The sequence below is a fragment of the Phyllobates terribilis genome, unplaced genomic scaffold (assembly GCF_046119375.1).
Source record: "Phyllobates terribilis strain yellow unplaced genomic scaffold, ASM4611937v1 Scaffold_256__1_contigs__length_2794641, whole genome shotgun sequence".
NCBI classification, from domain to species: Eukaryota; Metazoa; Chordata; class Amphibia; order Anura; family Dendrobatidae; genus Phyllobates; species Phyllobates terribilis.
Genome location: NW_027363016.1, coordinates 1453634 through 1597812, shown reverse-complemented (window position 1 = coordinate 1597812; position 144179 = coordinate 1453634).

Below are 144179 nucleotides of genomic sequence, written 5' to 3'. Positions count from 1 at the left end.
ATACATTCTCCTGCCTCCAATAATATATACCTGACAGGAGCCCATAGATTCTGCTACCTCCAATAATATATACCTGACAAGAGCCCATAGATTCTCCAAACTCCAATAATATATACCTGACAGGAGCGCATACATTCTCCTGCCTCCAATAATATATACCTGACAGGAGCCCATAGATTCTGCTACCTCCAATAATATATACCTGACAAGAGCCCATAGATTCTCCAAACTCCAATAATATATACCTGACAGGAGCCCATAGATTCTCCTGCCTCCAATAATATATACCTGACAGGAGACCATACATTCTCCTGCCTCCAATAATATATACCTGACAGGAGCCCATAGATTCTCCTGCCTCCAATAATATATACCTGACAGGAGACCATACATTCTCCTGCCTCCAATAATATATACCTGACAGGAGCCCATAGATTCTCCTGCCTCCAATAATATATACCTGACAGGAGACCAAACATTCTCCTGCCTTCAATAATATATACCTGACAGGAGCCCATAGATTCTCCTGCCTCCAATAATATATACCCGACAGGAGACCATACATTCTCCTGCCTCCAATAATATATACCTGACAGGAGCCCATAGATTCTGCTACCTCCAATAATATATACCTGACAAGAGCCCATAGATTCTCCAAACTCCAATAATATATACCTGACAGGAGCCCATATATTCTCCTGCCTCCAATAATATATACCTGACAGGAGCCCATACATTCTCCTGCCTCCAATAATATATACCTGACAGGAGCCCATAGATTCTGCTGCCTCCAATAATATATACCTGACAGGAGCCCATACATTCTGCTGCCTCCAATAATATATACCTGACAGGAGCCCATAGATTCTGCTGCCTCCAATAATATATACCTGACAGGAGCCCATACATTCTGCTGCCTCCAATAATATATACCTGACAGGAGCCCATAGATTCTGCTGCCTCCAATAATATATGCCTGACAGGAGCCCATACATTCTCCTGCCTCCAATAATATATAGCTAACAGGAGCCCATACATTCTCCTGCCTCCAATAATATATACCTGACAGGAGCCCATACATTCTGCTGCCCCCAATACTATATACCTGACAGGAGCCCATACATTCTGCTGCCTCCAATAATATATACCTGACAGGAGCGCATACATTCTCCTGCCTCCAATAATATATACCTGACAGGAGCCCATACATTCTCCTTCCTCCAATAATATATACCTGACAGGAGCCCATACATTCTGCTGCCTCCAATAATATATACCTGACAGGAGCCCATACATTCTGCTGCCCCCAATACTATATACCTGACAGGAGCCCATAGATTCTGCAGCCTCCAATAATATATACCTGACAGGAGCCCATACATTCTCCTGCCTCCAATAATATATACCTGACAGGAGCCCATACATTCTCCTGCCTCCAATAATATATACCTGACAGGAGCCCATAGATTCTGCTGCCTCCAATAATATATACCTGACAAGAGCCCATAGATTCTCCAAACTCCAATAATGTATACCTGAGAGGAGCCCATAGATTCTGTTGCCTCCAATAATATATACCTGACAGGAACCCATACATTCTCCTGCCTCCAATAATATATACCTGACAGGAGCCCATACATTCTCCTGCCTCCAATAATATATACCTGACAGGAGCCCATAGATTCTGCTGCCCCCAATAATATATACCTGGCAGGAGCCCATACTTTCTGCTGCCTCCAATAATATATACCTGACAGGAGCCCATAGATTATCCTGTCTCCAATAATATATACCTGACAGGAGCCCATAGATTCTGCTGCCTCCAATAATATATACCTGACAAGAGCCCATAGATTCTCCAAACTCCAATAATATATACCTGACAGGAGCCCATAGATTCTCCTGCCTCCAATAATATATACCTGACAGGAGCCCATAGATTCTCCTGCCTCCAATAATATATACCTGACAGGAGACCATACATTCTCCTGCCTCCAATAATATATACCTGACAGGAGCCCATAGATTCTGCTACCTCCAATAATATATACCTGACAAGAGCCCATAGATTCTCCAAACTCCAATAATATATACCTGACAGGAGCCCATAGATTCTGCTGCCTCCAATAATATATACCTGACAGGAGCCCATAGATTCTCCTGCCTCCAATAATATATACCTGACAGGAGACCATACATTCTCCTGCCTCCAATAATATATACCTGACAGGAGCCCATAGATTCTGCTACCTCCAATAATATATACCTGACAAGAGCCCATACATTCTCCAAACTCCAATAATATATACCTGACAGGAGCCCATAGATTCTGCTACCTCCAATAATATATACCTGACAGGAGCCCATACATTCTCCTGCCTCCAATAATATATACCTGACAGGAGCCCATACATTCTCCTGCCTCCAATAATATATACCTGACAGGGGCCCATAGATTCTGCTGGCTCCAATAATATATACCTGAGAGGAGCCCATACATTCTGCTGCCTCCAATAATATATACCTGACAGGAGCCCATACATTCTGCTGCCTATAATAATATATACCTGACAGGAGCCCATAGATTCTGCTGCCTCCAATAATATATACCTGACAGGAGCCCATACATTTTCCTGCCTCCAATAATATATACCTGACAGGAGCCCATACATTCTCCTGCCTCCAATAATATATAGCTAACAGGAGCCCATACATTCTCCTGCCTCCAATAATATATACCTGACAGGAGCCCATACATTCTGCTGCCCCCAATACTATATACCTGACAGGAGCCCATACATTCTGCTGCCTCCAATAATATATACCTGACAGGAGCGCATACATTCTCCTGCCTCCAATAATATATACCTGACAGGAGCCCATACATTCTCCTGCCTCCAATAATATATACCTGACAGGAGCCCATACATTCTGCTGCCTCCAATAATATATACCTGACAGGAGCCCATACATTCTGCTGCCCCCAATACTATAGACCTGACAGGAGCCCATAGATTCTGCAGCCTCCAATAATATATACCTGACAGGAGCCCATACATTCTCCTGCCTCCAATAATATATACCTGACAGGAGCCCATACATTCTCCTGCCTCCAATAATATATACCTGACAGGAGCACATACATTATGCTGCCCCCAATACTATATACCTGACAGGAGCCCATACTTTCTGCTACGTCCAATAATATATACCTGACAGGAGCCCATAGATTATGCTGCCTCCAATAATATATACCTGACAGGAGCCCATAGATTCTGCTGCCTCCAATAATATATACCTGACAAGAGCTCATAGATTCTGTTGCCTCCAATAATATATACCTGACAGGAGCCCATACATTCTGCTGCCTCCAATAATATATACCTGACAGGAGCCCATACATTCTCCTGCCTCCAATAATATATAACTGACAGGAGCCCATAGATTCTCCTGCCTCCAATAATATATACCTGACAGGAGCCCATAGATTCTCCTGCCTCCAATAATATATACCTGACAGGAGCCCATAGATTCTGTTGCCTCCAATAATATATACCTGACAGGAGCCCATACATTCTGCTGCCTCCAATAATATATACCTGACAGGAGCCCATACATTCTCCTGCCTCCAATAATATATACCTGACAGGAGCCCATACATTCTGCTGCCTCCAATAATAAATACCTGACAGGAGCCCATACATTCTGCTGCCCCCAATACTATATACCTGACAGGAGCCCATAGATTTTGCTGCCTCCAATAATATATACCTGACAGGAGCCCATAGATTCTGCTGCCTCCAATAACATATACCTGACAAGAGCCCATAGATTCTCCTGCCTCCAATAATATATACCTGACAGGAGCCCATACATTCTCCTGCCTCCAATAATATATACCTGACAGGAGCCCATACATTCTCCTGCCTCCAATAATATATACCTGACAGGAGCCCATACATTCTCCTGCCTCCAATAATATATACCTGACAGGAGCCCATAGATTCTCCTGCCTCCAATATTATATACCTGACAGGAGCCCATACATTCTCCTGCCTCCAATAATATATACCTGACAGGAGCCCATACATTCTCCTGCCTCCAATAATATATACCTGACAGGAGCCCATACATTCTCCTGCCTCCAATAATATATACCTGACAGGAGCCCATACATTCTCCTGCCTCCAATAATATATACCTGACAGGAGCCCATACATTCTCCTGCCTCCAATAATATATACCTGACAGGAGCCCATAGATTCTCCTGCCTCCAATAATATATACCTGACAGGAGCCCATACATTCTCCTGCCTCCAATAATATATACCTGACAGGAGCCCATACATTCTCCTGCCTCCAATAATATATACCTGACAGGAGCCCATACATTCTCCTGCCTCCAATAATATATACCTGACAGGAGCCCATACATTCTACTGCCTCCAATAATATATACCTGACAGGAGCCCATACATTCTGCTGCCTCCAATAATATATACCTGACAGGAGCCCATACATTCTGCTGCCCCCAATACTATATACCTGACAGGAGCCCATAGATTCTGCAGCCTCCAATAATATATACCTGAGAGGAGCCCATACATTCTCCTGCCTCCAATAATATATACCTGACAGGAGCCCATACATTCTCCTGCCTCCAATAATATATACCTAACAGGAGCCCATACATTCTCCTGCCTCCAATAATATATACCTGACAGGAGCACATACATTATGCTGCCCCCAATACTATATACCTGACAGGAGCCCATACATTATGCTGCCCCCAATACTATATACCTGACAGGAGCCCATAGATTCTGCTGCCTCCAATAATATATACCTGACAGGAGCCCATAGATTCTGCTGCCTCCAATAATATATACCTGACAGGAGCCTATACTTTCTGCTACGTCCAATAATATATACCTGACAGGAGCCCATAGATTATCCTGCCTCCAATAATATATACCTGACAGGAGCCCATAGATTCTGCTGCCTCCAATAATATATACCTGACAAGAGCCCATAGATTCTGCTGCCTCCAATAATATATACCTGACAGGAGCCCATACATTCTGCTGCCTCCAATAATATATACCTGACAGGAGCCCATACATTCTCCTGCCTCCAATAATATATACCTGACAGGAGCCCATAGATTCTCCTGCCTCCAATAATATATACCTGACAGGAGCCCATAGATTCTCCTGCCTCCAATAATATATACCTGACAGGAGCCCATACATTCTGCTGCATCCAATAATATCTACCTGACAGGAGCCCATACATTCTGCTGCCTCCAATAATATATACCTGACAGGAGCCCATATATTCTGCTGCCTCCAATAATATATACCTGACAGGAGCCCATACATTCTGCTGCCTCCAATAATAAATACCTGACAGGAGCCCATACATTCTGCTGCCCCCAATACTATATACGTGACAGGAGCCCATAGATTTTGCTGCCTCCAATAATATATACCTGACAGGAGCCCATAGATTCTGCTGCCTCCAATAACATATACCTGACAAGAGCCCATAGATTCTCCTGCCTCCAATAATATATACCTGACAGGAGCCCATACATTCTCCTGCCTCCAATAATATATACCTGACAGGAGCCCATACATTCTCCTGCCTCCAATAATATATACCTGACAGGAGCCCATACACTCTCCTGCCTCCAATAATATATACCTGACAGGAGCCCATAGATTCTCCTGCCTCCAATAATATATACCTGACAGGAGCCCATACATTCTCCTGCCTCCAATAATATATACCTGACAGGAGCCCATACATTCTCCTGCCTCCAATAATATATACCTGACAGGAGCCCATACATTCTCCTGCCTCCAATAATATATACCTGACAGGAGCCCATACATTCTCCTGCCTCCAATAATATATACCTGACAGGAGCCCATACATTCTCCTGCCTCCAATAATATATACCTGACAGGAGCCCATAGATTCTCCTGCCTCCAATAATATATACCTGACAGGAGCCCATACATTCTCCTGCCTCCAATAATATATACCTGACAGGAGCCCATACATTCTCCTGCCTCCAATAATATATACCTGACAGGAGCCCATACTTTCTCCTGCCTCCAATAATATATACCTGACAGGAGCCCATACATTCTCCTGCCTCCAATAATATATACCTGACAGGATCCCATACATTCTGGTGCCTCCAATAATATATACCTGACAGGAGCCCATAGATTCTGCTGCCTCCAATAATATATACCTGACAGGAGCCCATAGATTCTGCTGCCTCCAATAATATATACCTGACAGGAGCCCATACATTCTGCTGCCCCCAATACTATATACCTGACAGGAGCCCATACATTCTGCTGCCTCAAATAATATATACCTGACAGGTGCCCATAGATTCTGCTGCCTCCAATAATATATACCTGACAGGAGCCCATACATTCTCCTGCCTCCAATAATATATACCTGACAGGAGCCCGTACATTCTCCTACCTCCAATAATATATACCTGACAGGAGCCCATACATTCTGCTGCCTCCAATAATATATACCTGACAGGAGCGCATACATTCTCCTGCCTCCAATAATATATACCTGACAGGAGCCCATACATTCTCCTGCCTCCAATAATATATACCTGACAGGAGCCCATACATTCTGCTGCCCCCAATACTATATACCTGACAGGAGCCCATAGATTTTGCTGCCTCCAATAATATATACCTGACAGGAGCCCATAGATATTGCTGCCTCCAATAATATATACCTGACAAGAGCCCATAGATTCTCCTGCCTCCAATAATATATACCTGACAGGAGCCCATACATTCTCCTGCCTCCAATAATATATACCTGACAGGAGCCCATACATTCTCCTGCCTCCAATAATATATACCTGACAGGAGCCCATACATTCTCCTGCCTCCAATAATATATACCTGACAGGAGCCCATAGATTCTCCTGCCTCCAATAATATATACCTGACAGGAGCCCATACATTCTCCTGCCTCCAATAATATATACCTGACAGGAGCCCATACATTCTCCTGCCTCCAATAATATATACCTGACAGGAGCCCATACATTCTCCTGCCTCCAATAATATATATGTGGCACCCCAGGGGTCTGGTTTCCACAGTAACAGCAATGTTATGTCTGAGAGCAGGTGGGAGGTCTCTTGGTCAGGAATCCTATGCATGCCACACCTCCTGCCCAGTCCTGGGAGGGGAAGAACTTCCCCTATATAAACCTAGGACTGAGGCAGGGTTAGTGAGTAGAGAAGAAGTAGAGACAGAGAAGAGAAGCAGCATAGGAAGAAACAACAGGAGCTCTGTGGGAGCAGTACTACAAGGAGTCAGGGGCTGGCAGCTGCAGAGCTCGCCCTGACTGAGAAGCTATCACCGGACCCGGAGTCCGAGGCTGTGGGGACTAACTCCTATCCAGCAGCAGAAACCGACCGGCAGGGGATTTCAGGTCCTCTGGCCAAGAAACCCGAAGGCACGGTCACACGCGTGGGACCAGCACCGCCGTCGTGGAGCGGAAGCTACTAGAAGGCCCCGAGTCACCGGCCATACGGGTGAGCACCACACGGTACACTCAGGGACGTGGGCTACTTATACCCGCCTCTAGCAAGGTAGCCAGAAGAGTACAGTTAGTTTGGGAGGCCTACAACTCCGCCTGGCCAGGGGAGATCCCATCTGCTCAAGGACTGACCAGGCCCCAATCGCTAGCCAGTACTCCGGGAGGGTCTATCTTTGTCACCAGTAAAGACCCTGAACTACACCGTACCGTCTCCGAGTGGTTCCTGCTACCCCCATCATCCACGTCGGCTGCCCTGAGGCCATACCCCTCCCGTTGGGGGTGATACTATCACGCTGCACAATCCTACCACCGGCCTCAGCGGTCTGCCCTGCAGCGGCAGCTCCTTCGCTGCATTCAACGGGTGGCGTAGTCGTACAACATCTACCACTAATACAGCGCCACTTAGTCTGACTCCCTGGGCACGGACCGGGTCACCGCCACGAGACTACAACCCTCAACAGATCCGGCTCCGGGTAAGCTCCCGCGTGCGCAACGCTGCGCGACACAGGCCCAGGGGTGCGTCAACTTTTGGCGTAGTCGGCAGGATTTCGTGCCCGCAACCACCGGGTACTGCGTGCCTGAAAAAGACTGTTCAAACTTACCTGTGGTGAAGATTCCCGCCATCCGGCGCCATCTTCCGCTTCCTTCCCGCCATCGGTGGAGTTTTCCCGCCATTCGGCGCCATCTTCGGCCTTCTTCCCGCTAGCCGTGGAGTTTTCCCGCCATTGGACGCCATCTTGAGGACGCCGCGCGGGAAGAAGAGGGGCGTGGACTCCGAAAGCGCGCGAGAAACTGAAGCCCCGCCTCACGTCCGGACGTTGCGTAAGGTCCTGGAAGGAGCCCAGCAGACGCCGACGTCACAGGAGCGCGACGGAAGGTCCTCAACCCTGACGATCCACTGCGGAGCCGCGGCCTACGGAAGAGGATCATCGCAAGGTAGGCCACGGTCCACTAGGGGGGAGAAGGATGTCGGATACGGAGGAGAGCTTCACCGCTTCAACCCCCGCCAGCGCCACCGCTGTTGCGGTCATGCCTTTCACCATGCCCTATATCCCGGGGGCAGCCTGGCTACCCCAGTACTCAGGGGAGTCACATACCCTGCATGACTTTAGAGAAAAGCTGGATAGCCTCTTCCAGGTGTATCCCCTCACAGAGGAGCAAAAAGTGAGCATCCTGGTGGCCCAATTAACCGGGGCAGCCCAAAGGGAGGTAAAGTCCTGGCCACCTGGGAGGAGGACTGTCGCAGAAATACTAACCCGGCTGAGGGACACCTTTGATACCCGCACCTCAGCCGAGATCAAGCTTAGATTCTACGGGTGCAAACAGCGGGCACATGAGAGTATAAGGGACCATGCCCTGAACCTACAAGAGGCCCTGAGAGCCATTAAGCAGACCGACCCTGACGGCGTGGGAGACGAGGACAGGCTGTTGACTGAACAATTTATAGAGGGTTTATATTGCAATGCCCACCGAACCCAGTTGCGGGCAATGGCCTTACAGGACCCTCATCTTGGATTTGCACAGTTCAAGGACAGAGCCATCCGGGTGCTCCGAGAACCAGCACCAGGTGGCGTTGTGACCCACAGACGCCCCACTACCACTTACCACCAGGAGGCGGCGCCCTTGTCGGCAGGGCCTGTGGGAGCTGATGCGCAGGCTTTGAACAATGACCCGGCTCCAGACCTGCACCATCAGGTCCAAGAGCTAGCTAAAAGCGTTGCTGCGCTAACCCGAACTGTGCAGTCTTTACAGGTTTCCACTCCAGGGAAGATCCAGCTGGCATCCGGACCGGAGGACATCCCGTGGCGTCGACCAAGGAGGACCCCACCGGCCAGAGGAAGACCCAGCGACCGATACAACGAGGACGGACAACCCATCTGCCGCCGCTGCAATCAACCCGGACATATGGCAAGGTACTGTCCTTTAAACTGGCACAACCTGGGGTAGAGGGCCAACCCCCAGGAAAAAGATCATCAGGCCCATCGAACTGGCGCGACAGATATGTGGGAGGACGTCCAGTCTTGCCTGTGGTACTGGATAGCATCCCTATGAGTGCCCTATTGGACACCGGGTCACAGGTCACCACTATCCCATACGTGCTCTTCAAGCAGTACTGGAATGACTCGAATATCACCCGCTACCCTGACGACGACTTGAGTATCATCGCCAGCAATGGTCAGCCCGTGCCACAGATTGGATTTAAAGAGGTGACCATTAAAATCGGTAGAGTCGAACTGGCAGCACAGGGACTGATCATTGTAGACATTGACAAACACGAGAGTCACCCAAAGATAACTCTAGGAACTAATGTAATTGAAAATTGTCTTGCAGAGGTGATTTTCCTTTTACAACAGGTTGCCAAGAACGCCAGCTCCGGCCAGCAGCGAGTGCTCCAGAAAGAGATCCGGGCACTGATGCGACGGCAACAGATAGAACTCTCCGGTGGTGAGATTGGTAGCGTAAGAATGTGTGACCCTTTCCCTATTGCCATGCCCCCAAAAAGTGAAATGATGATTTGGTGCCGGGCAGCTATTGGTCTGAGAGGTAGGGATTACCAGGCAATGGTAGAACCAGTTTACTCAGACAGTAGGCCCACCATTTTGACAGCACGGGGGGTGGTCAATGTACGCCATGGGAGGGTGCCCGTTCGCATAATAAATATCGGGAAGAGGGAAGTGTACCTGCCCCGGTATGCCACGCTAGCCAAATTGTATACCATCAATCAAAATTCCATACAGTCCGTAGAACCCTTGCCTCCATCTTCCCCGGAGGAAGGTAACGGCTCTAAAGAAACAATGGAGGACTGGTGTCAGCAACTACATTTGGGTACTGACTCCACTCCCTCACACCAGAAACAGGGAGTCTATCGGGTGGTTCAAGAGTACGAGAGAGTGTTTAGTAAACACCCGTTAGACTTCGGGCGAGTCAAGGGGGTAGAACACCACATCCCCACGGGAGACCATCTTCCCATAAAAGAGAGGTATCGACCCGTACCCCCTGCACACTACCAACACGCCAAGGGGATGCTTAGGGACATGAAGGAGGCTGGGGTGATCAGGGATAGCTGTAGCCCCTGGGCAGCTCCACTAGTCTTAGTCAAAAAGAAAGACAACACCATGAGGATGTGTGTAGATTACCGGAAAATTAACCGTATCACACACAAGGATGCGTACCCCTTACCAAGGATAGAGGAGTCTTTGGCTGCTTTAAGATCTGCTAACTTCTTCTCTACCTTGGATCTCACTAGCGGGTACTGGCAGGTTCCTGTAGCAGAGGCGGACCGGGAGAAGACCGCATTCACCACCCCGATGGGACTTAGCGAGTTTACCTGTATGCCGTTCGGACTCTGCAACGCACCGGGAACCTTCCAACGATTAATGGAGTGCTGTCTGGGCCACAGAAACTTCGAGACGGTCCTGTTGTACCTGGACGATGTCATCGTATATTCCAAGACTTATGAGGACCACCTGAAACACCTGGCGGAAGTGTTCGAAGCTCTGGCAAGCTACGGCTTAAAGGTAAAACCCTCCAAGTGTCACCTCTTGAAACCAAAGGTGCAGTACCTGGGACACGTGGTGAGCGCTGACGGAGTGGCTCCCGACCCTGATAAGATCACCGCAATTAAGGAATGGCCAAGTCCCTTCAGTGTAAAGGAAGTGCGGCAGTTCCTCGGGTTGGTAGGCTATTACCGCAGATTCATCCCCGGTTTCACCAAAAAGGCAGCTCCTATGCAGGACCTCCTGATAGGCCAGTCCCGGAAGGCCAAGAACCAGAAGCCGCCCTTCAAATGGGAGAAGTTAGAAGAAGAGTCCTTCCGCCAGCTGAAGATGGCTCTCACGGGGGATGAAATCCTGGCGTACCCTGATTACAGCCAGCCCTTTATCCTCTACACCGACGCAAGTAACATCGGGCTAGGAGCCGTACTGTCCCAGATCCAGCAGGGGAAAGAACGAGTAATCGCTTACGCTAGCCGAAAACTGCGACCCACCGAAAGAAACCCTGAGAATTACAGCTCATTTAAGCTAGAGTTCCTGGCAGTGGTGTGGGCAGTCACCGAACGCTTTAAGCACTACCTCGCTTCTTCCCGGTTCACCGTGTACACGGATAACAACCCGTTGACACACCTGGACACGGCAAGACTCGGTGCCCTAGAGCAGAGATGGATGGCCCGTCTGTCCAACTACGAGTTCACAATCAAATACCGGGCAGGACGCTCCAATACCAACGCGGACGCCCTGTCCAGGATGCCAAACCTACCGGACGTAGGAGAAGATCCAGAGGGACTGGAAGAAGTCGAACTCCCCGCGTTCCACCGTCATGAGACTATCCAGTATTCCCATCGGGTAAGCAGTAAGCAAGCCGCTACGTTTAACCCCTTGCCTCACTACAACTGGGAGGAAACGCAAGACAGTGACCCTGCCGTCCGGCTGGTAAAGGAGATGCTGACTCGGCCAGAGGCTCGCCTTGACCCAGACGCTCCGGAGGAAGCCAAGCAACTGTGGGCTGAGAAGAGTCGACTGTTCCTTTACAAGGGGAAGTTGTGCCGCAGAATGGTTAACTCCCGGACGCATGAACTAATCTGGCAAGTAGTGGTGCCACGGAGAGACGCAGCCATGGTGATGGAGGCATACCACGACGGGGCTGGACACTTCGGATGGAAGAAGCTGGAGTTCCTGCTGCGTGGGCGGTTCCACTGGGTAGGCATGAGGGGAACCATCGAGAGGTGGTGCAGAGACTGTGGCCCGTGCAACCTAAGAAGGAAGGACCGTGCCAGCCAGAAGACTCCCCTGCAGTCCATCGTCACCCGGCAGCCGTTGGAACTGGTAGCCTTGGATCATGTAAAACTGACCCCAAGCAGAAGTGGCTACGTCTACGCGTTAACCATTGTGGATCATTACTCCCGGTTCTTGGTTGTCGTCCCCGTTAAGGACTTAACGGCTCAAACAGCAGCTAGAGCCTTCCAGCAGCACTTCTGCCGTCCACACGGGTACCCGGACCAAGTGCTGACGGACCAGGGACCTGCCTTTGAAGCGGAGGTCTTCCAGGAATTCTGCAAAGGGCTGCCGGAAGATAAGGACGACACCCTATCATCCGCAAACTAATGGACTTTGTGAGAAAATGAACCAGGTGGTAATGGATCTCCTGAAAACGTTGCCCCTGGAAGAACGCAGTCTGTGGCCTGAGAAGCTGCCTGATCTAGTGGACCTATACAACCACATCCCGGTAGGTTCCACCAACTGTACCCCGTCTTACCTAATGAGGGCGAGACCTGGTAAGTTACCTGTTGACCTGGAAATGGGAGTCCTGACACCCGAGGACACTTCACCAGAAGCAGACTGGGACACAGAGAGGCAGCAGCAGTACCGGAAAGTACAGGAGAGCGTGGAGCGAAGTCTCTGTCAGGCTAGGGAAAGACAAGAGAAAACTTACAACCAGTATGCTCCCGCTGTTCCCCTGGTACCCGGAGAGCAGGTCTTGAAGAGGAAAAGACGGCTCCACAAGTTGGACGACCAGTGGGAGAAGGACCCGTACACCGTACTGCCCTCAAGCCACGAGAACCCGAAAGTCTGTACCATCAGTAAAGACGGAGGGGAGACCATAGCCATTGTATCCCGGGATCACCTGAAGAAGTGTCCTGAACAGCTACGGAACCCTGAAGAGGAACAGGAAGACCATCGACCCGTAGAGGAAAGGGAAGATATGGTTAGTACTGTGCTCTGAGACTTCCCTCGGTCCTGGACTCAAGTCAATGGTGCAGTTGTGGTACCCGTCCTCACGTTCCTCCAACCAGCATCCCAAGTGCCTACGGAGCAACAGGTAGAGCTGGAAGAGCAGCCGGTCCAGGAGGCAGAAGACTCCACACAAGCAGAACAGGAGGATCAACCCTCTGCTTATAGTGAGCCTGCCGTACCCCTAGTGAGTCAAAGAGCCGGTAGACAGCTGCCCAGTTTACCCTTGACAGCTCCTACACCCTGTAGTTCAGGGCTAGACAGTCAGCTCCGTAGGTCCACTAGGGCCACTAGAGGCCAGTTACCCGCACGTTGGAGGATTTGAAGTGTATAAATTGTTTTATTTGTGGTTACCTGTTTTTCTTGTTGCTTGTGTATAATTATGTGTTTCTAGTTATTTATAGGAGTCCTTGGTGGATTTACCGGGAATCCTTGTACATGGTTGGAGCGTAACCTAGGAATGGACTAAAGACTGTTAAGGACTCGGGGCAGGACAGACCCCTACCTGGTTACGTCTCCCTGTTTTGGTGAAATGGACACCTTGCTTTTCTTCAAAGACTGCACCCGGTTGCGGACACGCCGTAACCATCTTTATGTGTTTTTCTTATTGTATTATTATTGTTTATACCTTGTTATGTTTTTCTAAAAATATGTTTAGTCCCGGAGTACTAAATTTCACTAGGGGGGAATGTGGCACCCCAGGGGTCTGGTTTCCACAGTAAAGGCAATGTTATGTCTGAGAGCAGGTGGGAGGTCTCTTGGTCAGGGATCCTGTGCATGCCACACCTCCTGCCCAGTCCTGGGAGGGGAAGAACTTCCCCTATATAAACCTAGGGCTGAGGCAGGGTTAGTGAGTAGAGAAGAAGTAGAGACAGAGAAGAGAAGCAGAATAGGAAGAAACAACAGGAGCTCTGTGGGAGCAGTACTACAAGGAGTCAGGGGCTGGCAGCTGCAGAGCTCGCCCTGACTGAGAAGCTATCACCGGACCCGGAGTCCGAGGCTGTGGGGACTAACTCCTATCCAGCAGCAGAAACCGACCGGCAGGGGATTTCAGGTCCTCTGGCCAAGAAACCCGAAGGCACGGTCACACGCGTGGGACCAGCACCGCCGTCGTGGAGCGGAAGCTACTAGAAGGCCCCGAGTCACCGGCCATACGGGTGAGCACCACACGGTACACTCAGGGACGTGGGCTACTTATACCCGCCTCTAGCAAGGTAGCCAGAAGAGTACAGTTAGTTTGGGAGGCCTACAACTCCGCCTGGCCAGGGGAGATCCCATCTGCTCAAGGACTGACCAGGCCCCAATAGCTAGCCAGTACTCCGGGAGGGTCTATCTTTGTCACCAGTAAAGACCCTGAACTACACCGTACCGTCTCCGAGTGGTTCCTGCTACCCCCATCATCCACGTCGGCTGCCCTGAGGCCATACCCCTCCCGTTGGGGGTGATACTATCACGCTGCACAATCCTACCACCGGCCTCAGCGGTCTGCCCTGCAGCGGCAGCTCCTTCGCTGCATTCAACGGGTGGCGTAGTCATACAACATCTACCACTAATACAGCGCCACTTAGTCTGACTCCCTGGGCACGGACCGGGTCACCGCCACGAGACTACAACCCTCAACAGATCCGGCTCCGGGTAAGCTCCCGCGTGCGCAACGCTGCGCGACACAGGCCCAGGGGTGCGTCATATACCTGACAGGAGCCCATACATTCTCCTGCCTCCAATAATATATACCTGACAGGAGCCCATAGATTCTCCTGCCTCCAATAATATATACCTGACAGGAGCCCATACATTCTCCTGCCTCCAATAATATATACCTGACAGGAGCCCATACATTCTCCTGCCTCCAATAATATATACCTGACAGGAGCCCATACATTCTCCTGCCTCCAATAATATATACCTGACAGGAGCCTATACATTCTCCTGCCTCCAATAATATATATCTGACAGGATCCCATACATTCTGGTGCCTCCAATAATATATACCTGACAGGAGCCCATAGATTCTGCTGCCTCCAATAATATATACCTGACAGGAGCCCATACATTCTGCTGCCCCCAATACTATATACCTGACAGGAGCCCATACATTCTGCTGCCTCCAATAATATATACCTGACAGGAGCCCATAGATTCTGCTGCCTCCAATAATATATACCTGACAGGAGCCCATACATTCTCCTGCCTCCAATAATATATACCTGACAGTAGCCCGTACATTCTCCTACCTCCAATAATATATACCTGACAGGAGCCCATACATTCTGCTGCCTCCAATAATATATACCTGACAGGAGCGCATACATTCTCCTGCCTCCAATAATATATACCTGACAGGAGCCCATACATTCTCCTGCCTCCAATAATATATACCTGACAGGAGCCCATACATTCTGCTGCCCCCAATACTATATACCTGACAGGAGCCCATAGATTCTGCTGCCTCCAATAATATATACCTGACAGGAGCCCATAGATTCTGCTGCCTCCAATAATATATACCTGACAGGAGCCCATACATTCTGCTGCCTCCAATAATATATACCTGACAGGAGCCCATACATTCTGCTGCCTCCAATAATATATACCTGACAGGAGCCCATAGATTCTGCTGCCTCCAATAATATATACCTGACAGGAACCCATACATTCTCCTGCCTCCAATAATATATACCTGACAGGAGCCCATACTTTCTGCTACGTCCAATAATATATACCTGACAGGAGCCCATACATTCTGCTGCCTCCAATAATATATACCTGACAGGAGCCCATAGATTCTGCTGCCTCCAATAATATATACCTGACAGGAGCCCATACTTTCTGCTACGTCCAATAATATATACCTGACAGGAGCCCATAGATTATCCTGCCTCCAATAATATATACCCGACAGGAGCCCATAGATTCTGCTGCCTCCAATAATATATACCTGACAGGAGCCCATACTTTCTGCTACGTCCAATAATATATACCTGACAGGAGCCCATAGATTCTGCTGCCTCCAATAATATATACCTGACAGGAGCTCATACATTCTGCTGCCTCCAATAATATATACCTGACAAGAGCCCATAGATTCTCCTGCCTCCAATAATATATACCTGACAGGAGCCCATAGATTCTGCTGCCTCCAATAATATATACCTGACAGGAGCCCATACATTCTGCTGCCTCCAATAATATATACCTGACAGGAGCCCATACATTCTGCTGGCTCCAATAATATATACCTGACAGGAGCCCATACATTCTGCTGCCTCCAATAATATATACCTGACAGGAGCCCATACATTATCCTGCCTCCAATAATATATACCTGACAGGAGCCCATACATTCTGCTGCCTCCAATAATATACACCTGACAGGAGCCCATACATTCTCCCGCCTCCAATAATATATACCTGACAGAAGCCCATACATTCTCCCGCCTCCAATAATATATACCTGACAGGAGCCCACACATTCTGCTGCCTCCAATAATATATACCTGACAGGAGCCCATACATTCTGCTGCCTCCAATAATATATACCTGACAGGAGCACATACATTCTCCCGCCTCCAATAATATATACCTGACAGGAGCCCATACATTCTCCTGCCTCCAATAATATATACTTGACAGGAGCCCATACATTCTGCTGCCTCCAATAATATATACCTGACAGGAGCCCATACATTATCCTGCCTCCAATAATATATACCTGACAGGAGCCCATACATTCTGCTGCCTCCAATAATATATACCTGACAGGAGCACATACATTCTCCTACCTCCAATAATATATACCTGACAGGAGCCCATAGATTCTCCTGCCTCCAATAATATATACCTGACAGGAGCCCATACATTCTGCTGCCCCCAATACTATATACCTGACAGGAGCCCATACATTCTGCTGCCTCCAATAATATATACCTGACAGGAGCCCATAGATTCTGCTGCCTCCAATAATATATACCTGACAGGAGCCCATACATTCTCCTGCCTCCAATAATATATACCTGACAGTAGCCCGTACATTCTCCTACCTCCAATAATATATACCTGACAGGAGCCCATACATTCTGCTGCCTCCAATAATATATACCTGACAGGAGCGCATACATTCTCCTGCCTCCAATAATATATACCTGACAGGAGCCCATACATTCTCCTGCCTCCAATAATATATACCTGACAGGAGCCCATACATTCTGCTGCCCCCAATACTATATACCTGACAGGAGCCCATAGATTCTGCTGCCTCCAATAATATATACCTGACAGGAGCCCATAGATTCTGCTGCCTCCAATAATATATACCTGACAGGAGCCCATACATTCTGCTGCCTCCAATAATATATACCTGACAGGAGCCCATACATTCTGCTGCCTCCAATAATATATACCTGACAGGAGCCCATAGATTCTGCTGCCTCCAATAATATATACCTGACAGGAACCCATACATTCTCCTGCCTCCAATAATATATACCTGACAGGAGCCCATACTTTCTGCTACGTCCAATAATATATACCTGACAGGAGCCCATACATTCTGCTGCCTTCAATAATATATACCTGACAGGAGCCCATAGATTCTGCTGCCTCCAATAATATATACCTGACAGGAGCCCATACTTTCTGCTACGTCCAATAATATATACCTGACAGGAGCCCATAGATTATCCTGCCTCCAATAATATATACCCGACAGGAGCCCATAGATTCTGCTGCCTCCAATAATATATACCTGACAGGAGCCCATACTTTCTGCTACGTCCAATAATATATACCTGACAGGAGCCCATAGATTCTGCTGCCTCCAATAATATATACCTGACAGGAGCTCATACATTCTGCTGCCTCCAATAATATATACCTGACAAGAGCCCATAGATTCTCCTGCCTCCAATAATATATACCTGACAGGAGCCCATACATTCTGCTGCCTCCAATAATATATACCTGACAGGAGCCCATACATTCTGCTGGCTCCAATAATATATACCTGACAGGAGCCCATACATTCTGCTGCCTCCAATAATATATACCTGACAGGAGCCCATACATTATCCTGCCTCCAATAATATATACCTGACAGGAGCCCATACATTCTGCTGCCTCCAATAATATACACCTGACAGGAGCCCATACATTCTCCCGCCTCCAATAATATATACCTGACAGAAGCCCATACATTCTCCCGCCTCCAATAATATATACCTGACAGGAGCCCACACATTCTGCTGCCTCCAATAATATATACCTGACAGGAGCCCATACATTCTGCTGCCTCCAATAATATATACCTGACAGGAGCACATACATTCTCCCGCCTCCAATAATATATACCTGACAGGAGCCCATACATTCTCCTGCCTCCAATAATATATACTTGACAGGAGCCCATACATTCTGCTGCCTCCAATAATATATACCTGACAGGAGCCCATACATTATCCTGCCTCCAATAATATATACCTGACAGGAGCCCATACATTCTCCTGCCTCCAATAATATATACCTGACAGGAGCACATACATTCTCCTACCTCCAATAATATATACCTGACAGGAGCCCATAGATTCTCCTGCCTCCAATAATATATACCTGACAGGAGCCCATACATTCTGCTGCCTCCAATAATATATACCTGACAGGAGCCCATACATTCTCCCGCCTCCAATAATATATACCTGACAGGAGCCCATACATTCTCCCGCCTCCAATAATATATACCTGACAGGAGCCCATACATTCTCCTGCCTCCAATAATATATACTTGACAGGAGCCCATATATTCTGCTGCCTCCAATAATATATACCTGACAGGAGCCCATATATTCTGCTGCCTCCAATAATATATACCTGACAGGAGCCCATAGATTCTGCTGCCTCCAATAATATATACCTGACAGGAGCCCATACATTCTGCTGCCTCCAATAATATATACCTGACAGGAGCCCATACATTCTGCTGCCTCCAATAATATATACCTGATAGGAGCCCATACATTCTGCTGCCTCCAATAATATATACCTGACAGGAGCCCATACATTATCCTGCCTCCAATAATATATACCTGACAGGAGCCCATACATTCTGCTGCCTCCAATAATATATACCTGACAGGAGCACATACATTCTCCTACCTCCAATAATATATACCTGACAGGAGCCCATACCTTCTGCTGCCTCCAATAATATATACCTGACAGGAGCCCATACATTCTCCTGCCTCCAATAATATATACCTGACAGGAGCCCATACATTCTGCTGCCTCCAATAATATATACCTGACAGGAGCCCATACATTCTCCTACCTCCAATAATATATACCTTACAGGAGCCCATACCTTCTGCTGCCTCCAATAATATATACCTGACAGGAGCCCATACATTCTCCTGCCTCCAATAATATATACCTGACAGGAGCCCATACATTCTCCTGCCTCCAATAATATATACCTGACAGGAGCCCATACATTCTCCTGCTTCCAATAATATATACCTGACAGGAGCCCATACATTCTGCTGCCTCCAATAATATATACCTGACAGGAGCCCATACATTCTCCTACCTCCAATAATATATACCTGACAGGAGCCCATACATTCTGCTGCCTCCAATAATATATACCTGACAGGAGCCCATACATTCTCCTGCCTCCAATAATATATACCTGAAAGGGCCCATAGATTCTCCTGCCTTCAATAATATATACCTGACAGGAGCCCATACATTCTGCTGCCTCCAATAATATATACCTGACAGGAGCCCATACATTCTGCTGCCTCCAATAATATATACCTGAAAGGGCCCATACAGTGCTGCCAATATGATTAGCGAACCAGGGGGGCCCTCTGTTCTCTGTACAGGGCCCAGGGGGGGTAGGGGGGGGGGGGCTTGGGGGCGTGGCCAATGGGACCCAGGGCCCACCGGGGGATTTGCTGATCCTCCGGTGGGCCAGAACGCCCATGGTGGGGTCCCTGTGCCCCCCTAACAGGTGACATACTAACTAGCTGAAAATTTACACCCCAGCACCATCTTTCTATCTCTTAAGCTGACAGTGGATGTGTTGGTAGTGTGGCGCCCCTGAGGGTTCAGTCGCCACAGGGGTACTGCACCTCAGAAAGAGGTGTGGTATCTCCTCTCTCAGGTAAGGATGGAGCATCACACAAGACCCTACTTCACACTCAACACTACACCACTCCTGTCCTGTAGGGGGCCTAAATGCACCAGGGTGCTGCCCCGGCCCGCGATAGAGGAGATGGGGAGGAACCAAAGATAGTGGGAACCATGTGGTGGGTGAGGGTGGAGGAAGCACTTTACTTTAGCATCATATATATACAGTGGCCATCTTTATAACCTAGTCTTTTGTCGTGGTTCCTTGGGAAGGTCAGTCAGCACAAAGCTGCGGCCGGCTCAGGGGTCACGGTTCCCGGTCTCAGGCCTCGAGACGGGGAGTTGGGGCAGAGTTGAGTTATAGCTAGCTCTGTCCCCGGTCAGAGTCCAATCAAGAAGGCCCAGGAGGGGAGCAGAGGAGATATTCTCCACAGGCGAAAGGATCCCAGGAGGGTACGGACGGAGCGGAGTCGCCACCTGTATTCTTCACTCTGGCCTAGCCAGAGGGACTCCTGCCGCAAGAGGGGACCGGCCCCCGATATCTGACAGTGTACTTTACGTCACCGTTAGAAAAGCCCGGAGGCTTAGTGGATCCCAGGGGGACACGGACGCAGCGGAGTCGCCACCTGTATCTCTCAACCTGTGTATATCTAGTGGGACCCGGCCTTACTCCACGTTCACATCACATACCGTCAGGAGAGGACTGAGTGGGAGAATCTAGGAAAGAGAGGAACACCCCAGCGGGGTCTTGACAGGTGCTCCTGATCTACCTAGGAAGAGCTGAACCCCCTTCCTGGTGGCCGCAGCGCGCCGCGAGAAGCAGAGAGAAGCTTTGCAGCTGCTACTTCATCAAAGTGAGTAAATCTTGGATGACTTCACATACTGCCTCCGTTTGCTCATTCCTGCGCGGCACTGCACCCACCACAACTCCCCAGATCCTCCATACTGCCCTGAGGCTTACTCCGCCTGAGGGGAGTAGTACCAACCAAGCTGCCAGAACATCAGCCTCAGAGGACTGCTGCAGCGCTGGTGGCCATCACCAGAAACCACAGGTGGCGTAGTCGAACATCCACTCATCCAATAGCCCATTCTTTTTATGTGACAGCCCTGGGCACGGACTGGGTCGCGGCCACGACGACACCCACATACCCCCACCATATATTGACCCAGCACAGAGTAACCCCACCGCTCAGGGAGGGTGTCGCAACGTGGCGTAGTCGGCAGGATCGCGTGCCCGCAGCAAAGGAAGAAGATAATCCCATTGCCGCCGGGTACTGTGCGCCTTTCACAAAAGACTGTCGTTACACACTCAATGTGGCGCCCGCCCAAGAAGAACGGACGCCATTAGGTGCCAAAACAACAGCAACTTAAGACCTCCCATCGTGGGCCAGGTTTCCCAATGGTGCGAAGAGGTAAGACCGCTCCTTGCATTAGAGACTGTCCGCATAGTTGTGTCCGTCAAAACAGATGGGGCTTCCCAAAGAGTGCCCGTCAGCCAGCCGCCCAGGAGCCTCCCAAAAAGGAGGAGGCGAAAAAGGCCGCACCTTGCAGCAGAGATGGACGCAGCCAAGGAGATGTCCTCCGAGTCCTCCGACGCTGGCCCACCAGCTGCCACCTCCCTCGGTATGGAGGGAATGTACCTGACCCAGGAGGAGGCCGAGTTCCTCCACGGTGAAATCTAGGACCTGACCCGGAGGGTCGAAGAGGCCTAGCGACTGGCCGCTGCGGAGTGGAGAGAGGAGGTGCTGCAAAAGATCCAGGCTTGCCGCCAGAGCTTGTCATGCCTGTCTACAAAGGCCTCAGCCCAGGCGGAGGAAGCCCCGGAGGCCTTGTGCAGCCCAAGAACGGGTAAGGAGGAAACCCCTATCCCGGGAGCGGGACGCACCAAAGCCCTCCTCGATCTCCTGCCGGCACCCCTCTCCCCGGGTGCCATCGTTTGGGAGCAACTCTTGGCTCCGAAGGCTGAGAGCCAAGCCACCGCCATCACTGGAGGCCTGATATGCCACACGACTCCCAGTCCAGAGATCCCTGCACTTTCTGGGGTGTCCACCTGCCCCAACCCGGACTGGTCCGCACCAGCAGAGGGCCAGCAGCAACCCCTGCTGTCGCCGCTGCCCGCGCCTCCGGTTGCCTGCCCGGCGGCATTAGAGTTTGCCTGGGACAACCAGGGGGGCGACCTGATGGGCTTCCCTCGGGAGACCCGGTCTGAAACGCGGAGGCGGGAGGAGTTCTGCCGCAGGGAGCTTATCCAGCTCGAGAAGGAGCATCGACAGAGGGAGATCCGCTGCGAGCACCTGGAGGTGCGCGCCAAGGCCGCAAAGTCGCAGGCCCGCCAGGCAGAGGCCGCCCGTTCAAGCCCACGGGAAGAAGGCCTTATTGTGCGCTTCCACCAGGAGGCCGGATGGGGCTTCATTCGCAGCCCACAGTTCCACCGGGACGTCTTTGTCAACCGGCGGGACGTCGAGCCGTGGCTGGAGCAGGGCCACTAATAATTTTTATATGTACAATCAGGAATTTTATCTCCAATGTAGAGGAGTATCCATGGGATCTAGCTATTCTCCATCGCTAGCAAATATGGTAATGTCCCATTGGGAATATGTTCAACTGCACACTTTCGCTAATCCATGGGCCCGTGATGTTTTCTGGTATGGCAGATACATAGATGATTTGATCTTTATCTGGCGTGGGGATGTGTCTGCCATACCGGAATTCATCAAGTATTTAAATAACAATGAATTTAATCTTTCACTTACACCTCTGATTCTAAGTGTATATCATTTCTTGATCTAAAATTGGAGATTCTTGACGGTTCCATCACTACTTCCACATTTTCCAAACCCATATCTGGGAATACCATTCTACATGCCAAAAGCGGACATCCGCGCCATACTATAAAAGCTATACCTGTGGGGGAACTGACAAGAATCAAACGGAATTGTAACAATGCCAACAAATTGGATGAAGAATTCATCAGGTGTAAAAATAAATTGAAATCTAGGGGTTATCCGGATTGGTCTCTAAAGAGAGCAGAAAAAATTGTGGACAGTAAAAATAGACTGGATCTGATTGATCTGTCTAGGACAAGGATTAATCGCAATGATATTACAGCACATAAAAATAAAAATGTTATTTCCTTTAGATATAGTTCACAATTTCAACTGATCAAAAATATAATACTGAAACATCTTCCTATTTTATATGAGGATACTGTATTATCTAAAATTCTTGATTCTGGAGTTTTGGTGGTGGCAAAAAAAGCGCAAACAATAGGGGGGCTATTGGCATCTAGTCGCCCAAATAATCTACAAAAACGGCATACCTGCTTAATTGTAAAGGGTTTTACAAGTGTGGTTACACCAGATGCGGCATTTGTCGCTATGTAAAAATGACTAAAAACTTCCTAATGCTGATTCTAGTGAAACACACAATATAAAAAGCTATCTGAATTGCAACAGTAATTCTGTGGTTTACATCATAAGATGTGCCAGTTGTGATCTGTTATATGTGGGATGCACCATAAGAAAACTAAAACAGCGAGTGGCAGAACATCTTTCTGATATTTTTAATGTCACTAATCAGAACATTTCTTGCGCCTCCAGACATTTTATTGAGCAGCATAATAGAGAGACATCCTCATTTCAGGTCTTTGGCATTGAAAAACTTACCTTTGATCCTCGAGGCAGGGATAATAGGAGACGCCTACTTGATCGAGAAGCATTTTGGATGTATCATCTGAACACTTGCCAACCAAATGGACTAAATTTACGGAGGGAACTGCTGTTCCATTACAGCGAGTAACTTTTCTATGCATATGTGATTTCTTCTTTGTCATGTGATTGTTTTTACTATGCATATACTTTGTAAATTGGTTTTATATTTCTGTATGCTAATTTATGCATCATGTGACTTCCATTTTGTATGTGATTGGTGAACAATGGTTTATATACCATGGGTATGCCATTTGCAAGCCAGTCTTGACAAAGAACACATCTTTAGCGTTCGAAACGCGTTGCCCTGGCTACACTATGTGACTATGGAATCTGTTTTTAAAGAGCTTTTTTCACAATAAAGTAACCTAATTTTTGAACTATTCATGAAGCTGGTAATCCTTTCTCTTTATGCTTTGTTTGCACCCGGTTTATTTAGGATGACATTGTGCCTGCGGATGATGAGCAGTCTACAGACTGGATTGTGGATGGTTTGCACCTGTTTAGGTGATCACTATTGATTTTATACAAAGCCATTTCTACCTCTGACCTCAGAAGTAAAACCTGTCTGTAGTGGCTCTCCTGGGGGTCCAACTCAGGATCTCCATGCCCTGCAGCCACCCCAGGGCCTACGTTGAGGGTTTTGGGCAGGTCCCTCATGCTGCTGAACTGACACTTTTGTACAAGTATTCTATATCTATAATGTCTTCCTAATGTTTTATATGTTTATACTATATCTATATAACCTGCAACGTTAAAAGTATTTGAGCCTCCCATAAAGGGAAGATAGTTATTTGTTTAAAAAGCATTTAAAAAGTTTGAATGTCTGTACCAATCTTTTGCTCTATTGCAGCCCGCGGACGTGCTGTGTTTCACCAGGGGAGAATGTGGCGCCCCTGAGGGTTCAGTCGCCACAGGGGTACTGCACCTCAGAAAGAGGTGTGGTATCTCCTCTCTCAGGTAAGGATGGAGCATCACACAAGACCCTACTTCACACTCAACACTACACCACTTCTGTCCTGTAAGGGGCCTAAATGCACCAGGGTGCTTCCCCGGCCCAGGATAGAGGGGAACCAAAGATAGTGGGAACCATGTAGTGGGTGAGGGTGGAGGAAGCACTTTACTTTAGCACCTTAAGCATCATATATATACAGTGACCATCTTTATAACCTGGTCTTTAGTCGTGGTTCCTTGGGAAGGTCAGTCAGCACAAAGCTGCGGCCGGCTCAGGGGTCAGGGTTCCGGGTCTCAGGCCTCGAGACGGGGGTTGGGGCAGAGTTGAGTTATAGCTAGCTCTGTCCCCGGTCAGAGTCCAATCAAGAAAGCCCAGGAGGGGAGCAGAGGAGATAGGCTCCACAGGCGAAAGGATCCCAGGAGGGTACGGACGGAGCGGAGTCGCCACCTGTATTCTTCACTCTGGCCTAGCCAGAGGGACTCCTGCCGCAAGAGGGGACCGGCCCCCGATATCTGACAGTGTACTTTACGTCACCGCTAGAAAAGCCCGGAGGCTTAGTGGATCCCAGGGGGATACGGACGCAGCGGAGTCGCCACCTGTATCTCTCAACCTGTGTATATCTAGTGGGACCCGGCCTTACTCCACGTTCACATCACATACCGTCAGGAGAGGACTCAGTGGGAGAATCTAGGAAAGAGAGGAAAACCCCAGCGGGGTCTTGACAGGTGCTCCTGATCTACCTAGGAAGTGCTGAACCCCTTCCTGGTGGCCGCAGCGCGCCACGAGAAGCAGAGAGAAGCTTTGCAGCTGCTACTTCATCAAAGTGAGTAAATCTTGGATGACTTCACATACTGCCTCCGTTTGCTCATTCCTGCGCGGCACTGCACCCACCACAACTCCCCAGATCCTCCATACTGCCCTGAGGCTTACTCCGCCTGTGGGGAGTAGTACCAACCAAGCTGTCAGAACATCAGCCTCAGAGGACTGCTGCAGCGCTGGTGGCCATGACCAGAAACCATAGGTGGCGTAGTCGAACATCCACTCATCCAATAGCCCATTCTTTTTATGTGACAGCCCTGGGCACGGACTGGGTCGCGGCCACGACGACACCCACATACCCCCACCATATATTGTCCGGCACCGAGTAACCCCACCGCTCAGGGAGGGCGCCGCAGTAGCAGATAGTACAAAGCTGTCCACCTTTCTCGAATTTAGTAAGTGACCCCCTGGTCCCCACAGAAGAACTGAACTCTGGTGGTGCCTTCTGATGGCTGCTAAGTCCCCGGCCAGACATGGTGCACTGGTGATTCCCCGTGGAATGATTACAATGATGCTGTTCCCTCCCGGTTAATCTACGATAGGGGCATCTTATAAGGACTCCATTGTGGGAGACCAGGACTGTGACCTTGACTTACCTTAAATAGCTCACAGCTCCCCTGCAGTCCTGAGCTCAGCGTGCAGACCTTCAGCGAGCTCCGGTAAGTGATGGGATTAAGCGCAATGTTCTTGTCCATCAATTCTTTCCGCAGCTTCAGTGCGTGCTGCAGACCCGAGTCTTTCCATGGCGACTCCGCGCAGGCGTTGAACAGGGCAGTATATGTGGCATCTGTGGGAACCAGACCTCGCTTTATCATCTAAATGATGTAACAAGAAATGAGTCTGTACTGTAAAAACTGTATGTAATAATAGCAATAATAATGTAAGTACATAATATACAGGGCATTATCAGATAATGTACAGGTACTTTACTGCATTACGTTATTGGTCCTCCCAATTAACAGAACAAATGGTCCATGGTGCTCACTGGGGCGCTGACGCCCCTTCACAGCAAGATCCATATAAGTGTGTGCGCCTGGTACTGCCGGCCTCGGCCAGATCCCCACAGCTTGTACACTGATGGACAGCGTACACAATGAATGTTATATTGAGGGCATAACAGTCATGTCAGATGGCTACTGCTATGTGTATATTCTATTCTGGCCCCTGTGTGTCCTGCAATTGTCACCAGTTCTCCCCTCTGCAGGCTCTAGCGCTAAGCTTCAGTTATCTCTCAGCTAGTGGGTAGAGAATGCTGCACTGTCTGCTCACGTACACATCGCACACAGGCGGGAGGGATTCCCGCTTTCCATTCAGCACATGTTCAGAAGCAGTGGCAGTGATATGGTTGTGTAGAAGTGCTCAGCACTGAAGTGAGATAAACTCCTTACTAGAATAAGCTGCAGCACGATCTGCCCGTGTCTCCCTCTGATTGTCCTATCACTGTGCTCCTGCTCCAGCCTAACCTGATTTCATTAATCAATAGTGCAAGTAAAGATAAGACACTTTGTAATATACATTATCAGATAAACCTTCTTCTTTTGTCACTTAAAAGACATTTTTTGGTCTCCTGCACTAATCATTCACTCTCAATATCTGCTAAATCTGTGGGAGAAGGGAAGGGAACCGGTCACGTGAAAAAACGCTATCAACCTGTAGATATGGGGTTATACTGCAGGTTAATAGCATTCTGAACCTGCCCGGTGCCGGAATTTAGACGCCCTCTGCCAGGAGGAAATGAACTTTATTGTATCTGGTAGCGTTTGGGTATCAGTCATGGGGGCGGCACTGGTTCAGTCACCACTCTGTGTATAGAGAGTGACGGCTGTAACCGTGCCCGCAGCCCTGATTGACAGCCGGCCCTAATGCTGAGCTGCCGTCAGTCACTACAGGGGTCGCAGTTACAGGCGCCACTTTCTATACACAGAGCAGTGCCGCCCCGGTGACTGGAAGTCGAACGCTACCGGGAGGAACGTGACAGGTTCATTTCAACAAAAATGTCTGCGATGCCCCTATAAACCTATGGAAGGGGGAGATGGAGGGAGAAAAAGCAGAGCACAGAAAAGGTAAATGCTGAGGCTTATAATGTAGAGAAAAACTGCAGGAGACCCATCATATAATGTACACTCCCCATACATTCATGTACACTCAGGAGTGTATAATGAGTGGCAATTATTCCTTATATAGTACTCCTTATTCTAAAAAGTCATCAGAAAGTGCTGTTAAATCGTAAGGGAATCTGCCAACGTTTTAGATGCCCCATCTGAGAGCAGCATGATATAAGGGGTGAGACCCTGATTACAGTGATATCTCACGCTTTTTGCTGCTTACTGCTATTTTGATAAAATCAGTGTTTTATCTGCTGCAGCTCTAGTAGTTCTCTGAATGCTGAGCTTTGTATAACCCTACTCACATCACTGATCGGCAGCTTTCCTCCAGTCAGTGGTGGGGATGGGGTTATACAGAGCACATGAATACCGAGGCTTACTAGTCCTCTAGTGATAATCTCCTGCTGATAAAACTGTGATTTTATAAAAACTACAGCAAGCAGCCCAGTAAATGACACATCGCTGGAATCAGGGTCTCTGCCCATACATTATGTTGCTGTCAGATTAGATAACAAAAACCTGGTGACAGATTCACTTTAAGGGGGTTATCCTATTTCAGACAACCCCTATTCCAACACAGCATTTTTTTTTTTTTAAGAAACAAACCGTGCTTCAAGCCACATATCCAAGCCCTTTCCACTTCCTGCCAACGTCAACTCAAAAACATCTCCCGGATCCGCACATTCCTCAACCACGAATCTGCAAAAACACTAGTGCACGCCCTCATCATCTCCCGCCTCGACTACTGCAACCTCCTGCTCTGTGGCCTCCCTTCCAACACTCTTGCACCCCTCCAATCTATCCTAAACTCGGCTACCTGACTAATCCCCGTCCCCCCGCTGTTCCCCGGCCTCTCCTCTCTGTCAATCCCTGCACTGGCTCCCATGTACCCAGAGACTCCAGTTCAAAACCCTAACCATGGCATACAAAGCCATTCACAACCTGTCTCCCCCATATATCTGTGTTTCAATGTTTTTTATTGAATTTTTTTTTTTATAAACCTTCATATATCTGTGACCTAGTCTCCCAGTACTTACCTGCACGCAGCCTCCGATCCTCACAAGATCTCCTTCTCTACTCCCCTCTTATCTCCTCTTCCCACAATTGCATACAAGATTTCTCCTGTGCTTCCCCCCTACTCTGGAACTCTCTACCCCAACATGTCAGACTCTCGCCTACCGTGGAAACCATCAAAAGGAACCTGAAGACCCACATCTTCCGACAAGCCTTCAACCTGCAGTAACCACCGCTCCACCACACCGCTGCATGACTAGCTCTACCCTCACCTGCTGTACCCTCACCTATCCCTGGTAGACTGTGAGCCCTCGCGGGGAGACCCTCTCTCCCTCTGTAACAGTTTGCCATTGCGTTTTTGTTCAGGATTATTGTACTTGTTGTTTGTTATGTATATCCCCTTTTTCACATGTTAAGCTCCATGGAATAAATGGCGCTATAATAATAAATAGTAATAATAATAATGCTTTGGTGTCAGTCATTGTCTGCAGCGCTGACGTGACGGTGAAAGCACTGCAGTCAGTCAGTGAGCTCTGAAGGTCGGCCCGAGTTAACGGCACGAGCCGCTGAGCGTAGCTACAGGCTGCAGAGCTGTAGATGTGTTGTCAGCGCTGCAGACAATAACAGACAGCGGGAGCAGCAGGAGAAACTTTGCGCTGGACCTGGGGAGGATGAATAGAGAACAGACGGTTTTTGTAATTTCTTTAAACAAACTGCAGCCAGGAACAGCGGTTTTGTGAAACAAGAAAGTCCCTTTAAAGGTTGTTTCACAGAGTAAATAAGATCATTTTAGTATTAAATCATTAAAAAGCTACAAACATGCCACAGTTAATGTGACCATTATCTGGGCTTTGTTATAAAGATTTCAGAATAAGCTGCAACATGCTGTACAGATCTGACTAATGTGTCCAGGGCCTGATGAGCACAGCCACCACGGCATGGACCCCGGCTAATCCCATCCATGTGAACACAGGCAGAAGGACTTTACTGGCCACTCCTTGTATCTTACCCAATGCTGCTTTATCATGGCTCATTATCAAGGGGTCACAGATCAACCTTATGAAGCCCGCCACACACATTAGATGGCTCTTGGATGAAAGACGGCCCGCGCTTAACAGTTGTCTGGCAGCCATCTCTCCCATACACTCCTGTGTTCTCTATGAGAGTCACCACCAGACATGTCTACTGGCACCTTATCTCCAGAACATAATGATCAGCCAAATTAAATGATCAGTTATGCTGGATCATTAACTCCCCCAAAAAATTGTCCGGGACCCCATACATATTAGACTGTCAGACAGAGCCGTCAATACGTTATATATAGGATATATCCAACTCTTCCGCAGCCTCCGATGAGAACAGTGTAGTTACTTTCCTCCGGCTGCAGCCGCTCCTCTTTCAGCATCTGTTCCTGGAAGAGGTCCAGGGCTTCGGCCAGCTGCACACAAGAGGGACATGTCTTCAGAGGAGAGCAATAGAAGTGCTAGAAGCAGTGCAGGATATACAAGCAATCAGGACCCAGCACTTCACACTTATGTCCTTACTCACCTCCTCCCTCTTTACCCTACTAAATAAATAGATGAGACCCCAAGACAACTCTGACACATACAGACATGTGTATGATTTTTTAGGTGCATTTTCTAATGGTAAAATTTATAGAAAAAGTAAAGAAAGAAAAAAAAATAAGTAAATCACGAAACTTAGAACATGCTGTGATTAGCAACAAAATAAAAAAACGTAAAAATGCACAGATGCAACAAAAGAAGCAAAAAGACAAAATAATGCAAAATAATGCAAACATAAAAAAATAAATAAATAATCCAAGCAAAAAAAAACCAGTCGCAATTTCTCAAAAACACTTGTGAATATTTTTCTTTATTGCTCTTGGACATGATTTCCATAATCGTAGCAGAGCCGGGCTGTGTTGTGAAGACTGCAATAGTTTTGCTGTGATTACAGACATTGCTTGAAAAAAGGAGAACAACATGGCACAAGGGCGACTTATGCAAATGCTATAACAGTCATGGCTATGATCCTAAAAAATAATGCTTCTCATCAATGGCTATCTCCTCCGTCCGGACACTTACCAGGCTTCACTGTGTTTCTTAGGTGCTAGTGGTGATGTGGCACCCCAGGGGTCTGGTTACCACAGTAATAGAGATATTATGTCTGAGAGCAAGTGGGAGGTTTCTCTGGCCAGGAGCCCTAAGCATGCAACACGGTCCGCCCAGACCTGGGAGGGGAGGAATCTGCCCTTATAAACTGGGTCTGGTGCGGGATTAGTGAGTGAAGCTAGAGATAGAGCCTGCAGAACAAGCAGAGCAGTCAGAGCCTGGAGAGGGAAAGTGAGAACAGGAGCTCTGTAGGAGCAGCAGCTGAAGGCCAGGGGCTGTAAGCAGAGATATAGCTCGCCCTGGCTGAAGTTACTAAAACCGGACACAGGAGTCCGAGGCTGTGGGGACTGATATATACCCAGCAGCAGAAACCAACCGGCAGGGGATTCCAGGTCCTCTGGCCATAGAAGCCCGGAGGCTCAGTCACAAAGAAGGGACCAGCGCCGCCATCCAGGAGCGGAGGCTAACAGAAGGCCCCAAGTCACCAGCCATACGGGTGAGCACCACACGGTATACTCAGGGACGTGGGCTACTTGTAACCGCTGACATCAAGGTAGCCAGGAAGAGTGCAGATAAACGGGGAGGCCTACAACTCCACCTGGCAAGGGGAACTCCTGCTTGCTCGCAGACTGACCAGGCCCCTTATACTAGCCAGTACTCCCGGGAGGGTCTGCCTTGTACTATCAGTAAAGACCCTGAACTGCACCTCACGTCTCTGTGATTCCTTGCCGCACCAGCACCATTAGCACTGGGACCCTCACATCATCACTCCCATCATCTCTCACATTAGCTGCCCTGAGGCAATACTTCTCCCGTGGGGAGTTATCCCATACTCGGCTGCGCAAACAACATCAGCCTCAGCGGTCGGCAGCGCAGCGGCGGTCCCCACTGACCGCAATCCACGGGTGGCGTAGTCGGACATTTGCTATACATTAAGACTGCCACTGGTTTGACCACCCTGGGCACGGACCGGGTCACCGCCACACGGAGACTACAACCCCCAGCATTCTACAATAGGCCCGGTTCCGGGTTCCCCTGCACAACACAGGCCCAGGGGGCGCGTCAACTTTGGCGTAGTCGGCAGGATTTCGTGCCCGCAACCACCGGGTACTGCGTGCCTGAAAAAGAGACTTTTATACTTACCTGTGGTGAAGTTTCCCGCCGTCCGGAGTCGTTTCCCGCCATCCGGAGCCGATTCCCGCCATCAGACGCCATCTTGGATCGTTTCCCGCTGTCTTCTGCCTTCTTCCCGCCATCCGCAGCTGCTTCCCGCCTTCGGACGCCATCTTCGGGAAGCCGCACGGGAAGAAGAGGGGCGTGGACGCCGAAAGCGCGCGAGATCCGAAGCTCCGCCCCACGCTCTGACGCTGCGCAAGGTCCTGGAAGGGAGGAAGAGCGACGCTGACGTCATCGGAGCGCGACGCCAGGTCCTCAACCCCGACGATCGACTGCGGAGCCGCGGCCTACGGAAGAAGAGCATCGCAAGGTAGGCCACGGTCCACTAGGGGGGGAGGAGGATGCCGGATACCGAGGGGAGCTCCACTGCCACAGCCACCGCCAGTGCAACCGCTGCAGCAGTCATGCCATTCACCATGCCTTATATCCCGGGGGCAACCTGGCTACCCCAGTACTCAGGGGAGTCACATACTCTAAATGACTTTAGAGAAAGACTGGATAGCCTCTTCCAGGTGTACCCCCTCACAGAAGAGCAAAAAGTGAGCATCCTGGTGGCCCAATTAATCGGGGCAGCCCAAAGGGAGGTAAAGTCCTGGTCACCTGGGAGGAAGAGGACTGTCAGGGAAATACTAGCCCGGCTGAAAGACACATTTGATACCCGCACCTCAGCCGAAATAAAGCTCAGATTTTACGGGTGTAAACAACGGGCACATGAGAGTATAAGAGACTATGCTCTAAACCTACAAGAGGCCCTGAGAGCCATTAAGCAGGCAGACCCTGACAGCGTGGGAAATGAAGATAAGCTGTTGACTGAACAATTTATTGAGGGTCTACTGTGCAATGCCCACCGAACCCAGTTGCGGGCAATGGCCTTACAGGACCCTGACCTGGACTTTGCACAGTTCAAGGACAGAGCCATCCGGGTGCTCCGAGAACCGGCACCAGGTGGCGCTGTGACCCACAGGCCCCCTGCTATCACTTACCACCAGGAGACGGCGCCCTTGTCTGCAGGGCCTGTGGGAGCTGATGCGCAGGCTTTAAACAGTGACCCGGCTACAGACCTGCACCATCAGGTCCAAGAGCTGACTAAGAGCGTTGCCGCGCTAACCAGAACTGTGCAGTCTTTACAGGTCTCTTCTCCAGGAAAGATCCAGCTGGCATCCGGACTGGAGGACGTCCCGTGGCGCCGACTGAGGAGGACCCCACCGGCCAGAGGAAGACCCAGCGACAGATACAACAACGAGGACGGACGACCCATCTGCCGCCGCTGCAATCAACCCGGACATGTGGCAAGGTACTGTCATTTAAACGGGCACAACCTGGGGTAGAGGGCCAACCCCCAGGCATAAGACCATCAGGCCCATCAAACTGGCGTGATAAATACATAGGGGGACGTCCAATCTTGCCTGTGGTACTGGATGGCATTCCTATGAGTGCCCTACTAGACACTGGGTCACAGGTGATCACAATCCCGTACGTGCTCTTTAAACAGTACTGGAATGACTCGGACATAACCCGCTACCCAGATGACGACCTGAGTATCATCGCCAGCAATGGTCAGCCCGTGCCGCAATTGGGATTCAAAGAGGTGACCATTAAGATCGGTAAAGTCGAACTGGCGGTACAAGGACTGATTATAGTGGACATAGACCGTCATGAGAGTCACCCTAGAATAACCTTGGGAACTAATGTGATTGAAAATTGTCTTGCAGAGGTGATTCTCATTTTACAGCAGGTTGCCAAGAACGCCAGTTCCGGCCAGCAGCGTGTGCTCCAAAAAGAGATCCGGGCACTGATGAAGCGGCAACAGGTGGAACTATCTGGTGGTGAGATAGGTAGCGTGAGAATGTGTGACCCGTTCCCTATTGCCATGCCCCCAAAAAGTGAGATGATGATTTGGTGCCGGGCAGCTATTGGTCTAAGAGGTAGAGACTACCAAGCAATGGTAGAACAAGTCTACTCAGACAGTAGGCCCACCATTTTGACGGCACGAGGGGTGGTCGATGTACGCCATGGGAGGGTGCCCGTTCGCATCATAAATATCGGGGAGAGAGAAGTACACCTGCCCCGGTATGCCACGCTAGCCAAATTGTTCACCATAAAGCAGAATTCTGTACAGGCCGTGGAACCCTTGCCTCCATCTCAACCAGAGGAAGGTAACGGCTCTAAGAAACCAATGGAGGACTGGAGTCAGCAACTGCATTTGGGTACTGACTCCACTCCCTCACACCAGAAACAGGGAGTCTATCGGGTGGTTCAAGAGTACGAGAGAGTGTTTAGTAAACACCCGCTGGACTTCGGGCGAATAACCGGGGTAGAACATCACATCCCCACGGGAGACCATCCTCCCATAAAGGAGAGATACCGACCCGTACCCCCTGCACACTACCAACACGCCAAGGGGATGCTAAAAGACATGAAGGAGGCTAGGGTAATTAGGGACAGCTGTAGCCCCTGGGCAGCTCCACTAGTCTTAGTGAAAAAGAAAGACAACACTATGAGAATGTGTGTAGACTACAGGAAGGTCAACCGTATCACACACAAAGATGCGTACCCGTTACCAAGGATAGAAGAGTCCTTAGCTGCATTAAAATCTGCTAACTTCTTCTCTACTTTGGATCTCACTAGCGGGTACTGGCAGGTTTCTGTAGCAGAGGCAGACCGGGAGAAGACCGCATTCACCACCCCGATGGGTCTCAGCGAATTTAACTGTATGCCGTTCGGGCTCTGCAACGCACCAGGAACCTTCCAACGGTTGATGGAATGCTGTCTGGGACACCGGAACTTCGAGACGGTCCTGTTGTACCTGGACGATGTCATCGTCTATTCCAAGACCTACGAGGACCACCTGAAACACCTGGCAGAAGTGTTTGAAGCTCTGGCAAACTACGGCCTAAAAGTGAAACCCTCCAAGTGTCACCTCCTGAAACCAAAAGGTGCAATACCTGGGACACGTGGTGAGTGCTGACAGAGTGGCTCCTGACCCTGATAAGATCACCGTGATTAAGGACTGGCCAAGACCCTCCAGCATAAAGGAAGTGCGGCAGTTCCTCGGGTTGGTAGGCTACTACCGAAGATTCATTCCCGGTTTCACCAAAATGGCAGCCATAGCAGGACCTCCTGATAGGTCAATCGCGGAAAGCCAAAAACCAGAAGCCGCCCTTTAGGTGGGAAAAGCTGGAAGAGGAGTCCTTCTGCCAGCTGAAGATGGCCCTCACGGGGGATGAAATCCTGGCATATCCAGACTACAGCCAGCCCTTTATCCTCCACACGGACGCAAGCAACATCGGGCTAGGAGCCGTACTGTCCCAGATCCAGCAAGGGAAAGAACGGGTAATCGCTTAAGCCAGCCGAAAGCTACGGCCCACGGAGAGGAACCCTGAGAATTATAGCTCATTCAAGCTGGAGTTCCTGGCAGTAGTGTGGGCAGTGACCGAACGTTTCAAGCATTACCTTGCCTCCTCCAAATTCACCGTGTACACGGATAACAACCCGTTGACACACCTGGACACTGCAAGGCTCGGTGCCCTGGAACAGAGATGGATGGCCTGCCTGTCCAACTTTGAATTCACCATCAAATACCGGGCAGGACGCTCAAATGCCAACGCGGATGCCCTGTCTAGAATGCCGAACTTACCGGACGTAGGGGAAGATCCAGAAGAAGTTGAGCTCCCTGCGTTCCACCGTCATGGGATTACCCTGTATTCCCACCGTGTGAAGGACAGGCGCTCCGTGACGTTCAATCCCTTGCCCCACTACAACTGGGCAGAGACGCAAGACAGTGATCCCGCAGTCCATTTGGTGAAGGAAATGCTGACCCAGGCCGATGCTCGTCTTGACCCAGATGCTCCGGAGGAGACCAAGCAACTGTGGAAGGAGAAAAGTAAGCTGTTCCTCTACAGGGAGAAGCTGTGCCGGAGAATGGTTAACTCTCGAACACATGAGTTGACCTGGCAGGTAGTGGTCCCAAGACGAGACGCGGCTATGGTTCTGGAGGCATACCACAACGGAGCAGGGCATTTCGGATGGAAGAAGCTGGAGTTCTTGTTGCGTGAACGGTTCTACTGGGTAGGCATGAGAGGAGCCATCGAGAGGTGGTGCAGAGACTGTGGCCCGTGCCACCTGAGAAGAAAAGACCGAGCCAGCCAGAAGACTCCCCTGCAGCCCATCATCACCAGACAGCCACTGGAACTGGTAGCCCTGGACCATGTGAAACTGGCTCCAAGCAGATCTGGGTATGTCTACGCCCTCACAATCGTAGATCATTACTCCCGGTTCCTGGTGGTGGTCCCGGTCAAGGACTTAACGGCTCAAACAGCAGCTAGAGCCTTCCAGCAGCACTTCTGCCGTCCACACGGGTACCCGGACCAAGTGTTGACAGACCAAGGACCAGCCTTCGAAGCGGAGGTCTTCCAGGAGTTCTGCAACCTGTATGGCTGCAAGAAGATAAGAACAACGCCCTATCACCCTCAAACCAATGGACTCTGCGAGAAGATGAACCAGGTGGTGATAGATCTGCTAAAAACATTGCCCCTGGAAGAACGCAGTCTGTGGCCTGAGAAACTGCCCGATCTGGTGGACCTGTATAACCACATCCCTGTAGGTTCCACCAACTGTACCCCGGCTTACCTAATGAGAGCAAGACCTGGTAAGCTGCCTATTGACCTGGATATGGGAGTCCTGACGCCTGAGGACACCTCGCCAGAGGCAGACTGGGATACAGAACGGCAGCAGCAGTATCGGAAAGTACAGGAGAGCGTCGAGCGAAGTCTGTCTCAAGCTAGAGAAAGGCAAGAGAAGGCTTATAACCAGTATGCTCCCGCTGTTCCCCTGGTACCTTGAGATCAGGTCTTGAAGAGGAAGAGGCGGCTCCACAAGTTGGACGACCAGTGGGAGAAGGACCCGTACACCGTACTGCCATCAAGCCATGAGAACCCAAAAATCTGCGTAATCAGTAAGGATGGAGGAGAAACCACAGCCATTGTCTCCAGAGACCACCTGAAGAAGTGTCCCGAGCAGCTGCAAAGCCCTGAAGAAGATCAAGGAAACCCTCAACCCGCAGAGGAAAGGGAAGAAATGATCAGTACCGTACTCGGAGACTTCCCCCGGTCTTGGACACAAGTAAACGGCGCTGTCGTGGTACCCGTCCTCACCTTTCTCCAGCCAGCCCCGCAAGTGCCTACAGAGGAACCAGTAGAGCTGGAAGAGCAGCCGGCCCAAGAGGCAGAAGAGTCCACACCAGCAGTACAGGAGGATCAACCCTCTGCTAGTAGTGAGCCTGCCGTGCCCCTAGTGAGCCAAAGAGTGCGCAGACAACTGCCCAGCTTACCCATAACACCTCCTACACCCTGTAGTGCAGAACCAGTTAGTGAGCTCCGTAGGTCCACTAGAGTCACTAGAGGTCAGATGCCCGCTCGCTGGAGAATCTAAACTAATGCACTGTGAATTTATCTGTTAACTGTTTATGGTTTATGTTTGTTGCCTGTTATTAATTATGTTTCTCAGTTACCCTGCAGATTTTTATGGACTAACAGGTTATGGACGCTGGATAACCGGAACAGTTTTGTAGATAGTTGCACCTTGGTGCCTCTTGCGAAGACGGCCGCGGAAGAGAAAACCTGTCTGGCGTGGCCTCCTTGCGGCCCAAAGTAGTTAGTCTACCCTTGCAGCCACACCCAAGGACAACGCAAGGGGTTTGCTTTGGACAGGTCCCCTACTTCGCTTAAAGCTTCACCTTGGGTGATATGGACACCCGGTTGCGGACACGCCGTGACCTTTAAAGAACTAAAGCTTCTTGTAAATATGTTATCGTATTATTGTTTATACCCTGTTATTATGTTTCTTTAAAAATGTGTTTAGTCCCGGAGTACTAAAATTTACTAGGGGGGAATGTGGCACCCCAGGGGTCTGGTTACCACAGTAATAGAGATATTATGTCTGAGAGCAAGTGGGAGGTTTCTCTGGCCAGGAGCCCTAAGCATGCAACACGGTCCGCCCAGACCTGGGAGGGGAGGAATCTGCCCTTATAAACTGGGTCTGGGGCGGGATTAGTGAGTGAAGCTAGAGACAGAGCCTGCAGAACAAGCAGAGCAGTCAGAGCCTGGAGAGGGAAAGTGAGAACAGGAGCTCTGTAGGAGCAGCAGCTGAAGGCCAGGGGCTGTGAGCAGAGATATAGCTCGCCCTGGCTGAAGTTACTAAAACCGGACACAGGAGTCCGAGGCTGTGGGGACTGATATATACCCAGCAGCAGAAACCAACCGGCAGGGGATTCCAGGTCCTCTGGCCATAGAAGCCCGGAGGCTCAGTCACAAAGAAGGGACCAGCGCCGCCATCCAGGAGCGGAGGCTAACAGAAGGCCCCAAGTCACCAGCCATACGGGTAAGCACCACACGGTATACTCAGGGACGTGGGCTACTTGTAACCGCAGACAGCAAGGTAGCCAGGAAGAGTGCAGATAAACGGGGAGGCCTACAACTCCACCTGGCCAGGGGAACTCCTGCTTGCTCGCAGACTGACCAGGCCCCTTATACTAGCCAGTACTCCCGGGAGGGTCTGCCTTGTACCATCAGTAAAGACCCTGAACTGCACCTCACGCCTCTGTAATTCCTTGCCGCACCAGCACCATTAGCACTGGGACCCTCACACCATCACTCCCATCATCTCTCACATTAGCTGCCCTGAGGCAATACTTCTCCCGTGGGGAGTTATCCCATACTCGGCTGCGCAAACAACATCAGCCTCAGCGGTCGGCAGTGCAGCGGCGGTCCCCACTGACCGCAATCCACGGGTGGCGTAGTCGGACATTTGCTATACATTAAAACTGCCACTGGTTTGACCACCCTGGGCACGGACCGGGTCACCGCCACACGGAGACTATAACCCCCAGCATTCTACAACAGGCCCGGTTCCGGGTTCCCCTGCACAACACAGGCCCAGGGGGCGCGTCAGTGACGCTACCATCATACCGTTAAGGTTACGATCAGCAAATACAATCATTTAGGACAATGTAATTGCATAATATTTGCCACAATAGGAAATTATATGAGGATATATTATAGAAGGACATATATTGTCTGGTATGCTTCATTGTAAACTAGCATTGTGATGTGCGATCCCTCCCCTGCGGATCACCAGTAGAATAACAATATAGACATTCTTACCTTGCCCTCCTTTATTTTGGCCTTACACTGGAGGAAGTACCAGTACGGAGTGTTTCTTCTTCCCCTGTACCTATTATGAGCGGGTTGTGTGCCCCAGTAATGTCCTCACCCTCTTCATATTTCAAGTCCTGGACCTCTGGAGACTATTTCTTAAACACAGTTCTTGAGAAGTATGTCTTGGACAATGTCCCAAAGTTGTCCTCCTCTGGTACCGGTGAATTATGACCAGCACCGGCATGGTCGGAGATAGTCCTGAATCGCAGTACTCTCTGCTGGGATCACAGCCGATGGTTGCTGGAGTCCGGTAAGGAGTCAGACAAATCTGTCTGCACATGGGTTGTACTGTTATTAACCATCCTGATGCCAGGGAGTAAGATGGCAACTTAGCGAGGATCTGCAGCATGCCCATGGTAGATGGCGAGCAATGGTCTTCAGGCAGCTGAAACAATTCACAAAAATAAAAATACATCAGCTCTAAAGAGCACGGCTGCTCCGTGGTCAGTAATGTCGCCTTACTGCACTGAAGTGGTGCAGACATACACAGTATATAGTGGGTGTACATATCCAGGCACAACCTAGAAGGAGGTAGATACATACAATCTACATACTGTATATATATAATTATATACACAGTGGGGGAAATAATTATTTGATCCCCTGCTGTCTTTCTTAGTTTGCCCACTGACAAAGACAGGAACAGTCTATAATTTTAAGAGTAGGTTAATTTTAACATTGAGAGATAGAATATCCAAAAAAAAATCAAGAAAATCACATTGTATAAACTAGATAATTTTTTTGCATTTTGCAGTGAGAAATAAGTATTTGATCCCTCTGGAAAACAACACTTAATACTAGGTGGTAAAACACATGTTGGCAGCACAGCAGTCAGACGTTGTTTGTAGCTGATGATGAGGGTTGTGCACATGTCGGGAGGAATTTTGGTCCACTCCTCTTTGCAGATCATCTCTAAATCATTAAGATTTTGAGGCTGTTGCTTGGCAAATCGGAGCTTTAACTCCCTCCATAAGTTTTCTATGGGATTAAGGTCTGGAGACTGGCTAGGCCACTCCATGACCTTACTGTAGTTCTTTTAGATCCACTCCTTTGTTGCTTTGGCTGTATGTTTTGGGTCATTGCCTTGCTGCAAAGACCTAGCCACGTCCCATCTTCAATGCTCTTACTGAGGGAAGGAGGTTGTTGGCCAAAATCTCGCGATACATGACGCCATCCATCTTCCCTTCAATACGGTGCAGTCGTCATGTCCCCTTTGCAGAAAAGCACCCCCAAAGTATGTTTCCCCCACCATGCTTCACGGTTGGAACGATGTTCTTAGGGTTGTACTTCCTTCTTCTTCCTCCAAACACGGCCAATTGAGTTAATGCTAAAGAGCTCAATTTTTGTCTCATCTGACCACAGCACCTTCTCCCAATAACTCACAGAATCATCCAGGTATTCATTGCCAAACTTCAGATGGGCCTGCACATGTGCCTTCTTGAGCAGGGGGACCTCGCGGGCACTGCAGGATTTTAACCTTTAAAGTGTAATGTGTTACCAATGGTTTGCTTGGTGACTGTGGTCCCAGCTGCCTGGAGATCATTAGCAAGTTCCCCCCTGTAGTTTTAGGCTGATCTCTCACCTTCCTCATGATCAAGGATACCCCACGAGGTGAGATTTTGCATGGTGCCCCGATCGATGTCAATTGACAGTCATTTTGTATTTCTTTAATTTTCTTACAATTGCACCAACAGTTGTCTCCTTCTCACCCAGAGTCTTACTTATGGTTTTGTAGCCCATTCCAGCTTTGTGCAGGTCTATGATCTGGTCCCCGACATCCTTAGAAAGCTCTTTGGTCTTGCCCATGTGGTAGAGGTTAGAGTCTGACTGATTAATGGAGTCTGTGGACAAGAGTCTTTTATACAGGTGACTATGTAAGACAGCTGTCTTTACTGCAGGTAACGAGTTGATTAGGAGCTTCTAACTGGTCTGTAGCAGCCAGAACTCATAATGGTTTGTAGGGGATGAAATACTTATTTCTCACTGCAAAATGCAAAAAAAAATATCTAATCTATACAATGTGATTTTCTTGATTCTTTTGGGCAGGGATATTCTATCTCTCAATGTTAAAATTACCCTTAAAATTATAGACTGTTCATGTCTTTGTCAGTGGCCAAACTTAGAAAAACAGCAGGGGATCAAATATTTATTTCCCCCACTGTGTATGTGTATATATATCTGTAGCTTTGTCGCCATAAAAAGATGGGGGCTCGGACACATTTCTTGCACTTGGGCCCCAAGCTGTTAATGTCCACCCCTACTTTTTTCAATCTATGTAACTATGTAGAATGCACATTAGGAAAATGCTTGAAATGCAATTCCCAATAATATTATTTTACAAGTAATTTCCTCTTTTTTTTTTTTCTTTGTAAAGTGCTAGTAATAAACCCAATCTCTGGATCTAGAAAGTGCAAAACACTTATGACAAACTTGCACATTTAATATCTGTATTTCTTATGAAGCCATAATGATAAGGCCCCTGCTTGGTAACAAGTGCAGTTATCTGCCTCTATAACAATAGCAAATTACCAATGATGAAAGGGTTAATACTTGTGCCCTGCATCAGTAATAGACCCTGTAGTCACCATGACAACTGTTATGAGGTCATAAACCAGTGTCATAAAGAAGATTCCATAAAAGAATTCCGCGCTGCCACGATCAGCGCCATTACTGATGCGCCTGAGGACCTTGAGCTTGACCACCCACGTAATGTGCCAAACTTGGTGTAATTTGGAGGTTCTAGCAGGGAAAGGGGTTGTCTGCTTTAGACACCCCTAGGGCATGGGAAGGTAACAAAGGGGGGTCCCTAGACCAGGATCCCCTTCTGTTACCCTCTATATAGAGCAGCTCTCCTTTGGGAGTTCATGGACTGATCTATGACTCTAATGGGTGATAAATTGGGAGGGATTATTTATTCTATTAGGGATTAGGCATAACGAACTGTAACCAAATGTCCAATTTTTTGAGAGGCGGACCTGGATCTGTAAGGGAGAAATTATACATCCACCTGGCCAATCAGATCAACCAAATTCGCTCCATCAATCAATGTGGTGACAGATATCGCAGCCAGATCTCTCCCACATCCGCTTTATCACATTTATAGTCTGTATTTGTTATGTCATTCTCTGTAAATCTGGTAAAATGTACAAATTGTACAATTCTGCAGTTACATCTGTTATATATTGGCACTAACTCTCTAAGCCCAATGGAAGGGCAGCCCTCCATCCATGGTTCCATAGAGGTTTCCTCCACAGGGGGTTTTCCTCTCCTGAGTGCTGGAGGGTGACTCTTCGTGAGTCGGGGGTTGTGCTATTTTCGGTGTCATGTAAATTTAAATTAAATTTTGACCATTTGACACCTAATTGCAATGCTTCGTGTATTTATTTTGTGTGCTTCTGTCTGATTAATTTTGTTTGGGGGTCGGGGTCTATCACATACGGCTGGACATGTGCCAGCTGCACAGAACCCAGTAAGCACATTTTGCCCCAGGGGTCGCCCCTGCTCCGATGATGATGGTGAAGAGGAGACAAACATTACAGCACAACTCCTGGACGCATGCTCTCATCATTGGATAAAAGAATTGTATTACAGCAGTATAAGCAGATTACTCATCTATTCCTGTAATTTCCGTAGTCTTCAATGGAGAAGGCTGCAAGCAAGATGGTCTATAGGAACAGAGGCTACACAGAATCTTCTTTATCCTGATAGGTGATGGTTCAGTGTCATGTAAATTTAAATAAAGTTGAGAACGTTTGACACCTAATTGCAATGCTTCATGTATTTATTTTGTATGCTTCTGTCTGATTTTGTTTGGGAGTCGGGCTCCATCACATATCACTGAGTGACACGTCTGACATCTGCCGGCCGCAGTTTTGCCCCAGGGGTCGCCCCTGCTCTGGGGAGTATGATGGAGCAGAGAAGATAAGCATTACAGCACAGCACCTGCAAGTGAGCGCTCATCCTTAGAATAAGGACTTATATTACAGGATTACAAGCAGCTTCCTCGCCTCATTCACACAGTGAGTATTTTGGGCAGTAATTTACATTAGTATTTGTAAGCTAAAAACCAGAGGGGAACAAACAGAGAAAAATAATAACTGAACCACTCTCAGCTCTTCTGTGTTTTGGATCCACTCCTGGCGTCTGTTAACAAATACTGATGCAAAATATCGCCATGTAAAAGGGCCCTAAATCCTTACTGACTGATTGGACAATTCTTTACAAAAAAAACAATATATGCCTCACCATCCATTTAATCCATCCTGCTGCTCATATCTTCTGGGCTCAGACCCACAATGCCGTGACTCTCGGCCAGTGTACATAAGGAGAAAGTGGGAAAAGTCTCCAATAAAAAATAATTCTCACTTTATTGGTGCAAAATATTAAAATATATAAAAGTCCATGATAGCGAAGATGCAATCTCAACGCGTTTCTGGTTATGCCCTTAGTCAGTGATCCTGTTGTCATGACAACCCGAGCCTCCAGGTATCCCAGCGACGGAGGCCTGCTTAGACCAAGCTAGGAGCATGGTCTCAGAGGCTTCTATCACTGTAACACTGACAGGTAGAATTCATTGCAATGCTTTATAACAGCGATTATACTAATAAAAGCTAGTCCCATAGAGGGACTAAATGAAAAAGTAAAAAAAAGAACGTGAAAAAATATTTAAAAAAAAAAAACCTAATCAAAAAATAAACTGAAAAGAAAATGAAAATAATGTTATATCAATAAATGGGTAAATTCATACAAAAACTAAAATAAACCAAAAAGGTCCACATATTTGTTATCATCACTTCCACGGCCTATAAAACGGTCACACTACTTAACGCCTTCAGTGAACATTGAAAAAAAAACTATTCTTTTTCATCTTACCACCAAACAAAGAGTGGAATAAAACACGATCAAAAAGTCTAATGGAAATAAAAATGGTATAGCTGAAAACTAGCGACGAGCGAGCACTAAAATGCTCGGGTGTTCGCTGCTCGAGTCGAGCAAATTGGAATACTCGGCTGCTCGGTCCAAGTAACGAGCCCAATGTAAGTCTATGGGAAACTCCAGCATTCTTTCAGCGCCCCCCCCCGGCGGTCTGCAGAGGGCCTAAAAATTGCCCAAATCGATGGGAACAGAACTCAAATGACAGGGGAACAGCATGGGGAAGACTCCTGGAAGCATTTCTGACTCCCAGGTCAATGATGTCAACAATGTTGTCAGAGGTATTACGCCACTTTTACGGACTCACAATAAAACATACAAAAACTAAACTAAAATAGATTTTCCTGGGAATTATGTTCAGGAACATCCTTTCCAGGGTAATGAATTGTATACAAGGCAAAATAAATAACCAAAAACAAAAATGCTCCTTCACACCTTGGGCTATGTTCACACATAGCGTTTTTGATGCATTTTTGCATTGCTTTCAACCGTGACAAATGTATTCACCGGGAAATGGCATTTTAACATTTTACAACCTTATCTGGCCATGTGGTGTGTGAAACATCATCAGACACATCCTGTTTCATTTATGAAGGAGGGATTGTGAAAGTCACAAACACTGTTTTTACTGCCTTACTATTCTTAAAGGGCCAGCAGTCGGCTATGCTTTGTTGTTCCCATTATTAAAGAGTGGGTCTCCTATACTGTTATTGCATATGCAGTGACTGCAAGGGCTGCCAAAAATTTGGACGCAACCCAATACCTCTTTGAAGAGACATAGAGGAGGGTCTCAGTAAAAAAAAATATTCCCATTATAAAGGAGTGGGTCTCCTATAGTGGTAATGCCCATGCTGTGACTGCAAGGGCTGCCAAAATTTGGGAAAAACCCCACTAACAATTTAAAGACACATAGAGCTGGGCCACAGTAATGACATGTTCCCACTATAAAGGATAAGGATCTGCTATACAGTTATAGGGTATGCAGTGAGCCCAATAGCTGTAAAAATTTAGGAAAAACCCCACTAACAATTTAAAGACACAGAGCTGGGCACAGTAACAACATGTTCCCATTAGAAAGGAGAGGGTCTCCTATCCAGTTATAGGGTATGCAGTGAGTCCAACGGCTGCCAAAATTTAGAAAAAACCCTATTAACAATTTAAAGACACATGGAGCTGGGCTACAGTAAGGAGTACGACATGCTCCCATTAAAAAGGAGTTGGTCTCCAATACTATTTGCGTATGCAGTGAATGCAACAGCTGCCAAAAATTACGAGGCACTCCAATGCCCCTTGCAAGAGATGTAGAGGTTGGAGGGCCTCCTGAAAACAATGTTCCCATATTTAGGAAGTGGGTCTCCCATACTGTTTGCCTATGCAGTGAATGCAACGGCTGCCAAAAATTTGGGGGCACTCCAATGCCCCTTGCAAGAGACATAGAGGTCGGAGGGCCTCCTGAAAACAATGTTCCCATTATTAGGAAGTGAGTCTCCCATACTGTTTGCCTATGCAGTGAATGCAACGGCTGCCAAAAATTTGGAGAAACTCCAATGCCCCTTGCAAGAGAAGTAGATATGGTGATATGGTAGATATGGTAGTGATATGGAGGAGGATGTGAAGGATGAGGAGAAGGAGGAGGACAAGAGCAAATAGACAAAATCAGGAAGCGTATACCCATGTCTGGGTGTGAAGACAGAGGTGCATGGGAATACAGTTAGACCTCCCAAAAAAAAGACACTGTATTTGAGTTTATGTTACGCTGCTATCATTCAGTGGTGTTGAGAAGTCTGGCCCAAACCAGCCTTTGATCATTTTTGTATGAGTCAGCCTGTCAGCATTTTCAGTTGACAGCGGCAGGGCAGGCCAGGACCTCCAAGGTGTAGAGAGCCAGTTCATGCCACGTGTACAGCTTGGATACTCAATAATTATAAGGCACAGAGGAATCAAGGACTACGTTGGCACAGTTGGCAAGGTACTCCCTCACCATCTTCCGAAACTTTCCCCTCTTTGGGAGAGTACCCCGCGCCTCAGGACCTGTGCGATGGGAGGGTCTGAGAAAACTGTCCCAGAACTTTGACAGTGTTCCCCTGCCTCTGCTGGATTGAATTTGTGTCTCTCTCGCCTGTACTCCTTGGTTGTTCAACGAACTGTGACCTCTGTCGCCAGCATTTTCAGATGGGAATTTTTTAAATAATTCCGCAACAAAAGCCTTCTCGTACGGCACCATTTTAGAGGCCTGTCCTGCAAGGGAATAAGAGACAGAAAGTTCTCCTTGTAGCGTGGGTCTAGAAGTGTCACCAACCAGTAAGGACTGTCACCCAAAGTTTGGACAATGCAAGGATCACGGGAAAGGCTGCGTAACATAAACTCAGCCATGCGTGCCAGATTGCTGACAGGCAAGACTTCTGTGTCCTCACCAAGAGGATGACTGACCATGCTCTTCATGACTGGAAGCCATGGGATTTTATGAGCTGTCCCAGGCCAAGGGTATAGATTGAGAAGAGTAGGGGTCCTAGTCCTAGGACAGAACCTTGAGGGACTCCAACAGAGAGGTGGCGGGATGAGGAGGTAGTGTGGGAGGGGGGAGGCTAAATGTGCGGTTGGAAAGGTATGAGGAGATCCAGGATAGGGCAGGGTCTTTGACTCCAAAGGAAGACAGGATCTGCAGTAGGAGGCAGTGGTCAACTGTGTCGAAGGCAGAGGACAGGTCAAGAAGAAGGAGTACAGTGAATTGTCTGTTAACTTTGTTGGTAAGTAATTCATTAGTAATTTTGGTAAGGGCAGTTTTGGTGGAATGGTGGGGGCGGAAACCAGATTGTTGGTTATTGAAGAGAGAGATAGATGAAAAGTGAGAGGAAAGTTCAGCGTGAACGTGTTGCTCAAGGAGTTTGGAGGCAAATGGGAGAAGCGATATGGGTCGGTAGCTGGACAAGGCGGTTGGGTTGAGGGATGGCTTTTTGAGGATGGGAGTGATTGTGGCATGTTTGAAGGCAGAGGGGAAAGTACCAGAAGTTAGTGATAGGTTGAAAAGATGGGTTAGGGATGGGATGAGTGTGGGGGTGAGGTTGGGGGGGATGGGGTTGAGTGCACAAGTGGTGAGGTGTAATTTGGAAAGGAGACGAGTGAGTTCTCCTTCCATGATGTTGGAAAGGGAGGTTATGGGGGAAGAGCAATGGTCTGGGAAACAAAGGGGTTGTGGTGGTCGGACAGTAAAGATTTGCCGTGTTTGGTCAATCTTGTTTTTGAATTGTGTGGCAAACTCCTCAGCAGGGATGACGGAGTTTGGAGGGGGCAGTGGTGGGTGGAGGAGAGAGTTAAAAGTGTTGAATAACGGTTTGGGGTTGTAGGATAAGAAAGATATGACGGTTGTGAAGTAGGCCAGCTTAACAGAGGCGAGGGTTGATTTGAATGCGAATGTTGTTGTTTGAATGCAGTGAAGACATCTTGCGAATGTGTTTTCCTCCAACGCCGTTCCGCAACCCTGGACGCTTGCTGAAGCGGTTTAGTGAGGGTGTTGTGCCAGGGTTGCCTATTGACTCGTCGCGCTCTGCCATGCACAAGAGGGGCGACCGAGTCAATAGCTGATGCGAGAGTGGTATTGTAGAAAGCAGTGGTGCTGTCAGTGTCGTGGAGTAAAGATGTCAGTGGTAGAACAGAGTCAGAGAGTGTGTGAGTGTCTAGATATGCAAGGTTTCTGAGGGGGTGTGCTAGTTGCTGGACATGTGTGACAGGTGAGGAGGATAGGGAGCAGAGTTGGGTGAAGAAGATGAGGTCTAGTATGTGTCGGTCTGTGTGGGTGGCTGAGGAGGACCACTGAGTAAGTCCAAAGGATGAAGTAAGTGACAGGAATTTGGATGCTGTTGACTGGCGAGTGTCAGTGGGGATGTTGAAATCGCCCATGATGATTGTGCAACGTCAGCAGAGAGAAAGTAAAGAAGCCAGGTGGAGAATTGGTCAATAAAGGCAGTGACTGGGCCTGGAGGTCGGTATATGACAGCTACTTGGAAGGAGAGTAGATGAGGACAGAGTGGACTTCAAAAGAAGGGAGAGTAAGGGAGGGTAGAGGTGGGATAGGGCTAAAGGAGCAGTTGGTAGAAAGGAGAAGACCCACTCCTTCACCATGTCTGTTACCAGGGCGAGGAGTGAGCGTGTGTGTGAAGTGGTGGCCACCGTAACACAGCGCAGCAGGGGAGGCAGTGTCGGAGGGTGTCAACCATGTCTCTGTGATGCCCAGGAAAAAGAGATGACGAGAGGTAAAGAGGTCGTGGACAAAATGGAGCTTGTTGAAGACATAGCAGGCGTTCCAGAGTGCTCCAAAGAGAGGGAGTAGGGTGGGTGGTCATCAGCGGCACGGGTTTTACGTAGGAGAGGTTGCTGTAGTTTGCAGTTGGTTGGAAGCAATAGGAGGGGGTATTGGTGGGAGGTGTGAGCTGTTTGGGTCCAGGATAGGACTGGATAGGACTGTCGCCAGCAGTGAGGAGAAGCAGAGAAAGGGAGAGCAGGTGGGAGAAGGAGAGTGTCCGGCTTGTTTTATGTTTTGGTAGGATAGCTCTGAGTTTGAGGAGCAGGTCTGCAGATGAGGTCAGGTGGGGAGGTAAGAGGGAAGGAGAGATGATTATTTGGTTAGAGGGTGCTGGGGTTTGAGGACAGCAAAGGAGAGTAAGGTTTAGTGGTGCCAAGAAACTAAGGGCGTATGTAAGCATAATGAAGGTTTAAGCGTGAATGAGAAAGAGAAAGAAAAGAGGATCATATCTCATTAGACTACCATTCACTGGTGTACACCACCATAATTATATCGAGTATAGACTGGGAAGGGAAAAGAGGAAAAGATGTGAATGGAAAATAAAATATAATGTTTATTGAAAATTACTTTATTTACTTATTTTCTAGACTTTATCAAGTAAGGCTGAGTTCACACGATGCGTATTTCATGCGTTTCCGCGGCGTTTTTGCAGTTGCGTAAACGCCACGGAAACGCATGAAAAACGCATGGTAGAAGGGAAGCAATGTTCCCCAATGGAAATCCGCATGTGCTGTGCCCATGATGCGGATTTTTCCGCAGCGTAGACGCTGCGCTCAAAAATCCGCAGCATGTCATTTAATCTTGCGTAAACGCGGCGTTTTCGCCGCCATTGACTTGCATTAGAACGCGCCAATACCGTAAGACTGCATCTGTACTTGTGTAGCACCCCGAGGACTCGGCTGCTACAGGGGTATTGCACCTCAAACCAGAGGTGTGGTATTCCACTCCCGGGTAAGGATGGAGTGTGGAACAGAGCTCAGATAGCTGCATGCACTACACTCACCCCATTTCCGGGGGACAGAACAATGGTACTCCCACCAGGTAGATGTGCAGGTACGACAGCGTCTGTCCCTGGCTGGAGTGGGGAGGAACATCCTAGTGGTGTAGGAGCAGATAGGGGAGGGACTCTGGGCATAGGTAGGAGCCCATTGGGTGCTAGTCACCTGGGCTCGGGTGTCAGAGGGAGTATATAAGGTGGGCACTATCTTAAGACAGGGTTCAGTTCAGCCTGGAGGAGTTGTGAGAGGAGCTCAGCCAGAGAGGGCTGACAGGGAGCTGTGGCTCCGTCTGGGCCCAGCTCCAGAGCCAGGCCTGAAGCCGAGAGAGAGAGAGAGAGAAGGAAGAAGAGGAACACAGAGAAAGGCCCAGAGACGCAAGCATAGAGGGAACCCCGAGATACCACGAGAGAACCAAAACGGGTGAAGGGTTGGCAGAGAAGGGTACCGGATCCCAAACTGGTGGAGGCCAATTATCCTTAGCCAGGAACCGGAGGTCGTGGTCAAGTTTTGGCACGACCCCTCACCACATCCACCAGGAAGGCACGCCACATAGGGTCAGGGAAACCGGAGAGAGGTTTTACCCCCATAAGGCCCGAGGAAGCCGGACAAAGGTGGGTCCCTGGTGGGGACGGCCAGTAGGAAGGAAGAGAGGGGAGCTCTGGACCACGCTCTGGAATTGCCTGGGAGTTGGCCGAGTCCCTGACCTGGTGGACGCAGCATGACTCGGGTGGTCCTACTGTGCACAAGGACCTGATAAAGAACTGTGAGTAAAGCTTTTGAAACTGCACTTCCCGCCTCCGTGTTCCGTCGTCACACCTGCACCATCGGCACTGGGACGCCCGCACCATCACTCCCATCATCATCTCTAGCATATCTGCCCTGAGGCCATACTCCTCCCGTGGGGAGTCATCTCATTCTCAGCTGCACAAACAACACCGGCCTCAGCGGTCTGCCGTGCAGCGGCGGTTTCGTAACCGCAATCCACGGGTGGCGTAGTCGAACATTCTAACATCTACTGCTAAATACTGCCACTCAGTTTGACTCCCTGGGCACGGACCGGGTCACCGCCACGAGACTACTACCCCCATCTGATCCGGCTCCGGGTAAGCCCCCGTGCGCGCGATGCCGCACGACACAGGCCCAGGGGCGCGTCACTTGCGTAATTGGTGCGTTCTAATGTGCGGATGGTACCCGGGTGTGGAGGAGAGGAGAGTCTCCTCCACACCCAGGTACCATTAAAAAAGCTGTAAAACAAGAATAAAATAAAAAATATATATATACTTACCATCTGTCGGCCCGCGCAGCGCTCCTGCTTGCTTCCCGGCACTTGCAGTGAGTTGTAGGACCTGCGGTGACGTCAGAGTCATGTGACGGGTCATGTGACGCTGACGTCGGCAGGTCTTTCAATTCAAAGTTGCCGGGAGAACGGAGTGTAAAGAAGGACAGCGCGGGTCATCGGAAGTAAGTATATACACTCTCTCGGGTCACACTATATAAATTCATGCTGTTTGCATGGATTTATATACTGTGACCTAGTTGTCAAGCACTTTCCAGGTGATGCTAAAATCGCCTGGAAAGCGCTTGTCAATCTGCATGCGGAAACGTATGTGAATCTGCATGTGGATCCGCATGTATTCTGCAGGAAAAACGCATGCACAATCTGCATGCATTTTTTCTGCCAGGGAGATGCAGAAATGATGCAGAAATTTTCTGCTTCATTTCTGCATCGTGTGCACATAGCCTTAGAGTAAAAAAAAAAAAAGACACTAAATAAACTATGCAAAGTAGCAATGTCATTACCGCCATGTCTTCCAGGAGCTGTAAACCATCTTTTTCTTTAAGGCATGCCCTAGCGAGATTGCAAAAGGTATGGATGTTTGGTGCAATGCCTCTCTGTGCCATCATAGGCAACAGCTGCTGTAAAGAGACCATTCAGACGATCAGTTTTTACACTGTACGTGTGGCATGAAGTGTGGAAGAATCTGCACTAAGTTTCAGAATGTGTCAGTGTTCTCCATGACAGCCAACCAGATGCCACGTTTCATTTTACCAGGGCAATAAAAGAAGAGCTCTGATTGGTTGTTATGGGTATCACTGTCCGTTTCGACAAAAAGTTTGTTTCTGCATGAGGCCCGACGCATTTTCAGAAAAAGGGAAATGCTAAAATCTGTATTAAACAGTATTCACACATAAAATATTGCTGCGTCCAACTGAATGTTGCATTTTGGCGGCAGCGCACAAAACGCCTTCATATAGGCTCAGTGCACAATTCCCTGCCGAAGCGCAAATTCACACAAGCACAATGCTTTGTGTTCAGGGGAAAAAAAGGCCATTTTTGATCCGTACAGCGTCCATTTGTCATCCATAACTAAAAAAAACCTAATAGAAGGCCAGACACACTTTCCTATGTAATCTATGCAGTGCGTCCGGTAAAACATACCTGCCACACGGATTGTGTCTGATTGTTGTGCAGCCTTTGAAATCTACGGTTATATCTCATTAAAAAAACGGATGGATGAGATAAGCGCCTGTAGCCATTATTCCCCCACAGTCTGGTGGTCAATCCATTCATGTGGAATATTACACTGGGTGACATGGACATCACACAGACCAAAAACACAAATGGAGGAAATCTTCCTTGATGGTGCGGCCAGAAAAAGCAAAAGGCCTCATTCACACATCATGTTGCACGTGGAGGTTTATCCCTTTTTTCATGGATACATCACATACCCAGTATAATCTATGGTGCTATTCACATGTCCGTCTGTCTGTCTTTTTCCGATATCACAGATGAAAAGAGCCGATACAAGTCTATGGGTCTGTGCAAAAACATTCAGCACCCGGATGGCAAAGAATAGGAGAAGCTCTGTAATTCAAGGATTTATTTATCCATCCGTCAAACATTGATGGGAAAAACGGACACACAGACCAAACACTGATGACACACGGAACAAACACTGCTGACACCAGGGCCATTTTTTCCATGTACGTGGTTAAATATGGACATGTAAATGAGAAAATGTGTCATACTTTAGACTCTTTTGCTGGCTTGCCTTGCATCACTTTATTTGCCCCCCAATTTTCAAGCAATTTAGTGCATGCTGTTGTATTTAAAGCCATGCCCCTTCTGTCAAAGCCATGCCCCTTCTGTCAAAGCCATGCCCCTTCCTCAAAGCCATGCCCCTTCTTTCAAAGCAATGCCCATTCTTTCAAAGCCATGCCCCTTCCTTCAGAGCCATGCCCCTTCTGTCAAAGCCATGCCCCATCTTTCAAAGCCATGCCCCTTCTTTCACAGCCATGCCCCTTCTTTCAAAGCCATGCCCCTTCTTTCAAAGCAATGCCCATTCTTTCAAAGCCATGCCCCTTCCTCAAAGCCATGCCCCTTCTTTCAAAGCAATGCCCATTCTTTCAAAGCAATGCCCCTTCCTTCAGAGCCATGCCCCTTCTGTCAAAGCCATGCCCCATCTTTCAAAGCCATGCCCCTTCTTTCACAGCCATGCCCCTTCTTTCAAAGCCATGCCCCTTCTTCAAAGCCATGCCCCTTCTTTCAAAGCAATGTCCCTTCTGTCAAAGCCATGCCCCATCTTTCAAAGCCATGCCCCTTCTTTCACAGCCATGCCCCTTCTTTCACAGCCATGCCCCTTCTTCAAAGCCATGCCCCTTCTTTCAAAGCCATGCCCCTTCTTTCAAAGCAATGCCCCTTCTTTCAAAGCAATGCCCCTTAATTCAAAGCCATGCCCCTTAATTCAAAGCCATGCCCCTTCTTTCAAAGCCATGCTTAGAAACAATTAGGCAGATATCTAAAAGTGTAGTTTCTATATGAATCGGTTGGAACTGTGGCGTCCCTGAGGGTTCAGTCGCCACAGGGGTACTGCACCTCAGATCGAGGTGTGGTATCTCCTCTCCGAGGTAAGGATGGAGCACCACACGGGACCCAGCCTCAGCACTCAACACTACACCACTCCTGTCCTGTGGGGGGCTTATATGCACCAGGGTGCAAAACCAGCCGGGATAGAGGAGATGGGGGGACGACCAAAGATAGGGGGAACCATGTAGTGGGTGAGGGTGGAGGACACACTTTTAGGTTACACTTACTGATACATATTTAATACACGGCCATCTTAGGTTCAAGGTCTTTGATTGTGATCTTTATCGCTGATAGTGGCTTTCTGCTGGAACCTGCAGCTTGTTGAAGATACACGGTCCTCGTACTCTGGGCTTGAGGTGAGGAGTGGGTTAGAGTTACCTGCTGTCTCTACCCGGTCAAGGTCCCTACCTAAGAAGGCCTGGAGGGGAGCGGAGGAGTAAAGCTCCACAGGCAAAAGGATCCCAGGGGATACGGACGGAGCAGCATACACCACCTGTATTTCTTACTCTGGCCTAGTCAGAGGGATTCCTGCTGCAAGAGGGGTACCGGCCCCCGATATCTGACTCTGTTACTTCACGTCTCAGTCGGAAAAGCCCAGAGGCCTTCTGGATCCCTAAGGGGGATATGGACGGAGCGGCGTACGCCACCCGTATCTCTTAAACTGCGCTGATGCAGCGGGAACCGGCCTTTCACCAAGTTCATACCACACACACAGTCAGGAGGAGACTTAATGGGAGTACTCACCAAGGAGAGGAACATTCTGGTCCAGGGGTCTCGTTAAGTGCACCTAAACTACCCGGAGTGTGCTGAACCCCTTCCTGGTGGTCGCAGCGCGCCGTGAGGAGCAAGGAGAAGCTTTGTGCTTACTACTGAAACAACGTGAGTAAAGCTTGGAAGACTTCACCCCTTGCCTCCGTTATCCTGTCCTGCGCGGCACCGCACACACACCACCAACCTCCAGACTTTCCTCTCTCTCTGCCCTGAGGCCCTGCTCCGCCTGTGGGGAGTAGTACCAGCTGAGCTGCCACGACACCCGCCTCAGGGGACTGCCGCAGCGCTGGTGGTAATCACCGGGAACCACAGGTGGCGTAGTCGACAAATAACCACTCATCTGCTAGCCCATATTTTTAATGTGTGCGCCCTGGGCACGGACCGGGTCAAGGCCGCGACTGCATCCCCCTCTTCCACCGGCCCATCGTCCAAGTACACCTTTCCCAGGGAGGGCTAACGCTACCTGAGTAGTAGTGGGTCACACAGAACCATTTGCTTTGGATCGTTATTAAGCCATAGTAAAAAAAAAAAAAAGGTATTCACTTTTAAGAAAAAAATATATATAAAAAGTCAGGCAGATCTGTCACACGCTTTACAAATGATTTCATGCAGCAAATATAATCCCATAATGCGGTAACATCATTCACCTACTGTACCTCAGCCTCTTTACTGTCAGATAGCGTGGATCTTCTCACAAGCCGTGTTAATTATTTTATGATGGCTTTTTAACATTTAAATGATAAAATAAAAACCATTCCCTTACCAAAGCCGACTGCAGCTTCAGAGTTTTACTCCTCTTCAACACCAAAGTGTTAAAAAAGGTGAGATCTGGCTGTACTCCGTAGGCGTCCATAGTGGCCAGGACGGCAGATTCTGACCCCACTTCTGCTCTCATGACTGCCGCTAGGAGGGTGAAGGTCTTTATTGTAGGACAGACGTTGTCTTCTTTCATCTTCTGAAGAACGCCCCCTAAGCCGCCAATCAGTGCCAATCGGTCAGATGGGGTATTGACATTCGCAAGTGACACAATTTTTCCCATATTTACAGACAGGTCCAGGAGGTTTGGCACATTACTGGCATCAAAAGAGGGCACGCTAGGAAAATGGTCAGCCGTACTCACCACGGCCAGTGCCTGTGAGCCTGCCAAGTCCTCAGCTGTGCCATAGTTGCCACTTGGAATTGAGGAATGGCCCAGGAGCATGGGCTGCCCACCTCTTCAGGACTATCCTTTCTTTTCTTCACTTGCTGGCTTTTCCTGTCTTGCTTCTCTTTGCCTGCACTTAAAGTCAGGGCTGCCAGTTCCTTAGAGTGCGTGAGTAAATGTAGAGCGTCAGCGGTGTCTCCAATCCCACAGTCTCGGGGGGCACAAAGAAGCAGGTTATAGGTGATTACATCCGGCTTTACCCCCATGTGCCGCATCTGCCTCCAGACCTGAAGCACAAGATGGCGTATACAGTCATTATCCCCATTCCATTCACGCAAATATGTACACCCCGTCACAGAGAAAGCAGTAACTGGACACGGACTAGCTGGCATGTAATGGCAGTACCCTATTATAATGATGCTCCCATATGTCAGAGGGTCACATTGGTAAAGCCGGTGCCCTCCAGGATGAAAAGCTTTGTGGAGGGCTTGGGCCATCTACTTATATCATTTCCAAACGTGTGTCTACATAATAAATAGGCAACTTCTACTAGTAAATTCTGTGCTATTTTCTGTATCTGTGAAGCCTTGCCCACTGGTTTTCCCATTGTCTCCGAACAGCGCGCCTACCCGTGTAATAAGACCCCGATGCCAGCGCGCCTACCCGTGTAATAAGACCCCGATGCCAGCGCGCCTACCCGTGTAATAAGACCCCGATGCCAGCGCGCCTACCAGTTTAATAAGACCCCGATGCCAGCACGCCTACCCGTGTAATAAGACCTGATGCCAGCGCGCCTACCCGTGTAATAAAGACCTGATGCCAGCGCGCCTACCCGTGTAATAAGACCTGATGCCAGCGCGCCTACCCGTGTAATAAGGCCCCGATGCCAGCGCACCTACCCGTGTAATAAGACCCCGATGCCAGCGCGCCTACCTGTGTAATAAGACCCCGATGCCAGCGCGCCTACCCGTGTAATAAGACCCCGATGCCAGCAAGCCTACCCGTGTAATAAGACCCCGATGCCAGCAAGCCTACCCGTGTAATAAGACCCGATGCCAGCTCGCCTACCCGTGTAATAAGACCCCGATGCCAGCGCGCCTACCCGTGTAATAAGACCCCGATGCCAGCAACCCTACCCGTGTAATAAGACCCCGATGCCAGCGCGCCTACCCGTGTAATAAGACCCGATGCCAGCGCGCCTACCCATCTAATAAGACCCCGATGTCAGCGCGCCTACCCGTGTAATAAGACCCCGATGCCAGTGCGCCTACCAGTGTAATAAGACCCCGATGCCAGTGCGCCTACCCGTGTAATAAGACCCGATGCCAGCGCGCCTACCCGTGTAATAAGACCCGATGCCAGCGCGCCTACCCATGTAATAAGACCCCGATGTCAGCGCGCCTACCCGTGTAATAAGACCCCGATGCAAGTGCGCCTACCAGTGTAATAAGACCCCGATGCCAGTGCGCCTACCCATGTAATAAGACCCTGATGCCAGCATGCCTACCCCTGTAATAAGACCCCAATGCCACAGCGCCTACCCATGCAATAAGACCCTGATGCCAGCACGGCTACTCCGACTGGCCATTACAGGTTGCAGATGGAAGTGCCGTTGGGGGGGGGGGGATATGCCAACCGAAGACAGCGAAAATCATGCAAAACGTCAAAAAATAACTTATCAGCATGCTGCCTACTGTAACAGTCCACCTAAAGTGGCCGACCGCGGTATTCCCTTTGTTACTAAAAATCTGGCACAAAATCCTTATCTACTAGCCAGTCTAATCACTGGCCAGTCTAATCACTGGCCAGTCTAATCACTGGCCAGTCTAATCACTGGCCAGTCTAATCACTGGCCAGTCTAATCACTGGCCAGTCTAATCACTAGCCAGTCTAATCACTAGCCAGTCTAATCACTAGCCAGTCTAATCACTGGCCAGTCTAATCACTAGCCAGTCTAATCACTAGCCAGTCTAATCACTAGCCAGTCTAATCACTAGCCAGTCTAATCACTGGCCAGTCTAATCACTGGCCAGTCTAATCACTGGCCAGTCTAATCACTGGCCAGTCTAATCACTGGCCAGTCTAATCACTGGCCAGTCTAATCACTAGCCAGTCTAATCACTAGCCAGTCTAATCACTAGCCAGACTAATCACTAGCCAGTCTAATCACTAGCCAGTCTAATCACTAGCCAGTCTAATCACTAGCCAGTCTAATCACTAGCCTTGCGCCAAACTTCTAACAGAAATCTCCTATCAGAATCGCAAGAAAGGAATCAGCAGGCGATCTCTTAGACCAGTCTGAACTAGGACTAAGTAAAGGAGCTAATACAATATAAAGAGGTGAAACTGTTACCAAAGCCTTGTTATTCCGCTCACAGTAACGTCTGAGCCAGCGTCGCTGACACCTCTGCGGGCCGATTTATGCTTTTAGAAAAGTCACATGAGTATCACTACACATGAGACTTCTGCAGCCGGACAGGAGTCCTGCCCTGGCTTCTGCCCTCCGCCACGCGTCATCTACAAATATGACAGGCGGGTGGGAGACACCACATCTCTACTTAGATAAATGTCCTGCTTTATCTCCTGGGCATTGGCACAAGGACGGGTATGTGCCTGCGGGCCGTCAGCATCTTCCCTGAGGAGAGCGGGCACCTTCCCGGCCGCCGCACACCGGAGATGCAGGTCCGGTGCAGGAATAACTGTGTTCCTTTGGCAGGATTGCCAGAACTTGTTCCCTCTACTTGTCGGCACCACCTGGACTAACTACACAGCAATAAATCTCCCCTCCTGGCAGTGATGTGGAGCAGGTTGCTCTGTAGCTGCACGCTCCGGCCCCCCAGAGCCTGAGTAGTACAGACATACACTACATGGCTGCACTGACCACCAGAGGGAATAACGGACATAATAAAGGTGGACAGGATAGGGGGAAAATAACCACATGGATGCAATTAAAGGGTTATTGCCAAAATAGAAAATCATCTCTTATCCAAAGGTTAGGGGATAACTTACTGCTCACTGAGGGTCTGACTGCTGGAACCCCTAGCAAACCCAAGAACAGGCAGCATGCTCAGCCTCCCCTCCATTCACTGTCTATAGGACTGCCCAAAATAGCCAAGAGCAGCGCTCCACTAGTTCTGGCAGTCCCACAGACGATGAGTACGACGCGCCCAGGGGATGGGGACGACTCGGTACCCGGGCCTTTGCCTAGTTTTGGGGATGTCGCGGTGGTCGGCTCCTGGGCCCGTACCCTGGGGTCACTCTTGAAAAAGGGGATTGCAACTTGGATAAAATAAATAAACAGCTGGATTTAACGGGTTAATAGCAGCAGGCGGAGCAACAGTACATCAGCAGCTATTAAAGGCAGATGATGGTTGATTAAATCACTCATCATGTGCAGGGAAATATGTGGGCTCGGTGTGCGAGCCCACATCAAAGGCAGGGACATGACCTTTGACGTAAATATACGTCAAAGATGGTGAAGCGGTAGAGCAAAGCACAGGTTGCAGCCTCTTCTCTAATATTCAAAGACTGGCTAAAAATACTCCTGAAAAATACTATGAGGAGGATTTTTACTCTTCTGTAAAAAATGTAGAGCGACCTCTGCAATGCGGTATACATTTCTTTACAATGGGTCCCAATAGTGGACGGATGCCTCATCAATCATCCTGACAGTGGCCACTAGGGGCCACACACCTTCTATGTGTATGCGCCCAACAATGGCCACAAACGTAATGTGCACCTAGCCCAACAGAGTCATCAGAGACTCCAAGAGTCCCACCCTCAGCCGGCATGCCCCATCGTCACTTCAGCAGAAATACTGCAGCAAGAAATATCTGTATTAGTAAAATGAACAGTTGCTCCATGATTCCTCAATGTTTTTGCGTCTCTCATCATGTCGGAAGTGTGAGACATAATTCCCAGGTAAGTGTGCACTGTACGGATATAGGATGTAGGATGTGTGCAGCAAGCCATACCTGCAGAGCTTGTAGGAAGCCCAGCTCTTCATCCTTTATGCATCCCATAAACAGGACGGTGAATGTTTCAGGGTCAACGACACGGAATTTTTGTGCAATTTCCTATAAACCCAAGAAGACCATATTAGCTTGTTATTATCCAGCTCGCGACATCACTGCTTGAGTATTGCAAGAGAAATCTAACCAAAATCTAAATCTCAGGAAAAGCGTCACTTTGCCGTTCCCAGAACAGCCGGGTGGCCAGTGAAAAAAACAGTGAAGGGGGCGCAGTGCTGCACCAGTGCCCAGGATCAGTGGGGTCCAGCGCCGGACTGGAGTACCTGGGCCCACCAGGAAAAAATCAATCTTGGGGCCCACCAGCACCATGCAGATACCGTATATAGGAATAACATAAGTCCACAAACTCTTTCAAAATGAATCAACTTTATTAACCAATAAATAACCAATATAACGAATAAATAACAAACTAAAGAAACACTCCTGGGGAAAGAGGAACACTGTTATCTTATTCACACCAGTGTGTGATAAAGTGCCATAACAGATCAATAACAAGAAATACTTTCAAGGTACATTCTCTTAAAGTATAAGTGCCACAAATTGAACCTGCATCCATCTGGCATCCCAGCAGCCGGCATCATTGTAGCAGCACCAAACTTGGCCGCTGGGAAAAGTAAAAGAATTCTGTAAGCATTTTGGAAGTTTGTATTGCACGATTTCCTCTCCTCTATAATACAATACCATTCAATTGTTAGTGAAAGGCCCAAAACAACAAATAAACTCACACTAACAGTCAATCAGCAGCAAAATTACAAACGTTTTTTTTCAGAACAGAAGATGACATTGCATACGTATTAATAATGTCATCATAGTCTAAGTTCCTTGAAATGTCACACTCAATGTTCAACAGAAGGAGGGACTCTAAAAGCTCCTGTCCAATCGAAGCCCTCAGACGATTTTTTACAATTTTCAGCTTTGAGAACACTCTTTCACATGAAACCTGGGTGCAAGCAAGTGTAAGAAGCGTCTTGTAAACTGCAAAAATGTTTCCATAAGCAGCAGAATGTAAATTGTAGTCATATAAAAGTCTGTAGCAGCAGGAAAGACAGTTTTTTTGCGGGACGAGTTGTACTTTCAGATGCAATCATTTATTTTACCATATAGTGTACAGGGAAATGGCAACAAAAATTCCAAGTGCAGTAAAATTGCAAAAAAAGTGCAATTGCACGTTTGTTTAATGGGTTTTTTAGTCACCATGTTCACTATATGGAAAAAACGACGTGACAGGGTGATGCCTCGGGTCAGTACGAGTTTGTAGATACCAAACATGTATACCTTTACTGGTATCTAAGTGGTGAAAACAAATTCATAAGTTTGAAAAATCACACTTTTCACGCCATGTTCTGCGCACCGTAGTGTTCTCATTTTTTTGGATCTGGGGATTTGTGACGGCTTATTTTTTGCGTCTTGAGCTGACGTGCATCTCTGCTGCTCTGTAGTAGTCACAACACAGGGAGAGGTTAACCATCCAAGTATTTAATATGTATTGCAAATAAAGAATGTTCCCATTCTTAATATCCGAAAAAACAAATGACTGACAACTATCCCTAGACTAATAATACCATATAGAAGAGAGAAATACCGCCACACCATGACCAGAACACATACCACCACATAGTGATCAAATACTACCAAGTACAAGGTATATATACTGCCACACCATGAGAAGACCACATATTACCACCACATAGTGACTGTCCGAATAATACCACATACAAGGGACAAATTCCGCCACGCCATGACCATGGCACATAATGGCACCAGATAGTGACTGATAATGAAAATGTAAAAAAGCTCTGTATATAGAGTCAGTGTACAGATAATGTAGAGATTATCAGTGACATTATGCACAGGAGTCCTGTGTATAGGGTCAGTGTAGAGGTAATACAGTGATCACCAGTGACATTACACACAGGAGATCTGTATACAATGTCTGTGTGTGTGTACAGGTAATACAGTGATCACCAGTGACATTACACACAGGAGCTCTGTATACAGTGTCAGTGTGTGTGTATAGGTAATACAGTGATCACCAGTGACATTACACACAGGAGCTCTGTATATAGTGTCAGTGTGTGTGTATGTATAGGTAATACAGTGATCACCAGTGACATTACACACAGGAGCTCTGTATATAGTGTCAGTGTGTGTGTGTATAGGTAATATAGTGATCACCAGTGACATTACACATTGGAGCTCTGTATATAGTGTCAGTGTGTGTGTATAGGTAATACAGTGATCACCAGTGACATTACACACAGGAGCTCTGTATATAGTGTCAGTGTGTGTGTATAGGTAATATAGTGATCACCAGTGACATTACACATTGGAGCTCTGTATATAGTGTCAGTGTGTGTGTATAGGTAATACAGTGATCACCAGTGACATTACACACAGGAGCTCTGTATATAGTGTCAGTGTGTGTGTATAGGTAATACAGAGATCACCAGTGACATTACACACAGGAGCTCTGTATATAGTGTCAGTGTGTGTGTATAGGTAATACAGTGATAACCAGTGACATTACACACAAGAGCTCTGTATATAGTGTCAGTGTGTGTGTATAGGTAATATAGTGATCACCAGTGACATTACACACAGGATCTCTGTGTATAGTGTCAGTGTGTGTGTATAGGTAATACAGTGATCACAAGTGACATTACACACAGGAGCTCTGTATATAGTGTCAGTGTGTGTGTACAGGTAATACAGTGATCACCAGTGACATTACACACAGGAGATCTGTATACAATGTCTGTGTGTGTGTACAGGTAATACAGTGATCACCAGTGACATTACACACAGGAGCTCTGTATACAGTGTCAGTGTGTGTGTATAGGTAATACAGTGATCACCAGTGACATTACACACAGGAGCTCTGTATATAGTGTCAGTGTGTGTGTATGTATAGGTAATACAGTGATCACCAGTGACATTACACACAGGAGCTCTGTATATAGTGTCAGTGTGTGTGTGTATAGGTAATATAGTGATCACCAGTGACATTACACATTGGAGCTCTGTATATAGTGTCAGTGTGTGTGTATAGGTAATACAGTGATCACCAGTGACATTACACACAGGAGCTCTGTATATAGCGTCAGTATGTGTGTATAGGTAATACAGCAATCACCAGTGACATTACACACAGGAGCTCTGTATACAGTGTCAGAGTACAGGTAATACAGTGATCACCAGTGACATTACACAAGGCAGCTCCGTATATAGTGTCAGTGTGTGTGTATAGGATGTACAGAGATCTCCAGTGACATTACACACAGGAACTTTGTATAGTGTCAGTGTGTGTGTGTATAGGTAATACAGTGATCACCAGCGACATTACACACAGGAGCTCAGTATATAGTGTCAGTGTGTGTGTATAGGTAACACAGTGATCACCAGTGACATTATGCACAGGAGCTCTGTATACAGTGACAGAGTACAGGTAATACAGTGATCACCAGTGACATTACACACAGGAGCTCCGTGTATAGTGTCAGTGTGTGTGTATAGGTTGTACAGAGATTACCAGTGACATTACATACAGGAGCTCTGTGTATAGTGTCAGTGTGTGTGTATAGGTAATACAGTGATTACCAGTGACATTACACACAGGAGCTCTGTATATAGTGTCAGTGTGTGTGTATAGGTAATACAGAAATCACCAGTGATATTACACACAGGAGCTCTGTATATAGTGTCAGTGTGTGTGTATAGGTAGTACATAGATCACCAGTGACATTACACACAGGAGCTCTGTATATAGTGTCAGTGTACAGGTAATACAGTGATCACCAGTGACATTACACACAGGAGCTCTGTATATAGTGTCAGTGTGTGTGTGTATAGGTAATACAGTGATCATCAGTGACATTACACACAGGAGCTCTGTATATAGTGTCAGTGTGTGTGTATAGGTAACACACATACTCACCAGTGACATTACACACAGGAGCTCTGTATATAGTGTCAGTGTGTGTGTATAGGTAGTACAGAGATCACCAGTGACATTACACACAGGAGCTCTGTATATAGTGTCAGTGTGTGTGTATAGGTAATACAGTGATCACCAGTGACATTACACACAGGAGCTCTGTGTATAGTGTCAGTGTGTGTGTATAGGTAATACAGTGATCACCAGTGACATTACACACAGGAGCTCTGTGTATAGTGTCAGTGTGTGTGTATAGGTAATACAGTGATCACCAGTGACATTACACATTGGAGCTCTGTATATAGTGTCAGTGTGTGTGTATAGGTAATACAGTGATCACCAGTGACATTACACACAGGAGCTCTGTATATAGTGTCAGTGTGTGTGTATAGGTAATACAGTGATCACCAGTGACATTACACACAGGAGCTCTGTATATAGTGTCAGTGTGTGTGTATAGGTAACACACATACTCACCAGTGATGTCTCTAGGTGAAGTTCTTTATCTGCCGCAGACCGATATATCACATCTTCTATGCAGGACTTATCTCTGCAGAAAATAACATAGTTCGCTATAACTGATCACTTCCAGAGCACAATCTACACTTTTCCCAAGATTTCTACACTGCATGAAATGACAAAAAAAGAAATCTAGTGCCGCACTACACAGTAACATTGCTCCGGTGTCAGTCTGTGCCGGCTCATCTCTGTCAGCAGACATATTGTCAGATGGCAAAGATGCAGCAGAGCTGAAGACAGAAGACCTATGGATTACGTTGGAGTGAGGATTTTTCTTTATTAAAGATGGAGTTCCTAAATGTGTTTTATTTTTAATAAAAAAAAAAAATTTCTGTCTTTTTTTTCGGTTTACTAGAAATTCATGGTGGCTATGTCTAATTTGGCATGACACCATGAATTTCGGGCTTAGTACCAGCTGATAATACAAAGCTGGCCTGGTACTAACCCTATTATTACTCAGGGTGCCACTCACCACCAGGGCCGCTGGAAGAGCCGGGTAAAGCACCTGGAAATGGTGCTATGAGGAATGCGCCACTTTCAGGGGTGGCTGCGGGCTGAGATTTTCAGCGTGGGGGGCCAAGAACGCTTGGGCCTTACCATGCTGCCAATCCCAGCCCCCAGCTGCCTTGTTTTATCTGGCTGGCGATCAACATATGGCGGGAGCTGGGCAATGGGCATGATTATCAAATAATATATACCAGACAAGAGACCATAGATTCTGCTGCCTCCAATAATATATACCTGACAGGAGCCCATACATTCTGCTGCCTCCAATACTATATACCTGACAGGAGCCCATACATTCTGCTGCCTCCAATACTATATACCTGACAGGAGCCCATAGATTCTCCTGCCTCCAATAATATATACCTGACAGGAGCCCATAGATTTTGCTGCCTCCAATAATATATACCTGACAGGAGCTCATACATTCTCCTGCCACCAATAATATATACCTGACAGGAGCTCATACATTCTCCTGCCTCCAATAATATATACCTGACAGGAGCCCATAGATTCTCCTGCCTCCAATAATATATACCTGACAGGAGCCCATAGATTCTGCTGCCTCCAATAATATATACCTGACAGGAGCCCATAGATTCTGCTGCCTCCAATAATATATACCTGACAGGAGCCCATACATTCTCCTGCCTCCAATAATATATACCTGACAGGAGCCCATACATTCTCCTGCCTCCAATAATATATACCTGACAGGAGCCCATAGATTCTGCTGCCTCCAATAATATATACCTGACAGGAGCTCATACATTCTCCAGCCTCCAATAATATATACCTGTCAGGAGCCCATAGATTCTGCTGCCTCCAATAATATATACCTGACAGGAGCCCATACATTCTGCAGCCTCCAATAATATATACCTGACAAAAGCCCATACATTCTCCTGCCTCCAATAATATATACCTGACAGGAGCCCATAGATTCTGCTGCCTCCAATAATATATACCTGACAGGAGCCCATACATTCTCCTGCCTCCAATAATATATACCTGACACGAGCCCATACATTCTCCTGCCTCCAATAATATATACCTGACAGGAGCGCATACATTCTCCTGCCTCCAATAATATATACCTGACAGGAGCCCATACATTCTGCTGGCTCCAATAATATATACCTGACAGGAGCCCATACATTCTCCTGCCTCCAATAATATATACCTGACAGGAGCCCATACATTCTCCTGCCTCCAATAATATATACCTGACAGGAGCCCATACACTCTCCTGACTCCAATAATATATACCTGACAGGAGCCCATACATTCTCTTGCCTCCAATAATATATACCTGACAGGGGCCCATAGATTCTGCTGGCTCCAATAATATATACCTGACAGGAGCCCATACATTCTCCTGCCTCCAATAATATATACCTGACAGGAGCCCATACATTCTCCTGCCTCCAATAATATATACCAGACAGGAGCCCATACATACTCCTGACTCCAATAATATATACCTGACAGGAGCCCATACATTCTCTTGCCTCCAATAATATATACCTGACAGGGGCCCATACATTCTGCTGGCTCCAATAATATATACCAGACAGGAGCCCATAGATTCTGCTGCCTCCAATAATATATACCTGACAGGAGCCCATACATTCTCCTGCGTCCAATAATATATACCTGACAGGAGCCCATACATTCTGCTGGCTCCAATGATATATACCTGACAGGAGCCCATACATTCTCCTGCCTCCAATAATATATACCTGACAGGAGCCCATACATTCTGCAGCCTCCAATAATATATACCTGACAGGAGCCCATACATTCTCCTGCCTCCAATAATATATACCTGACAGGAGCCCATACATTCTCCTGCCTCCAATAATATATACCCGACAGGAGCCCATACATTCTGCAGCCTCCAATAATATATACCTGACAGGAGCCCATACATTCTGCTGGCTCCAATAATATATACCCGACAGGAGCCCATACATTCTCCTGCCTCCAATAATATATACCTGACAGGAGCCCATACATTCTCTTTGCTTCCAATAATATATACCTGACAGGAGCCCATACATTCTCATGCCTCCAATAATATATACCTGACAGGATCCCATAGATTCTGCTGCCTCCAATAATATATACCTGACAGGAGCCCATACATTCTCCTGCCTCCAATAATATATACCTGACAGGAGCCCATACATTCTCCTGCCTCCAATAATATATATCTGACAGGATCCTATAGATTCTGCCGCCTCCAATAATATATACCTGACAGGAGCCCATACATTCTCCTGCCTCCAATAATATATACCTGACAGGAGCCCATACTTTCTCCTGCCTCCAATACTATATACCTGACAGGAGCCCATACATTCTCCTGCCTCCAATACTATATACCTGACAGGAGCCCATACATTCTCCTGCCTCCAATACTATATACCTGACAGGAGCCCATACATTCTCCTGCCTCCAATACTATATACCTGACAGGAGCCCATACATTCTCCTGCCTCCAATAATATATACCTGACAGGAGCCCATACATTCTCCTGCCTCCAATAATATATACCTGACAGGAGCCCATACATTCTGCTGCCTCCAATAATATATACCTGACAGGAGCCCATACATTCCCCTGCCTCCATTAATATATACCTGACAGGAGCCCATAGATTCTGCTGGCTCCAATAATATATACCTGACAGGAGCCCATACATTCTGCTGCCTCCAATAATATATACCTGACAGGAGCCCATACATTCTGCTGCCTCCAATAATATATACCTGACAGGAGCCCATACATTCTGCTGCCTCCAATAATATATACCCGACAGGAGCCCATAGATTCTGCTGCCTCCAATAATATATACCTGACAGGAGCCCATACATTCTCCTGCCTCCAATAATATATACCTGACAGGAGCCCATACATTCTCCCGCCTCCAATAATATATACCTGACAGGAGCCCATACATTCTCCCGCCTCCAATAATATATACCTGACAGGAGCCCATACATTCTCCTGCCTCCAATAATATATACCTGACAGGAGCCCATACATTCTCCTGCCTCCAATAATATATACCTGACAGGAGCCCATACATTCTCCTGCCTCCAATAATATACACCTGACAGGAGCCCATACATTCTCCTGCCTCCAATAATATATACCTGACAGGAGCCCATAGATTCTGCTGGCTCCAATAATATATACCTGTCAGGAGCCCATACATTCTCCTGCCTCCAATAATATATACCTGACAGGAGCCCATACATTCTCCTGCCTCCAATAATATATACCTGACAGGAGCCCATACATTCTCCTGCCTCCAATAATATATACCTGACAGGAGCCCATACATTCTCCTGCCTCCAATAATATATACCTGACAGGAGCCCATACATTCTGTGGCCTCCAATAATATATATCTGACAGGAGCCCATACATTCTGTGGCCTCCAATAATATATATCTGACAGGAGCCCATACATTCTGTGGCCTCCAATAATATATACCTGACAGGAGCCCATAGATTCTGCTGCCTCCAATAATATATACCTGACAGGAGCCCATACATTCTGCTGCCTCCAATAATATATACCTGACAGGAGCCCATACATTCTGTGGTCTCCAATAATATATACCTGACAGGAGCCCATAGATTCTGCTGCCTCCAATAATATATACCTGACAGGAGCATATACATTCTCCTGCCTCCAATAATATATACCTGACAGGAGCCCATACATTCTCCTGCCTCCCAATAGTATATACCTGACAGGAGCCCATACATTCTCCTGCCTCCAATAATATATACCTGACAGGAGCCCATACATTCTGCTGTCTTCAATAATATATATCTGACAGGAGCCCATACATTCTGTGGCCTCCAATAATATATACCTGACAGGAGCCCATAGATTCTGCTGCCTCCAATAATATATACCTGACAGGAGCCCATACATTCTGCTGCCTCCAATAATATATACCTGACAGGAGCCCATACATTCTGCTGCCTCCAATAATATATACCTGACAGGAGCCCATAGATTCTGCAGCCTCCAATAATATATACCTGACAGGAGCCCATACATTCTGCTGCCTACAATAATATATACCTGACAGGATCCCATAGATTCTGCTGCCTCCAATAATATATACCTGACAGGAGCCCATACATTCTCCTGCCTCCAATAATATATACCTGACTGGAGCCCATACATTCTCCTGCCTCCAATAATATATACCTGACAGGGGCCCATAGATTCTGCTGCCTCCAATAATATATACCTGACAGGAGCCCATAGATTCTGCTGCCTCCAATAATATATACCTGACAGGATCCCATAGATTCTGCTGCCTCCAATAATATATACCTGACAGGAGCCCATACATTCCCCTGCCTCCAATAATATATACCTGACAGGAGCCCATAGATTCTGCTGGCTCCAATAATATATACCTGACAGGAGCTCATACATTCTCCTGCCTCCAATAATATATACCTGACAGGAGCCCATACATTCTGCTGCCTCCAATAATATATACCCGACAGGAGCCCATACATTCTGCTGCCTCCAATAATATATACCCGACAGGAGCCCATAGATTCTGCTGCCTCCAATAATATATACCTGACAGGAGCCCATACATTCTCCTGCCTCCAATAATATATACCTGACAGGAGCCCATACATTCTCCCGCCTCCAATAATATATACCTGACAGGAGCCCATACATTCTCCCGCCTCCAATAATATATACCTGACAGGAGCCCATACATTCTCCTGCCTCCAATAATATATACCTGACAGGAGCCCATACATTCTCCTGCCTCCAATAATATATACCTGACAGGAGCCCATACATTCTCCTGCCTCCAATAATATACACCTGACAGGAGCCCATACATTCTCCTGCCTCCAATAACATATACCTGACAGGAGCCCATACATTCTGTGGTCTCCAATAATATATACCTGACAGGAGCCCATAGATTCTGCTGGCTCCAATAATGTATACCTGTCAGGAGCCCATACATTCTCCTGCCTCCAATAATATATACCTGACAGGAGCCCATACATTCTGTGGCCTCCAATAATATATATCTGACAGGAGCCCATACATTCTGTGGCCTCCAATAATATATACCTGACAGGAGCCCATAGATTCTGCTGCCTCCAATAATATATACCTGACAGGAGCCCATACATTCTGCTGCCTCCAATAATATATACCTGACAGGAGCCCATACATTCTCCTGCCTCCAATAATATATACCTGACAGGAGCCCATAGATTCTGTGGCCTCCAATAATATATACCTGACAGGAGCCCATAGATTCTGCTGCCTCCAATAATATATACCTGACAGGAGCATATACATTCTCCTGCCTCCAATAATATATACCTGACAGGAGCCCATACATTCTCCTGCCTCCAATAGTATATACCTGACAGGAGCCCATACATTCTCCTGCCTCCAATAATATATACCTGACAGGAGCCCATACATTCTCCTGCCTCCAATAATATATACCTGACAGGAGCCCATACATTCTGCTGCCTTCAATAATATATACCTGACAGGAGCCCATAGATTCTGCTGCCTCCAATAATGTATACCTGTCAGGAGCCCATACATTCTCCTGCCTCCAATAATATATACCTGACAGGGGCCCATAGATTCTCCTGCCTCCAATAATGTATACCTGTCAGGAGCCCATACATTCTCCTGCCTCCAATAATATATACCTGACAGGAGCCCATAGATTCTGCTGCCTCCAATAATGTATACCTGTCAGGAGCCCATACATTCTCCTGCCTCCAATAATATATACCTGACAGGAGCCCATACATTCTCCTGCCTCCAATAATATATATCTGACAGGAGCCCATACATTCTGTGGCCTCCAATAATATATACCTGACAGGAGCCCATAGATTCTGCTGCCTCCAATAATAAATACCTGACAGGAGTCCATACATTCTGCTGTCTTCAATAATATATATCTGACAGGAGCCCATACATTCTGCTGCCTTCAATAATATATACCTGACAGGAGCCCATAGATTCTGCTGCCTCCAATAATGTATACCTGTCAGGAGCCCATACATTCTCCTGCCTCCAATAATATATACCTGACAGGAGCCCATACATTCTCCTGCCTCCAATAATATATATCTGACAGGAGCCCATACATTCTGTGGCCTCCAATAATATATACCTGACAGGAGCCCATAGATTCTGCTGCCTCCAATAATAAATACCTGACAGGAGTCCATACATTCTGCTGTCTTCAATAATATATATCTGACAGGAGCCCATACATTCTGTGGCCTCCAATAATATATACCTGACAGGAGCCCATAGATTCTGCTGCCTCCAATAATATATACCTGACAGGAGCCCATACATTCTGCTGCCTCCAATAATATATACCTGACAGGAGCCCATACATTCTGCTGCCTCCAATAATATATACCTGACAGGAGCCCATAGATTCTGCAGCCTCCAATAATATATACCTGACAGGAGCCCATACATTCTGCTGCCTACAATAATATATACCTGACAGGATCCCATAGATTCTGCTGCCTCCAATAATATATACCTGACAGGAGCCCATACATTCTGCTGCCTCCAATAATATATACCTGACTGGAGCCCATACATTCTCCTGCCTCCAATAATATATACCTGACAGGGGCCCATAGATTCTGCTGCCTCCAATAATATATACCTGACAGGAGCCCATAGATTCTGCTGCCTCCAATAATATATACCTGACAGGATCCCATAGATTCTGCTGCCTCCAATAATATATACCTGACAGGAGCCCATACATTCTGCTGCCTCCAATAATATATACCTGACAGGAGCCCATACATTCTGCTGCCTCCAATAATATATACCTGACAGGAGCTCATACATTCTGCTGCCTCCAATACTATATACCTGACAGGAGCCCATAGATTATCCTGCCTCCAATAATATATACCTGACAGGAACCCATACATTCTGCTGCCTCCAATAATATATACCTGACAGGAGCTCATACATTCTGCTGCCTCCAATAATATATACCTGACAGGAACCCATACATTCTGCTGCCTCCAATAATATATACCTGACAGGAGCTCATACATTCTCCTGCCTCCAATAATATATACCTGACAGGAGCCCATAGATTCTGCAGCCTCCAATAATATATACCTGACAGGAGCCCATACATTCTGCTGCCTACAATAATATATACCTGACAGGATCCCATAGATTCTGCTGCCTCCAATAATATATACCTGACAGGAGCCCATACATTCTGCTGCCTCCAATAATATATACCTGACTGGAGCCCATACATTCTCCTGCCTCCAATAATATATACCTGACAGGGGCCCATAGATTCTGCTGCCTCCAATAATATATACCTGACAGGAGCCCATAGATTCTGCTGCCTCCAATAATATATACCTGACAGGATCCCATAGATTCTGCTGCCTCCAATAATATATACCTGACAGGAGCCCATACATTCTGCTGCCTCCAATAATATATACCTGACAGGAGCCCATACATTCTGCTGCCTCCAATAATATATACCTGACAGGAGCTCATACATTCTGCTGCCTCCAATACTATATACCTGACAGGAGCCCATAGATTCTGCTGCCTCCAATAATATATACCTGACAGGAGCCCATACATTCTGCTGCCTCCAATAATATATACCTGACAGGAGCCCATACATTCTGCTGCCTCCAATAATATATACCTGACAGGAGCTCATACATTCTGCTGCCTCCAATACTATATACCTGACAGGAGCCCATAGATTATCCTGCCTCCAATAATATATACCTGACAGGAACCCATACATTCTGCTGCCTCCAATAATATATACCTGACAGGAGCTCATACATTCTGCTGCCTCCAATAATATATACCTGACAGGAACCCATACATTCTGCTGCCTCCAATAATATATACCTGACAGGAGCTCATACATTCTCCTGCCTCCAATAATATATACCTGACAGGAGCCCATACATTCAGCTGCCTCCAATAATATATACCTGACAGGAGCTCATACATTCTGCTGCCTCCAATAATATATACCTGACAGGAGCCCATACATTCTGCTGCCTCCAATAATATATACCTGACAGGAGCCCATACATTCTGCTGCCTCCAATAATATATACCTGACAGGAGCCCATACATTCTACTGCCTCCAATAATATATACCTGACAGGAGCCCATACATTCTGCTGCCTCCAATAATATATACCTGACAGGAGCCCATACATTCTGCTGGCTCCAATAATATATACCTGACAGGAGCTCATACTTTCTGCTGCCTCCAATAATATATATCTGACAGGAGCCCATACATTCTGCTGCCTCCAATAATATATACCTGACAGGAGCTCATACATTCTGCTGCCTCCAATAATATATACCTGACAGGAGCCCATACATTCTCCTGCCTCCAATAATATATACCTGACAGGAGCCCATAGATTCTGCTGCCTCCAATAATATATACCTGACAGGAGCCCATACATTCTCCTGCCTCCAATAATATATACCTGACAGGAGCCCATAGATTCTGTGGCCTCCAATAATATATACCTGACAGGAGCCCATAGATTCTGCGGCCTCCAATAATATATACCTGACAGGAGCCCATACATTCTCCTGCCTCCAATAATATATACCTGACAGGAGCCCATACATTCTCCTGCCTCCAATAATATATACCTGACAGGAGCCCATACATTCTGCTGCCTCCAATAGTATATACCTGACAGGAGCCCATACATTCTCCTGCGTCCAATAATATATACCTGACAGGAGGCCATACATTCTGCTGCCTCCAATAATATATACCTGACAGGAGCCCATACATTCTCCTGCCTCCAATAATATATACCTGACAGGAGCCCATACATTCTGCTGCCTCCAATAGTATATACCTGACAGGAGCCCATACATTCTCCTGCGTCCAATAATATATACCTGACAGGAGGCCATACATTCTGCTGCCTCCAATAATATATACCTGACAGGAGCCCATACATTCTCCTGCCTCCAATAATATATACCTGACAGGAGCCCATAGATTCTGTGGCCTCCAATAATATATACCTGACAGGAGCCCATACATTCTGCTGCCTTCAATAATATATACCTGACAGGAGCCCATAGATTCTCCTGCCTCCAATAATATATACCTGACAGGAGCCCATAGATTCTCCTGCCTCCAATAATATATACCTGACAGGAGCCCATAGATTCTGCTGCCTCAAATAATATATACCTGACAGGAGCCCATACATTCTCCTACCTCCAATAATATATACCTGACAGGAGCCCATACATTCTCCTGCCTCCAATAATATATATCTGACAGGAGCCCATACATTCTGTGGCCTCCAATAATATATACCTGACAGGAGCCCATAGATTCTGCTGCCTCCAATAATGTATACCTGTCAGGAGCCCATACATTCTCCTGCCTCCAATAATATATACCTGACAGGAGCCCATACATTCTCCTGCCTCCAATAATATATATCTGACAGGAGCCCATACATTCTGTGGCCTCCAATAATATATACCTGACAGGAGCCCATAGATTCTGCTGCCTCCAATAATATATACCTGACAGGAGTCCATACATTCTGCTGTCTTCAATAATATATACCTGACAGGAGCCCATACATTCTCCTGCTTCCAATAATATATACCTGACAGGAGCCCATACATTCTCCTGCCTCCAATAATATATATCTGACAGGAGCCCATAGATTCTGTGGCCTCCAATAATATATACCTGACAGGAGCCCATAGATTCTGCTGCCTCCAATAATATATACGTGACAGGAGCCCATACATTCTGCTGCCTCCAATAATATATACCTGACAGGAGCCCATACATTCTGCTGCCTCCAATAATATATACCTGACAGGAGCCCATACATTCTGCTGCCTCCAATAATATATACCTGACAGGAGCCCATACATTCTGCTGCCTCCAATAATATATACCTGACAGGAGCCCATACATTCTCCTGCCTCCAATAATATATACCTGACAGGGGCCCATAGATTCTGCTGCCTCCAATAATATATACCTGACAGGATCCCATAGATTCTGCTGCTTCCAATAATATATACCTGACAGGAGCCCATACATTCTGCTGCCTCCAATAATATATACCTGACTGGAGCCCATACATTCTCCTGCCTCCAATAATATATACCTGACAGGGGCCAATAGATTCTGCTGCCTCCAATAATATATACCTGACAGGATCCCATAGATTCTGCTGCCTCCAATAATATATACCTGACAGGATCCCATAGATTCTGCTGCCTCCAATAATATATACCTGACAGGAGCCCATAGATTCTGCTGCCTCCAATAATATATACCTGACAGGAGCCCATACATTCTGCTGGCTCCAATAATATATACCTGACAGGAGCTCATACTTTCTGCTGCCTCCAATAATATATATCTGACAGGAGCTCATACATTCTGCTGCCTCCAATAATATATACCTGACAGGAGCCCATACATTCTCCTGCCTCCAGTAATATATACCTGACAGGAGCCCATACATTCTCCTGCCTCCAATAATATATACCTGACAGGAGCCCATACATTCTGCTGCCTTCAATAATATATACCTGAAAGGGCCCATACATTCTCCTGCCTCCAATACTATATACCTGACAGGAGCCCATACATTCTCCTGCCTTCAATAATATATACCTGACAGGAGCCCATACATTTTCCTGCCTCCAATAATATATACCTGACAGGAGCCCGTACATTCTGCTGTCTCCAATAATATATACCTGACAGGAGCCCGTACATTCTGCTGTCTCCAATAATATATACCTGACAGGAGCCCATACATTCTGCTGCCTCCAATAATATATACCTGACAGGAGCCCATACATTCTGCAGCCTCCAATAATATATACCTGACAGGAGAGCATACATTCTCCTGCCTCCAATAATATATACCTGTCAGGAGCCCATACATTCTGCTGCCTTCAATAATATATACCTGAAAGGGCCCATACATTCTCCTGCCTCCAATAATATATACCTGTCAGGAGCCCATACATTCTCCTGCCTCCAATAATATATACCTGACAGGAGCCCATACATTCTCCTGCCTCCAATAATATATACCTGACAGGAGCCCATACATTCTGCTGCCTTCAATAATATATACCTGACAGGAGCCCATACATTCTGCAGCCTCCAATAATATATACCTGACAGGAGAGCATACATTCTCCTGCCTCCAATAATATATACCTGTCAGGAGCCCATACATTCTGCTGCCTTCAATAATATATACCTGAAAGGGCCCATACATTCTCCTGCCTCCAATAATATATACCTGTCAGGAGCCCATACATTCTCCTGCCTCCAATAATATATACCTGACAGGAGCCCATACATTCTCCTGCCTCCAATAATATATACCTGACAGGAGCACATACATTCTCCTGCCTCCAATAATATATACCTGACAGGAGCCCTTAGATTCTGCTGGCTAAAATAATATATACCTGTCAGGAGCCCATACATTCTCCTGCCTCCAATAATATATACCTGAAAGGAGCCCATACATTCTCCTGCCTCCAATAATATATACCTGTCAGGAGCCCATACATTCTGCTGCCTCCAATAATATATACCTGAAAGGGCCCATACAGTGCTGCCAATATGATTAGCGAACCAGGGGGTCCTCTGTTCTCTGTACAGGGCCCAGGGGGGGTAGGGGGCGGGGCTTGGGGGCGTGGCCAATGGGACCCAGGGCCCACCGGGGGATTTCCTGATCCTCCGGTGGGCCAGAATGCCCCTGGTGGGGTCCCTGTGCCCCCCTAACAGGTGACATACTAACTAGCTGAAAATTTACACCCCAGCACCATCTTTCTATCTCTTAAGCTGACAGTGAATGTGTTGGTAGTGTGGCGCCCCTGAGGGTTCAGTTGCCACAGGGGTACTGCACCTCAGAAAGAGGTGTGGTATCTCCTCTCTCAGGTAAGGATGGAGCATCACACAAGACCCTACTTCACACTCAACACTACACCACTCCTGTCCTGTAGGGGGCCTAAATGCACCAGGGTGCTTCCCCGGCCCGGGATAGAGGAGATGGGGAGGAACCAAAGATGGTGGGAACCATGTAGTGGGTGAGGGTGGAGGAAGCACTTTACTTTAGCATCATATATATACAGCGGCCATCTTTATAACCTAGTCTTTTGTCGTGGTTCCTTGGGAAGGTCAGTCAGCACAAAGCTGCGGCCGGCTCAGGGGTCACGGTTCCCGGTCTCAGGCCTCGAGACGGGGGGTTGGGGCAGAGTTGAGTTATAGCTAGCTCTGTCCCCGGTCAGAGTCCAATCAAGAAGGCCCAGGAGGGGAGCAGAGGAGATAGGCTCCACAGACGAAAGGATCCCAGGAGGGTACGGACGGAGCGGAGTCGCCACCTGTATTCTTCACTCTGGCCTAGCAAGAGGGACTCCTGCCGCAAGAGGGGACCGGCCCCCCGATATCTGACAGTGTACTTCACGTCATCGTTAGAAAAGCCCGGAGGCTTAGTGGATCCCAGGGGGATACGGACGCAGCGGAGTCGCCACCTGTATCTCTCAACCTGTGTATATCTAGTGGGACCCGGCCTTACTCCACGTTCACATCACATACCGTCAGGAGAGGACTCAGTGGGAGAATCTAGGAAAGAAAGGAACACCCCAGCGGGGTCTTGACAGGTGCTCCTGATCTACCTGGGAAGTGCTGAACCCCTTCCTGGTGGCCGCAGCGCGCCACGAGAAGCAGAGAGAAGCTTTGCAGCTGCTACTTCATCAAAGTGAGTAAATCTTGGATGACTTCACATACTGCCTCCGTTTGATCATTCCTGCGCGGCACTGCACCCACCACAACTCCCCAGATCCTCCAAACTGCCCTGAGGCCTACTCCACCTGTGGGGAGTAGTACCAACCAAGCTGTCAGAACATCAGCCTCAGAGGACTGCTGCAGCGCTGGTGGCCATCACCAGAAACCACAGGTGGCGTAGTTGAACATCCACTCATCCAATAGCCCATTCTTTTTATGTGACAGCCCTGGGCACGGACTGGGTCGCGGCCACGACGACACCCACATACCCCCACCATATATTGTCCGGCACCGAGTAACCCCACCGCTCAGGGAGGGCGTCGCAGTAGCAGATAGTTCAAAGCTGTCCACCTTTCTCGAATTTAGTAAGTGACCCCCTGGTCCCCACAGAAGAACTGAACTCTGGTGGTGCCTTCTGATGGCGGCTAAGTCCCCGGCCAGACATGGTGCACTGGTGATTCCCTGTGGAATGATTACAATGATGCTGTTCCCTCCCGGTTAATCTACGATAGGGGCATCTTATAAGGACTCCATTGTGGGTGACCAGGACTGTGACCTTGACTTACCTTAAATAGCTCACAGCTCCCCTGCAGTCCTGAGCTCAGTGTGCAGACCTTCAGCGAGCTCCGGTAAGTGATGGGATTAAGCGCAATGTTCTTGTCCATCAATTTTTTCCGCAGCTTCAGTGCGTGCTGCAGACCCGAGTCTTTCCATGGCGACTCCGCGCAGGCGTTGAACAGGGCAGTATATGTGGCATCTGTGGGAACCAGACCTCGCTTTTTCATCTAAATGATGTAACAAGAAATGAGTCTGTACTGTAAAAACTGTATGTAATAATAGCAATAATAATGTAAGTACATAATATACAGGGCATTATCAGATAATGTACAGGTACTTTACTGCATTACGTTATTGGTCCTCCCAATTAACAGAACAAATGGTCCATGGTGCTCACTGGGGCGCTGACGCCCCTTCACAGCAAGATCCATATAAGTGTGAGTGCCTGGTACTGCCGGCCTCGGCCAGATCCCCACAGCTTGTACACTGATGGACAGCGTACACAATGAATGTTATATTGAGGGCATAACAGTCATGTCAGATGGCTACTGCTATGTGTATATTCTATTCTGGCCCCTGTGTGTCCTGCAATTGTCACCAGTTCTCCCCTCTGCAGGCTCTAGCGCTAAGCTTCAGTTATCTCTCAGCTAGTGGGTAGAGAATGCTGCACTGACTGCTCACGTACACATCGCACACAGGCGGGAGGGATTCCCGCTTTCCATTCAGCACATGTTCAGAAGCAGTGGCAGTGATATGGTTGTGTAGAAGTGCTCAGCACTGAAGTGAGATAAACTCCTTACTAGAATAAGCTGCAGCACGATCTGCCCGTGTCTCCCTCTGATTGTCCTATCACTGTGCTTCTGCTCCAGCCTAACCTGATTTCATTAATCAATAGTGCAAGTAAAGATAAGACACTTTGTAATATACATTATCAGATAAACCTTCTTCTTTTGTCACTTAAAAGACATTTTTTGGTCTCCTGCACTAATCATTCACTCTCAATATCTGCTAAATCTGTGGGAGAAGGGAAGGGAACCTGTCACGTGAAAAAACGCTATCAACCTGTAGATATGGGGTTACTCTGCAGGTTAATAGCATTCTGAACCTGCCCGGTGCCGGCATTTAGACTCCCTCTGCCAGGAGGAAATGAACTTTATCGTACCTGGTAGCGTTTGGGTATCAGTCATGGGGGCGGCACTGGTTCAGTCACCGCTCTGTGTATAGAGAGTGACGGCTGTCACCGTGCCCACAGCCCTGATTGACAGCCGGCCCTAATGCTGAGCTGCCGCCAGTCACTACAGGGGTCGCACTCAGGAGTGTATAATGAGTGGCAATTATTCCTTATATAGTACTCCTTATTCTAAAAAGTCATCAGAAAGTGCTGTTAAATCGTAAGGGAATCTGCCAACGTTTTAGATGCCCCATCTGAGAGCAGCATGATATAAGGGGTGAGACCCTGATTACAGTGATATCTCACGCTTTTTGCTGCTTACTGCTATTTTGATAAAATCAGTGTTTTATCTGCTGCAGCTCTAGTAGTTCTCTGAATGCTGAGCTTTGTATAACCCCACCCACACCACTGATCGGCAGCTTTCCTCCAGTCAGTGGTGGGGATGGGGTTATACAGAGCACATGAATACCGAGGACTACTTAGCAGAATTTCATACAATTTGCCCAACAGAAGAAAATTCATATGTAAAAGAATACAACGACTATAATACTGCCCCCTATGTACAAGAATATAACTGCGATAATACTGCTCCCTATGTACAAGAATACAACTACTATAATACTGCCCTCTATGTACAAGAATACAACTACTATAATACAGCTCCTATGTACAAGAATATAAATACTATAATACTGCTCCTATGTACAAGAATATAACTACTATAATACAGCCCCCTATGTACAAGAATACAACTACTATAATACTGCCCTCTATGTACAAGAATACAACTACTATAATACTGTTCCTATGTACAAGAATACAACTACTATAATACTGCCCTCTATGTACAAGAATACAACTACCATAATACTGTTCCTATGTACAAGAATACAACTACTATAATACTGCCCCTATATACAAGAATATAACTATAATACTGCTCCTATGTACAAGAATATAACTGCTATGATATTGCCCCTGTATAAGAATATAACTACTATAATACAGCTCTTATGTACAAGAATATAACTACTATAATACTGCTACTATGTACAAGAATATAACTGGTATAATACTGCCCCTGTATAAGAATACAACTACTATAATACTGCTACTATGTATAAGAATATAACTGCTATAATACTGCTCCAGTATAAGAATATAACTGCTATAATACTGCTACTATGTATAAGAATAAAACTGCTATGATACTGCCCCTGTATAAGAATATAACTGCTATGATACTGCCCCTGTGTAAGAATATAATCGCTATGATACTGTCCCTGTATAAGAATATAACTGCTATGATACTGCCCCTGTATAAGAATATAACTGCTATGATACTGCCCCTGTATAAGAATATAACTGCTATGATACTGCCCCTGTATAAGAATATAACTGCTATATGCTGCCCCTGTATAAGAATATAACTGCTATGATACTGGTATGAGTGGCGGTATTGCCATCATTATTTGAGCTGTTTTTCTCCTGCATTAACCCCTCCTCGTCTTAAACCTGTTTTGGGCTTAGAGGAGGGCTCAGCTCTGGGCGCTTGTATGCGGTGACTTCTCTGGATGCCACATTTCCGGGCACTTGCTCTACAATGGCCTCACTTCTGTTCCTGTATGGCCTCCGCTGGGTGCGGCCTCACTCGCTGGGAGGAGGTCAGTTACCGGACTCTGGGCTTGGACCTGGTGCCCTGTAGGTAGCAGGTGTGACTTGGAGGACCCCTGCTATGACTGACTCCTGACAGTGTTCAGGGCCCATCCTGCCGCTATAGTGACTCGCAGACCCGGCCGTACAGGGTTACTGGGCGTTCGCCTCTGAGTGATGGAATCAGCGCGCAGAAGATTATTGTCTCAGCCCGGAGCGGTGAGAGCCGGGGTCCTATAATCCGGCACATTCCAGCCGTTCATCCTAATCCGCCTACAGCGGCCGCTAATGTGCGCCCTCCAGACAGGAGAGGAGGCGAGTCCCCACACCGACCTCACATGGAGGCTCGCACCATGGGGATCGAAGCTTCAGCATCCCGCCCGCCGGAATAAACTGCACTCGCTTTCTTATATACCTTGCGTTTTTATTCTTCACCATTTACTTCATCAGGGAATAAAAACATTTAAATAATTGTTACGGAAAACAGCGCCACCCTGACCCATGGGTTGTATTTGGTATTACAGCTCAGGGTCCTGCAATACCGGCTGTGAGCAGATGTGGCGCTGTTTCTGTACCAGAGCAGCCATGTTTTTCCACTCTGAGCAGGGCTGTGTCCAGGAAATCTCTAACCATAGGGATCTGGTTTGAGCGGGCATTTCCCCTTTAAATGTTATGGTCACCTTTGGGGACTTTCTTTTGTATTTAAATGCATTTATTTTTGAGCCAAATATTTTTTGCAAATTGGTTCCATTAAAATTTTTCACCGTTTGGCTTTTACAGGCCTTTTAAGTGGCTGTGGAATGAGTCAACTGAGGACCTGTCAGTGAGCTCCTCTCACTGACACAAAGTTCTGCTCAGCTTTCATGTAGGCTCAGTAAAATGACAGCTTAAAAAAAAAAGCTGCAAGCTCACTGATAAATTCTCAGTTAACTCATTCCGCAGATGTCAGACGCAAAAAGTTTAATAAATCCCATTTTTAATAAAATTAAAATATATGCATTTAAGAAAATGTAAAAAATGCCAGGTAAGTGTGAACGATGTCTTGTACGTGGCTAGGTGGATTGTCTGTACTTACTGTACAGGCAGGGGCGTACATAGGAATCATGGGGCCCCATAGCAGAAGCTCTAATTGGGCCCCCCCCCGCCCAAAAAAAAATGTAAATAATTGTCGGGGTCACCAAAGATCAGATCTCACAACTTTCTATCCTTTACATAGTAATTTTCCTCCTGCTGACGTCCTAGATCTCTCTTTCATTGCCCCATAAAGTGTGATGCCAAAAAAAGGGCCCCCCAAACACAGTATGAAACCCCCATGGTGAATTCCTCCACATGCACAGTATAATGACCCTACTGTACCCCAACTCAACTCCCAGGGTAAAGTATGCTGACCCCAACACAGTATGATCCCCCAACTGTGAGCCGCTAGAGAGGATGGTACATAATAAGGGACGGCTCTATACATAATGAGTACACTATATACTAAGGGACTGTGCTGTACATAATAAGGCTACATTCCTGCATCTGTGTGCAGTGTCAGTGTGCTGCCCTGTTTTACTGACGCATTGAGCATGTCCTATTCTAATCCTCAAAATCGGATCAGAACAGGACATTCTCTGCCCTCTTAGATCTCATTCTCAGATCCGTGATTTTCATGGATGTGTGAATGGATCTATAAAACTGTACGAGTCCGTGGACCATCCGATAAAAAGATCTGGCAGCACACGGACATTTCACACAAATGTGAGAATGCAGCCTAAGGGATTTTACAGATAACATCATCACTCCAAGTCACACAGCGCAGATACAGAATAATATTTACATCCAGGCACTTACCGCTGACATCTCATCTGATCAGAGCCGGTTTCTGCTGCTTCTTCTCCATCTGGTCAGACCTTCATGTCGACATCTCCCAGCCACGATGACCAGTACAGCCCTAAAAATAACAAGGTCAGATATTGTCTGCATACATGTGTCTCCCCCGCTCTGCGTCCTCGAATACACATATGTAACCCCCCCCCCCCATTAATATACTATTAGCCACTTAGTAATCAAAATATAAAGTGATAAGCAGCACTGTGCCCCCCATTAACTATAATCTGCACCGGCCAATAAAATAAATTATTCAGTCTCTGTGACTCTCCCCAATTAACTGTAAGGCTATGTGCACACGGAAAATATACAAGGCTTTACAGTACAAGCAAAGTGAAACCCCCATCATTGCTCTCTCCCAGCACCCTCGCAATTGCTCTCTCCCACCACCTCCATCATTGCTCTCTCTCAGCACCCCCATCATTACTGTCTCCCAGCACCCCCATCATTGCTCTCTCCCACCACCTCCATCATTGCTCTCTCTCAGCACCCCCATCATTACTGTCTCCCAGCACCCCCATCATTACTGTCTCCCACCACCTCCATCATTGCTCTCTCTCAGCACCCCCATCATTACTGTCTCCCAGCACCCCCATCAATTCGCTCTCCCAGCACTCCCATCATTGCGCTCTCTCAGCACCCGCATCATTGCTCTGTCCCAGCACCCCCATCATTGCTCTGTCCCAGCACTCCCATCATTGCTCTGTCCCAGCACCCCATCATTGCTCTGTCCCAGCACCTCCATCAATGCTCTCTCCCAGCCCCCCCATCATTGCTCTCTCCCAGCCCCCCCATCATTGCTCTCTCCCAGCACCCCTATCATTGCTCTCTCCCAGCACCCCTATCATTGCTCTCTCCCAGGCCCCCACCATTGCTTTGTCCCAGCACCCTCATCATTGCTTGCTCCCAGCAACACGTCATTGCTCTCCCCTTCCCTACCATCCCCATCATTGCTCTCCCCAGCCCTATCAGCCCCATTATTGCTCTTCCCAGCCGCATCATTCCTCTCCCCAGCCCCATTATTGCTCTTCCCAGCCCCATCATTCCTCTCCCTAGCCCCATCAGCCCCATTATTGCTCTCCCCAGCCCCATCATCCCATCATTCCTCTCCCCAGCTCCATCAACTCCATTATTCCTCTCCCCAGCCCCATCAACTCCATTATTGCTCACCCCAGCCCCACCATCCCATCATTGCTCTCCCCAGCCCCACCATCCCCATCATTGCTCCCCAAAGCCCCATCATTCCTCTCTCCAGCCCCATCATTGCTCTCCAGCCCCATCAATCCCATCATTCCTCTTCCCATCCCCATTATTGCTCTCCCCAGCCCCATCAACCCCATTATTCCTCTCCCCAGCCCCATTATTGCTCTCCCCAGCCCCATCAACCCCATTATTCCTCTCCCCAGCCCCATCAACCCCATTATTGCTCTCCCCAGCCCCATCAACCCCACTATTCCTCTCCCCAGCATTTCAGTAAAAAAAAAAAAGAACAACTTCCCTCAGCTCGCTCGCCTGCAGCATCCTCCTGGTTGCCGGCAGCTTTCTTCCTGACCCAGGCGCGCGCTGCATGATGACGTCATCAAGCTGCGCGCGCCTGGGTCAGGGAGGAAGCAGAGGACGAACCCTCCAGCTCCGCGGCTATTCTCCTCCTGACAGCAGCGGAGCTGCAGGGATCGCTCCCTGACCGCCGCGTGCAGGGAGCAGCTGCATGGTGGAGACCCGGCGCTGCTGCACCGGCGGCGGTATGTCCACCCCTGGACTGCTATGGGGTCCCCCGGCTCACGGGCCCCATAGCAGTCGCGTGGTCTGCCGCCATTGGCGGTACGCCACTGCGTACAGGAGCTGGGAGCACTGGCTGTAGCCTCCTCCATCTCCTCGCACTTGTCTGCCGCTCTCTGGCGGTCGCTGTAGGTCATGGCGCACACGGCGGCTCCGGACTCCACCAGGAACTTACACACCTGGACGTTGTTGCAGGAGGCGGCGCAGTGCAGCGGGGTCCTGACAGCGACACCAAGCGGAGAAAACGACAGAAACCGCCACAGAAAACCCCCTGAAAAACTAGACCGTCTGTCCTCAATCACCCAGACCCTCGGGGGCTCAACTTTTCTATTTCTTGGGCCAAGATTTTTTTTTCTTTTTCTCCCATTGATGCAATCTGGCCGGGGGCTGAGTCACGTGCTGGCCGGGGGGGCGGGGTAGTGCTTAATAAGTGCTCTCAGGCCTCTAACAAGGGATGGGGGGTTCTGTCGACCCCTTTAATGCGAGCCGATATTCGGGGCAGCAGCCGGCGCTGTCTGCTGCGTTTACCTTCACTCCGAACTGGACGAGGAACTGGACGATCTCGGTGTGGGGGGCGCACACGGCGGTGTGGGGGGCTGTGAGACCCTCGTCGTTGGGCTGGCTGGGGTCTTCCACCTGCAGATGAGGGGGATGGAGAAGATCCAACATAAGTGCTGGCAGAAATCCAGAGCGCGGGAGTCATCAGCACAATAAGCGAAGGAGCGGGACGGGCCGGGGCGACGAGTGCGGTAATGAGGGGGGACGAGCGCGGTAATGAGGGGGACAAGGGCCGCATTCAGCAGAGGAAAGGAATGAGGGGGGCTTCTAATTCTACCAATCAGAGGCGGATAATATCTGGCTGCAGGACAGGAAGGACATCACCGCCCAGCAGCTCTCATCACATTGCCCTCTGTTCACACCTGAGCTGTGTCCACAGTTTATAACAGAAGCAATAACTGTCATAAAGCCGCTGTAAATGGGACAGAAAATCTGCACCAAAATCTGTGCAAAACTTAACTGCAGATTTTAGTGCAGATTTGGCCACAGATTTCACTCTTTGCAAACCATTAAGTGAAATTAGCAGTGACAATCCACACTGAGAACTTGTGTGGGCGCTATATGATGTGTGTTGTAGGCACTGTATAGCGGTAATGTGTGGGCGCTATATGAGGTATGTTGTAGGCACTGTATAGCGGTAATGTGTGGGCGCTATATGATGCGTGTTGTAGGCACTGTATAGAGGTAATGTGTGGGCGCTATATGATGCGTGTTGTAGGTACTGTATAGCGGTAATGTGTGGGCGCTATATGATGTGTGTTGTAGGTACTGTATAGCGGTAATGTGTGGGCGCTATATGATGTGTGTTGTAGGCACTGTATAGCGGTAATGTGTGGACGCTATATGATGTGTGTTGTAGGTACTGTATAGCGGTAATGTGTGGGCGCTATATGAGGTATGTTGTAGGTACTGTATAGCGGTAATGTGTGGGCGCTATATGATGCGTGTTGTAGGCACTGTATAGCGGAAATGTGTGGACGCTATATGATGTGTGTTGTAGGCACTGTATAGCGGTAATGCGTGGGCTCTGTGTGATGCGTGCTGTAGGCACTGTATAGCGGTAATGCGTGGGCACTGTGTGATGCGTGCTGTAGGCACTGTATAGCGGTAATGCGTGGGCTCTGTGTGATGCATGCTGTAGGCACTGTATAGCGGTAATGCGTGGGCACTGTGATGCGTGCTGTGGGCACTGTGATGCGTGCTGTGGGCACTGTGTGATGCGTGCTGTAGGCACTGTATAGCGGTAATGCGTGGGCACTGTGATGCGTGCTGTAGGCACTGTATAACGGTAATGCGTGGGCACTGTGATGCGTGCTGTAGGCACTGTATAGCGGTAATGCGTGGGCACTGTGATGCGTGCTGTAGGCACTGTATAGCGGTAATGCGTGGGCACTGTGTGATGCGTGCTGTAGGCACTGTATAGCGGTAATGCGTGGGCACTGTATGATGCGTGTTGTACGTACTGTATAGCGGTAATGTGTGCGCACTATATGATGCGTGTTGTAGGTACTGTATAGCGGTAATGTGTCGGCGCTATATGATGCGTGTTGTAGGTACTGTATAGCGGTAATGTGTGGGCGCTATATGATGCGTGTTGTAGGTACTGTATAGCGGTAATGTGTGGGCGCTATATGATGCGTGTTGTAGGTACTGTATAGCGGTAATGTGGGCGCTATATGATGCGTGTTGTAGGTACTGTATAGCGATAATGTGTGGGCGCTATATGATGCGTGTTGTAGGTACTGTATAGCGGTAATGTGTCGGCACTATATTATATATGTTGTACTGTATAGCGGTAATGTGTGGGCACTATATGACGGCATTTTGTATACTTATACAAATAAATATTGGCATCCTGCTTTGCTTTTTGCTCACGGCCCCGTCGCCTTCTCTCCTCTGCTGGCGCCCCGTCGCCTTCTCTCCTCTGCCGGCGCCCCGTCGCCTTCTCTCCTCTGCCGGCGCCCCGTCGCCTTCTCTCCTCTGCCGGCGCCCCGTCGCCTTCTCTCCTCTGCCGGCGCCCCGTCGCCTTCTCTCCTCTGCCGGCGCCCCGTCGCCTTCTCTCCTCTGCCGGCGCCCCGTCGCCTTCTCTCCTCTGCCTGCGCAGTGCCCCTTCCTCACTAATATTATTTGCTTTCCTTAGATTTGCTTTCTGACAACATTGTGCTTTCGCTGACCCACGCTGCAGCCGCAGAGGTCGTCCTGCAGATCATCTCGGAGTGTTACCCCCAGGTAATAATAAATACTATTAATTACAGCCCCATCTGTGATCTGAGCAGATCCACACTAGGCTATGCCACTGGAGATCCTTGGGGACCCTGCTGGGACCCCCACAATCTTTTTTGTCACTCTTGGGCTAATGATACATGGGGTAAGAACCAGCGCCCCCCTGTCCATAGGCTGCTTGTGAAATTCTCTATATATATTTTTGTAGCTTCAGTCTTTGGACCTGAGTTGTCGTCGTCTCTCCAAGCTGACTGGTTTTGCTCATCTCTTCTACCTGACCCGGCACCTGCAGAGTCTGAACCTCTCCTATAACGAGGTACGTCGCCTCCTTGCGCAGGGATCGGGTCTGCTGCCGTCGTGACGTCTTTTCCGATTACCCCGTATATGCCATCGATCGTGGGGTACCGGTGGGTAACAGTGGCAGTCAGTGGCCTCCTGAAGACCCCCGTCCTGCCATCTCTGTACATCTGTGTTCCCAGTATAGTACAAGAAATCAAACAGTCGCAGAGTCCAGGGCAAAAATAAGTAAAAATTTATTTAAAAATGAATAAATAAACTAAAACCCATAATTTTCATTTGTCTCGCTTTTCCCAATTAAAAACTAAAGAAATAAAAAAAAATAAATAAACAGAAAAATTGGTAAATCGAAGCCGTAAAACTCCATCCTATGAAAATATAAAGAACCCAAATTGTAAACCTTTTAAAAAAATTAAAATCAAAATAATTGAATTTTCGATCGCTGCACTTCTCAAAAATGGAATAAAAAGCAATCGATCAAAATGGTATGAATAAAAATACAAAAAGACCCTCACCCAGCCCCAGCAACAGAAAAAGTTACAAGTCCCAAAAATGGAGGAATAGAAAGCCCATACTCATCCTGGGAAAAAAAAACCCCAGGCCATATAGACGGAACAATAAAATGGTTTGTGGCTCTTGGAAGAAGGCGAGAAACAAACAAATCTCTGTGTTTTCTGGTGGTAGCTGGTGACGGGAACATGTTCTTTTTTAGCTTTGCAGAGTTGAAGAGCTGGATCTGATCCACAACCTGGAGCTGAGAGAGCTGTGGCTGGAGGGAAACCCTCTGCACGGGGCGGTGGAAAGCTTCTCCGCCTGCTACAGGTGCCCGCACCTCTCTGCTATCACATTATTATACAAATGCAAATCACTGATTCAATGCTTTTATTTTTCTTTTTTTGTGTTGCACAGATTGGTAACTTATTTTCCCACCATTGAAAAACTAGTAAGTATACACCTAGGAAGACTGTAAAGCATCAACTGTATCTTAAAAAAAGGGGTATTCCCATCTCCAAGATCCTATCCCACTATGTAGTAGGTGTAATAATAATATTAGCAAATACCTCCAATTAAAATTGTAGTATTGTTCTTCTGATTAGCTATGTCGCTTACCCCATGTGCACTGCATTGTAGTAGTTTAGGTATCCATGATTATGACCACTAACAACTGTCGCTATGAGTGGTCGTGACCATAGATACCCAAGCTATTACAATGCCCTGCACAAAGGGTAAGTGACATAGTGAATCAGAAGAACTATACTGTTTTCTTATTGGAGGTATTTTCGAATATTACTGTTATTAGATCTACTACATATTGCGGTAGGATCTTGGAAATAGGCTGTATCTTTGCCTTTAAAAGGATAGTTCAATCTGCTGCATGGTGCGCTACCCCATGTACCCCAGCTTTATAACTTTCCCCCTGTGAGCCTTCCATCATACCAGTCACCTTTCCTGTCCTGTATTATATCTGCTGTCTCCATTCTTGCAGGACGGACAGTTTTTTAAAGAGAATCTATTTTTTGAGCCAGAAGAACCCCAACCTCTCCCACAGGCAAAGGTAAGTTGTATTCTTCTTTCACTTAAAGGGGTTGTCCAGAGCCGTTCACTTCCACATCGGATACTAGCGGTGCTGATGACGTTGCGATCCGCAGACCTACCGAGACGCTAGCATGATGGGCAGGTATCGTGCACCCGTCCAGTTCATTAGAATAGGACATGTGCCCAATATCTGAACACACGGGTCATAACGTCAGCAGCACCGCTCACTTCCAGGGCGTTGGTAAGCAATGCTGAAGTTCTTTTAATAAGCCCTTTAAAAGGTGTTCTCCCAATGGGATATTCTATGGATATACCTTAAAGGGGTTTTCCAGTTTTGGAAACTCCCTTTTCTTTTGGTTGCAGTTTGTTAAAAAAAAAAAAAAAAGCGCTTTACTCACCAGCCCCAGGTCCAGCACTGAGTCTCCGCCGCTGCTCCAGATGTCTGTTATTGCCTGCAGCTCTGACGTCACGTCAATAGTGCTTGGCCCTTAGCGTATTGTGCCGCTACTGGCTGTGATGGCAGCACTACTGATAATGACACACTAAAAGGCGCAGCGAAGACTCAGTACCGGACCCAGTGAGGATGAGTAAGGCACAGTTTCTTTAAAAAAAAAAAAATTGCAGAGGGGGAACAGGAGTTTTCCAAAGCTAGAAATCTCTTTAAATATCTGAGATGGACCAACCCTTTTATTGTCCCTTATATTATAGGTTAGATCTAAAGTAGTAAGGTGGTGGGGTGCCATCTTTAGTTGCCTCAATATGTAGGTTTGTGTATATAAATAAAGATATTTTTCTCTACGGCACAGGGCAAAAGTTTTAGTTGGAATAAATGCTGTAGAGTAAAGAATGCTTTCAGAAAGAGAAGTGCTAACGCCTTCACCCTCCAAACCTGTTTTCACCTTCATGACCCGGCCAAATTTTACACTTCTGCCCAGTGTCCCTCTGAGGTAATAACTCTGGAACGCTTCCACGGATCCCCCTGATTCTGAGACTGTTTTTTCCTGACATATTGTACTTCATGATAGTGATAAAAGTTGTTCAATATGACTTGCATTTATTTGTGAAAAAAACGGAAATTTGGTGAAAATTTTGCAATTTTCAAAGTTTTAATTCTTATGACGTTAAATCAGAGAGATGTCACACAAAAGAGTTAATAACATTTCCCACATGTCTACTTTACATCTGCATCATTTTGGAAACATAATTTTATTTTTGTTAGGAAGTTATAAGGATTAAAAGTTGACCAGCAATTTCTCATTTTTCCAACAAAATTTACAAAACCATTTTTTTTAGGGAACACATCACATTTGAAGTGACTTTGGGGGGCCTATATGACAGAAAATGCCCAAAAGTGACATAGTTCTAAAAACTGCACCCCTCAAGGTGCTTAAAACCACATTCAAGAAGTTTATTAACCCTTCAGGTGCTTCACAGGAATTAATGGAACGTGGAAGGAAAAAATGAACATTTTACTTTTTTTTTTCACAAAAATTTTACTTTATCCCCAATTTGTTTTATTTTCACAAGGGTTACAGGAGAAAATGGACCCTAAATTGTGTTGCGCAATTTCTCCTCAGTACACCGCTACCCCATTTGTGGAAGAAAACCACTGTTTGGGCGCACGGCAGGGCTCGGAAGGGAAGGAGCACAGTTTGACTTTTCAAACACAAAAATGGCTGGAATCGAGAGCTGCCGCCATGTCGCTTTTGGAGATCCCCGATGTGCGTAAACAGTGGAAACCTTCCACAAGTGACGCCGTTTTGGAAACTAGATCCCCCAAGGAATGTTAGCTGTGCGGGGTGCACCTTGTGCTCCCAGGTGCTTCACAGAAGCTTATAATGTAGAGCCGTGAAAATAAAAAGTTACATTTTTCCCACAAAAATGTTCATTTAGCCCCAAATTTTGCATTTTCACAATGGTAACAGGAGAAAATGCACTGTAAAATGTATTGTGCAATTTCTCCTGAGTACGCCAATACCCCATATGTGGATGAAAACTACTGTTTGGGCGCACGGCAAGGCTCGGTAGAAAAGGAGTGCCATTTGACTTTTTAAATGCAAAATTAGCTGGATCATTAGCCGACGCCATGTTGGGTTTGGAGAGCCCCTGATGTGCCTAAACAGTGGAAACCCCCTCAGAAGTGACACCATTTTAGAAATTATACCCCTTTGGGAATTTATCTGCAAGTGTAGTGAGTTTTCCAGATACAAGCAGCAGTGGATGTTGCTGAGTGAAAATTGCAAATCTGCATTGTAGTGACCAGTACGTTGTAGTCCTCAGTACGCTGTAGCCCCCAATACATTGTAGTGACCAGTACATTGTGTCCAGCCCATGCTTCTGGAGACACACACCTGTAATTTAGGCCGGCTGTCATCACTACAGAAAGGCCAAACATGTGGACGCTAAATGTGATTTAGGCTCAGATGACTGCCTTCTGGACATCTGTCAAGTCAGCAGTCTTCCCTATGATTCTGGAGCCTACTGAAACAGACTAAGGTGCCTTTTTAAATGCTTCGGAAGCCTTTGCAGGTGTTTTTTGTTAATTATTCTAATTTACTGAGATAATGATTTTTGTGTTTTCATTGGATGTAACCCATAATCATCAACATTAACAGGAATAAACGCTTGAAATAGATCACTCTGTAATGACTCTATATAATATGAGTTTCACTTTTTGTATTGAAGAATTGAAATAAATTAACTTTTTGATGATATTCTAATTGTGTGAGAAGCACCTGTAAATGCGAGTATTATAACACTATTGCAATACTGCACCCCTGTATATTCCCCCTGGAGTTCACCAAATTCTGTACTATACATAGTAGACGAAACATAATAAATTCAGATACACGGCTGCTAGATATTAATTGAATTCTTTATTGGCTTCATACAAGATATCAAATGTAGAATTTCCCACCAGCCGTGTGGGGCAATAGTCATGTGGCCCTGATGATGATGGGCTCACGGAGAGTCGTCCGTCAGAACTCAGGAGAGGAAAAGCCCCCGGTGGAGGAAACCTCTAGGGAACCATGTCTGAGGGCCTGCCCTTCCCTTGGGCGGTGCTGGATGATGGCAGCTTGTGTTGTAGATCGGGGTTGATGCAGCAGAAAATTCACTTATTCAGTGATTACATCTGACTGCAGAAAGTAATGAGAACAGAGACCGAGCCCGGAATCTGCCTCGTCCTGAAGTGCGGCTCCTCTGCTTCTGACATGGCGGCCGCCACATCATTGACTTCTTATAGCCGTCACCTCCAGCTGTACCCCGTCTTCTTAGTGGGACCCCAGCTCGCTTACAGTGATCTGTAGAAAGAGGGAACAGAACTGATCATGGAGCAGCCGAATATTTAATATCCGAGACGTTCACACGATTTACTCCCGGTCACTGCTGCTCAGTACACTCCTCTTACCTGGATTATATTTGGTCCATGGTGATGACAGAAACACCGACACTTGTTATAGCTGCGGGGGTCATTCTTGTTCTGGTTCACACCCCTGTGTACAAAATAACAGAAAACCCCTTATAATCCTGCTATAATTAATCTCTTAATACATCTTTATAGGGGCTGGAGCTAAGCTTTACTGATAAACGGCTCCAATAATTGCAGCGCCCCCCCCCCCCATCATATTTATACATTCACTATATTGAGGGTATTATGGAAAGTCCATGGTTACTTACTGGTGCAGGCTGGTCTGTGGTCCCGGGTCGTGTCCGGTTGAAGGTCAGGGCGATCTTGTGGACAGTCATTGACTCTACATGCCGTTTATAGGCATGGAGTCACTTCCTGACCTTTTTGGGAAATGCGCTGATCCTGCCGGTCTGCAGGCAGGATATTAGATGAGTCCTCATCAACCGATGCCGGAACTCTGCTCTGGGTTCACCGCCATCTGCTATAAGCTCGTAGGCAAACGCTATGGCGAATAAGCCACAGTCATAGCTGTTCCTCTGCTGATCCACATCGATAAATGTCAGATGTTTCAGGGGCTCTTCGACCACTTCACTGTACAGGTTGATAATCTGCTCACAGATGGACGGAGTCAGATTTCCGGAGTTGATGCTGTCGGCCACAAAGATTTGGCCATTTTTGTAGCAGGTGGTCAGCCAGTGCACCCTCTCCTCATCATAGTGGATTTGTACAGCATTCTTCAGTACACTGTACCCTGGCACTAGAAGAGCGCAGGGGGGCTGCAGGCCATCAAAACCCTCAAACTGACTCTGCAGCAGGTCCTGGGCCATCATGACGATCTCATCATCCAGGAAGCCTTCCTCCCCTTTGCTCAGCAGGATGGTTAACTGCTCTGGAGACAGGATGTCCTCCTGTTTCCCGATATCGGGCATCTCCACTTGTGGGGTCTCCATCTCCGGGGTTACCTCTCTCAGTAGATCAGAAAAGTTTTCTGTAGCAGCTCTCTTGGCCGGTGGCAGCATCTTGGGCTGACTGTCCTCGGAGGTTGGTGCTTTTCTTTTTAGATTGTCCCGGGGTCTTGTTTGTAGCAGCCCCTCGTGTGCACCTTGTGCACATTCTGGATCGGCAAGATCCTCTCCACTTTCTGCAATGCTGGCAGTGGATTCAGTATCACCTACTATGTAGGTTGGGCTCTTCTCACCGCTGTCTTGGCTGATGACTTGGTCTTTACGTCTGGTTATAGCAACTGACCTGAAGCGCCTGACTGCTGTAATGGTGGCAGATTTCGTGGCCAGGAAGGAATCCTTCAGCAGTGTTCTCCAATTGCGATGGGATTTCCTGAATCGGGTCAGAAGGCTAAAGCCAATTGACTTGCAGGAAGAGAGAGCCTTGACCAGCAGCCGCTGGCCATAACGGGGACGTCCATGAATCCTCATGATGGCGTCGCTTTCTTTCTCCTTCTTTCTCCTTTTATTCCTTTAGCTTTGTGTATCCAATAAAGAGTCACACAAAAGACAGCCCCGGCTCTGCGCTCAGGCATTCTATACACTTTACTCCCATTGTGATGTCATAGAGCCGATGATGACACCAGAGTTCCATGTAGATCGTGACATCACCGCCATGTAGATGATGACCTCACAGCTCCAGGCCCAGCTGCTAAGGGCTCCCCAGTAAGATTGATGGTGACTCTACAGCTACATGCAGTTATTTTCTAACCCTTGTTCACACATTTTCAGCCGCATTCTCCATATATTGGAATGAGGAGGCGCGTCTGTGTGTAGCCAAATCTCCACCGACGTATATAGAGATTGCAATAGGGGGGTATTGGTGGTTTATGGCACTTGCTGTAAAGAGTAAGTGCACAATATGACCCATGTTACATGTAGTTTTACCAGAAAGGTTTGCAATTGAACTTGTTAAAGGCGTCATGTTTTTACAGTATGTTCACACGTTGCGTTTTTGCTGCTGTTTTTTTCTGCAGCCAAAACTTGATGTCTTGATAGTAAAAAAGCTGCAGACAAAAAACAGTTTTTTATTGCGTCTTTTTGCTGCGTTCTTCAGGATCCCAAAGTTCAGCTTTGCTTCCACCATACAAGCATGAGCAATGCAAGGTGTTAGGCCACCAACAACAGACGGATGTGACACCAGAAAACATTTTGGGGAAAAGGGGCAATTTGATACAATTATTTAGTGGAACAAGATTTTTATGTCTGAAAAACTAGTGACTATTCATGAAAAAATACACAATTGGAAGTGTAAAAACAGCTAGGGGAATTGGTCAGTCATAGTTTACCCAAGACTTGGCGGTGCATTGAGATATCAGGTATTGTTTCCTTTTACACATATCACTAATTTAATTAAAATGTACTAATCCTATCTGCCATCTCGGGTGATGAAACCAAGACATTTAGGTTTAAATGCGGGAAAATCACAGAAATAAATGGGTTTCACGTCCAGCCATACCTGTGTTTTTTTTTGTTTTTTGTTTTTTTTTTCACTAAAAGCGCTGCAAGAACTGTTGGCAACGTTTTCTGCTGCATTTCTGCTGCTTTTTTGCACTTACTTGTAACTTTCTATGAGTGAAAGAATTAACATGCATCAGTTTTCCAATTCAGTCAGGAAGAGTAAAACAAAAAATAAGCGTGAACCTGAGATTTCTGAAATCTCCTAGCTTTTGCCGACATTGTAAAAAGCAGCTTTTAATTTGCATAAAAACACAATGTGTGAACATAGCCTTAGGCTGCACTCACATGCTGCTTTCTCTAATCCCCTCCAGGACAGCACCAACAGGAGGTTGCCTCCCCATCCTAATTAGGGACAGGAACCAAGAGGTTAAATAGCCCTTCCCTTCCCTCTAACCTCAGTGTTTTTCTTGTCCCTAAGGGATGAAGAGGTTTCCTTCTGGTGCGGCTGTGGCCGGCAATCTACTTCCCCAAAAATCAGTACCTTTCAGCCGGGTAGCCGTGGATCGATCGCCCTGTGCCTTCCTTCCATGTCCGCTGCTCTTTCCTCCCGGCGGGACAGCACCTTCCTCCAGAGCTCATTCAATGCTGGATGGTGAGAAGATATTGGCTGGGGGCCTCCTGTAGCTCCCCAGCCAGTTGCGATGTCTCCCCCTCTCCCTGAGCGCAACGCTCTCCTCCGTTGTATAGCTGGCCGCATGGAGAGCTCATAGGAAGTGACGCGCGCCGGTCCATTCAATGGCCGCGTCGTCACTTCTGGTTGCGTTCCAGGGTGGAATGCACTGCCATTTTGGAAATTTGAAATTTCAATTAAAAAAGTGCAATAATCAGGATTGGTGGACCTGATATCAGGAGAGGGGGGGCCTCATCCTATTGGATGAGGACAGCGCTGGATCTCAGTTCCTGTATAAAAGGACCCTGATGGAAGACACCATAAGGAAGGACTGAGGTTCTAAAGATGGATGTGTCTGCCCCTAAAGCTGCATCTGCAGAGCCCAGCACAAACTCTGGCCCAGTGAGTATGTCTGGTATGGGTAAGTCCGTCTCGGTGCAGGATCCATTCTTATGTTTTCCCCATCGCCAGGAGGAGCTGAACGATCACGAGTGCACCCTGCTGCTCCTTTCTGAATCTATGGATCGGCGATCTTCGTCCGTGCCGTGGACTTGGTATGTAGTGTCGGAGTGCATGTGTGACCAGTATGCTCCTCCTGGCGGTGGTCTTGCAGCCATTGAAGGGCAAAGGGCATGTGCGACTGGCCCCTCTGTTAACTCCTCCTGGCGGAGGCAGGGTGCATGTGTGGCTGACTGCTCTGTTAACTCCTCCTGACTTAGGCTGGGGGCATATGTGACCGGCCCCTCTGTTAACTCCTCCTGGCAGAGGCAGGGTGCATGTATGACCGGCCGCTCTGTTAACTCCTCCTGGTGGTGGTCTTCTGGCTACAGGAATACTGAGGCCGCCAGTGGTGGTATCCGCTGCATACGTTATGATTGATCTCGTCTCTTCCAATCATCATCTAATTCACCAGATTTTTAATATACCGTATATACTCGAGTATAAGCCGAGTTTTTCAGCACATTTTTTGTTCTGATAAAGCCCCTCTCTGCTTATACTCTGGTATATACTCGAGTATATAGAAATTCTGGTGGTGTGTAGTGGTGGGGCAGGTTGTGACGGTGGAGGAGCGGGGCACACGCTGTAGCCGCTGCTGCAGCTACCACGTGTGCCCGCTGCTAAAGAGAAATTAATATTCCCTCTTCTCCACTCCCATGGAGAAGGATGAATATTCATTCTCTTTAGTAGCGGGCACAGAGAAGCGTTGAGCCGCAGTTCCTGCTGACAGTGCCCGCTACTAAAGAGAGTGCATATTCACTCTTCTCCACGCCCATAGTCCCGGCGTGGAGAGGTGTGAATGTGCCAGCAGCTCAGCGTCTGAGAGCGCATGGCAGTGACGTCATGCGCTGCTCAGATGCTGACATGAGCTGCTGCAGCAGAAAAGGAAGCAGAGCAGAGGTGAGGAAGGAAGGTGAGTATAAGGGTATGTGCACATGGGCGTTATTGGAAGCGCTTTGAACGCTGTGTACTTTATTGGGGATTGGGGATGAGGGGGCATGCATACCAGAATTGGGGGATGAGGGGTGCCATACATACCAGAATTGGGGGATGAGGGGTGCCATACATACCAGAATTGGGGGATGAGGGGTGCCATACATACCAGAATTGGGGGATGAGGGGTGCCATACATACCAGAATTGGGGGATGAGGGGTGCCATACATACCAGGATTGGGGATGAGGGGTGCCATACATACCAGGATTGGGGGATGAGGGCTGCCATTCATACCAGGATTGGGGGATGAGGGCTGCCATTCATATCAGAATTGGGGGATGAGGGGTGCCATACATACCAGAATTGGGGGATGAGGGGTGCCATACATACCAGAATTGGGGGATGAGGGGTGCCATACATACCAGAATTGGGGGATGAGGGGTGCCATACATACCAGAATTGGGGGATGAGGGGTGCCATACATACCAGAATTGGGGGATGAGGGGTGCCATACATACCAGAATTGGGGGATGAGGGGTGCCATAAGTACCAGGATTGGGGATGAGGGGGCCATGCGTACCAGGATTGGGGATAAGGGTGCCTCCTCAGGACCAAGGGGTGAGATGCTGCTTCTCGAGAGGCCCTGACCTCCTCAAGACGAGGGGGTGAGACGCTGCTTCTCGAGAGGCCCTGACCTCCTCAAGACGAGGGGGTGAGATGCTGCTTCTCGAGAGGCCCCAACCTCCTCAAGAAGAGGGGGTGAGAGGCCCCAACCTCCTTAAGACGAGGGGGTAAGACACTGCTTCTCGAGCCCCAACCTCCTTAAGACGAGGGGGTAAGACACTGCTTCTCGAGCCCCAACCTCCTTAAAACGAGGGGGTAAGATGCTGCTTCTCGAGAGACCCCCGACCACTTCAGGAAGAGGGGGTGAGACGCAGTGAAGACCTGCTACAGTATTTATTGTACAAGAATGAAGTATGAAAATTGTACAAAGTACCTTCGTCCTCGTCCTCGCTGACGTGCATGCTCACAGCCGTGTTTGGGGAGTCTGTCCATTCAAAGTAAACCCCAAAACCAATGTCAAAGTTATCTGTGGCAAACTCCCAGAAAAGATAGGAGCCCTCCTCGTGTGTGGGGACCCGGACTGTGACCATCTCTCCTCTTCCGACGGTGATGACTGAATCCGCGTCCTGCCGGATCTTCTCTTTGAAGTCTTTAATTTGGGGTCTTGTCCACATGGATGGGGCAGCAATGACCGGCGTGGACTCTGTAGAGAGAAGGAAGTGGAAAAATAATGAGCAAACATAAACCATTAGCCAATGTCCAGGTATCGTCTGTTTGTCCACCCAACAGACTCCAACCCCACTGAGGTCAATAGGACGCACCTTTAGGCCCGTTCTCCAGCAGGTCTTCCAGCGGGGTCGGCCTCCAGTTCTGTCTCAGCATTGTCTATGTGTGGGTGGGTTTGTCCGTTGACCGAGGGGGCTTCTCCGGAGCCGGTGATGCTTCCCATGTTCATCTTGGATGGAGAACTGACAGGGGAGCTGGTTCCTGCCGAAAGTGCCTCCTGCTGTTTCTGTAAGGCCGAGAGGGTAAGGAGAGGGTAACACCACGTCATTTATGAGCATTCTTCATTTCTTGTATGCTGCAAAGCAAAACTGCAGTGTAAAGCATGAGGGGAAGAACAAAGAAGCTTAACTTCTAATGAGGCAGCGTTTCAGACAACCACAGGCTCCAATAGACGCTGCACACAAATCCCACTGTCTTCCACTTATAAACGCTGCATCTAATCAACCAGCTACTCAGCGCACCGCCATCATCAAGAGCAAAACTCAGCCGCGCAATTTTTTTCTTACTAAAAACAATTAGTTAATTAGTTCAGGTTCCAGGGAGCGTAAAGTGCAGGGTTTATTTTCTACATTAAAACCCGCAATAGCAATCTACTCTGATTATTGTATTTTTACAGCTGTTTTTACCCCATTTATTGTTGAAGATCTGAAGGTTTTATTAATTCTGTACAAGAAGCGAGGGCATTTTTTCATGCATTTTTTCGACTCCACAGGAAAAAATAAACAAACCAAAAAAACACAAATTTCAGCAACGTCTTTAGATGCACAGCGGCCAGGAGTTTTCCGGGAAGCACAAGAAGTTTGCTCTAACTTTTAAACCAGTGTTTCCAAAACTCCAGTCCTCACGGCCCCCACAGGTCATGTTTCAGGATCTCCTTCGTATTACACAGGTGAGAGAATTCCTGATGCCTTGATAGTATTACACAGGTGATGGAAATACTAAGGAAATCCTGAAAACATGACCTATGGGGGCCGTGAGGACTGGAGTTTGGGAAACACCGTTTTAAACACAGGGGATTTTCTGCAAAAAAAACCAAACCCTGCAGCATTTATGCTACGTGGGAACATGGTCCGACAGGTAAATGCAGCTCAGAGCAGCGAGGCTCGGGGGTCTGTGCGCTGCGTCTACCTGTTGCTGAGCGAGCTGCACTTGGTACAGCTGCTGCATGTACTGCTGGTAGTGCTGTTCCTGCAGCTGCCGGATCAGGAGCTGCTGTTGCTCGAAGTTCCCCGGGTACTGCTGTGCTGCGTACTGCTGAAACTGCACCGCTGTCTGCGAGTTCAGGGCGGCCGTGATCTGCTGCCTGCAAAAAAAAAATAGAATTAAGATTTGAAACACAAATGCACGGTCCTGCCCTAATGACTGCTGCACCCGCCATTGCCTGTGGCGGGCAGAGCTTTAGTAATTTTCCATTAAAATGAATGTGACAGGGCTCCGTGGACCCCATTGTTGGTGACCCCAGCGCATGTACCCTCCAACCGGTCACCAGCATTGCATACAACAGACTGCTCCTTGCACTATGGCTCATACTACGAGGGTCCTGAATGAGTGACCCACCCAAAAATATCCTTTAAGAAAGATGAGTGACTTCCGATGGGAGTACTTACTTCTGCTGTTCCATTCTACACCGTTCATCCTCCGCTCGCATCCTCTCTTCCTCCTCTCTCCGCAGCCTCTGCTCCTCTTCTTTCCTCCGCTTCTCCTCCTCTCGCAGCAGCCGCTGCCGCTCCTCCTCTTCCGGCCGTCTCCGCTCCTCCTCTTCTCTCCTGTAAAGTCAGCAGATGACGCTTTACACTGAACTATGTCGGACATGATTTTTGCAGCAGCGTCAACCGTTCTCACTTCCTGGGACTTAAAGCAGAAGTCCGGTCCATGATCCCTCCGGTCTTACATACCGACTGCTCCGTAAATCCATAATCACCGACTCCAGCTACAGTGGTGGCCAAAAGTATTGGCACCCCTGCAATTCTGTCAGATAATACTCCGTTTCTTCCTGAAAATGATTGCAATCACAAATTCTTTGGTATTATTATCTTCATTTAATTTGTCTTCAATGAAAAAACACAAAAAGAATTGTCCTAAAGCCAAATTGGATACAATTCCACACCCAACCTAAAAAAGGGGGTGGACAAAAGTATTGGCACTGTTTGAAAAATCATGTGATGCTTCTCTAATACGTGTAATTAACAGCACCTGTAACTTACCTGTGGCACCTAACAGGTGTTGGCAATAACTAAATCACACTTGCAGCCAGTTAACATGGATTAAAGTTGACTCAACCTCTGTCCTGTGTCCTTGTGTGTACCACATTGAGCATGGAGAAAAGAAAGAAGACCAAAGAACTGTCTGAGGACTTGAGAAACCAAGTTGTGAGGAAGCATGAGCAATCTCAAGGCTACAAGTCCATCTCCAAAGACCTGAATGTTCCTGTGTCTTCCGTGCGCAGTGTCATCAAGAAGTTTAAAGCCCATGGCACTCTGACAGAATTGCAGGGGTGCCAATACTTTTGGCCACCACTGTATACTGCAATTTGTACTGGAGTAGAAGGTAACCTGAAAGATGCCTCATGTCCTATCAGTCTCATACTGCTGTTTTGTCCCCCATGCTTTACACTGCAGGTTGGATTCTATGTATTGAACTTAGTCACAGTTTAAGAACTCCTGCGGCTTTAAGTTAGTGATATGATAGGGATTTGATACCACTTAAGGCAGTTGGAAATTTTACAAAATTGACCCATAAAAAACAAATATTTCTCGCCTGATGACTCCTTCACTTCTCCCGTGCTCACACTCTGGCGGCCATCACTTTTTTTCCTGCAGCGATGATGTTGTATATAATCCATGTGACTGCTGCAGTCGATCACTGGTTTCTACGGTCTCATGCTGTACTTGCCAGTGATTGGCTGCAGGAAACAGAAAGCTCCTTTAAACTAACAGACAACCCCTTTAAGTGTGGAAAAACGTGACCCAGATGTCGATCATCATCTATCTTGTGAGATAGCGACTGCTGTTAACCTCTGCTATAGACTGGAGCGGAAAGATTTGCAGGACCCTGGTCCGGCATCCATAGAAAACCGCTGCAAACCATCTCCTATCTATCAGCATCACCAGCGCCTCTTCTGGTAGAGTTGGGTGGGTTCACTGCACAATCTGCAGAGCGGTCCCTTTAAGAACGTCTCCAGTAACTATTAGTGCTGGAGTTGTCTTCAGGTACCTGTCTGCAGGTTGTGCGTCACCTTGCCGCTCAGCCCCATTCACTTTAATAGAACTGAGCTGCAATACCAGGCACAGCCTGTGGACACGTGTGGCGCTGTTTCGGGAGGAAACCAGCAGTTACCGTGCCCCACCGATGCCGGATGTACGGATTGTAGGGATTAGTACCTTTTTCTCTCCTGCTCTTCTTTCTCTATTTTATGGGATGTGACGTATGTGGAGAAGAGGTGGCAGCATCTGTTCAGGAGGGTGACAAACTCCGTCATGGCTTCCTGCTTGCTTAGGTTGCCCAGGGCCGTCCATTCTTTCCTGTGAGAAAGACGACAGTGTGTGAACGACGCTCAGAGGGAGCAAAGGCTTCTATGAAGAGGTTAGAAACGCATCGTCGTTCAGTTTTATGCAAGAAACAGTCTGCAGTTTTCTATTAAACTTTGCATTTCAATTCCTATTTTTTTTTTTGGACACATCAGATCGATGCATGCCCATGATGGAAAATCTGTTGCCGTTTTGCGTACACAGCTCCCATAAATGCTCATGGTAATGAGGTTCACCCTGCAGTCCCTGACTGCTACTTTAGTGGTGAAAAATATACAATGGCAGGATCAGACTACATATGTAGTGTAGTCTGTAACCATGGAGACACACAGATCTGCATCAGTGCTGTGTATACAAAACGATAAGAAAGCGTTAGGCTATTTACAAAGTGGCTACTTTTTTTATAGGAATGTGATACACAAACAAAGCACACGACGTTCGTTACCTCCTATCGTTGCCCAGGACATCGAAGAAGCCGACTTCGGGGCACGTGTCGGGGTTGTACGGTCCCAGGAGGACTTGTTTGTGCAGAGCCACCAGCCTCAGCTTCTCCTCGTAGGTTGGATGGAAAGCCTTCCCGTCCTTCTCTGTAAAAAAATACAGAAGGAAAATGGTTAGGAGACCCATCACATGTACCAAACTGCGTGTGCCGCCATATAATGCTCCACAAAAACTGTAATAAGACAGTGATAGGACCACTAAAGCCACCTGACCCCAGTGTGCAGTAATCAGACCCTGCAATACTGAGTAATATCTGTGCACAACACATAATACAATCCACTTTCCAGTAATTGGACCCAGAACGATAAAATTAAATTCTTACAGGGTGATTCCTTAAATACCTTGTAAAAGTCCCTGAGCTCCCCCGATTCTGCAGCTCTTTTTCGTTTTTTGCTGCGTCGCTCCATTGCAGAGATATTCACATTTGCGTTTTTTGGAGCGCTGCATGTGAAATCTCTGCTTGTAGTGCAACGGGCTGTTCTCTGCTTCCACAGATCAGGAGAAGATCTAGTAGTCGAGCATGTGATCATTGGCAGCGTCTTGGAGGGAGGTGTGAAAGTGCGCACTCCAAAATAAGACTAAAAAAATGCAAAGTTGTACTGCAAAGCAGAGATTTCACATACTCACATTTGTTGCTTTCGGAGTGCAGTATCTCTGCAATGGAGCGACGCAGTGCAAAACGGCAGAAAAGCAGCAGGGTTCAGGAGGGCTCAGGGGTTTTTACCAGATATGTAACTAAATTTTTTGAGGCCGAGTGACAAAACCAAAAATATTTTTATATGCATCTCCAAAAGTACAGCCTAGTTTCCCTGCAGCCACATTAAATGTTGTGATACTGTACTGTGTGCCAAATGATAAAGGCAGCTCTGCTAAACCTGACTGTATGAATACAGTAGCCACCAAAAGTTTTGCATTTTTTTTTTAAATTGTGATTGCTTCTGTTTGGTTGTTGTGAGGCCATTTTTCTGGTGATTTTAGTTAACTGGAAGCAAATGATTGTCAGCTATCAGGACACAAATTGTGTTGGACATTGTTTTATCCCTTTATGTGTTAGTTTTCAACATTTGCTGGAACAAATGTTTTGCATATTTTGTTATGGGCAGTCGAATTTTGCCTAAATTTTTTTTTTTTGCGTTTTTAGGTTAAAAACATGGCAGAGACAAAGCCAAATTTATCACCAGATGTCAGGAAGCTTATTATTCTGGGAGTGAAGTCAGGGAAAAGCCATAAAGAGGCAGCTATGGAATTCACCTGTTCTCAGAGTCAAGTGTCAGATATATTAAAGAAAGAAAAAGAAGGTTCTGGAACAGCCGACAAACCTAGAAGTGGACGACCAAGGAGAACTTCCTCCAGAGTTGATCACATTATAAAGAAAAAGTCAGTATCTGATGTCCACAAAATGAACAAAGAATATGGGGTCAAAGTGAGTCGCGACGACTAAGCAGTAGGGCTGAATGCACGAGTTCCAGTCAAGGAGCCTTTCATCTCTGCAAAGAAAAGGAAGGTCCGACTTGTGTTTGCCAAAGAACACGGCCAACGGAAAGAGACAGATTGGTCTAAGGTGTTGGGGTCGGATGAATCCAAGTTCAATCTGTTTGGTAGTGATGGCAGCAATGTATATACTGCAGAATTGGAAAACGTAATGATGTAAGGTACCAAACGCCTACAGTGAAACATGGTGGTGGCAATCTCATGGTTTTGGGCTGCTTTTCTGCATCGGCCATTGGCATAGAATTGATGGAAATATGAATGCTACCATGAACAAGGATACAGTTGTGCTCAAAAGTTTACATACCCCGGCAGAATTTTTCCTTTCTTGGTCTTGTTTCAGAGAATATGAATGAGAACAAAAAAACTTTTTCTCCACTCATGGTTATTGGTTGGGTGAAGCCATTTATTGTCAAACTACTGTGTTTTCTCTTTTTAAATCTTAATGGCAACCAAAAACATCCAAATGACCCTGATCAAAAGTTCACATACCCTGGTGATTTTGGCCTGATAACATGCACAGAATTTGACACAAATGGGATTGAATCAGGGCCGGCGTCAGCAAATGGAACGAAGCAAGATCCCTCAAGATGTCTTGAATACCCGAGTGGCTTCAATGCGGTGCGGCAGGAACTAAAGCAAGAGGTTATGTTACAAAATACTAAGTTATGGCATTGTAAAGAATGAATTACTCTCTATGTTGTGATCAATAAATAGTAGATGCAAAACTTTTGGCCGTCAGTTTTCTTTAATTAAAAGACCATTCCTATATTCAAAAGCATTTTGGTTACAATTAAGGTCTTGTATGATGACAACTTCATGCACTTTCAATTCCTCACCAGGGAAATGGCATCACAACAACCAGACAGAAGTCATCACATTAAAAAAAGAAAAAGCAAAACTTTTGGACTCTATAGTATAATCTATATGTGCGCTGTATCGGCCATAGTATCAGAGATAATGCGGTGTCTGACTATCTGTATGATCTGAATCTAAGTGAAGGAGGCAGGAAACATTTCCGCAAGAACGGTCCAGTCACGCTAAAATTCACAACAGAACTTTAATCATTGCAAAATGGAATTTTCTGAACTTTCTAACACTATGTTTCAAATGCTTCACATTTCTAGATCTCTGCTTTCCGGCAGTGAATGAAGACTCGTTCTGACCAAATACTTTTCACACTGGTACATTCTTACAGATCTTATCCTGGTACAATATATCAATACAGAAGGAAGAGGCTCAGTCTGATGGTTTAGAACAGATACAACTGTAGCAAACTCCCAGCTATTATTATTATTTATTTATATAGCGCCGTTAATTCCATGGCGCTGTACATAAGGGGTTACATACCAAGTAAAAATATCACTTACAGTAAAGAAACTAACAATGATAGATTGGTAGAGAGGGAGGAGGACCCTGCCCTTGCGGGCTTACATTCTACAGGAGTGGGGAGGAGACAATAGGTTGGGGGTTGCAGTAGCTCCGGTGTTGTTGAGGAGGCAGCGGGGTCATTGCAGGCTGTAAGCTTTCTTGAAGAGATGGGTTTTCAGGTTCCGTCTGAAGGATCCGGATGTGGAGGATAATCGGACGTGTTGAGGCACAGAATTCCAGAGGATGGGGGATATTCGGGAGGAATCTTGGAGGTGATTGCGTGAGGAACGGATAAGTGTGGAGGAGAGAAGGAGGTCTTGGGAGGACTGGAGGTTACGTGAGGGAATATATCGGGAGATTAGTTCAGAGATATACGGAGGAGAGAGGTTATGGATGGCTTTGTAGGTCAGTGTTAGTAGTTTGAACTGGATATGCTGGGGGAATGGGAGCCAGTGAAGCAATTTGCAAAGGGGCTTAGCAGAGGAGTAGCGAGGCGAGAGATGAACAAGTCGTGCAGCAGAGTTGAGGATAGACTGGAGGAGTGCGAGAGTGTTAGCAGGGAGGCCACAGAGGAGGATGTTGCAATAGTCGAGGCGGGAGATGATGAGGGCATGCACAAGCAGTTTAGTAGAGTTAGGGTTGAGGAAAGGACGGATTCTGGAAATATTTTTGAGCTGGAGGCGACAAGTGGTGGCGAGAGCTTGGATGTGGGGTTTGAAGGACAGGGCGGAGTCAAGGGTTACTCCGAGGCAGCAGAATGTCGGTACAGCGGAAAGAGTGATGTCATTTATTGTGATAGAATGATCAGGTGGGAAGGATATGCAAGGTGGTGGAAAGATAATGAGTTCAGTTTTGTCCACATTGAGCTTGAGGTAGCGGGAGGAGAAGGAGGAGGATATGGCTGATAGACATGCTGGGATTCTGGACAGCAGAGAGGTGACGTCTGGGCCAGAGAGGTAGATCTGGGTGTCGTCAGCGTACAGATGGTACTGGAAGCCATAGGATTTTATCAGCTGTCCCAGGCCAAGGGTATAGATTGAGAAGAGTAGGGAGTCCTAGGACAGAGCCTTGAGGGACTCCAACAGAGAGGGGGCAGGGTGAGGAGGTAGCGTGGGAGTGGGAGACGCTAAATGTGCGGTTAGAAAGGTATGAGGAGATCCAGGATAGGGCAAGGTCTTTGACGCCAAAGGAAGAGAGGATCTGTAGTAGGAGGCAGTGGTGTATCGAAAGCAGAGGACAGGTCAAGAAGAAGGAGTACAGAGAATTGTCTGTTAGCTTTGGCTGTGAGCAGGTCATTAGTAATTTTGGTAAGGGCAGTTTCGGTGGAATGGTGGGGGCGGAAGCCGGATTGTCGGTTGTCGAAGAGAGAGTTAGATGAAAAGTGGGAGGAAAGTTTGGCGTGAACGTGTTGCTCAAGGAGTTTGGAGGCAAATGGGAGCAGCGATATGGGGCGATTGCTGGACAGGGCGGATGGGTTGAGGGATGGCTTTTTGAGGATGGGCGTGATTGTGGCATGTTTGAAGGCAGCAGGGAAAGTACCAGAGGATAGTGATAGGTTGAAGAGATTGGTTAGGGATGAGACGAGTGTGGGGGTGAGATTGGGGAGGAGGTGGGATGGGATGTGGTCGAGTGCACATGTGGTGAGGTGTGATTTGGAGAGGAGATGAGTAAGGTCTCTTTCCGTGATGTTGGGAAGGGAGGTTATGGAGTTAGGGAAATGGTGTGGAAAACAAAGGGGTTGTGGTGGTCGGACAGTGAAGACTTGTCGTGTTTGGTCAATCTTGTTTTTGAAGTGTGTGGCAAACTCCTCGGCGGAGATGAGGGAGGTCGGAGGGGGCAGTGAAGGGTGGAGGAGAGAGTTAAAAGTGTTGAATAGCTGTTTGGGGTTGTAGGATAGGGAGGATATGAGGGTTGTGAAGTAGGCCTGTTTAGCAGAGGTGAGTGCTGAGTTGAATGCGAGCGTTGCTTGTTTGAATGCAGTGAAGTCTTCTTGAGTATGTGTTTTCTTCCAACGCCGCTCCGCAACCCTGGACGCTTGTCGAAGCTGTTTAGTGAGGTTGTTGTGCCAGGGTTGCCTGTTGGCTCGTCGCGCTCTGCCATGCATAAGAGGGGCGACCGAGTCAATAGCTGATGCGAGAGTGGCATTGTAGAAAGCAGTGGCGCTGTCTGTGTCATGGAGTGAGGATATGGATGTCAGTGGTAGAACAGAGTCAGAGAGTGTGTGAGTGTCTAGATGTGCAAGGTTTCTGCGGGGGTGTGCTAGCTGCCGGACATGGGTGACAGGTGAGGAGGACAGGGATGAGAAGGCGAGTAGATCGTGGTCAGATAGGGGTAGGGGGAGGTTTTGAGGTTAGATAGGGAGCAGAGTCGGGTGAAGATGAGGTCTAGTGTGTGTCAGTCTGTGTGGGTGGCTGAGGAGGACCACTGAGTAAGTCCAAAGGATGAAGTAAGCGACGACAAAAGAGTTTTGATGCTGCTGACTGGCGAGTGTCAGTGGGGATGTTGAAATCGCCCATGATGATTGTGGGAATGTCATCAGAGAGAAAGTAAAGAAGCCAGGTGGAGAATTGGTCGATAAAGGCAGTGATCGGGCCCGGGGGTCGGTATATGACAGCCACTTGGAGGTTGGAGGGAGAGTAAATGCGGACAGAGTGGACTTCAAAAGAAGGGAGAATAAGGGAGGGAAGAGGAGGAGTAGGGCTAAAGGTGCAATTGTTAGAGAGGAGAAGACCCACTCCTCCACCATGTCTGTTTCCAGGGCGAGGAATGTGGGTGAAGTGGAGGCCACCGTAACACAGCGCAGCAGGGGAGGCAGTGTCAGAGGGTGTTAGCCATGTCTCTGTGATGGCCAGGAAGGAGAGATGACGAGAGGTAAAGAGGTCGTGGACAAAATGGAGCTTGTTGCAGACAGAGCGTGCATTCCACAGTGCTCCAGAGAGAGGGAGCAGCGGGGTGGGCGTCAGGGGGACCGGTTTTGCATAGGAGGGGTTGCGGTAGTTTGCAGTTGGTTTGGTGTGACAGGTGGGGGAGTTGGTGGAGGGTGCAAGCTGTGGGGGTCCAGAATTGGGAGATATGTCGCCAGCAGTGAGGAGAAGCAGAGAGAGGGAGAGCAGGTGGGAGAAAGAGAGTGTCCGGCTTGTTTTATGTTTTGGGAGGATTGATCTGAGGTTGAGGAGCAGGTCTGCGGATGAGGTTAGGTGGGGAGGAAGGAGGGAAGGAGAGATGATGATTTGGTTAGAGGGTGCTGGGGTGAGGGGATAGCGAAGGAGAGAGGATTAGGGGGGCAAAAACAGTAAAAGCATATGTAAGCATGTTGAAAGTGTAAGGGAGAATGAGAAAGAGAATCTAAGTACAAGTAGTAAATAGTTCTTTGTACCTTCTGGTCACTTCTGGCCCATTTCAGGCCTATTTAATTTCTAGCCCCTTAAAAAGCGACCCTTTGTCTATGCCAGACCTGGCTCTCTTTATCTATGAGAAGGACAAAGTCAGCGTAAAAGTCAACCTGCAGAAAATAGAACTAGAGTTATTGCCTCCAATTTTTTGTGTCCTCTCCAAAATAAAAAAGGGAATAAAAAGGAATTTTGTGTATTAGCTAGTTAGCTCGACTCTATATAAAAAAAAATGTACAAAATGTTTCACATTGATAAAGAATTTAGAGATCACAAAATGTAAAATACAGATTTTGAATAAAAAAAAAAATAATTGTTAAAACCATTTCTGACTAATTTGCTCTTTATTATGGCCTAAATCCGGAAAACGAGCAGAGGAGCGATTATCTTTCAGTGTAAATACAACTTTAATTGGATCTCGGCAAAAAAACAAAAAGCTACAAACTATTATCACATCCGAATATTCCCACATTAATTCCTTCTGTCTCTGGGATGGACTAAACCTCCCCAACCAACCTCAGGAAATATATACAACCACATACATGGTGCACAAAAATACATCTTCTACTGCCACATTAAAAGGGTTTATCAGAATTTCATACAATTTGCCCAACACACGAAAATTCATATGTAAAAGAAGACAACTACTATAATACTGCCCCTATGTACAAGAATACAACTACTATAATACAGCCCCCTATGTACAAGAATATAACTACTATAATACGGCTCCTATGTACAAGAATATAACTACTATAATACTGCTCCTATGTACAAGAATATAACTACTATAATACGGCCCCCTACGTACAAGAATATAACTACTATAATACTGCCCCCTATGTACAAGAATACAAATACTATAATACAGCTCCTATGTACAAGAATATAACTACTATAATACTGCTCCTATGTACAAGAATATAACTACTATAATACTGCTCCTATGTACAAGAATATAACTACTATAATACGGCTCTTATGTACAAGAATATAACTACTATAATACGGCTCCTATGTACAAGAGTATAACTACTATAATACTGCCCCTATGCACAAGAATACAACTACTATAATACGGCTCCTATGTACAAGAATATAACTACTATAATACGGCTCCTATGTACAAGAATATAACTGCTATGATACTGCCCCTGTATAAGAATATAACTGCTATAATACTGCCCCTGTATAAGAATATAACTGCTATGATACTGCCCCTGTATAAGAATATAACTACTATAATACTGCCCCTGTATAAGAATATAACTGCTATGATACTGCCCCTGTATAAGAATATAACTGCTATGATACTGCCCCTGTATAAGAATATAACTACTATAATACTGCCCCTGTATAAGAATATAACTGCTATGATACTGCCCCTGTATAAGAATATAACTGCTATGATACTGCCCCTGTATAAGAATATAACTGCTATGATACTGCCCCTGTATAAGAATATAACTGCTGTAATACTGCCCCTGTATAAGAATATAACTGCTATGATACTGCCCCTGTATAAGAATATAACTGCTATGATACTGCCCCTGTATAAGAATATAACTGCTATAATACTGCCCCTGTATAAGAATATAACTGCTATAATACTGCCCCTGTATAAGAATATAACTGCTATGATACTGCCCCTGTATAAGAATATAACTGCTATGATACTGCCCCTGTATAAGAATATAACTGCTATGATACTGCCCCTGTATAAGAATATAACTGCTATGATACTGCCCCTGTATAAGAATATAACTGCTATGATACTGCCCCTGTATAAGAATATAACTGCTATGATATTGCCCCTGTATAAGAATATAACTGCTATGATACTGCCCCTGTATAAGAATATAACTGCTATAATACTGCCCCTGTATAAGAATATAACTGCTATGATACTGCCCCTGTATAAGAATATAACTGCCATGATACTGCCCCTGTATAAGAATATAACTGCTATAATACTGCCCCTGTATAAGAATATAACTGCTATAATACTGCCCCTGTATAAGAATATAACTGCTATGATACTGCCCCTGTATAAGAATAACTGCTATGATACTGCCCCTGTATAAGAATATAACTGCTATGATACTGCCCCTGTATAAGAATAGAACTGCTATGATACTGCCCCTGTATAAGAATATAACTGCTATGATACTTCCTCTGTATAAGAATATAACTGCTATGATACTGCCCCTGTATAAGAATATAACTGCTATGATATTGCCCGTGTATAAGAATATAACTGCTATGATACTGCCCCTGTATAAGAATATAACTGCTATGATACTGCCCCTGTATAAGAATATAACTGCTATGATACTGCCCCTGTATAAGAATATAACTGCTATGATACTGTCCCTGTATAAGAATATAACTGCTATGATACTGTCCCTGTATATGAATATAACTGCTATGATACTGCCCCTGTATAAGAATATAACTGCTATGATACTGCCCCTGTATAAGAATATAACTGCTATGATACTGCCCCTGTATAAGAATATAACTGCTATGATACTGCCCCTGTATAAGAATATAACTGCTATGATACTGCCCCTGTCTAAGAATATAACTGCTATATACTGCCCCTGTATAAGGATATAACTGCTATGATACTGCCCCTGTATAAGAATATAACTGCTATGATACTGCCCCTGTATAAGAATATAACTGCTATGATACTGCCCCTGTATAAGAATATAACTGCTATAATACTGCCCCTGTATAAGAATATAACTGCTATGATTCTGCCCCTGTATAAGAATATAACTGCTATGATACTGCCCCTGTATAAGAATATAACTGCTATGATACTGCCCCTGTATAAGAATATAACTGCTATGATACTGCCCCTGTATAAGAATATAACTGCTATAATACTGCCCCTGTATAAGAATATAACTGCTATGATACTGCCCCTGTATAAGAATATAACTGCTATGATTCTGCCCCTGTGTAAGAATATAACTGCTATGATACTGCCCCTGTATAAGAATATAACTGCTATAATACTGCCCCTGTATAAGAATATAACTGCTATGATACTGCCCCTGTATAAGAATATAACTGCTATGATACTAACCCCTGTATAAGAATATAACTGCTATGATACTGCCCCTGTATAAGAATATAACTGCTATATACTGCCCCTGTATAAGATTATAACTGCTATGATACTGCCCCTGTATAAGAATATAACTGCTATAATACTGCCCCTGTATAAGAATATAACTGCTATGATACTGCCCCTGTATAAGAATATAACTGCTATGATTCTGCCCCTGTATAAGAATATAACTGCTATGATACTGCCCCTGTATAAGAATATAACTGCTATGATACTGCCCCTGTATAAGAATTATAACTGCTATAATACTGCCCCTGTATAATAATATAACTGCTATAATACTGCCCCTGTATAAGAATATAACTGCTATATACTGCCCCTGTATAAGAACATAACTGCTATATACTGCCCCTGTATAAGAATATAACTGCTATAATACTGCCCCTGTATAAGAATATAACTGCTATAATACTGCCCCTGTATAAGAATATAACTGCTATAATACTGCCCCTGTATAAGAATATAACTGCTATAATACTGCCCCTGTATAAGAATATAACTGCTATGATACTGCCCCTGTATAAGAATATAACTGCTATATTACTGCCCCTGTATAAGAATATAACTGCTATGATACTGCCCCTGTATAAGAATATAACTGCTATGATTCTGCCCCTGTATAAGAATATAACTGCTATGATACTGCCCCTGTATAAGAATATAACTGCTATGATACTGCCCCTGTATAAGAATTATAACTGCTATAATACTGCCCCTGTATAATAATATAACTGCTATGATACTGCCCCTGTATAAGAATATAACTGCTATATTACTGCCCCTGTATAAGAATATAACTGCTATGATACTGCCCCTGTATAAGAATATAACTGCTATGATTCTGCCCCTGTATAAGAATATAACTGCTATGATACTGCCCCTGTATAAGAATATAACTGCTATGATACTGCCCCTGTATAAGAATATAACTGCTATAATACTGCCCCTGTATAAGAATATAACTGCTATGATACTGCCCCTGTATAAGAATATAACTGCTATGATTCTGCCCCTGTATAAGAATATAACTGCTATGATACTGCCCCTGTATAAGAATATAACTGCTATGATACTGCCCCTGTATAAGAATTATAACTGCTATAATACTGCCCCTGTATAATAATATAACTGCTATAATACTGCCCCTGTATAAGAATATAACTGCTATATACTGCCCCTGTATAAGAACATAACTGCTATATACTGCCCCTGTATAAGAATATAACTGCTATAATACTGCCCCTGTATAAGAATATAACTGCTATAATACTGCCCCTGTATAAGAATATAACTGCTATAATACTGCCCCTGTATAAGAATATAACTGCTATAATACTGCCCCTGTATAAGAATATAACTGCTATGATACTGCCCCTGTATAAGAATATAACTGCTATAATACTGCCCCTGTATAAGAATATAACTGCTATAATACTGCCCCTGTATAAGAATATAACTGCTATGATACTAACCCCTGTATAAGAATATAACTGCTATGATACTGCCCCTGTATAAGAATATAACTGCTATGATACTGCCCCTGTATAAGAATATAACTGCTATGATACTGCCCCTGTATAAGAATATAACTGCTATGATTCTGCCCCTGTATAAGAATATAACTGCTATGATACTGCCCCTGTATAAGAATATAACTGCTATGATACTGCCCCTGTATAAGAATTATAACTGCTATAATACTGCCCCTGTATAAGAATATAACTGCTATAATACTGCCCCTGTATAAGAATATAACTGCTATAATACTGCCCCTGTATAAGAATATAACTGCTATATACTGCCCCTGTATAAGAATATAACTGCTATATACTGCCCCTGTATAAGAACATAACTGCTATATACTGCCCCTGTATAAGAATATAACTGCTATAATACTGCCCCTGTATAAGATTATAACTGCTATAATACTGCCCCTGTATAAGAATATAACTGCTATGATACTGCCCCTGTATAAGAATATAACTGCTATGATACTGCCCCTGTATAAGAATATAACTGCTATGATACTGCCCCTGTATAAGAATATAACTGCTATAATACTGCCCCTGTATAAGAATATATCTGCTATGATACTGGTATGAGTGGCGGTATTGCCATCATTATTTGCGCTGTTTTTCTCCTGCATTAATCCCTCCTCGTCTTAAACCTGTTTTGGGCTTAGATGAGGGCTCAGCTCTGGGCGCTTGTATGCGGTGACTTCTCTGGATGCCACATTTCCGGGCACTTGCTCTACAATGGCCTCACTTCTGTTCCTGTATGGCCTCCGCTGGGTGCGGCCTCACTCGCTGGGAGGAGGTCAGTTACCGGCCTCTGGGCTTGGACCTGGTGCCCTGTAGGTAGCAGCTGTGACTTGGAGGACCCCGGCTATGACTGACTCCTGACAGTGTTCAGGGCCCATCCTGCCGCTATAGTGACTGGCAGACCCGGCCGTACAGGGTTACTGGGCGTTCGCCTCTGAGTGATGGAATCAGCGCGCAGACGATTATTGTCTCAGCCCGGAGCGGTGAGAGCCGGGGCCCTATAATCCGGCACATTCCAGCCGTTCATCCTAATCCGCCTACAGCGGCCGCTAATGTGCGCCCTCCAGGCAGGAGAGGAGGCGAGTCCCCACACCGGCCTCACATGGAGGCTCGCACCATGGGGATCGAAGCTTCAGCATCCCGCCCGCCGGAATAAACTGCAGGCGCTTTCTTATATACCTTGCGTTTTTATTCTTCACCATTTACTTCGTCAGGGAATAAAAACATTTAATTTTTTCTTAATTCTGCAGAAATAATTGTTACGGAAAAGAGCGCCACCCTGACCCATGGGTTGTATTTGGTATTACAGCTCAGGGTCCTGCAATACCGCCTGTGAGCAGATGTGGCGCTGTTTCTGTACCAGAGCAGCCATGTTTTTCCACTCTGAGCAGGGCTGTGTCCAGGAAATCTCTAACCATAGGGATCTGGTTTGAGCGGGCATTTCCCCTTTAAATGTTATGGTCACCTTTGGGGACTTTCTTTTGTATTTAAATGCATTTATTTTTGAGCCAAATATTTTTTGCAATTTGGTTCCATTCAAATTTTTTCACAGTTTGGCTTTTACAGGCCTTTTAAGTGACTGTGGAATGAGTCAACTGAGGACCTGTCAGTGAGCTCCTCTCACTGACACAAAGTTCTGCTCAGCTTTCATGTAGGCTCAGTAAAATGACAGCTTAAAAAAAAAAGCTGCAAGCTCACTGATGAATTCTCAGTTAACTCATTCTGCAGATATCAGACGCAAAAATTTTAATAAATCCCATTTTTAATAAAATCAAAATATATGCATTTAAGAAAATGTAAAAAATGCCAGGTAAGTGTGAACGATGTCTTGTAGGTGGCCAGGTGGATTGTCTGTACTCACCGTACAGGAGCTGGGAGCACTGGCTGTAGCCTCCTCCATCTCCTCGCACTTGTCTGCCGCCCTCTGTCGGTCGCTGTAGGTCATGGCGTACACGACGGCTCCGGACTCCACCAGGAACTTACACACCTGGACGTTGTTGCAGGAGACGGCGCAGTGCAGCGGGGTCCTGACAGCGACACCAAGCGGAGAAAACGACAGAAACCGCCACAGAAAACCCCCTGAAAAACTAGACCGTCTGTCCTAAATCACCCAGACCCTCGGTGGCTCAACTTTTCTATTTCTTGGGCCAAGAATTTTTTTTCTTTTTCTCCCATTGATGCAATCTGGCCGGGGGCTGAGTCACGTGCTGGCCGGGGGGGCGGGGTAGTGCTTAATAAGTGCTCTCAGGCCTCTAACAAGGGATGGGGGGTTCTGTCGACCCCTTTAATGCGAGCCGATATTCGGGGCAGCAGCCGGCGCTGTCTGCTGCGTTTACCTTCACTCCGAACTGTACGAGGAACTGGACGATCTCGGTGTGGCCGGCGCACACGGCGGTGTGGGGGGCTGTGAGACCCTCGTTGTTGGGCTGGCTGGGGTCTTCCACCTGCCGATGAGGGGGATGGAGGAGATACAACATTAGTGCTAGCAGAAATCCAGAGCGCGGGAGTCATCAGCACAATAAGCGAAGGAGCGGGACGGGCCGAGGAGACGAGCACGGTAATGAGGGGGGACGAGCGCGGTAATGAGGGGGACAAGGGCCGCATTCAGCAGAGGAAAGGAATGAGGGGGGCTTCTAATTCTACCAATCAGAGGCGGATAATATCTGGCTGCAGGACAGGAATGACATCACCGCCCAGCAGCTCTCATCACATTGCCCTCTGTTCACACCTGAGCTGTGTCCACAGTTTATAACAGAAGCAATAACTGTCATAAAGCCTCTGTAAATGGGACAGAAAATCTGCACCAAAATCTGTGCAAAACTTAACTGCAGATTTGGCCACAGATTTCACTCTTTGCAAACCATTAAGTGAAATTAGCAGTGACAATCCACACTGAGAACTTGTGTGGGCGCTATATGATGTGTGTTGTAGGTGCTGTATAGCGGTTATGCGTGGGCACTATATGGTGTGTGCTGTAGGTGCTGTATAGCCGTTATGTGTGGGCACTATATGGCGTGTGCTGTATAGCGGTTATGCGTGGGCGCTATATGGTGTGTGCTGTAGGCACTGTATAGCGGTAATGTGTGGGCACTATATGGTGTGTGTTGTAGGCACTGTATAGCGGTAATGTGTGGGCACTATATGGTGTGTGCTGTATAGCGGTTATGCGTGGGCACTATATGGTGTGTGCTGTATAGCGGTTATGCGTGGGCACGATATGGTGTGTGCTGTAGGTGCTGTATAGCGGTTATGCGTGGGCACGATATGGTGTGTGCTGTAGGTGCTGTATAGCGGTTATGCGTGGGCACGATATGGTGTGTGCTATATAGCGGTTATGCGTGGGCACTATATGGTGTGTGCTGTATAGCGGTTATGTGTGGGCACTATATGGTGTGTGCTGTATAGCGGTTATGCGTGGGCACTATATGGTGTGTGCTGTATAGCGGTTATGCGTGGGCACTATATGGTGTGTGCTGTATAGCGGTTATGCGTGGGCACTATATGATGTGTGCTGTATAGCGGTTATGCGTGGGCACTATATGGTGTGTGCTGTAGGTGCTGTATAGCGGTTATGCGTGGGCACTATATGGTGTGTGCTGTAGGTGCTGTATAGCGGTTATGCGTGGGCACTATGGTGTGTGCTCTAGGTGCTGTATAGCGGTTATGCGTGGGCACTATATGGTGTGTGCTATAGGTGCTGTATAGCGGTTATGCGTGGGCACTATATGGTGTGTGCTGTATAGCGGTTATGCGTGGGCACTATATGGTGTGTGCTGTATAGCGGTTATGCGTGGGCACTATATGGTGTGTGCTGTAGGTACTGTATAGCGGTAATGCCTGGGCACTATATGGTGTGTGCTGTATAGCGGTTATGCGTGGGCACTATATGGTGTGTGCTGTATAGCGGTTATGCGTGGGCACTATATGGCGTGTGCTGTAGGTGCTGTATAGCGGTTATGCGTGGGCACTATATGGCGTGTGCTGTATAGCGGTTATGCGTGGGCACTATATGGCGTGTGTTGTAGGTGCTGTATAGCGGTTATGTGTGGGCACTATATGGCGTGTGTTGTAGGTGCTGTATAGCGGTTATGGGTGGGCACTATATGGCGTTTGCTGTATAGCGGTAATGCGTGGGTACTATATGGCGTGTGCTGTGGGTGCTGTATAGCGGTAATGCGTGGGCATGATATGGCGTGTGCTGTATAGCGGTTATGCGTGGGCACGATATGGCGTGTGCTGTATAGCGGTTATGCGCGGGCACGATATGGCGTGTGCTGTATAGCGGTTATGCGCGGGCACTATATGGTGTGTGCTGTAGGTGCTGTATAGCGGTTATGTGCGGGCACTATATGGTGTGTGCTGTAGGTACTGTATAGTGGTTATGCGCGGGCACTATATGGTGTGTGCTGTAGGTACTGTATAGCGGTTATGTGTGGGCACTATATGGTGTGTGCTGTAGGTACTGTATAGCGGTTATGTGGGCACTATATGGTGTGTGTTGTAGGTACTGTATAGCGGTTATGCGCGGGCACTATATGGTGTGTGCTGTAGGTACTGTATAGCGGTTATGTGTGGGCACTATATGGTGTGTGCTGTAGGTACTGTATAGCGGTTATGTGGGCACTATATGGTGTGTGTTGTAGGTACTGTATAGCGGTTATGTGTGGGTATGCTTTGATTTTTGCTCACGGCCCCGTCGCCTTCTCTCCTCCGGCCGCGCCCCGTCGCCTTCTCTCCTCGGCCTCCGCCCCGTCGCCTTCTCTCCTCGGCCTGTGCCCCGTCGCCTTCTCTCCTCTGGCCGCGCCCCGTCGCCTTCTCTCCTCCGGCCGCGCCCCGTCGCCTTCTCTCCTCTGCCGGCGCCCCGTCGCCTTCTCTCCTCTGCCGGCGCCCCGTCGCCTTCTCTCCTCTGCCGGCGCCCCGTCGCCTTCTCTCCTCTGCCGGCGCCCCCTCGCCTTCTCTCCTCGGCCTGCGCCCCCTCGCCTTCTCTCCTCTGCCGGCGCCCCGTCGCCTCCTCTCCTCTGCCGGCGCCCCGTCGCCTCCTCTCCTCTGCCGGCGCCCCGTCGCCTCCTCTCCTCTGCCGGCGCCCCGTCGCCTCCTCTCCTCTGCCGGCGCCCCCTCGCCTTCTCTCCTCGGCCCGCGCCCCCTCGCCTTCTCTCCTCTGCCGGCGCCCCGTTGCCTTCTCTCCTCTGCCGGCGCCCCGCCGCCTTCTCTCCTCTGCCGGCGCCCCCTCGCCTTCTCTCCCCTGCCCGCGCCCCGTCGCCTTCTCTCCTCTGCCGGCGCCCCGTCGCCTTCTCTCCTCTGCCCGCGCCCCGCCGCCTTCTCTCCTCCGGCCGCGCCCCCTCGCCTTCTCTCCTCTGCCGGCGCCCCGTCGCCTTCTCTCCTCTGTCGGCGCCCCCTCGCCTTCTCTCCTCGGCCCGCGCCCCCTCGCCTTCTCTCCTCTGCCGGCGCAGTGCCCCTTCCTCACTAATATTATTTGCTTTCCTTAGATTTGCTTTCTGACAACATTGTGCTTTCGCTGACCCACGCTGCAGCCGCAGAGGTCGTCCTGCAGATCATCTCGGAGTGTTGCCCTCAGTTAATAATAAATACTATTAATTACAGCCCCATCTGTGACCTGAGCAGATCCACACTAGGCTATGCCACTAGAGATCCTTGGGGACCCCCACAATCTTTTTTGTCACTCTTGGGCTAATGATACATGGGGTAAGAACCAGCGCCCCCCTGTCCATAGGCTGCTTGTGAAATTCTCTATATATATTTTTGTAGCTTCAGTCTTTGGACCTGAGTTGTCATCGTCTCTCCAAGCTGACTGGTTTTGCTCATCTCTTCTACCTGACCCGGCACCTGCAGAGTCTGAACCTCTCCTATAATGAGGTACGTCGCCTCCTTGCGCAGGGATCGGGTCTGCTGCCGTCGTGACGTCTTTTCCGATTACCCCGTATATGCCATCGATCGTGGGGTACCGGTGGGTAATAGTGGCAGTCAGTGGCCTCCTGAAGACCCCCGTCCTGCCATCTCTGTACATCTGTGTTCCCAGTATAGTACAAGCGATCAAACAGTCGCAGAGTCCAGGGCAAAAATAAGTAAAAATTTATTTAAAAATGAATAAATAAACTAAAACCCATAATTTTCATTTGTCTCGCTTTTCCCAATTAAAAAATAATGAAATTCAAAAAAAATAAAAAGAAAAATTGGTAAATCGAATCCGTAAAACTCCATCCTATGAAAATATAAAGAACCCAAATTGTAAACCGTTTAAAAAAATTAAAATCAAAATAATTGAATTTTCGATCGCTGCACTTCTCAAAAATGGAATAAAAAGCAATCGATCAAAATGGTATGAATAAAAATACAAAAAGACCCTCACCCAGCCCCCGCAACAGAAAAAGTTACAAGTCCCAAAAATGGAGGAATAGAAAGCCCATACTCATCCTGGGAAAAAAAAACCCAGGCCATATAGACGGAACAATAAAATGGTTTGTGGCTCTTGGAAGAAGGCGAGAAACAAACAAATCTCTGTGTTTTCTGGTGGTAGCTGGTGACGGGAACATGTTCTTTTTTCGCTTTGCAGAGTTGAAGAGCTGGATCTGATCCACAACCTGGAGCTGAGAGAGCTGTGGCTGGAGGGAAACCCTCTGCACGGGGCGGTGGAAAGCTTCTCCGCCTGCTACAGGTGCCCGCACCTCTCTGCTATCACATTATTAAACAAATGCAAATCACCGATTCAATGCTTTTTTTTTTTCTTTTTTTGTGTTGCACAGATTGGTAACTTATTTTCCCACCATTGAAAAACTAGTAAGTATACACCTAGGAAGACTGTAAAGCATCAACTGTATCCTAAAAAAAGGGGTATTCCCATCTCCAAGATCCTATCCCACTATGTAGTAGGTGTAATAATAATATTAGCAAATACCTCCAATTAAAATTGTAGTATTGTTCTTCTGATTAGCTATGTCGCTTACCCCATGTGCACTGCATTGTAGTAGTTTAGGTATCCATGATTACGACCACTAACAACTGTCGCTATGAGTGGTCGTGACCATAGATACCTAAGCTACTACAATGCCCTGCACATAGGGTAAGTGACATAGTGAATCAGAAGAACTATACTGTTTTCTAATTGGAGGTATTTTCGAATATTACTATTATTAGATCTACTACATATTGCGGTAGGATCTTGGAAATAGGCTGTATCTTTGCCTTTAAAAGGATAGTTCAATCTGCTGCATGGTGCGCTACCCCATGTACCCCAGCTTTATAACTTTCCCCCTGTGAGCCTTCCATCATACCAGTCACCTTTCCTGTCCTGTATTATATCCGCTGTCTCCATTCTTGCAGGACGGACAGTTTTTTAAAGAGAATCTATTTTTTGAGCCAGAAGAACCCCAACCTCTCCCACAGGCAAAGGTAAGTTGTATTCTTCTTTCACTTAACCCCTTAAGCCCCGCGGGTGGTTTGCACGTTAATGACCCGGTCAATTTTTACAATTCTGACCACTGTCACTTTATGAAGTAATTACTCTGGAACGCTTCAACGGATCCCCCTGATTCTGAGATTGTTTTTTCGTGACATATTGTGCTTCATGATTGTGTTAAAATTTCTTCGATATCACTTGCATTTATTTGTGAAAAAAACGGAAATTTGGCAAATTTTGAAAATTTAGCAATTTTTAAAATTTGAATTTTTATGCCCTTAAATCAGAGAGATATGTCACACAAAAGAGTTAATGAATAACATTTCCCACATGTCTGCTATACATCAGCACAATTTTGGAACCAAAATTTTTTTTTGTTAGGGAGCTATAAGGGTTAAAAGTTGACCAGCAATTTCTCATTTTTCCAACAAAATTTACAAAACCATTTTTTTAGGGACCACATCACATTTGAAGTCACTTTGAGAGGTCTTTATGACAGAAAATACCCAAAAGTGACACCATTCTAAAAACTGCACCCCTCAAGGTGCTCAAAACCACATTCAAGAACTTTATTAACCCTTCAGGTGCTTCACAGGAATTTTTGGAATGTGGAAGAAAAAAAATGAACATTTAACTTTTTTCGCAAAAATGTTACTTTAGACCCAATTTTTTTTATTTTCGCAGGGGTAACAGGAAAAAATGGACCCCAAAATTTGTTGTGCAATTTCCTCTGGGCACGCAGATACCCCATATGTGGGGAAAAACCACTGTTTGGGTGCACGGCAGGGCTCGGAAGTGAAGGAGCGCCATTTAACTTTTTGATTGTAAAATTTGCTTGAATAATTAGCGGATGCCATGTTGCGTTTGGAGAGCCCCTGATGTGCCTAAACAGTGGAAACCCCCCACAAGTGACCCCATTTTGGAAACTAGACCCCCCAAGGCACCTATCTAGATGCATAGTGAGCACTTGGAACCCCTAGGTGCTTCACAAATTGATTCGTAAAAATGAAAAAGTTTTTTTTTTCTCCACTTTTTAATTTTTACGAATCAATTTGTGAAGCACCTGGGGGTTCCAAGTGCTCACTATGCATCTAGATAGGTGCCTTGGGTGGTCTAGTTTCCAAAATGGAGTCACTTGTGGGGGAGCTCCAATGTTTAGGCACACGGGCTCTCCAAACGCAACATGGTGTCCGCTAACAATTTGAGCTGATTTTCCATTCAATTTGTTAGCGGACACCATGTCGCGTTTGGAGAGCCCCTGATGTGCCTAAACTGTGAAGCTCCCCCACAAGTGACGCCATTTTGGAAACTATACCCCTCAAGGATTTTATTAAGGGGTATAGTGAACATTTGGAACCCAGAGGTACGACACAGAATTTGATAACATTAGGTCATCATATTGAATAAGTTGTCATTACTCTTGAGCGCAAGTGCTCGCTACTTGAGTTTGCATCGGGTACTCAGGTATGCACCATGTATCACGGGTGCTCAAGTGAAATGCTCGAGTCCCCGCCCGCATGTTTCACGGTTATTAGACACCCCAAAAAACCATGCGGGGATCGCTCGTGCATGGCAGGCCATCCCCGCGAGGTTTTTTTGGCCGTGAAGCATATTGGACGGAGACTCGAGCACCCGCAATACTCAGTGCATACCCGAGCAACCGATGCAAACTCAAGTAGCGAGCACTTGCGTTCAACACTAGTCGCCATATCGTCATCTTCTTTTTTTTTTGTTTGTTTTTTTTTTTTTACTTTTGAAAAAAAAAAAAACATCCCCAGCCCTAGCGTTTATTTTTTACGCCGTTCCTCGTGCGGTATAAGTGATGAGATTACTTTATTCTTCGGGTCGGTGCGATTACAGCAATACCAGAATCATATCGGGTTTTTATGATTGACAGCTGTCACACACTAAAAAACACATATTTTGTAAAATCTAGTTTTTGCATCGCCATATTTTGGCCGACAGTCATGTGACGGCTTTTTTTTTGCGGGATGAGTTGACGTTGTTATTGGTGCCATTTTCAGGCATGTGACATTTTTTGATCGCTTTCTATTCCAGCTTTTGGGAGGCAGAATGAACAAAAACCAACAATTCAGGATTTGTTTTTTTTGTTTTTTTTTATTCTGCTCCGGGTGTGGTAAAATTGATAAGGTAGCTTTATTCTTCGGGTCAGTAGGTTTACAGCGGTACCACATTTATATTGTTTTTTATGTTTTGGCGTTTTTACACAATAAAAGCTATTTTATAGAAAAAATTATTTTTTTGCATCGCTTTATTCTGAGAGCTGTAGCTTTTTGAATTTTCGGATGATGGAGCTGTATGGCGGCTTGTTTTTTGCGGGACAAGATGACGTTTTTAGCGGTACCATTTTTATTTATATTCGTCTTTTTGATTACGTGTTATTCCATTTTTTGTTTGGCGGTATGATGATAAAGCATTGTTTTTTGCTTTGTTTTTTATTTTTATTTTTTTACCGTGTTCACTGAAGGGGTTAACTAGTGGAACAGTTTTATAGGCCTGGTCGTTACAGACGCGGCGATACCAAATATGTGTACTTTTATTGTTTTTTTTTTTGTTTTTTTTCATAATAATATTTATTGATGGGTACATTATATTTTTATTTTTAGTGGATTATTATTTTTTTCTTTTTTTTTCACTTTCTGGGAGTTTTTACACTTTTTTACTTTGTCCCACTGTGGGACTTTCACTTTTTTTATTCTGATCGCCTGCACAGCATAGGGATGCAGCACCATCCCTGTGCCGTGCAGGCAGTCAGCGCTGGACAGGGAGAAGATAGTTTGATGATGCACTGCGCATGTCCAAACAATCTTCCTGCTGTCTGGTGACCCGGATGTTGTCATGACGACATCGGGTCGTCATGGCAACACCCGGGAAGCCGCGGCAGACAGCGCTGGAGGCCGGAAGAGGAGGTGAGTATACCGATCACCTCCCCTTGCCTCCGCAATGCTGTGATCGACTTCGATCGCAGCATTGCAGGGGTTAATGTGCTGGGGGCGGTGCGGGACCACTCCCTGCACATAGTACCGGGTGTCAGCTGTGACAATCAGCTGACACCCGGCGGCGATCACGCCCGCACAACCTCTGTGCGCGCGCTATCGCTATGACGTACTAATATGGGTCAGGCTCTTAAATCCCAGGGCACAGACGCGTATTAGTACGTCATGGGCTTTAAAGGGGTTAAAGATGCATTTTTTTGTTCTTCATCATCTATGTGTTCTCCATTATAAGTGTATTGATTTTTGGCAATTATATGCAGTGTGTGCGTTAATGTTATGTTTCCCTTGTCGTAGTTTAGTCCTAGTCTGCATGGGGGTGGTCCCGCCTCTGTTCAAACGGATGACGTTGCATACATATGTGTTATGTATACCTGGACCATGCACGCAGGGGCATCGTCGTCCCCACACGCTGTTTTCCCTTCGGCATCCATGGGCTATCAGCCGCGATGCCGTCGGAGTCCGGTGTCTGGGTAACGGCGATGCTCTCTGCGTCACTTCTGGTCCGTTGCGAGGCATCTCTGGGTAGCGTTGTGGTTCACATGGTGACAAGTCACATGATTAGTATCATCCACCCCCAGCGTCTCGCGGTGTTTACACAAGACACTATTTAAATGACCATCTGTGATACTTGAGCTGTCCCCTTGAGAAAGGCACATAGCGCCGAAACGCGCGTTGGGGATACACACATGGAGTGTGCTCTTTTCCCCCTACAGAGGTAAAAAAAACTTTTTTGACTTGTATCCATCTATATATTGTGGTGATAGGGAATGTGACCATCGGTTCATGGTGATGATGCTGCTCTTCCTGACTGAACATAAATGTTCGTATGTATATTTGATTCATATAGCGCAGCATTTTGTCCATTTCAATTTACTTTAAATAACGGACACCTTCAATGTAATAGCCACACTTCATGTGATGTAGTGCTTGATTTTAATGCTTTTATGCAATTGTGTATTGATCTATGCAACTATATGTGGATTTATGTGTATTTATCGTCTCCCCAGATTCTCTGATGTTTAATATTCAATAAAGTATTTTTCTAACAATTGGGCTATTATCGTTGTTTGTGCTTTGCACTCCTTCTTTTTCCTATATGTTAACGATGGCCCCTATATAATCCAACTAGAAGATTGCAATAATGATAAATGTGGATATACCATATATTACTTAGTTACATAATAGTGGCAATTCTAAGTCTGATTCTAATTTCTTTCTCTCTACCACTGAATGATAGCAGCGTAACATAAACTCAAATACAGTGTCTTATTTTTGGGAGGTCTAACTGTATTCCCATGCACCTCTGTCTTCACACCCAGACATGGGTATAAGCTTCCTGATTTTGTCTATTTGTTCTTGTCCTCCACCTTCTCCTCATCCTTCACATCCTCCTCCATATCACTACCATATCTACCATATCACCATATCTACGTCTCTTGCAAGGGGCAGTGGAGTTCCTCCAAATTTTTGACAGCCGTTGCATTCACTGCATAGGCAAACAGTATGGGAGACCCACTTCCTAATAATGGGAAAATTGTTATCAGGAGGCCCTCCAACCTCTACATCTCTTGCAAGGTCATTGGAGTGCCTCGTAATTTTTGGCAGCCGTTGCATTCACTGCATAGGCAAATAGTATGGGAGACCAACTCTTTTTTAATGGGAACATGTCGTACTCATTACTGTAGCCCAGCTCCATGTGTCTTTAAATTGTTAATTGGGTTTTTTCTAAATTTTGGCAGCCGTTGGACTCACTGCATACCCTATAACTGGGTACATGTCGTTTGTAACCTCTCTGGCGGCGTGCTTGCATAGTGCACCACCTCCCACTATGCAAGACCACAATCTTACCTGTCAGTCCAGCCTGTAAACCGTGCTCCAGATTCTTGCTGTGTGCATGTCTCTTGACTGACTGCTTAGGGTGGCGGCCCGGTTACTTCCTGATTCTTATAGCTGCTGTGGTGCACCTCTATTGCGTCTCTAGCCTTTTGCTGTGAGTCTCTGGATATTTAAACCCCCTCCACCCAGTAGGAGGTGCCTGAGCAACACTAACATTCAGTGTGTGCTTTTCTCTGAAGTTGCCAGGTCCAGTTCTATTTCTGTCTGTCTCGCCACTCTGGGGGCTGCATTCCCAGACCTGTTATCTGTGACTTCTAGTCTGTTTCTGCCTCTGGGGGCCGTATACCCAGGCTCATTCCTGTAATTCGCTGCAGTAACAGTTCCTGTCTGAACTGTCTCCTAGCCTCTTATCTGTTTTGTCTCTATGTCCATTTCCTCCCTTTTTCTGCAGTGTCTGAACCAGCACTTGGCTATACCTAGGCTCGTTTCTGTATTTCGTTGCAGTAACAGTTCCTGTCTGAACTGTCTCCTAACCTGTTACCTGTTTTGTCTCTGTCCGTTTCCTCCCTTTTTCTGCAGTGTCTGAACCAGCACCTAGCTCCAACTCGTTGTCTCTGTACTTCTGTTTGTGAGTTTTGTGTCCACTCGCTACTTCATAGGAAGTACCTTGTGTGTATCTGGTTCTGCTTGTTCCCTTTGCCTTCTTTGGTATCTTTCTGTATTTTCCAGTCTGTTCCATGGGAACAGGGCTCTGTCCTTTCTGTCTTGTTCACTGTACGTGCGGTTCCGCTCTGCTCTTAATTGCCCACCGCTCCGGCGGTTCCCCTCTGCTCTGCCTTGCCCACCGCTCCGGCGGTTCCCCTCTGCTCTGCCTTGTTCACCGCTCCAGCGGTTCCTTTCTGCTCTGTCTTGCATACCGCACCAGCGGTTTTAGCTCTGCTCTGCTTGTTCACCGCGGTTGCTGGTTTCTGCTCTGCTTTGCTTGTCTACCGCTTCTGCGTTTTTTTGCTCTGCTCGGCTTGTCTACCGCATCTGCGGGTTTTGCTCTGCCCAGCTTGTCTACCGCATCTGCTGCTTTGTCTCTGTCTCCCAGTCTGTATTGGACTCTATCCTGCTTGCGCTCCAACCTGCTAGTACCTGCCTGTTTGCACTCCAGCTGTGCTTGCCAGTATTTCCCTGTCTGTACACCAACCGTGCTTGCCAGTACCCCCCCGTCTGCATACCAGCCGTGCTTGCCTATACCCACCTGTCTGTATGCCAGCCTGGCCTGCCTGTTCCAGCATTCCCCGGTGTGGGTCAACAGCTGTGACCGGGGTCTAACCTGGTGTAGCACCTGGTCCCTCTGCTCGGTTCCTCCTTGGTTCACGGAGTCGTTAGCCGCCGTGCGACCTTGGTCGGATCGGGTAGATACTTAGTTGCGCCCCTCCAGGCACTCCTCGGTTCATGGTACAGTGGGACCACTAATCACACTCACGCCAGACAGTCAGGCCGCGAGTGTAACATCGTTACTGTGCCCAGCTCTATGTGTCTTTAAATTGTTAGTGGGGTTTTTCCTAAATTTTGGCAGCTGTTGGACTCACTGCATACCCTATAACTGTATAGCAGATCCTTATCCTTTCTAATGGGAACATGTCATTACTGTGGCCCAGCTCTATGTGTCTTTAAATTGTTAGTGGGGTTTTTCCCAAATTTTGGCAGCCCTTGCAGTCACAGCATGGGCATTACCACTATAGGAGACCCACTCCTTTATAATGGGAATATTTTTTTTTACTGAGACCCTCCTCTATGTCTCTTCAAAGGGGTATTGGGTTACGTCCAAATTTTTGGCAGCCCTTGCAGTCACTGCATACGCAATAACAGTATAGGAGACCCACTCTTTAATAATGGGAACAACAAAGCATAGCCGACTGCTGGCCCTTTAAGAATAGTAAGGCAGTAAAAATAGTGTTTGTGACTTTCACAATCCCTCCTTCATAAATGAAACAGGATGTGTCTGATGATGTTTCACACACCACATGGCCAGATAAGGTTGTAAAATGTTAAAATGCCATTTCCTGCTGAATGCATTTGTCACGGTTGAAAGAAATGCAAAAACGCATCAAAAACGCTGTGTGTGAACATAGCCCAAGGTGTGAAGGAGGATTTTTGTTTTTGGTTATTGATTTTGCCTTATATACAAGTCATTACCCTGGAAAGGATGTACCTTAACATATTTCCCAGGAAAATCCATTTTGGTTTAGTTTTTGTATGTTATATTGTGAGTCCGTAAAAGTGGCGTAATACCTCTGACAACATTGTTGACATCATTGACCTGGGAGTCAGAAATGCTTCCAGGAGTCTTCCCCATGCTGTTCCCATGTCATTTGAGTACTGTTCCCATCGATTTGGGCAATTTTTAGGCCCTCTGCAGACCGCCAGGGGGGGGGGGGCGCCGAAAGAATGCTGGAGTTTCCCATAGACTTACATTGGGCTCGTTACTTGGACCGAGCAGCCGAGTATTCCAATTTGCTCGACTCGAGCAACGAGCACCCGAGCATTTTAGCGCTCGCTCGTCACTAGTTTTCAGCTATACCATTTTTATTTCCATTAGACTTTTTGATCGTGTTTTATTCCACTCTTTGTTTGGTGGTAAGATGAAAAAGAATAGCTTTTTTTTTACAATGTTCACTGAAGGCGTTAAGTAGTGTGACCTTTTTATAGGCCGTGGACATGATTATAACAAACATGTGGACCTTTTTGGTTTATTTTAGTTTTTATATGAATTTACCCATTTATTGATATAACATTATTTTCATTTTTTTTTGTTTATTTTTTGATTAGGTTTTTTTTTTTTATATTTTTTCACATTCTTTTTTTTACTTTTTCATTTAGTCCCTCTATGGGACTAGCTTTTATTAGTATAATCGCTGTTATAAAGCATTGCAATGAATTCTACCTGTCAGTGTTACAGTGATAGAAGCCTCTGAGACCATGCTCCTAGCTTGGTCTAAGCAGGCCTCCGTCGCTGGGATACCTGGAGGTGTGAGTTGTCATGACAACAGGATCACTGACTAAGGGCGTAACCAGAAACGCGTCGAGATTGCATCTCCGCTATCATGGACTTTTATATATTTTAATATTTTGCACCAATAAAGTGAGAATTATTTTTTATTGGAGACTTTTCCCACTTTCTCCTTATGTACACTGGCCGAGAGTCACGGCATTGTGGGTCTGAGCCCAGAAGATATGAGCAGCAGGATGGATTAAATGCATGGTGAGGCATATATTGTTTTTTTGTAAAGAATTGTCCAATCAGTCAGTAAGGATTTAGGGCCCTTTTACATGGCGATATTTTGCATCAGTATTTGTTAACAGACGCCAGGAGTGGATCCAAAACACAGAAGAGGTGAGAGTGGTACAGTTATTATTTTTCTCTGTGTTTGTTCCCCTCTGGTTTTTAGCTTACAAATACTAATGTAAATTACTGCCCAAAATACTCACTGTGTGAATGAGGCGAGGAAGCTGCTTGTAATACTGTAATATAAGTCCTTATTCTGAGGATGAGCGCTCACTTGCAGGTGCTGTGCTGTAATGCTTATCTTCTCTGCTCCATCATACTCCCCAGAGCAGGGGCGACCCCTGGGGCTAAACTGCAGCCGGCAGATGTCAGACGTGTCACTCAGTGATATGTGATGGAGCCCGACTCCCAAACAAAATCAGACAGAAGCATACAAAATAAATACATGAAGCATTGCAATTAGGTGTCAAACGTTCTCAACTTTATTTAAATTTACATGACACTGAACCATCACCTATCAGGATAAAGAAGATTCTGTGTAGCCTCTGTTCCTATAGACCATCTTGCTTGCAGCCTTCTCCATTGAAGACAACGGAAATTACAGGAATAGATGAGTAATCTGCTTATACTGCTGTAATACAATTCTTTTATCCAATGATGAGAGCATGCGTCCAGGAGTTGTGCTGTAATGTTTGTCTCCTCTTCACCATCATCATCAGATCAGGGGCGACCCCTGGGGCAAAATGTGCTTACTGGGTTCTGTGCAGCTGGCAGATGTCCAGCCGTATGTGATAGACCCCGTCCCCCAAACAAAATTAATCAGACAGAAGCACACAAAATAAATACACGAAGCATTGCAATTAGGTGTCAAATGGTCAAAATTTTATTTAAATTTACATGACACCGAAAATAGCACAACCCCCGACTCACGAAGAGTCACCCTCCAGCACTCAGGAGAGGAAAACCCCCTGTGGAGGAAACCTCTATGGAACCATGGATGGAGGGCTGCCCTTCCATTGGGCTTAGAGAGTTTGTGCCAATATATAACAGATGTAACTGCAGAATTGTACAATTTGTACATTTTACCAGATTTACAGAGAATGACATAACAAATACAGACTATAAATGTGATAAAGCGGATGTGGGAGAGATCTGGCTGCGATATCTGTCACCACATTGATTGATGGAGCGAATTTGGTTGATCTGATTGGCCAGGTGGATGTATAATTTCTCCCTTACAGATCCAGGTCCGCCTCTCAAAAAATTGGACATTTGGTTACAGTTCGTTATGCCTAATCCCTAATAGGATAAATGATCCCTCCCAATTTATCACCCATTAAAGTCATAGATCAGTCCATGAACTCCCAAAGGAGAGCTGCTCTATATAGAGGGTAACAGAAGGGGATCCTGGTCTAGGGACCCCCCTTTGTTACCTTCCCATGCCCTAGGGGTGTCTAAAGCAGACAACCCCTTTCCCTGCTAGAACCTCCAAATTACACCAAGTTTGGCACATTACGTGGGTGGTCAAGCTCAAGGTCCTCAGGCGCATCAGTAATGGCGCTGATCGTGGCAGCGCGGAATTCTTTTATGGAATCTTCTTTATGACACTGGTTTATGACCTCATAACAGTTGTCATGGTGACTACAGGGTCTATTACTGATGCAGGGCACAAGTATTAACCCTTTCATCATTGGTAATTTGCTATTGTTATAGAGGCAGATAACTGCACTTGTTACCAAGCAGGGGCCTTATCATTATGGCTTCCCTTAGGCACCATAAGAAATACAGATATTAAATGTGCAAGTTTGTCATAAGTGTTTTGCACTTTCTAGATCCAGAGATTGGGTTTATTACTAGCACTTTACAAAGAAAAAAAAAAAAGAGGAAATTACTTGTAAAATAATATTATTGGGAATTGCATTTCAAGCATTTTCCTAATGTGCATTCTACATAGTTACATAGGTTGAGAAAAGTAGGGGTGGACATTAACAGCTTGGGGCCCAAGTGCAAGAAATGTGTCCGAGCCCCCATCTTTTTATGGCGACAAAGCTACAGATATGTATATATATATACAGTGTGTGTATATATATATATATATATATATATATATATATATATATATATATATCACACACACACACACACACACACACACACACACACACACACACACACACACACACACACACACACACACACACATACACACACACATACATACACACACACACACACACACACACATAAACACACACACATATACACACACACATATACACACACCTGCCCACACACACACACACACACCTGCCCACACAGACACCAGCACACACACATATACATATACACACACACACACCTACCCACACAGACACCTGCCCCCACAGACACCTGCCCACAAACACACACACACCTGCCCACACACACACACATATACACACACACACACCTGCCCACACAGACACCTGCCCCCACAGACACCTGCCCACAAACACACACACACCTGCCCACACACACATCTGCCCACACACACACACACTCATCATCCCCCGGCTCAATTCCTCCTGCCTGCTCTCTCTCTTTTCCGGTGCAGCACTGCAGGCCGGGGCGCACTGCGTGACGTCACAGCTAGGAGACACAGCCGCGCACATGGCCATGTCTCCTAGCAGTGACGCGGCCGGGCCAGCACAGGGAAGTTAACTGCTGCAGTGCTGGCCCGGCCGATGAAGAAGTAGCGGCGGCCGCTGTTGGGGGAGCGGTCGGGTCCCCCCCTCCCGCGACTGCTACCGCTATGTGCTGCGGCGGCCCGCACATATAATGAGGGTAATCCGGCATTAGACACCCCGCCTGGAGCCGCGGGCCCTCTGCAGGCTCGGGCCCTGGGCGGTTGCCCGGATTGCCCTCATTATAATCCGCCTATGGATATAGGCCATGGAAAACGACATCACAGCTGCAGCGGCTACGCTGGTGGTAGAGGGTCCTTCCGCGTCCGACATCTTCCTGCCCCCTAGTTAACCGTGGCCTACCTTCTGGCGATCCTCTTCTGTAGGTCGCGGCTCCGCTCGCGATGCTCTGGGCGAGGACCTTGCGTTGCTCGGTGATGACGTCAACATCCGCTGGATCTCCTTCCAGGACCTTGCGCAGCGTCTCAGCGTAGGGCGGGGCTTCAGGTCTCGCGCGTTTTTGTACGTCCACGCCCCTCTTCTTCCGGCGCGGCATCCCGAAGATGGCGCCCGATGGCGGGAAACGGCTCCGATTGGCGGGAAATGGCCCCGAATGGCGGGAAGCTTCACTCAGATATGTATAGAGTCTTTTCCAGGCACGCAATACCCGTTTGTGGCGGGTTGGTCACAATTCTGCCGACTACGCCAAAACTGACTCGCCCCCTGGGCCGTGGGGTACCCGGAACCGGGCCTTCTAGTGTACGGTGCTGATGGTGGTAGTAGTGGCATCCCGATCCCATGGCTCAGGGTGGTCAGACCAAATGGTGGCAGTCTATTTATCAGTGTTTTGAATGTCCGACTACGCCACCCGTGGATTGCGGTTGGAGATAACCGCCGCTGCAAGGCAGACCGCTGAGGCTGGTGTTGGTGTGCAGCACAGGGGTAGGATAACTCCCCACAGGAAGAGTGTATCCTCAGGGCAGTGTAGGTGGATGTTGGGGGTGATAGTGCAGGCCGCAATAGTAAGAGTTCAGAGTCCGCTTCAAACAGTTCAGGGTCTTTATTGTAGATATTATTAATGACCCAACAGTACCGGTTAGGAATGGGCCTGGGTGTCTGAGAGCATTCGGGTGAGCCCCACTGGTCAGGGTGAGTGTGTAGGCCTACCGTTCTCTCTATGCTCTTTCTGACTATCCCCCTTTTTGTGGTGTAATAGCCCACGTCCCTGAGCTGGCCGTGTACTTCTCGCCTGTATGGCATGCGACTAGGGCCTTGGGTACCTGTTGCTTGCTCCTCACTGTACAGGTCCCTCTGTGTGGCGGAGCCTCCAGGCTTCTTAGGCCAAGGGACCTGAAATCCCTCGCAGGTTGGTTCTCTGCTGCTGGGCTTGTAACCCTGACAGCCTCGGACCCCAATGTCCGGTAGATTGGTTCTCTGCCAGGACCGGCTCTCGTCGCCTCTGTCCCTGGCTTGCATTTTCTCCTCTGCCTCACGGACTCCTCAGCTACAGCTGAACTGTCCCTCCTTCTCTGGGACTAGTCTCACTCCTGAGCTAGGTCTTCCAGTTCTCTCTAACCCTGCCCCCAGTTCCAGCTTTTATAGGGGCAGCCAACTCCCCCTGCTGGCCTGGAACAGGAGGTGCTGTATTGTAATTGTTCCTAACCAGGGGACCTCCCTCCTGCTTTCAGAAACAGATTATTGTTTGTGGCATCCAGGCCTGGGGTGACACACACACACTGCTCTATATTTAGTATGATGCCCCCACTCCTCCATATATATAGCATGATGGTCTCACTGCTCCATATACAGGTGCATCTCACTAAATTAGAATAGCATCAAAAAGTTAATTTATTTCAGTTCTTCAATACAAAAAGCTGTCTTTCAGCTCATCTGCATTGTTGGGTCTGGTGTCTCTCATCTTTCTCTTGACAATACCCCATAGATTCTCTATAATAGATTCTCTATGGGGTTAAGGTCAGGCGAGTTTGCTGCCAATCAAGCACAGTGATACTGTTGTGTGTAAACCAGGTATTGGTACTTTTGGCCGTGTGGACAGGGGCCATGTCCTGCTGGAGAATGACATTTCCATCTCCAAAAAGCTTGTGGGCAGAGGGAAGCATGAAGTGCTGTAAAATGTCCTGGTAGACGGCTGTGCTGACTTTGGTCTTGATAAAACACAGTGGACCTACACCAGCAGATGACATGGCCCCCCAAACCATCACTGATTGTGGAGCCTTCACACTAGACCTCAAGCAGCTTGGATTGTGGCCTCTCCACTCTTCCTCCAGACTCTGGGACCTTGATTTCCAAATGAAAATTGGAACTCTAGGACCTTGTGGAGTGTGTCAATGACTGCCTTCTGGACATCTGTCAAGTCAGCAGTCTTCCTCATGATTGTGGAGCATACTGAAACAGTATTGAAGAACTGGAATAAATTAACTTTTTGAAGATATTCTAATTTAGTGAGATGCACCTGTATATACTATGATGGTCCCACTGCCCCACATACATATAGTATAATGGCCCCACTACTCCATATGTAGTATGATGGACCCACTACTCCAGATATATAGTAGGATGGCTCCACTGCCCGATCATTTAAAAAAATAAAGTTTATTCTCACTTAATCCTGATTCCCTACATCACGGCCTCTGTCTCCTCTTCCATGGCGGGACAGCAGAGCAGAGCGATGCAATGATGTCACCGAGCCACCTGCGTGAGTATGCTGACATCTCGTTAACCGCAGGCCTATGGCGATCTGTGGCATATGAAAGAGATAGTGATAGGGCAGGGAGCTTGTGTCTCACTGCTTTATCATGCGACGCCTCTGCATAAGAGACATTAGGGCTACATTAGCTACGTCACAGAAGACACTGGAGCTGGAGTATATAGAATAGGAGACACTGGGGCTGGCGTATATTCATCACAGGATACATTAGGGCTAGAGCATATACATCACAGAAGAAGCTGGAGTATATAGAATAGGAGACACTGGGGCTGGAGTATATAGAATAGGAGACACTGGGGCTGGCGTATATTCATCACAGGATACATTGGGGCTAGAGCATATACATCACAGAAGAAGCTGGATTATATAGAATAGGAGACACTGGGGCTGGAGTATATAGAATAGGAGACACTGGGGCTGGCGTATATTCATCACAGGATACATTGGGGCTAGAGCATATACATCACAGAAGAAGCTGGAGTATATAGAATAGGAGACACTGGGGCTGGAGTACATAGAATAGGAGACACTGGGGCTGGAGTACATAGAATAGGAGACACTGGGGCTGGAGTACATAGAATAGGAGACACTGGGGCTGGCGCATATACAGTTCTGCTCAAAAGTTTACATACCCCGGCAGAATTTTTGCTTTCTTGGCCTTGTTTCAGAGAAAATGAATGATAACAAAAACACTTTTTCTCCACTCATGGTTATTGGTTGGGTGAAGCCATTTACTGTCACATTTCTGTGTTTTCTCTTTTTAAATCTTAATGACAACTAGTGATGAGCGAGCATGCTCGCTACTGCTCGGTGCTCGCCCGAGTATCTCACTGCTCGAGATGCTCTGCGCTCACCGAGTATTTCCGGGTTGGTCGGGCGGGAAGTCGGGTCCCCTCCCTGCATGTTTGGCGCTCTTTACAGAGCCAATGAACATGCAGGGATTGCCTGCCATGCACTGTAATGCCATAGCCATGTTGGTTGTGGGCATTACAGTGATTGGCTGGCCGCACAGCGTCATCAGGTGTATATCAGACCTGGCGCCGCCATGCTCATCACAGTCACTCCGGATCAGACAGTGTAGGGAGAGCTGATGCTGCGTTAGGAAGAGATTTGATTGTGTATTAGGTAGTGTAGGGAGAAAAACCGCATATTACACATATCCATCTCAACAAACAGTCCTTTTGAGGACTAATCCATCTGCAGAGATATCAGGCAGGCAGTGTATATAGGCAGGCAGGCAGGGTATATAGCAGACTGCAGTGCATATAGCACAAGAGGTTCCATTCCAATTCTGCCTTCTGCTGCTGTTAGATATTTCTATACAAAGGCCCAGGTCTCAGGGGCGAGGAATACTTTTCTTTGGATCTTAATCCTCATTATTTGCTTATAAAGCAATCCAGAGAACACCGTTTTTCTGCGCCATTTGCTTGTTGGCACTGCAGAATATAGCCAGGTCCTTTCCATATTAGAGCGCTAGAAATCCAGCTATTTAAAACTGTGTTTTCTCCGTCACACGGATCACATATACGTTGTCAGAAAATACTGCCATTTCTGGCCTCCATTTTTTCAGTGTGTCAGTGAAGCAATTCACAGCAGTTTGCTGTTCACACTACTTACTTACAGGCCAGGTTTTTAAAACTCTGTTTTCTCCATCACCCCGATCACATATAACTTCGCTTCTAACTCAGTCATTTGTAGTGAGCGTGGAAGATACTATCCTCCATTTAAAATGGGCAAGGCACGTGGCAAGGGACGGGGAACTGGACGTGATGGTAAAGGTACATGCAGAGGCCGAGGACAAGGCCGTGGGCAAGCCGAAATTGTGCCACAACAAACACCCACATCTTCTCGCCTGACCTTCCTGTCCCAATTTCTAGGGGACTGCAGCACACCACTATTCAACCCAGATCAGTGTCAAAAGGTTGTTGGTTGGATAGCGGATAATGCTTCCAGTCACTTAGCCACCACCAGCACCACCCTGTCTTCCACACGGTCAAGTCTCAGTAGCCGTGAGTCTGGACCGCATATTCCTCACCCTGATCCTCCTTCCTCCCACCATGCCGAGTACCCAGAGACAACTTATCCCACACTTGGACAATCTGAAGAGCTGTTCACTTTTCCATTTATGGATTCGGGCCTCTCGCCCGGTCCACTTGAAGCGGGGCAAGAGGAGATCACGTGTAGCGATGCCCAAATATTTGAGCAGCCACGGTCACACGAAGGCGCCGGTGGGAAACTGTGACAAGAGGTGGACGATGATGAGACACAATTGGCAGAAAGTCAGGAATAGTACCAGGGTGCAGAAGTGGGAGACGAGGTGGTGGATGATATAGTAACTGACCCAACCTGGCAGGAGGACATGCAGAGCAAGGACAGCAGCACACAGGGGGAGGGAGGCAGAGCACCCCAACAGGCAGGAAGAAGCAGTGTGGTGGCCGCAGACAGAAGGCAGGCTACCGTTTCCCGTAACACCAACACGAAGGAAGTTGCCACTACAACTGTTAGGTCTTCCCGAGTCTGGTTGTTTTTTAAAGACTCTGCCGATAGCTCCAAAAAGGCCATTTGCATCACGAGCCAGACCAGCATCAGCAGGGGTGTCAAAACGACCAGCCTGACCACCACCAGCATGATCAGGCACATGGCAGCAAAGCACTCGACTTTGTGGGCCGAACACCAGGGTCCAGGAACAGTGTCTACAGGTGGCACCATTGCTTCTTCTGCTGTTGTGCATGCAAGCCAATCCCCTGTCCATAGTGCATGCAAAGATGCCTCCTGCCCTGCACCTGTCATTGCACACTCTCAAGTAGCAGCATCAGGAAGCACGTCCATGTCCTTGTCCCAGCGCAGCGTTCAGTTGTTCATACTCCAGTCCTTGGAATGCAAGCGCAAATATGCAGCCAACGTCCCACAGGCCACACTACTAAATTCTCACAATTCACGACTGCTTGGCTCGAAATGTTGCCTTTTAGGCTTGTGGAGACAGAAGCATTCCGCAACCTGATGGTGGCGGCCGTCACTCGGTACTCTGTCCCCAGCCGCCACTATTTCTCCCAGTGTGCCGTCCCCACATTACACAAGCACGTGTCCCAAAACATTAGCCGTGACCTCAACAACGCAGTTACCGGTAAAGTCCACCTAACCACGGACACGTGGACAAGTGCTTGTGGGCAGGGACGGTACATCTCGCTGATAGCACACTGGGTTAAAATAGTGGAAGCCGGGACCCAGTCGGACCTTGGGACGGAACACGTCCTCCCGACGCCAAGGATTGCAGGCCCTAGGTCAATCAGGGTTGCCCCCACGGTCTACAGCTCCTGCACCTCATGCTCCTCAGCCTCCTCCTCCTCCTCAGCCTCCATCTCCGCATCAGTCACAAGCTGGAAGCACTGCAGCACTGCCTCGGCCAAGAGGCAACAGGCTGTGCTGAAGCTAATATGCTTAGGTGAAAAAACACACAATGCTGAAGAGTTATGGACAGCTCTGAAAGAGCAGGCAGATCTGTGGCTCAAACCGCTGAACCTACAGCCAGGCATGGTCGTGTGTGACAATGGCCGGAACCTGGTGGCGGCTCTGAGGCGAGGCGAGCTCACACACGTACCATGCCTGGCCCATGTGCTTAACCTCGTGGTTCAGCGGTTACTCAAATCCTACCCGGAGCTGCCGGATCTGCTTGTTAAAGTATGCCGCCTGTGTGCCCATTTTAGAAAGTCAGCTACAGCTTCCGCCGCCCTTGCAGTGTTTCAGCAGCGTTTGCAGCTTCTGGCTCACAGACTGGTGATGTCCCCACACGTTGGAACTCTACATTGCAGATGTTGGGAAGGATTTGTGAGCAGAAGAGGGCAGTTGTTGAGTACCAGCATCAAAAAGGCTATCGGTATTCAGTTCAGACTCCACACATAAGACCTCAGTAGTGGACGTGGATGTCAGACATATGTACCATCCTCCAAAACTTTGAGGACTCCACCAAGATGGTGAGCGGCGATGACGCCATAATTAGCCTCACCATCCCACTTCTCTGTCTTCTGAAAAGCTCTCTGCTCACAATCAAAGATGATGCATTGCAGGCGGAGCACGATAAGATGGAGCAATTAACCATACAGGGTGATTACACACAGCCAAGCCTCATCTCATCCCAACGTGGATTGGGTGACAATGAGGAAGAGGAGGAGGAGGAAGGACAGGAACTAGTTTCATGCACTATAGACGGTGCTATCTGCACAGCTGTCATACCGTCTGTTCAGCGTGGATGGCCAGAGGACAGAGAGGAGGAGGAGGAGAGCATGGTCAGTCATCCTCTTGGTGAGGACACGGAAGTCTTGCCTGTTAGTAGTCTGGCACGCATGGCTGAGTTTATGTTATGCTGCCTTTCCCATGACCCTCGCATTCTCAAAATTTTAGGTCATTACTGGTTGGTGACACTTTTAGACCCACTCTACAAGGAGAACTTTATATCTCTTATTCCTGAGGCGGACAGGTGTACAAAAATGAGGCAGTACCAGAAGGCCCTTGTTGCGGAACTATTAAAAAAATTCCCATCTGAAAACGCTGGAGGCAGAGGGCACACTTCGTTCGACAACCAAGGAGTACAGGCGAGAGAGACACAACTTCAATCCAGCAGACGCAGGGGAACACTGTCAAAGTTTTGGGAGAGTTTTCTCAGACCCTCCCATCGCACAGGCCCTGAGGCGCAGGGTACTCTCACAAGGAGTGCAAAGTTTGGGAAGATGCTGAGGGAGTACCTTGCCGTACCGTACCAACGTCCTCTGTGATTCCTCTGTGCCTTATAAATATTGGGTATCCAAGCTAGATATGTGGAATGAACTGGCTCTCTGTGCCTTGGAGGTCCTGGCCTGCCCTGCCGCCAGCGTTTTAGTGCCGCTGGTGGAATTATAACTGATAAGCGCATCCTCCTGTCAACTGAAAATGCTGACAGGCTGACTCTTATAAAAATGAACAAGGGCTGAATTGGGCCAGACTTCTCAGCACCACCGAATGATAGCAGCGTAACATAAACTCAAATCCAGTGTCTTTTCTTTGGGAGGTGTATTCCCATGCACCTTTTCACACCCACACATGGGTATACGCTTCCTGATTTTGGCTATTTGCTCTTGTCCTCCTCCTTCTCCTCATCCTCCACCACCATATCACCAGGGTGACCGTGGTCCATGATGCAACACCCACATAATTTTTTTAAAGGGTGTTTGACTCGCCCCTGGGCCGTGGGGCACTCGGAGCCGGGCAATAGGGAGACGGTGGGGGTAGTAGTGGCGTCCCGGTTCCGTGGCTCAGGGTGGTCAGACCAGTGGTAGTCCTTTAGCAGTCCTAAGTGATGTCCGACTACGCCACCCGTGGATTGTGGTTATTATGAACCGCCGCTGCAAGGCCGACCGCTGGGGCTGATGATGTATGCAGCTGAGGTAGTGTGACTCCCCACGGGAAGAGTGCAGTCCCAGGGCAGTGTAGTGGATGGTGGGGGTGATGCTGCAGAGAGTCCCAGTGCCGTTAGTGCTGGAGGAGCGAAAGCGTACACAGACAACGTACTGCAGTCCAATGTCTTTTACTCACAGTTCATGTACTCCGTGTCACTTCTGTAAGCAGTGACCGCCCGAGCCGTGCTGCGTCCACAAGGTGAGGGGCTCGGTCAACCCCAGGCAGTTCAGGAGCATGGCACAAGACCCCCTTCAATCCTTTCTCTGGCCTGCCTCACCAGTGACCCACTTTTGTCCAGCTGCCGCGGACTTGTGCGGGTAAACGTGGTTCCCGTTCCCCGCTGTCCTATATGGTGCCTTCCTAGCAGGTTTGATGAGGTGTCGCACCAATAAATGATCACGACCTCCGGTCTTTGGCTGAGGGCTGTTTCTCCTCCACCAACTTGGGATCCGGTACCCTTAATCTGCCTGACCCTTCACCCTGTATTCTCGTGAGTTCTTAGGGTCCCTTCTGCCGTCTTGTTCCTGAGCCCTTCTGTTTCTCTTTCTCTTCTGTTCCTTTCTGTTCTTGTTCCTTTCTGTTCCTGGCCTTCACCCTAGGCCTGCCTCGTCGAGCTGGGCCCAGACTGAGCCACAGCTCCCTGTCAGCCCTCTCTGGCTGAACTCCTTCTCTTACTCCACTCACTGAACTTCTCTCCTTCTCTTCTCTCTGTGCTGGCTGGGCCTCAGAGGCTAGGCCTGCCTACGGAGAAGAGCCCCTTGCAGAGGCCCCCACTCCGTCACTTCTTCTCTCTGACTGAACACTGTTCTAAGATGGTGCCCACCTTTTATACCTCCCTCTAGAACATGAGCCCAGGTGACCAGCAACCAATGGGCTCCTATCTACGCTCAGGAACCAACCCCTACCTGCTCCTACATCACTGGGTATTCCTACCCCCTCCCCACTCCAGCCAGGGACATGGTCTGTTGTGCCTGCATTTCTGTCTAATGGGAGCTGTCCCTCAGAAATGGGGTGAGTGTGCTAACTGAACCCTGGTCCATACTGTATCCTTACCCGGGAGTGGAATATCACACCTCTGGCAGAGGTGCAATACCCCTGTAGCGGACGAGCCCTCGGGGCGCTACATTTTTATGATGCCTGTAAAAAAAAATTTTTATACAGTATGTTCATGTATACCCCCCAGAAGTAAATGTTTGTCAGCCCATACACTTAGTGCATGGCATTACAAGTATAGGAGGCCCGTTCCTTTCTAATGGTAAAAAAATTTTATGATGCGCTCCTCCACGTCTCTTCCAAGGGCCATTGAAGTGCCTCCAAATTTTTGGCAGCCCTTGCAGTCACTGCATAGTCCAACACTATGGGAGACTCTCTCCTTTCTAATGGGAATTTGTCATTACTGTGGCCTGGTCTATGTGTCTTTAAATTCTTAGTGGGTTTTTTCCTAAACTTGGTCAGCCGTTGGACTCACTGCATACCCTATAACTGTATAGCAGACCCTCTCCTTTCTAATGGGAACATGTCATATCTTGTTACTGTGGCCCTGCTCTGTGTGTCTTTAAATTCTTAGTGGGAATTTTCCTAAAATTGGTCAGCTGTTGGACTCACTGCATACCCTATAACTGTATAGCAGACCCTCTACTTTCTAATGGGAACATGTCGTACCTTGTTACTGTGGCCCTGCTCTGTGTGTCCTTAAATTCTTAGTGGGGTTTTTCCTAAAATCTGTCAGCCGTTGGACTCACTGCATACCCTATAACAGTATAGCCGACCCTATCATTTCTAATGGGAATTTGTCGTTACTGTGGCCCTGCTCTATGTGTCTTTAAATTCTTAGTGTTTTTTTTCCTAAAATTGGTCAGCTGTTGGACTCACTGCATACCCTATAACTGTATAGCAGACCCTGTCCTTTCAAATGGGAGCATGTCGTACCTTGTTATTGTGGCCCTGCTCTTTGTGTCTTTAAATTGTTAGTGTTTTTTTTCAAAAATTTTGGCCACCCTTGCAGTCACAGCATGGGCATAAACACTATAGAAGACCCGCTCCTTTATAATGGGAACATTTTTTTTACTGAGACCCTCCTCTATGTCTCTTCAAAGGGGTATTAGGTTGCGTCCAAATTTTTGACAACCCTTGCAGTCACTGGATGCGCAATAACAGTATAGGAGACCCACTTGTTAATAATGGGAACAACAAAGCATAGCCCTCTGATGGCTCTCTAACAATAGCTAGGGCCGACTGCTGGCCTTTTAAGAATAGTAAGGGCCGTCTGATGTTCCTATAAAAATAGGCTTTATGACTTTCAGAGTCCCTCCATCATAAATAAAACAGGATGTGTCTGATGACACCACATTGCCAGATGAGGTTGTAAAATGTTAAAATGACATTTCCCGGTGAATGCATTTGTCATAAAAAATAACATAAAAAACATAACAATAGGATCTTTCTTTAGTATAAAAAACAGCATCACCAATTTAACCTCAATGTAATCACATTGTTCAGCTCATGCACCTCCTCCTCCATCTCCGAAATGACCACATCAGTCACAAGCTGACAGCACTGCAGCACTGCCTTGGCCAAACAGCAACAGGCTGTGCTGAAGATAACATGCTTAATGCTTAATTGACAAACCGCCCAGCGCTGCATAGTTGTTGAAAGCTGTAACAAAGCACCTTGATCTGTGGCTCTCACCGCTGAACATACAGCCAGGCATGGTCGTGTGTTACAATGGGCGGAACCTGGTGACGGAGAAATGACAACCAGGGTAGATACGGTTTCCCTCTATGCCAGTCCTTTCACAGAGCTAAAGAATATGGCTGTGGTGAAATACAACTCCCACTGAGAAACTGTTTCAGATTGAAAAACATTGTGCCCACCAGAGGATTTGTTTCTGAGGGCTAACCTTTCTCACCCGCTCAAGAGCCCCATAGCAGCTGCAAAGTTAGCGCTATCATGAACTCTCCTGAGGTAGAAGCCAAGGCACACCAGAGAATTCTCTGGTGGGACTGTCCAACCCTGCCGAGAAGCAGTCCTGGCTAAGAAAAGTGTGTGGGAAGATTCCAGGACACTCTATTTTTACTGAGGAGGAAACACACGCAAACATGGGGAGAACATACAAATTTCATGCAGATGTTGTCCTTGCTGGGATTTGAACCCAGGATCCCAGTGCTGCAAGACTTCAGTGCTAACCACTGATCCAATGTGCTGCCGTTCACCCTCTAATATCTAACAGGCTGGAGAAACTTGAACCTACTGCCACTCTATCATCAGCTCCTTTGTGAGAAAATGTATTTGGGCAGCCACTCAGTCTACCAAATAAAATTCCAGAGAAGGAAATTGAGGATGGCTTCGCTACTGGTACTGGGGGCAGTGCTAATACCATGGTGTTGTACCATAGTTTGCTGGAAATATTCCAGGCTGGTAGGAGGCAAGAAAATTCCCACAAAAAAGTACCAGCAGTAATGTTCAGGCCACATTTCAAGTGCAAGCAGCTTTAGAGGACTTCCTGGGAGAAATGACACGCAGGGTAGATACGGTTTCCCTCTATGCCAGTCCTTTCACTGAGCTAAATACAACTCTTATCAAAAAAAGTTGTGGACTGGCTCCGTACCGTCCCTGGCCACATTCACCTGTCCACGTGTTTGTGGTTAGGCAGTCCTTCTTAGTAAGTGCACTGGATAGGGCATGGGTAATGTTGTGGGACCCGTGCTTGTGGAAGGCGAAGGCGATACCGGGAAAAATACTGGCGGCTGGGGACCGAGTATGGACACCCGGCCGCCGCCTGCATGAGGTTGTGAAAAGCTTCCATCTCCACAAGCTTAAAAGGCCATATTTCAAGTGCAAAGAGCTGCCCAGAAATCTGTCAGTTTAGTGTTGCCGTCTGTGGGTGGGTGGGTGGCTGGCTGCATACTTGCAATTGCATTCCAAGTAACAGAAAACTAAGCAGATGATGGCCTCTATCATCATCATGGCCTCACCTCGGCACTATGAACTCTCCTGAAGGAGAAGCCAGGGCCCGCCGGAGGAGTCTCCGGTTCTCTGGTGGGCCCGTCCAACCCTGCCGAAAAGCAGCCCTGGCTAAGAAAAGTGTGGGGGAAGGTTCCTGGACACTCTATGGCTGCTTTTTTAATGCGGATCGGCCATGCTTATGCATGTTATTTCTCAAAACGCATTACGGATCAGGCCATTTTCCAACTCTGTATTCAAGAAATTAAATGCGCAAAGAAAGATGTGTGTGTGTCAAAGCACCATTGACAAGTGCGAGTTGATGTTGGATGGGCTGCCATTGCTTCTGCAACAAGCTCAATTACAGGATTTTCTGGGAGAAATGACGCGCAGGGTAGATACGGTTTCCCTCTATGCCAGTCCTTTCACCGAGCTAAATACAACTCTTAGCAAAAAAAGTTGTGGACTGGCTGCGTACCGTCCCTGGCCACATTCACCTGTCAACGTGTTTGTGGTTAGGTGGTCCTTCCCAGTAAGTGCACT